Raw genomic sequence first — 144,179 nt, 5'->3', positions numbered from 1 at the left:
ACTGCTCTCCAAAGCCTTTATCAGAGCTCCCATACTAGGCTGAACATTCAGTTCATGAAATGACCAAGTAATCCCTTCTGGCTTGATAGAAATGGACCATCCAGGAAGTGGATTTTCTTACAAATACTGTACCTATGACTTGTGTGGCTGTGTCAGTAACATGAGACCAGCATGGATCTGAGACTAGTACTGAGCTGTGTGATACCTCATAAACACAGAGGAAATATTTAGCATATTAAGAGACATGGAAGACATAAACATGGTTCATACCAAACTTTTTGACATGGACACTCTATTTCCCAAAACCATAAAAAATGTATTAGGTGGAATTAATAGCAGATTAGATACTGTAGAAGAAAAAATTAGTTACTCGAAGGCATAGTAATAGAAGCTAGTCAAAATAAAGCACAAATAAGTGACTGAAAAAAGTGAACAATGCTAAGAGAGTTTTGGGACAACATAAAACACCCTAACATACATGTAACTGAAGGTCTGAAAGACAAGGTGGGGAAGCAGAGATGAGCACTGGAATAAATACATAATGGATGAATTTTCTCCAAATTTGTTGAGAACTCCAAACTCACAAATCCAAGAAGCTCAGCAAACCTCAAGCACACACTCACAAATGTAGAAAACCACATCATAAGCAAGCTGCTTTAAATCAGTGAGAGGCAGAAGATTTTAAAAGTATCCAGATTACAGGACTGTATACAGAGAAGTAAAGATAAACAGGGTAGCTAACTTCTTCTTACATAAAAACAGAAACCTGAAACCAGTATATTATATAAAACGTAGAGTAAAACCATAAAAACTTTAGGGGAAAACATAGGAAATATTTGTGACCTTGGGTTGGGCAAATATCTATTTGGGATTATATGAAGAGACTGGATAATTAAAGAAAAGCTGATCAACTTGAATTCATCAACATTAAAAACGTTTTCTTTGTTCAAAAAAGATGGATAATTAAGTGAAAAGACAAGCAAGCTGCAGCCTGAGAGTAAACATCTGCAAAGCACACACTTGGTAAAGAACTTGTTTCCAGAATTTATCTCACAACTCAGAAAGAAGATAAACCACCACCTAGTAAAGTGGAGAAGATATGTCAACACATGCTCCACCCAAGAAGATATAAAGATGGTAAATAAGCACAGGGGAAGATGCTCAAAATCCATGCTAATTGGGGAAATGAAAATTAAAAGCACCAGGAGCTCCCATGACATGCCTGTTAGAAGGCACAAAGTTAAAAGGAGTGACAATACCACATGCTGACAAGGAGGAAGGACAGCTGACATCCACACACGTTGCTGGTGGCAATGCAATGAAACTGTTTGGCAGTTTCTTATAAAGTTAAAATATATAATATATACCATATGTATGGGCTTCCTAGGGCTGCCAGAACAAAGTACCACAAAGCATCACACACAGGCTGGCTTAAACAACGTGCATTTATCATCCCACAGTTCTAGGACAGAGAGCTGAGATCAAGGTGTCGACAGCATTGATTCCTTCAAAGAGCTGTGAAGAAGGATCTGCCTAGGCCCTTTTCTATTTTCTGGTGATTCATTGGGTCTTTGTCATTCCTTGGCTTCAAGACGCACCTTCCCAATCTCTGCTTTTATCTTCACGTGGTGTTTGTCTGTCTCTATGTCCAAATACCTTATTTTTATAATGACAACGGTCATACCGGGTTAGGGCTCGCCCTATTTATCTCATTTTAACTTGATTACTTGACAAAACCCTATTTCCAAATAAAGTCACATTGGCAGGTACTGAGGGTGAGGACTTGAACATCTTCAGGTGTCACGATTTAACCCATCCTGCCATAGGACCAAGCAATTTCACACCCAGGTGTTTTTCCTCAAGGGGTTTTATGAAGTTTATATGATATTAAAATCTCAAGGGATCCAATTGCTATTTGTAGAATTTTTACTATACCAAGCCCTGCCCTTCAACTTGTACATGCAAGTTGGATGGAAATAAAAAATTGCTTTATTCTGGCCTTCAACACATTTATTCAAAATACACTACATTATTTGCATTGTGTATGATCCTGCTCATGAGAAGTTTCCAGTCTAGAGGCAGATATGAAATGTGGTTCTCAAAATTCACAATGCCAAACAGTATTTCCTTGTGTAATAAAAGTTGCAGATAAAGTTTCTAGTATATTCAGAAGAGCTGTAAACCGTTTTTACTTGAGGAGGATTAGGGATGGCATTATGAAAAATGTGGCATTTCAGCCCAACTTAAAAATTCTGAACAAAGTAGTGAGAGGGAAAGGGAATTCAGACAGAGAGAACAGGAAAAGTGAAGTGAAGGAGATGGGAATGTAAACAAATATACGCAATCAACAGTCAACCACGGACAGGCTGAAGCAAGCTGGGAGAGCACGCTGCAGAGAGGGACGAAGCAAGCTTGAAAGGGCCAGGGTGCCAGCCTGTGTTCTGGGAACAACAGGGACAAAGGGAGACAGATTAAGTGGGAAAGTGACAGAATTAGTGCCACTGCAGCAAGATGAATCCTGCACTAGGTGCAGAGTGAATAGTTACTTGGGAGTCTGAGGCAGGAGAATCGCTTGAACCCAGGAGGCGGAAGTTGCAGTGAGCCGAGATCGCACCATTGCACTCCAGCCTGAGCAACAAGAGCGAAACTCTGTCTCAAAAATAAATAAATAAATAAATAAATAGAAAGGGGAGAGTCACACAAGCAGCCTCTCAGTGGGCTACTGAGTAAGCAGAGATCCCTGGCTAGACAGGGGCTCAGTCCATCCATTTGGTAAGTTTTCCTGTTCATACAGCTAGCCTGCCGGAAGGCAATTTTCTTTTTTTTCTTTTCATTTGTGTGTGTGTGTGTGTGTGTGTGTTATACTTTAAGTACTAGGGTACATGTGCACAACGTGCAGGTTTGTTACATATGTATACGTGTGCCATGTTGGTGTGCTGCACCCATTAACTCGTCATTTACATTAGGTATATCTCCTAATGCTATCCCTTCCCCCTGCCCCCACCCCATGATAGGCCCCGGTGTGTGATGTTCCCCACCCTGCATCCAAGTGTTCTCATTGTTCAATTCCCACCTTTTGAGTGAGAACATGTGGTGTTTGCTTTTCTGTCCTTGCAATAGTTTGCTCAGAATGATAGTTTCCAGCTTCATCCATGTCCCTACATATGAACTCATTGTTTTTTATCACTGCATATACTCCATGGTGTATATGTGCCACGTTTTCTTAATCCATTCTATCATTGATGGACATTTGGGTTGGTTCCAAGTCTTTGCTATTGTGAATAGTGCCACAATAAACATACGTGTGCATGTGTCTTTATAGTAGCATGATTTATAATCCTCTGGGTATACACCCAGTAATGGGATTGCTTGGAGAAATGGTATTTCTAGTTCTAGATCCTTGAGGAATCGCCATACTTCTTCAAGAATGGTTGAACTAGCTTACACTCCCACCAACAGTGTAAAAGTGTTCCTGTTTCTCCACATCCTCTCCAGCACCTGTTGTTTCCTGACTTTTTAATAATTGCCATTCTCACTGGTGTGAGATGGTATCTCATTGTGGTTTTCATTTGCACTTCTCTGATGGTCAGTGATGATGAGCAGTTTTTCATGTGCCTGTTGACTGCATAAATGTCTTCTTTTGAGAAGTGTCTGTTCATATCCTTTACCCACTTTTTGATGGGGTTGTTTGAGTTTTTCTTGTAAACTTGTTTGAGTTCTTTGTAGGTTCTGGATATTAGCCCTTTGTGAGATGGGTAGATTGCAAAAATTTTCTCCCATTCTGTAGGTTGCCTGTTCACTCTGATGGTAGTTTCTTTTGCTGTGCAGAAGCTCTTTAGTTTAACTAGATCCCATTGGTCTATTTTGGCCTTTGTTGCCATTGCTTTTGGTGTCTTAGTCATGAAGTCCTTGCCCATGACTATGTCCCGAATGGTACTGCCTAGGTTTTCTTCTAGGGTTTTTATGGTTTTAGGTCTAACATTTAAGTCTCTAATCCATCTTGAATTAATTTTTGTATAAGGTGTAAGGAAGGGATCCAGTTTCAACTTTCCACATATGGCTAGCCAGTTTTCCCAGCACCATTTATTACATAGGGAATCCTTTCCCCATTTCTTGTTTTTGTCAGGTTTGTTTAAGATCAGATAGTTGTAGATGTGTGGTATAATTCTGAGGGCTCTGTTCTGTTTCATTGGTCCATATCTCTGTACCATGCTGTTTGGTTACTGTAGCCTTATAGTACAGTTTGAAGTCAGGTAGCGTAATACCTCCAGCTTTGTTCTTTTTGCTTAGGATTGTCTTGACAATGCAGGATCTTTTTTGGTAACATATGAACTTTAGAGTAGTTTTCTCCAATTCTGTGAAGAAAGTCATTGGTAATTTGATGGGGATGACATTGAATCTAAATTACCTTGGGCAGTATGGCCATTTTCACAATATTAATTCTTCCTATCCATGAACATGGAATGTTCTTCCATTTGTTTGTGTCTTCTTTTATTTCGTTGAGCAGTGGTTTGTAGTTCTCCTTGAAGAGGTCCTTCACATCCCTTGTAAGTTGGATTCCTAGGTATTTTATTCTCTTTGAAGCAATTGTGAATGGGAGTTCACTCATGATTTGGCTCTCTGTTTGTCTGTTATTGGTGTATAGGAATGCTTGTGATTTTTGCACATTGATTTTGCATCCTGAGACTTTGCTGAAGTTGCTTATCAGCTTAAGGAGATTTTGGGCTGAGACGATGGGGTTTTCTATATATACAATCATGTCATCTGCAAACAGGGACAATTTGACTTCCTTTTTTCCTAATTGAATACCCTTTATTTATTTCTCCTGCCTGATTGTCCTGGTCAGAACTTCCACTACTATGTTGAGTAGGAGTGGTGAGAGAGGGCACCCCTGTCTTGTGCCAGTTTTCAAAGGGAATGCTTCCAGTTTTTGCCCATTCAGTATATTGGCTGAGGGTTTGTCATAAATAGCTCTTATTATTTTGAGATATGTTCCATCAATACCTAGTTTATTGAGAGTTTTTAGCATGAAGGACTGTTGAATTTTGTCAAAGGCCTTTTCCGCACCTATTGAGATAATCGTGTGGTTTTTGTCTTTGGTTCTGTTTATGTGATGCATTACGTTTATTGATTTGCATGTGTTGAACCAGCCTTGCATCCCAGAGATGAAGCCAACTTGATCGTGGTGGATAAGCTTTTTGATGTGCTCCTGGATTCGGTTTGCGAGTATTTTATTGAGGATTTTTGCGTCTATGTTCATCAGGGATATTGGTCTAAAATTCTCTTCTTTTGTTGTGTCTCTGCCAGGCTTTGGTATTAGGGTGATGCTGGCCTCATAAAATGAGTTAGGCAGGATTCCCTCTTTTTCTATTGATTGGAATAGTTTCAGAAGGAATGGTACCAGCTCCTCTTTGTACCTCTGGTAGAATTTCGGTGTGAATCCATCTGGTTCTGTACTTTTTTTGGTTGGTAGGCTATTAATTATTGCCTCAATTTCAGAGCCTGTTATTGGTCTGCTCAGGGATTCAACTTTTTCCTGGTTTAGTCTTGGGAGGGTGTATGTGTCCAGGAATATATCCATTTCTTCTAGATGTTCTAGTTTATTTGCGTAGAGGTGTTTATAGTATTCTTTCATGGTAGTTTGTATTTCTGTGGGATGGATGGTGGTATCCTTTTTATCATTTTTTATTGCGTCTATTTGATTCCTTCTTTTCTTCTTTGTTAGTCTTACTAGCGGTCTATGTATTTTGTTGATCTTTTCAAAAAACCAGTTCTTGGATTCATTGATTTTTTTGAAGGGTTTTTTGTGTCTCTATCTTCTTCAGTTCTGCTCTGGCCTTAATTATTCCTTGCCTTCTGCTGACTTTTAAATGTGTTTGCTCTTGCTTCTCTAGGTCTTTTAATTGTGATGTTAGGGTGTCGATTTTAGATGTTTCCTGGTTTCTCTTGTGGGCATTTAGTGCTATAAATTTCCCTCTACAGGATGCTTTAAATATGTCCCATAGATTCTGGTATGTTGTGTCATTGTTCTCACTGGTTTCAAAGAACATCTTTATTTCTACCTTCATTTTGTTATTTACCCAGTAGTCATTCAGGAGCAGGTTGTTCAGTTTCCATGTAGTTGTGTGGTTTTCAGTGAGTTTCTTAATCCTGAGTTCTAATTTGATTGCACTGTGGTCTGAGAGACAGTTTGTTGTGATTTCTGTTCTTTTACATTTGCTGAGGAGTGCTTTACTTCCAACTATGTGGTCAATTTTGGAATAAGTGTGATGTGGTGCTGAGAAGAATGTATATTCTGTTGATTTGGGGTGGAGAGTTCTGTAGAAGTCTATTAGGTCCACTTGGTGCAGAGTTGAGTCGAAGTCCTGGATATCCTTGTTAACTTTCTGTCTCGTTGATCTGTCTAATGTTGATAGTGGGGTGTTAAAGTCTCCCATTAGTATTGTGTAGGAGTCTAAGTCTCTTTGTAGATCCCTAAGGACTTGCTTTATGAATCTGGATGCTCCTGTATTGGGTGCATATATATTTAGGATAGTTAGCTCTTCTTGTTGAATTGATCCCTTTACCATTATGTAATGGCCCAGAAGGTAATTTTCAATGAACACCAGTGCATTAGAGGACATGATGGAATAATGGGAGACCTTGGTGATCCTTCTGGTGAAGCTAAAAGAGCAGGTGCTTACCTGATGGTGCAGTTCATTCCACTTCTATGATGAAAAAAGCTCTTGATGACACAGTGCTGCTGAAATAATATGAACTTGGAATTTTTTTTTTTTTTTTTTTGCAGAATTAATGGGGTAATTTTCTTCAGAATCAGATCTCTAAATCATCAGTGTTAAAGATAATTCCAGTAACACAATTTTTAACATCTTAACACGGGTGTATGTGTCTTGTGGAGGCATCTAGGGATATAGTTCAAAATTGTGCAGATTTGCACATGTCCCCCATGGCATGCTCTTTCAACATCAATATCCAGAGAAACTCCCTGGGATAAAAATCTGAACATGGCTCAACTTTATTGTAAAATCATAAAATTGGTTATCCAGGGCAACAAAGGCAAAGAAATTCTAATCCTTTCCCTCTCTGCCTGTCCTTGGATGCCATCAGAAAGGTGGACATTGGCACCCTCCTCTTCCTGAACATATCAGAGGATTCATCCCTCACCCTAAACATCTTGTCACCCAATCCATGGAAGTCACCAGTGCAGCTATCCTGCTGCATCAGCAGAACCCGGTCCCTGAGGACAAACTGGATGACTGCTGAGATGGGACCAGACCTTGGGGAAAGGTCTTCAGGTTTCCCCAGATGGCTCAGAGACTGTGGGTGTACTCAGCCAGACTTTGCACATACGTAACTCTGCAGGAAAGTGGAGGCTCCCACAGGAAGGTGACGCTGGATGCCAATCTGTCACTAGAGCACAACAGAATGAGTTTAAGAACAATTGAGTTGAACACACACGTACCATCTCCACAAGTTCCCCAGAGGGCATTTGAAGCAGGAAGCAAGATGTTTATTGCTATGTAAAGCTCTGGGTTTCCTGGATAAGAAGTCTGTTCCTGCGTTTCTTTATTTATGTCTGTACTTCATATATATCCATAGAGAAGAGGAAAATATTTTAGGCAAGAGTATTGCTGAGCTGCAGGTTTGTATTTGAAAAGAAAACGTGTGGCAGTTATTTATTTGGGTGATGTAAGGGCCAAAGGAGTGTGTGGCTCATTGCAAAACTGAGCTGCAAGTTGAGGCCACTATATAATTTTCCAAGATCCCACAAGAAATCATTGGTGAATTCGAAATGAGAGTTCTTATTTCTTGACTCCTCGTTCCCTGTATGTATCACAACAAGTCACCACAAAATTTGGTGGCCTAAAACAACAGCAACCATGTATGTTTTGTTGTTGTTTTCGTTGGTGCTTTGAGACGGAGTCTCGCCCTGTCGCCCAGGCAGGATCTTGGCTCACTGCAAGCTCCGCCTCCCGGGTTCACGCCATTCTCCTGCCTCAGCCTCCTGAGTAGCTGGGACTACAGACGCCTGCCACCACGCCAGGCTAATTTTTTATATTTTTTAGTAGATACAGGCCATGTATGTTTTTATGAACTAGAGGTTGGGCTGGCCTTGACAGCTCATGCCTGTTTCTTGCTGGGTCAGCTGTGTTGGCTCTGGGCCTGGGGATCTACCTCCAAGATGCTCCCAAGATGCTCACCCATGAAGCCAGCCACTGCTGGGAGCTCAGCTGGGGCTTTCATGGCTGACCTCATTGCTTCTTTACATGGGTCTCTCTTCCGCCTTGCTGACAGCATGGCAGCTGTGTTTTCAGACAGGAAGCGGAAGCTGGTTCCCCAAACTGGCAAGTGTCACTTCTGCCATATTCTACTGGCTTAGAAATCACAATGCCTGCCAAGATTCAAGAGGACACACAGACTTCCAGAACCTGAGGGAAGACAGTCATCTGGTTTGTGTCTATCGTGGTTGGCCATCCCCTCAGGACGTTTCCCAAATGCTACATGGTGTCTTCATTTCACACCATGACTTTTATCACATTTTTATGTTTCTCCTGCATAAATATCTCTAAGTTGTATTCAACCATTGCTTTTTAGAGTTAAACTAAAAGGTTTTGTAGCTGTTTACTTATAAGTAACAATACTGAAGTCTAATAGAGTGAAATGATGTCCAAAGTCAAAGAGTGAGGTAGTAATGAAAGCATCTAGAATCCAGACTTTCTGACGTCTTGTTCAGTCCTCTGTTCATAACAGGGAACTGATCACACTGAGCTGGGCCTTTTACTACATGAGTGGTTAGGGTCAATATTGTAGTATGAGGCAGTCATAGAAACATGTATTTCATCTGTAGCATAAAATGCTTAAGAAGTTGTACTCCATAATTTTAAAAATTTGTAACACTTTTGAAAAACAATATCCATTGAAGAAAGAGAATGAACAAAGTAATCTCAGACACTATGTTAGAATATTCTTAGTAGAATTTTAAAAATAGGAAAAATAAAAACTTCTCTTCTAGATGAAGCTTCATAAGATCCACCACCTCACAAATACCTCTATGATGTCTTTGGTAATTTTAAAATTATATCTCACATCATCAAAATAAATATTACTACAATTGATTTTCACAAAATGGCATTGGACAATAAAAAATATGCATGATGATGATGATGATAATAGCTTTTATTTGCTATCAGACTCACAAATTTGAATGAGTTAACACATTTACTTCTCAAAGTAACCTTGTGAAGTGGGCTTCGGAGGCTGAGTTTCACTGTCTTGTCCAAGGTCTGTAAATTACAGAACTGGAATTCTGTTCATTCTGTCAAATATTTACTACAAGTTCCTACTCCTACAGGCCTCTGCTCCATGCTCTGGGTACAGCATGGGCCAGCATGTGCTGGCTGTCTGAACTCACATTGCTCAGGGCCTTGTGGGCTTTGAGGTTGATTTTCCCTGAATTTCTTTTGGCTTATGCCATGATAGTTAACTTCGTGGGTCAACTTGACTGGGCCACTGGGTGCCCAGAAATCTGATTAAACCTAATCCTGGATATATCCATAAGGGTGTTTTCAGATGAGATGAGCATTTGGTTAAGTGCACCTAAGAAAGCAGATTGTCCGCCCCAATGCGAGCAAGCCTCATCCAAGGCTTCAGCAGGATAAATGGCTGAGCAAGAGAAATCTTGCTCTCCCTGCATTGTTGCCTTAGAGAGAGAATATCAGGCTTCTTCTGCCTCTGGACTCGAACTCAGGCTGGAACATACACCATTGGCTCTTCTGAGTCTGGGTTCCTCAGCCTCCGTAGTTGCATGTGTCAATTCCTTATAAAATTTCTCTTTTCTCCCCTCCTCTCTCTCTCTCTCTCTCACACCCACACTCTCTCTCTTTCACACACACACACACACTCTCTCTCTCTTTCACACACACACCCTATTAATTCTGTTTCTCTGAATAACTCTTACACATACACCAAACTTTTTGTCATCTATATAGGGCATCACAAATTAAAATGCATTGAGGGGCAAGTGACATGTACATGTGTGAGGCAGCCAAGTGTTGTGAGGGAGAGTGGTCCATTTGTGAAGTGGGAACACATCTCCACTCGAAGACTCCACATCATTGTTGTTGCTCTGAATGCAGCATGGTCCTAATGACACAGGACTGTGAGCCCTGTTTCCTGACTTACAACAACACTGGGATGCTCTGTCTGGGCCTTGTGCTGTGTTTAGACTTGGTCTTGGTGTGTTCCTTGCAGCATGTGTCAGTTCACATAGAAATGCACAATCTGGGCGGGGGGGCCCTAACATTTTACTGCCCACTCGTGCTCTTGACCACTTCGCTAAACATGATGAGATCTGTTTTCATTTTGAAAAATGCTTATCAGAATCTAGTTGAAAGAAGAAAGCGCTACTTGCTTTCTCTCTGTGTCTTTACATCAGTAACAGACGAGCTCCATCCTGAAGTATTTGCAGCTGATGGCAGGAAATCTTTATATCTGGCTTTGGACCATGCAGTGAGCTGCTGTATTTCTCAGTGTGTGAGAAACACGCACACACACACACACACATAATTTATATGTATAATGTATATTTAAAGGTATTTTTTGATCATTGTTATTTATTAAATTTAACATTTTCATAATCTTTTTATGTCCAAATATAAAACATCCTAACACATCTTTTTAAATCTAATTGATATCAGGAGCTGTAGCTTTGTGTTAGGCCCTAAGGTATAAATAAAGTTTATTTTACTTTTCCCTTCCAATTTGCCATTGTTACTGTAGCTTAGAGAGAACAGCAACACTGTTTTCTCTTAGGAAATCAAGATACTATAAAGGTTTTTTTTTTTTCCCAGAAAGAAATACAAACTTGCTAAGTTTTAATACATAATTTTGACAATATAGTAAAAAATAAATTATATTTTTTTCTACTAAAAACATATTTAGAAGCAAAGTGGAATTTTGTTTTGTTTTAACTGTAAAACAATGCACAAAGAAACAGCAACGCACATCTTAAGATAAAATGAAGATGTGGATTATGCTGTTTAAATGATGGTACATAGAGTGGGTCCCAGGGCTTACTGGACCCTTTTAGAAGGAACAACCTTCGTCTCCATCAGCGTTTACAGATGACCTGTTACGTGCTGGCCACGGTGGTAAAGTGGGAGGATGTCATGGTAAGAAGTGCACAGTCTTGCTCCCTGTGAAACACGTTTGGAGGAAGAAACTCACATATGTGTGAAACTACTTCCCCTCTGGCTTTGTCGAATGTCCTTTCTGGGTGAAGCAGTCTTCTCCAGAGAAACAGAGTGCATGGCCTCTGCCTTCACAATTAACCTCCAGAATGTCCAAAGCATGAATCCAAGCAAGAAGCGAAGAAAAACAAAGAAAAACAAAGAAAAACAATGACAAAACACTTACCCAATATCTACTACTGTTTCCAAGAACGATTCACACATATTTACTTATGTAATCTTCACAGAGCCCAATGAGTTAGGTACCATATTGTTCCACCATACGGATGGGGAAACTGAGGCGTAGAGGGGACTTCAGTAACTTGCTTTAATTTGCACAGGTAGGGAGCACAGCCAGCATCTAACCCCGGAGAGCCTCTCCACACAGCCCCTGAGCTTGACCTTGACCTTGATCGCTGTGCAATTCTTGAGACTCTGTTTCCTGTGGTTTTGCAGAAGTTGTGAAAATGGTTCTGCCAGTGTCTCTCCTCCTCAGTTGTGTTCTCTTCTGCTCCTACTTTACTTCCATGTTCATTCCTCTCCCCCAACTCTTCTTAACCCATCTGTCACTCAGCCTCCTTAGATCACTGTGCATGCTACCTTCTCCCATCTGCTAACCTGGAATCTTTCTCTTTTTGGTAAACAAGTTTCAGATGATAAAATAAGCTTAGACCATACAATCTATGGGTCCTAGTCCTGCAGTGGGAAGAAGCCTAAAGGAAATTAGACTTATTGAGCTACTTCAAATACAGCAGTGAATGTTTTCACCATTCATTGCTCTCACGCTCAACAGAAGGGGAGTGAGGAGACGTAACTCACCAGGGATGTGCTTGGGCCCATGGTTTTCAAATCTGTATTCAGGACAGAATGCTATTTGGCTTGGGTTTCATGACAACTCTATGGTGAATTAGAAATGCTTGATGTCATTTTGTTGTTGTAGTAGGATTTAATTATGAATAATCCTTTTTAAAAACGTCTTTGATTTATGGGGCAATGTCATACTGAACGAAGTGAAGAAAACTGCAAAGCAAAACAGTCACCTGTAATACCACCAGAATAACAAAGCTATTCTCATTTTCTCTATTCCTAGTTTGGATTTTTAATTTCTTGAAATAGAACCCCCAATAATACTCTCTTACTAGAGCGATATCAAGGTGAGAGCACAAACAGTTCTCCCACATGAATATGACTTCTGGGGACTGCCAAGCCTTCTATGGTCTGTCATCTGCTAAGATTTCAGGCACCATCTCTTTTTATTTATTATTTTTATTTTATGTTGTGGGGTACAGGCACAGGGTGTGCATATTTGTTACATAAGTAAACTTGTGCCTTGGTGGTTTGCTGCACAGATCAACTGAGCCCCTAGGTATTAAGGCCAGCATGCACTAGCTATTTTTCCTGATGCTCTCCCTCCCCCAAACCCCCTTCTCACCACCGACAGGTGCCAGGGTGTGTTGTTCCCATTCCTGTGTCTATGTGTTCACGTTGTTTAGCTCTCACTTATAAGTGAGAACAAGCAGTGTTCAGTTTTCTATTCCTTTGTTAGTTTGCTGAGGATGATGGCTTCTAGCTCCATCCAGGTCCCTGCAAAGGATATGACCTTGTTCCTTTTTATGGCTGCATAGTATTCCATGGTGTATATATACCACATTTTCTTATCCAGTCTATCAATAATGGTCAATCACCATCTCTTACCTCTACCCCATACACTGTCTTAGCTGCATCTATATTGAACTCCATACAGTTACTGGCAGGTGACATCTTTTTTCCCTCACATCTACCTGCCTTTGATTAAGCTGTTTTTCTTTTAATACATCCTTTCCTGTTTGTTGTCTACTTACCTTTCCATGTTTAGCTGACGCATCACCTCTGAGACAAGCTTTCCCTAAGTTAGTTACCAAAGTTTTCTCTTCCATTTTTTCATCTGCAAAGTTAGAATGATAATAGTATCATGACACTAAGGTATTGTTAGAATTAAATAAATTAAATGAGACAACACAGGGTAAGCACTTCAGTGCCTGGCATATGGCACCTAATACATGTTGGCTGCTTTATTAATAATTGTGTAAGAAATGGGAGTCTTTATTACAATTTTTATGAAAGTCATTTGAACTCAGTAATACCACTATTCAAAAGCAAAATCATGATTAATATCTGAATGTCATGGTACACAGTTAACAATTTGATCACTTGGTAATCTATTGCATTATTTTCTGTAGACTATTGTAAATGTCATGTTTCCAAAAGAAGAGGGAATTGGGACAAATGTCATTTCAAAATCTTCCCCCTATTTGCTATTTTATAATTTCCATGAAACCATTTACACATATTTTCTTTATGGGCAGTTGAGGCAAATCACTACTTCACATCTGGAATTTTAGAGTAAGAAACAACTCTAGCTTCCAGTGGTCTCACCTGAAGGGAGAGAAAAGTTAACTGAGCCGCCCAGTGACGCACCATGGGAATCAGAGGCAGTACTTTCTGCTCTGGCTGCCCTTACCACCATGGTGTTCGCAGCTTCCTCTGTGCATGCAAGCTCATGGAATCTCTCCTGTTCCCCTAGTCTATGAGTTCTGGTAGTCTTTTAGACTTTTTTTTTTTCTTTTGGCCACAGAGTCTCGCTCTGTCATCCAGGCTTGAGTGCAGTGACGCCATATGCGCTCACTGCAAATGCCGCCTCCCACGTTTAAGCGATTCCCTGCCTCAGCCTCCTGAGTAGCTGGGATTACAGGCACCCGCCACCATGCCCAGCTAATTTTGTATTTTTAGTAGAGATGGAGTTTTGCCGTGTTGGCTAGGCTGGTCTCGAACTCCTGATGTCAGGTGATCCACCCACCTTGGCCTGCCACAGTGCTGGGATTATAGGCGTGAGCCACAGTGCCTGGCCAGTCTTTTAGATTCTAAAGAGTGAAAGCTGCATGCATCAGGTTGCTATCCCAGCTGTGCTGTTGTTTTCATATTTGGCACCATAGTGAGCTCTGCTTTACGGCTGCCAGTACGCGCCTCTGATTGTACCATTGTTTATGTTTGCTGTGGGTGCTTTGTTTACGTGTTAAGGCCCACGGTACTTTAGGCTTGCCATATGATATTCTTCTAGCATCTTAGGCATGTAAAAATGCTGTTCTCATTAGTGGGGTTTCGAAAACAATCTTAGAACACTTTAAAATAAAACCTATTCTTGACGAACTTTAAGTAAGAATAAAGCATCTATGTTACGGTAAATTTCGTAATGTGATTCTTTAGGTTAAATATACTGTCCATGCACTATTTAGTTTTAGGATGAACATAGCATTTAACTTTGATTAAATGTGAAGTAGATGAGAATTTAAACCAGTGGAACTCAATTATTGGACTGATTAAGCAAGAAATATATATTATCTATTTTAATCTGCTTAATTACTGAAACGAGTTTTTCTTTTAAAATTACTCCATTAGTCCAAAGAACAAAATCAATGCATATTCAATTAATATTAATTATACAACAAACGCAAAGTCGAGTCAGGTTTAGCACAGTCCAATACTGTGATTTTCTTATTGGTAAATTGAAAATTCATTTACTAAAAGCAAAAAGAGTGCTTTTGACTACATTTAAAATCAGCATGAATGCTAAAATTTAAATGTCAAACCAATCTCAAATCTGTAGGGGTTTAAGTGGGGACAGGGCCAAGGTGGGGAGGAAGAATGTGATTCTATTTCTTCTGCTTCTAAAGCAAAAGCTTAAAAGGACCTGTACAATGGAACTGTTAGGTTTCTGGACAACAGATTACTTTACCAAAATAGTATTTTAGTGGTTGAAGAGTGACAAATCAGAAGATGCTGAATGCATTTTCTTTAAGCTATACACAAGTTTACAAATGAAGGAACAACGGCGTGAGAAGATGGGTCTGTGTTTCTACTACAAAATTAATTATTTTGGGGCCACTGCCCAAGACAAGTCACTTTGTCCACCTGATGGAAAGAAAACCATGCACAGCTAATTCGTTTTGCCAACCAAACTCTACTGGTCATTAAGGAATGAACAGGAGGGAAAAAGAGAGAGTCCCAGAGGGTGGCTCCCATGAAGGTTAACCTGAACGCTCCAGTTAGGTCTGGGCTGTGCCCACAGGTTGTATCAGACAGTGCACATTCGGTTTTATAGTAACACTTCATGTTTGAGCAACATTTCCCATTTTACAAAACTTTTTATTTACTTTCTTTTTTACTTCCACAACCACTTTATTGGGCCTATCTATATTTAGCTATAGATTATTAACTATTTATTAGGTTATGCAATTAACATGTAGTTGTTAAATAAGTTAAATGAACATTTTATGCATATATGAGTAATTTTTATTATTTTCCATCTGTAAATCAGTAAAAAGGCTCCAAGAGGCAGAATCATGATGTCAAATAGTGTATGAATGGCAGAGCTGGAATTTAAGCCCATGTTTTCTAAGTCTAGGGCTCTTTCCTTGAAACCCAAACTGCTGTTGAAGTCACAGAGCTGCTGACTGACCAAAATGGGAAAGGTGTGATAACCCCTAGATTACCTTAAGGAACCTGGACCATTTAAACTCTTTTGCCTGTATGGGTTAAGTTAATGTCAAACTAACCACAGATCTGCTTCTCTCTACCCTGTTAAGCTAGAGTCTAAATCAATGAGCACATCATTCAGATGCCCCATGCATTCATTCACTCATTTATTCATTTATTCAGCAAGAGAGTACCCATGATCTCTGTGGCTCCACAGTGCTCCCTGGGAATAGAACAGTGCAAATGTTAGTATGAGTCTGGAGGGAAAGGGACTAGCAGTGGTTTAGGAATTAGATGCCAATGTAGAAAATGCTAGAAGGAGGGTCAGGGAGCTGTGGGTGCTCCGAGGAGAGGCACGGAACAAAACCTGGAGGAGTCAGAGAAATCCTGGGTGACATTTCTAAGTGTAGTCCTCATGGGTAAGCAAGAATTAGCAAGGCAAAGGTGAAGCATAAATGTTTGGAGAGAGAAAAACAACGTTGCTGGCAGAATGACTGGTACATGCGAAGGACCAGTTGCCTCATCCAGTCTGAGTTTTCAACGCTCCTATGAGGATGCTTCCTGACAAAGAAAGCCTCATCCTCAGCAGCCATCCCTGCTTTATCTGTGTGGATGGCGAGGCTCAGGGAAGCAAAGTAGTTATTCCCTTCTGGAAAACAGCAATCACGCTTAACGCTTAGTGCTAGCCTCTCTATGCATTTCCTTTTTCTTTTCACAATACTTTGCTACAATGAACCGTGGTTTATATCAGAATTTCCCAAACCACAGTTTGTCTTCAAATAAGAATAAAATAATAGCTATTGCTATTGCCAATTAGACTAGATCTTAAAATTATGAAATGAGTCAGGATAATTTGTTCAATGAATTCTAACCGTGAAGATTGGCTACACAATCATACCTTTTCAGTGATTTTTGGTTCATGAAGTCCGGAAATGAAACCCAGTTTGTGTGAGCAAGACACAATTCTGCATTTCCAGTCCAGTAATTCTAAACATATACAAATTTCACCATTTCAAATTCATCAGCACTCTCATCTCCAGATGAATGGACAGAGGAAAAAAAGATGGCCAGGACGTGGCTTTTAGGCTGCTTTGGGAACTATGTATTTATGTGTTTGAGGAGGGAGAGGAATTCAGGACTATTTTATTTCCTCTTTATTTCTCTACCTTCACTAGGAGGTGCTTCATGTTCACTAGGAGGTGCTCCAAAGATCCAAATCACTTAATCATGCGTACCTTTCCCTTAAGAGACAACATACGTTCTAATGAGCAAGACTTACAAATAAGTAATTTAGCGAGATAGAGAGTAATGTCATCGTTAATCCTGTGACATGGCATGTTGGTCATCTTTAATGCCTCACTGAATCCTCGCCCCTATAGAATGTTTACTGCTTTGTGAAAACCCTTGTCTTTACATTTTTGTGCCTGCATCCATAAACTGTCATCATTATTCTGCCTCTTTGAGCCGTTCACTAACGCGCAGATGGAGAATGAGAAGCATCACACGTATTGGTATACTGATATTGGGCACTTTTGTGCCTGCTCCATGTGCATGCACTCTGCCTGGCACACTGATGCACACACCTGGTCTCACTTTCTGCCTTCATGATTTTCTAGATTTAGGACAGATATTATTTATTTTTGCTGCCCCACCCACATTCATTCAAACTTCTTTTACTAAAACAATACTGTGACGCCTGTAATCTCAGCACTTTGGGAGGCTGAAGTGGGCAGATCACGAGGTCAAGAGATTGAGATCATCTTGGCTAACATGGTGAAACCCTGTCTCTACTAAAAATACAAAAATTATCTGGGTGTGGTGGCATGCACCTGTAGTCCCAGCTACTTGGGAGGCTGAGGCGGGAGAATCACTTGAACCTGGGGGGTGGAGGGTGCAGTGAGCCGAGATCATGTCACTGCACTCCAGCCTGGTGACAGAGCTAGACTCTGTCTCAAGAAAAAATCAAAAAACAAAAACAAACAAACAAACAAAATACTGTGATTGATTGATTGATTTTTGTGTGGGAGTAGGGGTGGAAAGAATTCACTTTTTCAAGGCTCTTCACCCATGAGGTTTGGATGGAAGTGACTTCACCTCCAGCCGCTGTGGTGGACTCTAATTGACCCAATTAGAATAATGCATTCCCCTTAATTGGCTCAGAGCCAGCAAGATATGAAAAGGCTATTGTTAGGTCTTGGTGAAACATTGCAGGTGTAATTGCTGCTGTGCTTGTAGCTGGAAGAAGTGTCATGTTGGAACTGATGCTGCCATCTTGCTGCAACACATGATTCGAGGATGAAGCCTACCCGACACTTAGAGAACAGACCCAAGAAAGAGAGTGAGAAAAGCAGAGTCCAGTAAAATCAACTGAGTTTTTGAACCCAATCCTACTCCTGGTATTAGTTTTCCTATTTCAGAAATATTTCCTTATTCACTAAACCAATTCGGGTTGTGTTTTTGGCCATTTTCCATTGCAAAGACATTAACTGTTACACTTTGCCAACCCTGCCAGGCAGAATGGATTCCTCCCCTCTCTGCATTCTCAAATGCTTTGTTTATAGCACTATTAGATCACTTATCAAATGGTTTATAGTTGGTTATATGAGTTTGTAAGCCTCTGGAGAGTACTAACCATGGCTAATTCCTCTTTACATCTCCCCAGCTTCAAGCACAGTGCCTGGCACATGGTAAGGGCTCAGTGAGGGTTTGTTCAATTAACTAACAACTTTACTGCTCTTCCTCTGTTAGCTTCAAATTGGTTTCCCTCTCTGAGTTTATAAGCTTCAACTCCCACAGAATGAGAACAGCACGTATCTGTGCAATGTTTTAATGATTAAAATAATTAAAAGGCAATAGGGCTACATTATCTTGACAACTTCCTCAAAGGTGAACCAAGTTGAACGCTGTTAACTAATTATCATCACAGACAAACCGAATGTGGGAAATTGTCAATTGTTTGCCGAGAAATGTCACCATTGTTTTCAAAGCATATTTTTTCCAGGCTGACATTCTTTCAATCTTTCTTCAGGCACTGGAGACCTTTGAAAAATGAAGTATGAGTATTTTATTGATAAAAAATAACCTTTAAGGGATTTTGGAAAAGAAAAAAAAAAGTGATCCCCGAAAGTGCCTTCCAGAGCCTTGTAAAATGCTATCAGCTGAATTATTACGAGATTTCTACTTCGTTTCAGAAAACTCACCCCTGCCAGGATTGAAAAATACCAGCCAATTAGCCATCCCAACAGCATGAGTGCTTTCATTTGCCTTCAAATGTTTGCTGAATCCCTCGCTTGCACCCATACTAAGCAAGAAGCTCTCCCATGGATCCCATGTGAATGTCATCAATAGACCAAATTCACTGCATTTGTACTCTTGTTGCTTGGCAAACCTATCCATATTGAGTTCACCATTACTGCCCATATAGTTTTGTTATATCACAATTTTCACAATAATCCCTTTTCTACCTTAAAGGGAAGGAAAGGCCATGTTAGATCAGTAGCCTTCATCGATCATTTCTTGCCTTGAACAGAGCTCCTGGTAAGCCGATACATGCCGCTTCTGGCTTTCCCTAACCTATGGGCACATCTGTCATTCCTTGGCTTTACTAGTGCTCTCCACCACTACGTGACAACGCTCTTGAATCTCACTTTGAAAGCATCATGCCAGGAAAAGGGACACAGCACAACTTTGATGGCAGGACAATAGATTAGTTTTTACTCTGGGCTCTGTGATTTGTGAAAAAATCATTTCTTGGCCAGGCACAGTAGCTCATGACTATAATCCCAACACTTTGGGAGGCCAAGACAGGAGGATATCTTGAGGCCAGGAGTTTGAGACCAGCCTGGGCAACAAAGTAAGACCTTGTCTTTACAAAGAAAAATTTTAAAACTATATTGGTCTAGTGGTGGCATGCACCTGTGGCCCCCACTACTTGGGAGGCTGAGGCAGGAGGAATGCTTGAGACTAGGAAGTTGAGGCTGCATGAGCTGTTTGTGCCCCTGCACTCAGCCTAGGTAAGACAGTGAGTGCCTGTGTAGGAAAAGAAAATGAAAAATCATTTATATTCACTTAGCCTCACAGCTTGTACAAGAAAAGAAAGTGGTATAGACAGTCCACAAAAATCACAATATTGTTCATATATTCTGATTCTGTGTTGCTTTTTCTTTATGAGGGTGGCATGCTAGTTCACATCCATGAGATGCGGTGACCCTCACCTGGAGAACACCCTCCAAATTTTCTGTTTTTATTTGGTAATAGATTTTTTTTTTCTGAATTACTTTGCTCAGTGGATAACTGGGGAGCACAGGCTCTTCTAGGGGTCTCTTTCTGGATGTGAAAAGCAAGAGATGCAATCACACACAAGAAGAAACAGTGCACTCATTACCCCTAAGTCACACGCACCCAAAAATACAAGCATTAGAATAACCTCTTGGAATATTCATGAATTTTGAAACGTGTTACGGTATCAGGGGTTCTTCTCCCTATTTTCTGATACTTTAACTCACACTTTCTGAACTGTAGAATTTCTAGTGACTTGTGAAATCTCCACTCAAACTGGTCCTACCTGCTGGAGGAAGCCTTCACTGATACCCTTAGCCCTGACCTGTGTCTGTAGGCACATGTCAGTAACCGCACGCCATGCTGGCTTCATGGTTCTTTGGATGCCAGTCTTCTACACTTTGTATGCCTTGAAGGTAAAGAGTGTGTCCTATTCCTCTTGTATTCCCAAGGCCCAGTCTAATGGGCAACGAATTACGGAAATCTTAGCCAATGTTTGAAAAGTAAGTTTAGGGAAAATTTATGAGCAAAATACTTAAATAATAATGAGACACTTTTACAATGCACGAGGATTCACAGAAATGTGTATGGTAAATAGGAAATGAGTTGACCAGACATGGGAGGCTGTAGAGAGAAAATGCAATGTCTTCATTAGCAAAGAATAGTTTGGATAAAAATAAAATGTGGTAACATGCTCTCTGTGGTTTAGAACTATGGTCAGTCCAATGTGGCTAAGGAATGTTAGAAAGTCAGGTTGAGAGGAAATGATAAAAGGCTTTGAAGGCCAGGCTAAGACTTCATAGATCTCTTCTGCATACCAAGCTAAGATTTTGATGAACAGAATCTGTGGGCAATTCTGTGTTGCATATATGTTATAAAGATAGACACCATCCCCCTAAGCCTCAGGTCCCTTACATATAAAGTCAGAAAGTTAGATCCCTGGCAATCTCTAAGGTTTCTTGATGACCTTCAATCTATGATTTAGGGCAGAGCTGGTTCACCTCATGCAGACATCACTTTGGAAAAGATTATCCTCATTATGCTGCCTCATCTGAGCCCGAGATAATAAATAACTGCAATTATCAATTAGGCTTACCTGTTTCTGCTTCCTTTGTCAACAATCTTGAAGAAAATCCTTTAAGATTGTGACTTTATAAACACATAAGATAATTAATTTGAGAACAGTCAAACACATTTTCACTTAAGAAGCCTTCTCACAAGGAAGGGCAGAACTGAGTGAGAAACGAGGACCCACAGCCAGAACTGAGTGGACCTCAGGGAGAAGAGGGTGGAGGGGATGTTGACAAGGATGCCCAAGGGGAAGCCAGACTCTAGAGGAACCATTCAGGTGCCAGCGGGCCCGAGCAGGGAAGACCTGGGAGGCGAAAATCCACAGGGGCTGGGAAGGGAAGTTCCAAAGTGCCCCAAAAGGACCCAAGGGAACTGGCATGGCTGCCTTGTGGCTCATGGGTTTGTATTCTTAATCACTTTCCATTTTTCCTCTATGTCCCACCTTTAAGTTTAAGGAAAACTTGAAGGTTTCTCCCAAGTTACATATAACAGTTTGGAGACAAACCGACTCAGTAGAAGTTCAGACTGGCTGATAGCAAGCCCCTTTGTGGAATAATTCCAAGAAATGCATTAACTATCATATATTACGAGATATTTGCAGAGTTCTGTGGCAAAATAAAAATGCCGTATGACTCTGTGAATGTAAAAGTGTGTTGCCTGCTGTAATTCAGACACAAAGAGAAGTTTATATGTGGTGAGTTCCTCTGACTGGTTCTTCTCTCACAAGACAGCTCACAGATTCAGCCTTTCATTCACATGTGTGAGATAAAATGCTACCCAAAGGGATAAGTTCAGGTTTTTGAGCTTAGGGCATTTTCAGGAAAAATTAGGATAATGAAACACACACATACCTATACAGAAGCAACTTCATAGGCGTGCAACTGTGCAGCTCCACACAGCCTCACACGATCCCACACAGCCCCACACAGCCCCACACAACCCCACACAGCCCCACACAACCCACACAGCCCCACACAGCCCCACACAGCCCCACACAGCCCCACACAACCCATACAGCCCCACACAGCCCCACACAACCCACACAGCCCCACACAGCCCCACACAGCCTCACACGATCCCACACAGCCCCACACAGCCCCACACAACCCCACACAGCCCCACACAGCCCCACACAGCCCCACACAGCCCCACACAGCCACATGCTCAGGAGAGGGTTTAAGGCACTATTGTCTCCATCCTGAAATTCTTAGTAATTTTTGAACAAAAGGCCTGATACTTTTATTTTACATGAGTTCCCACAAAGTATGTGGTTGGCCTTATGTGCATATATGGATAGATAACAAATAGATGATAGAGATAGATAAACAGATAAATACATATGATAGTGATGACTATGATGATAGATCAAGATTTGAATAAAGAATGGGGATGAGAAAGAAACTTTCTATCATATGTTAAGTGGTGACATCACTATTTTTCTTCAAATCACTCGTCTTTTGCCTAATTCATATTTTATCTGGTGACAAAATTCAATTAGATTATTAATCGAGAATCTAACTTCTCTGAAAAACCACTCTTTATGTGTTGCACTGAGATCAGTAACATACTTCACGAAACGGAGTTAATAATGTTATTTACGTGGGTACTTCAATACAGAGTAGAAAGCCACTTTTTCCAGGAAAGGTAGTGTATTTGTCAATAATCTTCTTTTCACTTTCTTTATCTTACTTAATGCCCAAGAATCAGCTAATCTCAGTGAAAAAAAAAAATACACCTCATGTGCCGCCACCTCAAACATCACCTAGAGTCAAATTGTTTCAAAACATGTGTTCCACTGGCTTCCAGCCCAAGTCACAATGACTGCGCTTCGTGCTGCTGTAACTGCAAACAGTTCGATCTGAAGGCTTCCATCGCAGGAGAACTGGATGTGCAACTAGATGACACTATAGATAAGTGGATTAATCCAGAAACTTCTAATGCTCTCTAATTCCATCCAATGGGGAAAGATGGTCAGAGTGACAAGATGAGTCTATTCTTAAAAAAAAAAAAAGTTAGCAATCTTTTAACACAGTGTTAATCTGCTTTGTATTGCCACTTTGATGATTACATAGTAGTCGTTTTCTGTATTTCCATCTTTTAAAAACATTATTATTACTATTTTATTTTTATAGCGATAGGGTCTTGCTATGTTGTTCTGGCTGGTCTCAAACTCCTAGGCTCAAGTGACCCTCCCATCTCAACCTCCCAAGTAGCTGATATTACAGGCTTGAGCCACTCTACCTGGGTCTTTTTTACCTCTTTAAGGTACATTTGAGCTTACTTTAAAATTATGTTTTCTTTCTAAATTAGAAAAATCACAGATACTCAAACTATTAAAACTAGAAGAACTATTTGGAATTATTCAGCTCATTGTTTTATAATTTTAAAGTATTTTGATATGGTCTTAATATATTTTTCCATACCTTGATTCCCTATATACAATATAATGATTTCTTTTTTTTTTAAATCAGTCCTTTTTTTATGTTAAAGAAATTCACTCTTATCATAAGCAATCGTGTCCATTAAATCCTGGATTTAATAAGCTAGTTTTAAACTTTCAAAACACATACACCAACACACAATGTTTTCCCTTAAATTTGTCTATGACCACCTGAAAATAGTTTATGTATCTCTCTAATAAACATACTATAATTTGAGGCGTGGAAATGCAATCTAAACTTTTTGTGGTACAGACTAGCCAATTAAGGCTTAGTGAGCATATTAAAGAAAAAAAATATATCCCATGGCCCAGTGGAAAATCTTAGGCCTAAAAAAATTTTAATTATAGTCCTTACCCTGCCATTTCCTACCTCTACCTCTTTGGTTAAGTTACTTAAAAATCTGTGAGCCTCAGTTTTCTTATATATAGGAATAACATTAAAGCAACAACCTAGCCCATACAATACTCCTGAGGACTAAATAAACCCAAGAAGAAGGAGTTGTAATGGGTTTGTGATGGTGACAGATGACATAGATCATTGTAAAGACTGTGGATTTTATTCTGAGTGAGATAGAAAGTCATCCCTTAAAGTCACAAGGGCATTTATTGACAAAAGACAAACAAAACCAAATTTCCCTAATTCTCAGTTGAATGACCTGGGTGCAAAATGCAGTCAGTTAGTTAGATGTTAAATAAACTAGTATTACTTTTCTGTCTTCAATGAACTAAGTTTTTATGAGACTTTAGCCAATAATGTTCACAGAGCACAGATAACTCTCTTTCCTAATGAAAATACATAGTGTATTATTGCATGAGGATCACTGGTTCCCTAATTTTTTTTCTGACATGGTTGCTTCATTGCAATTTATCTCTGCAGCAAAAGGTAGAATGATTGGTTCCTTTCTGATTTTTCCTTTCAATCTAACATATGGTTCTGTTTAAATGTGTCCATGTTTGCAACTTACAGTTGACGTTTTTGGCACTCAGAATAGTATCTTGCAATTATACTTAGTTTAGAAAGAAGGGTTTGCTTTAACAGCAGAATGCATGAAATAAAAAAGTTCAAGTCAAATTTATTGGCTGCTGAGAGCCCTCCAGAATGTAGACGTCTGGTCTGGGGGAACTCAATGGATTTCTGTTCTTGGTACATGCACCCACTTATGTGTTCATGTCCCACCCCCCATCCTCACAGCCATTACATGAAAGCATCTGAGTGTTGTACAAGGTTAAAGCTTTTTGTGTTAATCTATCCCATATGGAGTAGGTATTAAACAGACAGCAAATTCAGTCAAAGCCTGGGGCAAGCATGTATTTGTAACTGGGGACACTGTCAAGGGACTTTTGTAGCAAAGAATACCGGGGGGCGGGGGGAGCGGAACAGAGAAAAGAGCATATGGAAAGTAGAAAAGTACCTCCCAGGCTAGACTCAGCCTGCAAATAATTGTATTTGTGAAAACTCGAAACTTCTTACTATGGTCATAGTTGACATTTGCAAACACTTGAGGAAGGGGTGCTCCTCCTGCATCGCCATGCCCATAAGACACAGAGTTACCCCATTTCTGAGCCTAACTGCAGAAATTAAACCCAGAAATAAAAGTGATTCAGCACAACTCACCAGCGTCCCAGCACCAGATCCTGGACACATGGAAATTAGTAAAACAAAGGAGCTCTGCAAAAGTAATGGAAATGCACATGTCAAGCTCTTGGCCATTTAAGCGAAAAGATTTTACGTTTTAACTATTGAATTTTGAGCAAATGAGAGAATGACTGAGAATCCTTGGTGGTTAGAATATCTATACCAAAATCGACATGTGACCAGGCCAGTTCATGACGTGTACCAGACAACGGAGATCTGGAATAGACTCAGGACAACAAAATTGTGAGAAGCCAACTAGAGGAGACGCTGGCTCCGCTGACCCTGGTTCAAGGGCAGGTTGATCCCCCAGGAGGGAGGAACTGGAAGTCAATACCAAAACACAAGGTAGACTTGTTTCTTTCTATATCTTTTTACAAAATGTTTGCTTATTTATCAGATTTAAAATGTTCTAAAACGTGGATGCAGTTCTTCTGGGTGTTTTTATCCTCTGCTTGTCTGTACCAGTTTCTTAAGGGACTCTTCTGGGTGATGTAATCCTATCATCTATTAATGTAGATCTCTTGCACAGAATAAGCCCAAGCAAAGCCTGGAAAACCATTTATCAAGTGAAATGCATGGCCAGGGAGGTTTGAGAAGAGGGACAGTTTGGGGTTAGATGATACCTAAATTCTCTTTCAGTTCTGAGTCCATTATTCTATGAGAGGTCTCTGAGCTCAAAAAACCTCTCAAACATCAGTGACCTGGCTGGACCTCTACACCTGCTACCCAGGTGACCTAGTAGGAGACCACCTTCTGAGTCAGCCAGATCAGCCTTCTTCTTGTTGATAAACACTGAGCAGCCACTATATGCCAGGCACTGAAGATACAAAAGTGAGCAAAACCAGCAGAACCTTTGTGTTCTCATGGAGTTTCCATTGTAGAGGGGGATGCAGACATTGTTCAGTAATCACTGTAAGAGTGTGTATTAAAAGTGATATAAGGCCGGGAGTGATGGCTCACGCCTGTAATCCCAGCACTTTGGGAGGTCGAGGTGGGCAGATCATGAGGTCAGGAGATCGAGACCATCCTGGCCAACATGGTGAAACCCCATCTCTACTAAAAATATAAAAATTAGCCAGGTGTGGTGGTGCATGCCTGTAATCCCAGTTACTCAGGAGGCTGAAGCAGGAGAATCGCTTGAACCAGGGAGTCAGAGGCTGCAGTAAGCTGAGATTGTGCCACTACACTCCAGCCTGGTGACAGAGTGAGACTCCATCTCAAACAAAACAAAACAAAACAAAACAAACTGATATTAAAGATCCTAATGAATGCTATGTGTCATATCATAAAGAAACTTGGCCTAGACTAGGCAATCAGGGAATGATGTCTAGGGGAAGTGATATTTGAGCAAAAATCTGAGGAACACGAGTTAACTAAAGGAAGGAGGAACACGAGTTTCTGGAGAGATGAAACAAACATATGCAGGGGAAGAATGTGACATCATAAAACCTAAAGGAAGGCCAGTAGGATAGAGGAGAAATCTTGATGGGCAGAGGCAAGGAAGAGTCTAAGATGCAATGTGGGAGCCAGGCTGGTCAGCTTAGGGACTCAGGCCAGGGAAGAGATTCTGCCCCTGAATCTAAGTGATAATGAAGAGGCTCTGTAGGTTTTAAGTTGAAGGTTAACTTAGATTTGAATTTGAAAAGACCAATTTGGCATTCACTTTCCTAGATGCAACCCAACAGTTTTTGAATCAACTTTTAACTTACACTCCTTAGATAGGCAATTTTCAAACAATCTTTAAGGCTTGGTGCTTATTTTGCATATAAATGGCTGGGCTAATTTGCACTGCTTATAGCTTAGACCCAAAGGATGCTGACCAACTACTGTTTTCTGGCCTTTCTGTGCACATGAGCCTCTTTCATTTCCTTGAAGAGTTGAGTTCATTGGGAAAAAGCCAGAAGCATTGGCAACAGTCAAGGATGGTGTTTGGAGCAGGAGTTTAATTAACTAATAGGAAGATTGACAACAGATGTTGAGAACCTGCAACAGGGGGAAGGACTTCAGATAAGGTACCAGAAATTCCACTTTCACCCTTGATAGAGCACTTAGCCACTTTGGGCTTCCATTTCCTTGTTTATAAAATAGGATTCTTTCATTCATGCATTTGTTTTTTCTTGTTTTTAAATAATGCCCATTTGCCAAATCTTGTGCTAAGCTCTGGAGATATACAAAATAAATAAAGTGTGGGGCCAGCTTTAAGTCACACACTGTCACTGGGGAAGAGAAGATCCCATCTTTAGTGACTACTTACTGCATTCTGACAGTGTTTGGTACTTTCATATACGTTCCATTCTCTAACTCTTACAACAACCAGAGGAGATCATCAGCTTCTTAGCTGCACTCTTAGAAATGGGAAAACTAAGACTTAGAGAGAGGAAGTACCTAACCTAAGCTCAGGCAGATGGTAAATGGCAGAGCCAGCTTTCACACTCAAGGCTGTTTGATTCCAAAGCCCATGTTCTTTTCACTATAACACACTGTAAGCAAGTCATTACAGAACCAAGTGATAAGTGTTTTAGAGGAGGTATGTACAAAGAATTATGGGAGCAGAGTGGGGAGAGACTAATAATAGCTTCCCTGATGTTTCATAGGGCCGTCTGGAGGATCACATGCACTAATGGACTTGAAAGTGCTTTGTAAACTAAAAAGTGCTATATAAATATAAGGGATTATTGTAACCCACATATCCGGATCTGCTATGTGAGGGTGCTGAGTAACTCTCAGTGTGAGAAATACATGCCTGGACTATGGCTATTTAATTCCTTCATTTCCAGGACTTTCTTGGCATTCACTAAACCACAGGGGTGGGTCTGGCAGCCAGCAATCTCACACATTCTAAATGGAAGCCGATGCCTGTCAGCTGCGTGGGGACATTCCTGGGTGCTGAGCGCTCAAATGGCACTTCAGGTTTTTATCTCTGAGCTGAAAGGGAAAGGATTGATTTAGCCTAGAGAGCTCCCGAGCAACTCTCCTCCCTCTCCTGCTGCCCAGCATCCAGCAGCCCCTAGGAGGGCCCTCCCGATGCCTCAACTCCCACTGAGATCCCAGAGATTTCCTGCTGGAACTGCCCACAGAGATAAGCTCCAGCAGGGACCAGGCTGAGTCACGGTCTCCACCTTGCGGTGGGGCCCTGGGGAGAGGGATGGCTTGGAGACAGGGCCTGTGTATCATTACAGGGATTTTCCGGGCTACCCAGGGTGGGGACAGGATGGATTGTCAGCAGTTGTGCTCAGTAGCCAGAGAGTGACATTGGGCTGTGTGACCCATCTTGGAGTCCACTAGGAGAAATGTGTGACCAGGCTAAGAACAAAGATCTTCCCACCGGCCAGTACTGTGATTAGCATGGGCATTGCCTATGTGCATATCTATCTACTCACATGGACCAGCATCCTTATTTTTTCTATGTAGGAAGGCCTATCATCTTATTGTAGACTTAATTTTAAGGCCTCAGTAACTTACTAGGGCTCATGAAAACAGCTCAGACTGCTGCCCCTGCTGGTCTGTCTCCTAAACATACAGGTTTGTATCACTAAGACTGGCAGCCCAAGGGGCAGGCCTGGCTCATGCAAGCTTTTCCCTCTCCAATGCCTCACTCCTCCAAGGCAAGTCACAGTAGGACAAGTACTGGGGCAGACTTGAGGACTGGGAGAGAGGCCGACTCACCTCCTTGCTGTCTGTCCTCCTTCTCCTGTTCGGCCACACCCCGGTCTCATATGCGTGGAGTTGTCACCAGGCTCCCTTGCCCCACAAGTGTATTGACACAATCCTGCCTGTTCTTTACAGTGCACAGAACAAGGATTAGCACCCTCGCCTCAAGGGGTCCCTCTGCTGGTGGAAATGACCCAGAACTAGAAGGCATCACAAACCCAAGGAGAACCCTACCTTTTGGAGGAGTCACGGCTGCAATGAAGAGTTTGACAGTCCCACAAATATTAACCACGTCCCCACAGAAAGGAATCAGCCAAATCCGAGAAGCGGAAAGGCAGGAGAGATGAGAGCCAGGAGACACTCATTCGTCACATTTCAAGAAAAGAGATAGCTTTCAGAAGAAGAGGTAGGCAGTTCAGATAACATTAAATGGGATGAGGCTCCACCGAAGTTAAACCACTGATGAGTTTTACAAGAATGATATCCAGAACCTGGTGAAGGTTTCAGCAAACTGAAGTGGGAAGGAAGCAGGTGTAGATTGCTTTCCCTAGAACTTTGGAGGTGATAAGAATAAAAGAATAAAATCAGAGAGATCAGCGGTTCTTGGCCTTTTATTCATTTATTTTTAATAGGGAATCTTCTCATCATATTTATCGATTGGCAGGTGGTGTAAAGAAAGAGATTTAAGGCATGTCAGAGACAGCATGTCTGGTTGGACTAGCGCAGTCTCAATTCAGTCCTAATGGCCCCCTATGCCCTTCCATCATAGCTTCCGTTTCCTCTGGTTTGGATGAATTATTACATGCTTAGAAGGTTAGAAAAGTAAGAGAGATTGGATTCAGGACCTCGATGGAGGGGTGAGCCTTCGTCTGGTGGAAAGATTCTGTTTCCTCTGGAGAGGTAAACAAGGAGAAAAATACCGGTGAAGACATATAAATATTTTGAAATGGATGGGAGGGAAAGGAGGCCATTGATAGAGAATCATCAACTCATCATGCTGAGATGATCTTTAGAGAGTGAGGTGAGAGGGCAGGTCATTTTGCAGACTGAAAGACGGCAAGCAGGTGTGGGATAGATGAGATGAAATACGCATGTTAGTTAGCCCTCAGTTTCTTTACCTGTAAGGTACCTACATTAGCTGATATGGTTTGGCTCTGTGTCCCTACCCAAATCTCATCTTGAATTGTAATCCCCATGTGTCAAGGGAGGGATCTGACTGGTGGTGATTGGATTATGGGGGCAGTTTCCTCCATGCTGTTCTTGTGATAGTGAGTAAGTCTCATGAGACCTGATGGTTTTAAAAATAGCAGTATTTCCTGTGTTCACACTTCACTTCTCTCACTGGCTGCCATGTAGGACATGCCTGCTTCTCCTTCTGACATGATTATAAACTTCCTGAGGCCTCCCCAGCCATGTGGAACTATGAGTCAATTAAACCTCTTTTCTTTATAAATTACCCAGTCTTGGGTAATGTCTTTATAGCAGTGTGAGAATGAACTAATACATTAGCCAAACTATTTATATTGCACAGCTTACCTATGCATTCTACACTGGGTTCTTATATCCAATCCTAGAACGAACTGGTGTTTGGAATTGCAAAGAGCCCTGTTTGGTAGGAATGTGCAGAGTCTGGTTGCCATCCCTGCATGTTATTGTCCCTTGCCATAAGCTGCCCTTTACAAAGATAGCTGCCTCCTGCCATCAATAGGGCACGTGTGCTGACCACAATTTCCAGAATTTCTCACTACTTTTGTGTCATAGCTTCCTTGAGACATGTAGCATGAGTTCAAGGCAGCTGGCTAGAAGCCACCCTAATGGCCTTCCTAGTTTAGTGTCACAGATTCTCATAGGATAGGGCCAGGCAAAGGGAGACGTGTTCTCACAGCAGGTTTCCAGAAGGGAAGCAGACATCAAGATAGATAATTCCCTAGGAGGATGGTTATCTAGGATCCAGGACTGATTCTTGTAAGAACACTGAGCTTATGTAGTTTTAAAGCCCTAATCTCACACTCTTTTCATCAGTTCTGAGGCAGTCTTGAAAACAAGCAATCTTGAAACCTGAATCATTTCAGCATGGTGAGAAAGTACAGTAGCCATGAAAAATAGCCACCCAACAACCAGCGAAGATGGGGATAGAATGAATCTGAAGCTTCTCAAACCCCATCTCCAAAGAACTGTAAAAATTTGGCCTATTTGACAGCAACCTAAAGAGCCCCACTCCCAAGGCTTGTCTTTATTTGACCTAACTCAGACCTCACATTTTGCAAACAGCTTTAGCTCCAGGGCATTTGTTGAAAACAATCAGTAGCAATTGTTCACTGGCTGAGGCAATAGACTTGAGGTTAGTAAGACAGTGATCAAAAAACTAAAAAGGAAAAATGAGGAACGCATAGGGCATAGGCAAGACTTCTATATTCATGGCAATCTTGAAGGCTACCACACTAGCTGGACTGTGCACATGCCCAGAAAAGATCCAAGAACACCTGGATCTCATACCTCAAACTGACTGTGTCAGCAGGAAGTGAAGGCTAAGGCAGGGCTTTAAAGTATCTGCTGGGGCATTGAAAGCATACCTCAATATACATAGAGCCTTTTCACAAAAGCTGGGAGATGTGTTGGTTCAAGGCCTTTAAAGACATCTCTGTTAATTGAGAATTGACAGAATTAGTTTAAAACATTTACTAATTAAATAGCCACAATATCAACAAAAGGCAACAATAACCATTTAGGACTGTATTTATAGTTTTCAATGAAAATTGTGAAACATGCAAAAAAACCATACACAAAAAAGTATGGTACATAAATAAAGGAAAAACAGTTAATGAAAATTTTCTTCAAGGAAGTCTAGATGTTGGAATTAACAGACAAAAGTTTTAAATTAGCCATCATAAAAATGTTCCAGAAGCTAAAGGAAACTGTATCTAAAGAATTAAAAGAAAGTTAAAAAAAGGATGATGTCTCCTCAAATAAAGAATATCAATAAAGATATAGAAATCATAACAGAGAACCAAATAGAAAATATGGAAAGGAAATGAAATAACTAAAAAGAAAATTACTAGAGGGGCTGAATGGCACTTTGGAAGTGGTAGAAAAATAGAATCATCAAAGATGTGTGAGTCAAGATTTTGTAATATGAGACCCAGAAAGAGAAAGGAAAAAAAATAATTAAAAAAACTGACGTTCAGAGCTGTGAGATACAATCACATCAAAATATATATGATGAAAGTACCAGAAAAAGAGAAGTTCAGAAATAATATTCAAAGATATAATGGCTGAATTTTTTTTTAAAATTTCATGACAAACAGCAAACTATACATCTGAGAGGCACAACAAACTCAAAGTAGAGTAAAGTCGAAGAAGCTATTAGGCACATTGCATCAAACTATCCAGCCAAAGACAAAGAGACAATCTTATAAACAGCAAGAGAGGCGTGACTCATTGTGTACAAGAGATCCTCAATAAGACTAACAGATGACTTCTCATCAGAAACCACGGAGCCCAGCAGGCAGTAAGGTGGAATTTCTACGGCAATAATAATGCAAAGAAGTGGGGGGAAATGGAGCTATATTGAAGCAATGATTTTGTGAACCACTGAGTTGTTTCCATTAATATGAACTAGACGATTTTAACTCAAAATGTTAATTATAATCTCCAGGACAATTACTGGGAAAACACACACACACACACACACACACACACACACACACACAAATATAGTAAATGAAATGAAAAGGAAATTAAATGGTATGCTAGAGAATATCTTTTAAACAAAAAAGACGTCAGTAATGGAGGAATGCAGAAGCAAATAACAAAGGGGCAGACATACATCTTACCTTATCAGTAATTACATTAAATGTAAAATTACTAAACCTGACAATCAAAAGGCAGCAACTGATGGAATGGGTAAAAAAGGAAATCACCTGCCTTTAGTGTATCTACAAAAGATGCATTTACACTCAAATATACAAATAGTATCTTTGAATAGTTAGAAAGTAAATGGATGGAAAAAGTTATCTCATTCAAATAATAACCAAAGGGAATCTAGAGAGCCTACATTAATATTAGACAATATTACTCTAAGCAAAAGTTTTTGGTGGAGACAAAGAACATTTTATAATGATAAGAGGTTTAATTCATCAGAATAACATTGCAAGTGTAAACATATGTGTCTAACATGTGAACCCCAAAGTGCATGAAGCAAAACTGACTAAACTGAAGGAAGAAAGGGAAACATCAACAATAATAGTTAGAAACTTCAATACCCCATTTTCAATAATAAATAAGTAAAACTAAGCAGGAGCTCAACAAGGAAGTAGAAGACTCTCAAACAACACTGCACACTAGACCTAACAGATACCTACCGAGCATTCCACAAAGCACAACAGAATATAATCTTCTCAAATGCACATGGAACATTTTCCAGAACAGATCTCAGGCCCCAAAACAAGGCGCCATACATTTAAAATAACTGAAATTGTGCTAAGTACATTTCCTGACCACAATGGAATGAAAGTTAAAAAAAATTTAAAAACAGAATAATTCTATTAACTTTTTTTTTAAAGTTACTATCTTTTTTTCTTCTTTGTCTTCTTGTTCACTTAGCTCACTAAATGGCTCAATCTAGGGAAGTTCTAGCTTCCATTACCTTATCATTTCTGAATGTTGATGTATTGTCTCAATCTTGGTCACCAAGGCTAAAAATGAACTGTCCTTTTCAAAGCAGAGTTTCCATAGTCTACATAAGGGGAGTGGATATTAGCAAGTCCTTTGGGCCTTCTATTAACATGAAGTGTCCAGGATAGGCAGATCTCTAGAGACAGAAAGAATTTTAACGGTTGCAACAATTTGTAGGGAGGGAAAAACTGCCAATGAGTTTCATTGTGGGACATTGATACTATTCTGGAATTAGCATCACTCAATTTTGTGAATGTACCAAAAACTATTGAACTGTACATTTTAAAGGGAAGTAATTTTTATGATATTTGTATTCTATCCTCTATAAATATTATGAAAAATAAAAAAGATTGGAGAAACTATAAATATTCCTTGAGCTAAACCTGAAGGTCAAAAGTACATGATTGTTGTAAGGACAAGGTGGTACACCTGAATGTGAAATTCCTTCCTAAGCTGATCAGCCAGCAATCATTGATATTATCCCCAAGCCTCCAACCACAAAATCAAGCCAGTGAAATTTTACATTGTGCACTTAGTCTTCAGAAGTAATTCTTTAACTTCCTTTGCATTTTAGTCATGGCCCTGATGGATGCACTAGTTAATTTTCTCTCACCTGAGTCGCACCAACCATGTTCCAGATATTTTGGTGGGGGAGCTCTTAGGAAGCATTTGACAGCCTGAAAAAGAGAACTGTTTCTATTTTAATCTTTTTTTCTTCTTTGTCTTCTTTTTCACTTAGCTGACTAAATGGCTCAGTCTAGGGAAGTTCTAGCTTCCATTATCTTATCATTTCTGAATGTTGATGTATTGTCTCAATCTTGGTCACCAAGGCTAAAAATGAACTGTCCTTTTCAGAGCTGAGCTTCCATAGTCTACATAAGGGGAGTGGATATTAGCAAGTCCTTTGGACCGTCAGAGTTCTCTGGCACCGAGCCAAGATGTTTGCGGCACTCATTTTCCTGAGCCCTGAGGCCTGGGTGAGACACATCCCATCCTGGTTAATTTCAGAGAGGAAGCCATTACTGAGTGGTTCTAGGCTTAGTGTTCATTTTAAAACTTTTAATTTTTATATCGTTTGTTACATAATTGGGCTCTACTGTGTGCTATCAGCATATTGTATTAATAAATTTCACATATAGCTTTAATTTCTGATTTTTAGGTTTCAGTTATTCTTTTTTGTAACTCCTCTAGAGAAACACATGTCTTTGTAAATTTTTGGTCCTGTTTAATTGTGAAAACTTTCCTCTTGGCTGTTTTGTTACTAACAGATAATCATAGTCCCGGCTTTTTTTTTTTTTTTTTTTTTTCTGCAGATGAAAGTGGAGCAAGTTTGTGTGCTGCTGTATAACAGCCCTGGATTTGGGGTAGAAACTGCACAGACCTGGACTAAAATCCAGATTCTGCCAAATTCTGTGTAACTTCAGAAAATTCCTGAAAATCTTAGCATCAATTTGTTGTTATTGTTGTTGTTTGTAAAATGAGTGTAAGAATATTTGCCCCACAGGAGTATTGAGAAAATTTGATTTTCTTCCTCTTTATTGTACATATTCAGGATATTTTTTCCCCATAAAATAAGAGATAAGATGTCGGTATTCCAGTCTTAATAGATAACTATTCTAGGTGGCATTCCTTTTCCTAGCGCACGCCTGGTCATGAAATGGTGACCAAATCTCCACTACCTTAACCATAGCTCCACTCAGCTCCCTGCCAGGAGCCTGACTGAGACTACCTTGCTGGCACACGATTTCATTCAATAAGTCTTTATTGAGCACTTACTGGTTACTCTACTTGTCAGGCAAAGACAAATAACACAGGATTTCTGCTGCAGGCAAGTCATCAAACAACATTACTTTGGAGGGAAAAAGGTATAATTGCTGCACAACATTTAAGCATGTGATGTTTTTATCCCCCCAACTCATTCTATTTAGCTATGTATTATGTATTTTAAATCAGAATGAGAGCCATAAAACCTGGAGTGAGTTATAGTCACTGTTGGGTTTGTGCCCCTCCCAGGGTTGTTTCATAATTAATGCTTCTAGGAGGACCCTTATTTGCTCTTGGCCACCATCTTTTTCTTTAACATCAGCATCTTCAATCCTGCCATGGTATTTAAATAAAAAGTATAAATATAGTTTTAATATCATTCTCCTTGAAAGACCTTTTTTCTTTTTTCTTTTTCTTTTTTCTGTGATTCCATGTATCTGTCAACCAAGAAAAGGCAAAAGATCAGATACCAAAGCAGTAAGACAAGGCGTTTATTGGACATTTAGGAATTGCCATTTGGGAGACACAGATTTGACTATTTAATAGAAGCCAAATGATATTCCAAAGAGAAGGAGAAAGTGGGGATTTTAAAAATGATGCTGAGGGTGCTTACACAAGCTGTATTGATATATAATAACTACCCTGGTGGAGGTGGTTGGTTTAGTACAGGAGTCCGTAGTTCATTGGTTGTTGCCGTTCAGGAGTCGCAGCTCTGGTAAAAATCAGATGTTTTCCAGGATGCTGTGGTCCTGACACTCTGGTCCGGTTCAAAGTTTCAAGGCAAATTCCCATTTTTGTGATTTTGGTTGTTGTTTTTGCAAGGTTGCTGGTCGTGCAGGTAGTCCTTCTTAGCACGGCTTACCAATGCCTTTTCGCATGCTACGTCTCACATATCCACCATCTTGACGGCTTCTCAGCGCCTTTTCCAATGCCACGTCTCACATATCCACTAGCTTTTCTTTGGTAACTTTCTTTGGGTTAGATCACTGGGTCTTCTCTCCCCAGCCTGCCCCCAACCAGAGCTGTTGTACTCGCTTCCCATCTATGCATTTTAATTCCCACCTATTACATGAGAATGGCCTCTTTAGTCTTTTTCCTCAGCCTTCTTTCTTTTTATCTAATTCTACTGGTGACTGGATAAATATTTTCAACTCCTGAAACTAAACATGATTTTGCTGATTTGTTTTTAGAGCTTTTGTGATAAGAGTTAGAAAAATGGAGAGCGACCACAGAAGAACCTTGGGTTACAGACAAAGAAGGTCCATGGAACGGGGTGCTGGGGAGGTTTTTGCCATTAAAAGCAATGGCAAAAATTACAATTACTTTTGCAGTAACATAATCATAACATGGGTTGTGCTACCATTGTTCAGGAATATGACATCTTGAGAGTGAACTCTATGGGTCCAGAAAATCAAAATGGCAATAAGCATTGCAATCTCCTGCACACAGTTGTTACGATGACCTCCATATGTTAGTAAAGGCTGGCTCAAAAACAAATACAAAACTGGGAAAAAATTCTATTGTCAATCAACGTGTGTTTCAGCAAAACTGCAATGAAAGAGTTTCAATTTTTCAGAGGACTCCTACGTAGTAGAATACACACCAGCACCTGAATGTCTTTATTCTCCACCAGTGAGTTTGTTGAGATAAGTTATCTGAACAGAATATGAAAGGTTTCTCTAGAAAGAAGCTGCCTGAATGTCATTGTATTGGCAGTGACCACAAACTGCCTAATTTTAAAAGTGGAACATGCGTATCATAGCTCATGTCCACAAAAGCGCTGGCCATGAGCTGTGTTAAGAAAATCACTCAGAGATCTTTCATTTGTACTTTTGCAAGGGCTATAGGGTTGTAGACCAAAGGTTATTTTCATGTCTGTCTTCATCATTATTATTATAAGAAATTAATATCATCCACCTTATCTAGGAATGCTTCAAAGGTCTTGACCTGACCCAAACCGTGAACCCAAAACTGAACTGAACCACATTAATTTTCAAAACCATCAGCTGAAACTGAAACCACATAGTAATTATAGCTGAAATGTATACTGAAACAACGTCTTCTGAAAACCTGACTTGGCTTGATATATTTCGAAAGGTAATTAAGGTATGTAAAAATGTCTCTGACCGACCGGTCATCGGAGCTTTATTTGTAATATGAGTCAAAGCACATGCAGTGTGACCAAAATAATTAAAGAAGAGAAAAACCACCCTAGACCTTAAAATGATGGTGCTATCAATTTTCAGACTGTGTTGCTGGCGGGGAGAAGGGAGGCCTAGGTGATCTGCATTTGATCTTCAGGGTGAGGAAGGGGTGCATCCAAGAGCCAGGCCTTTGCGGGGTCAGTCTGAGGGACAGGGAGAGCTGAAGGGAGCAAAACTGAGCAGGCACCTGGGCTGGGGAAGGAGAAAACTATGACCATAGTGAGGAAGGTCTCCTGGGGCGCTCAGCAAACAGATTTAAACATTTTCTAAAACTGATGAAAATAGCTATGCCAGATTCTAAGTGATCTCTTGTGCTGACTAGAAAAAATTCAAAATTGAGCTAAAAACTTTATTGGAATCACTCCCCTTTGGAACACTGCTTTTAGTTTAGAGTTTAAACGGGTCCACTGCTCAGGTTAGAGGTCTGGGAAGGAAAAAAGGCTGCCTCTTGTTTCTTTTACCCATATCCAGGGGCCCCCCACACTCCACCTTCAGCATCTGTGTGTCCGTCTGTTCTGCTCAGTGGACTGGGGGCGTTTGAGCACTGTGGCCATGCAATTTAAGTCTCTCTAGGCCTGACACAGAATAAACACTTGCAGGTGAGCATACCTAATTTGGAAATTCAAAATCAGAAGTGTTCCAATATCTAAAACTTCTTGACCACTAATGTGACACGCTGCAAGTCGAAAATTCTACACATCAGGGCTTAACGCCAACTTTGTTTCATGCACACAATTATTTAAAATCTTGCATAAAATTACCTCCAGGCTGAGGATATAAGGTGCATATGAAACATAAATAAATTTTATGTGAACTTGGGTCCGATCCTCAAGGTATCTTGTTACATATATGCAAATATTCAAAAATCCAAAAAATGCCAAAACACTTCTGGTCCCAAGCATTTTGGATAAAGGATACCCAATTTTTAATAGTTATTAAATGACTATGTGAATGCATATATAAATGAAATCTTGTGAATTTTCCGAAAGGGAGAGTTATGTAGGCTTGGCGGGAGTCTTTTTTATCCCATCGTGAGAGCTGGACCCAGAGGGACTGTCATCTAACCCTGCTTTAGTGATGATGGGTGCGGTGGGGGAAGGAGCCCATGGCTGTGGGCACGCGTGGGCCACTGTCTCACTTGTAAGATAAATGATAGATGTTACCAGGGAGGCTCAGGGCCGAAAGTTAACACACACACAACCACTATCCCACATAGTCTCCACCCAGTGGTGACAAGGATGGGATGAGAATCAATACAACACTTTTGTTTTTGTTTTTAGTACAGATTTTTAAATCCTAGAATAAAAGGCTAGAAATAAAAACAGAAAGAAATCACAGTACAAGGCAAAATAACCAACCAACCAAACATCTTAAATCTGAGCTGGAACAAGGGTGGGTTGCAGCCAATCAGTCTGGAGGTGTGTTCCTGGTGCCCACGGCACCTCACTCCGCCAAAGAGCTTGACACACACAGCAGCTCGAGAGGGGCATATACTCTGCTGTTCTGCAGAGGAGCAGCTGAGCCTTCCACAGAGGTGGAATCCACAGTCTTCACTTCACACGAAGAACCTCTGAGCCTAGGAAAGATTTCAAATAACCTCTTTAAAGTTATAAAGAAACAATATAATTTTGACAGCTATTGTCTAAAACTGCAAAAGATGGTAATAATTTTCCAACATGTGGTATTATACATACAGACCCATAACCCACCAGGTTATTTTGATATTAGTTTGTGCAGTTAAAAAAGAATGAAACGATTTGGATAATTGAAATTTGCAAGGACCATGGTAGATTAGTAAAAATGAATAACAATAGATTGCTTCAATTTCTTTTCATTTCTAATTCATAGCAGGAAATGAGAAAGCACATTAGGTCAATGGTTATGAACTAATTAAGAGGCAAACTAAAAGCAATTCCATTTAGAAATAGGTTGTGCAAAGAATATGGAATACCCAAGGTATCTGCAAATTTACAGGCTTATAGCACTGGGTCTAAGCCAGATAACCCGGGCTTCTGTCTTAGTTCTTGTACTTATTAGCTGTGTGACATTGAGCAATTTACTTAAACTCCTTGACGCTTGGTTTGCTCATCTATGGCATATATATATTGTAATAAATACCTTACAGGTTCTTGTTAAAACGTTACTGAGTAGCTTGTCAGAATGTCTTGTGCAGTACTGATCAGATGGTCTGTGTTTAGTATTTTTTATCTGCATCTGACTTCAGATTAGAGAAGCCAGAAAGAAAAACATCTCACCCGACAAAGAAAATTAAAATCAGCTGGTTGGGAGCTCACCCCCACATGCTAGGAATTCCTTGCTTTGCCACATTAATTTCTTCATTAAAAATTCATGGGCATTGTTCACCTCTTCTGAATCCGCCTTGGAACCGTTGAGGAAAAGCACGTCCTGTGTCCCTCAGAAGGCTGCCCTGAGCCTGGATGTTGGTGGTGGCAATGGACACGCAGGCGATGACTGGATGAAAGATGAGGGTGTCTGGGTATGAGCAGGTCACTTCCAGGGCAGCGCTCAGTTTTCTGAGCCAGGACGCCAGTGCCAAGAGGGCTGTTGTTCACTGCCCAGCACCCAACTCTGCATTTTTCCCTCCCCTCATCTTCCAAAGGGAACACTGTGGCTTGCTTCTATTTTAGTAGAGGGTGCATTTTGCCCCAGGGAGCCCCCATTTCTGAGAGCACGGGAAGTGGGATACTGGGGACTTTTCCTGCAGTGTACTCGAATGGTCATTAGGAAGGATGAGAGTCCCGTCTAGCACTAGAAATAGCTGCCACTCACAAAAACACCATATGGGCTTACCCTGTCTTCACAAGCAGAGCCTCACTGATGAATAAACCATTTATGTCTGCAAAAGGTAAAGTCAGCAGACTGAAATAATTTCCCCCACCTTTTTTTTTTTTTTTTTTTTTTAAATTTTCCTTACGTCTAGGGTAGTGATTCGCCTAAGAACTGATGTGGGAGAAGGAAACCATGTGGAGAGCCCCTGAGTGGTGACTCTGCAACATGCTTTTGTGTTTCCATTGCCTAACTAAATATCTGTGCTAATTTGTATTATATAATCTTTTACATTTATGAGGGCTGGGGCTGTTTCATTTAAGTTAGAGTATTAATTTTCTTTCTTGAAAAGATTGCTAAGTGAACTGAAACAGCATTTGCAAGAAGAAAGGACAGTTATTTTCCGTTTTTTCAGGGATGAGACAAATTCAGTTCAGGAAAATAAGTATGAGGCAGAGAACTTCCTGTGTGCCCAAAGCATCTATTATATGTGAGACGTTGGTCCAGTTGCATTGCACAAGATTTCTTATTTAATAGTATACTTTTAACAGCTCTGTGTGGTATGTCTTAGTCTGTTTGGACTGCTATAACAGAAACACCACTGACTACATGACTTACAAATCAAAAATTTGTTTCTCACAGTTCTGGAGGCTGGGAAGTCCAAGGTCAAAGCACCAGCAGATGTGGTGTCTAGTGAGGGCCTGCTCCCCCTTGATGAAAACTTCTTACTGCATCTTCACCCAGGGAAAAGGGGAAACAAGCTCTCTTGGGCCTCTTTTATAAGGGAAGCTTATAAAATTGAGGTTTACCTCTGATTATCTAGGGGATTTCTCTACAAGTAGGAGCCTAGAAAGTAGAACTTTCCTTCTCATTCAGCCTTCTGGAATTTCTCCTGTTAATCTTCCAAAAAACTACCACATGAAATCAATCACCAGCATAGTTGCAGAAATACTCGAATGAAGAAGAAACCAGGAAACAATAAAACTATAAGCAGCGGCACTACCTAGACCCTGTAGTTATTGCTGGTGGAATGTGACATGGTGCAGCCACCCTGGAAGAGTCTGGTAGTCCCTCAATAAGGTAAACATTGAACAGGGCCCAGCAATTCCACCTCTAGTTATGTAGGCAGAAGAATTGAAAACAGGTATTCAAACAATTATACGTACAAGAATGGTCATGGTAGTTCCATTCATAATAGCCAAAAGGAGGAAACAACCTAAATGTCCACCCATGTATGTATGGACAAACAAAATGTAGCAAGCCCATAAAGTGACATGTTATTCATCCATAAAAGGAAGTGAGGTACTGACACAAGCTACAATGTGGATGAATATTATGCCAAGAAATAGGAGCAGACACAGAAGGCCGTATCTCATCTGATTTCACTTACAGTTGACCCTTGAACAATACAGGTTTGAACTGTGTGACTCCAATTATGTGTGCATTTTCTTGTCTCTGCCATCCCTGAGACAGTAAAACTCACTGCTTCTCCTCCTCCTCTTCCTCAGCCTACTCAATCTGAAGACACCAAGAATGAAGGCCTTTATGATGATCCAGTTTTACTTAATGAAGAGTAAATATATTTTCTCTTCTTTGTGATTTTCTGAATAACATTTTTCTTTTCTCTAGTTTATTTTATTGTAAGAATACCATAGGTAATATATATATAATATACAGAATATGTGTTAATTGACTTTGTTATCAGTAAGGCTTCTGGTCAAAATAGGCTACTAGGAATTAAGTTTTTTTGGGGAGTCAAAAGTTATATGCAGATTTCCGGCTGTAAAAAGTTTTAGGGAGTTGGCACCCCTAACCCCTACATTGTTAGAGGGTCAATTATAAATGAAGTATCCAGACAAATTCAAAGAGAAAGAAAAAAGATTATTGGTTACCAGGGACAACTGGGGAGGGTGACTGCTTTACAGATATAAGAATTTTTTTTGAAGGTGATGGAAATGTTTTGGGGCTCAGTAGTGCTGATGGCTGCCTACACACTATTCTGAATGGATTGAATGCCACTGAATTGTACCCTATTGAAATGATACATTTTATATTTTGTGCATTTTGTCATAATAGTAAAACTCATTGTAAGGGCTTTCCATATTTGAATCTGGCTTTATTTTGTTAGTCAACAAACTAACCGTATTGATGTTAAATAAAGCTAACAAATTAACTTTCTTTATTCTGATTCTTCCATTCCAGTGCTGCCCTCCACGGTCTGACCAAACTGAAATGCTCACACTTCAAAGAATAGGCATGCTACTTCTTATCTTCATTTCTGCCCTCCTCTGCCTGGCTAATACTCATTGGCACATGCATTCATATTTCAAGACAAGACTCATATCACCAACTCATGAAATCGTTTTTAAACTACTCAATACAGACTTTGTGCACCCACCACAGCTGGGCAACTTTTAATCCAATCCATGATATTGTTTAGGTACTATGGCTGCATAACAAACCACCCCATAACTTGATGGCTTAAACCAACAATATTTCTTTTATTCACAAATCTGTAGTTGGGGCAGGGCTTGATGAGGATAGCTCCTTTCTGTTCCATTTAGCCCTAGGCAGGGCAACTTGAAGGCTGGACTTCTGAGAAAGCTCATCCTCTCACATGTCTGGTGGCTCATGGAGTCATTGGCTATGGCCTCAGCTTGGACTGTCAGCTGGGATGCCTACACATGGCCTAGCCACGTGGCCTGAACTTTCTTACAGTATCCTGGCTGAATTTCATGGTGAGTCCCAAAATAGAGAAAGCCAAGCAGAGCCATACTAACTTTTACGTCTAAACTCAGGAGTCACGTGGCTCCACTTCTGCCACATCCTATTAGAAGTGAGTCATTCAAGTCAATTTAAGATGAGGTGATATAGACCCCACTTTTTGTGGGAGGAGTGTCAGAGAACTGATGGGCATGCGTTAAAATCACTGCAAATACTGCCTGATCTCAGACAGGTGGACCCACCCTAGACTTTCGTGGTCCTCACTTTTACTAGAATGTTCTTCCTTATTTCTCGCCAAATGTCTGTCTTCATTCCTAGACAGCTGCATGAGACTGTATCAACTTTGCTCAATATCATATCAGTAGGTAACACTGTGCCTAAACGTTTATTGCATAAATAAATATTTTCTTGCCCACAATTGTTTACTAGATTTTCTTTGCCTATGGTTGCCTGAAGACAGGAATTGTGTCCTATAAAGCTCTATGTCCCTAGCACAGGCATGGTGATGTCCAGCACAAAGCAGGAGCAACAGATATTTGCGAAATAAATTAATAAATGCATAGATGGATGGCTGGATTTGTTAGCTGCGAATATATGTATCTTTGTGTGTGTAGGTGAAAGACTTTTTATCAGATAACCCCAGTAAGGACAGAAATTTAATTTTCTTACCTCTCTACATTCAGGGTTAGGAAAACATTTAAAATGGAATAAGTAGTCAGTATGTTCATTCAATTTACTAATTAAATGAATAAATAAATGAATTTGTAGTTTTCTTTTTCCTACGAAATAAATTGAGACATATTAGTTGTCAAATGACTGCAGTTTATGTTATATTTAATGAATTCTATTGTAATTTGATATTTTTTTCAATGACCACTTTGTCTAGTATTAATTCTGACCTAGTAATCGTACTAACATAGTGATTCTCTAGTGGCATTGATTTTGCCACCCGAGAGATGCTGAGCAACGGCTGGGGAGGTTTCTGTTTGGCTCAACTAGGAGGATGTTACTGGCATCTAGTGGGTAGACACCAGGGATGCTGCTAAAATCCTACAATGCACAGGTCAGTTCCCCTACAAAGAAGAATGACCTACTCACAAATTTCAATCTGCGCAAAGGTTTAGAAACATTGGATTAAAATTCAGGGAAACAAAGATGACTAAGACACTGCTTTTGTCACTAAGAGACTATTACAAGAGAAATAGAAAGGTAAATAAATGATTATAACAGGGTGACTTAAATGTAATAATCTAAATGTGTAGAACAAATAGAGATGGAATAGGGTGGGAGTCATGAACTGACCTAGACATCATGTAAAAAGTTCTATAGACAGGGGAGCAGCTTGTGCAAAATCATATAAAAAACATAGACTGAAATATATACATTTAATAATGCCAAGAACTAGCAGGAACTGATTAGAAGGAAATGGAGATCCCCTTTACCAGGGAATGAACACCTAAGATGGACATTAAGGCATCTTTTGATATCTATAAAGGATATTCAGCAGCGCAGTCATCTTATTCAAAATTTCAATGTAAATTTTTGATTTAATGAATGACAGATAGATTCATGGAGAAAAGGAGGCTTTACTTTATTTTAATATTAAAATAGAAAACCTCTAAGACCAGCTGTGGATCCTGACTTTTCTTGGGAGGTGAAGACCCTTCTGTCATCTACATGTTCTCTTCCCCTCATCAATTGGTTGCCTCTCAGCTCTAAATCCACCCTTCTCACCCTGCTGTGAAATCTTGCAGCTGGGCCCTGTAAACATTTCCTCTCTGTCAGCTGGTAGAATGTTAGGCTTTCTCAGTAGGAATCAGTGGTGTGGTCCTGAAAGGGGCTGATGGAAGAGAGACATTTTCCTTCTAAGTTTCCGTCCTCAGTTATTGTTGTTGCTACTATTATTACTATTTAGTGTGAGGTATATGTAATGTATATATCAATACATGTTTTGAAGACTCATACTTTAAAATTTCTTAGAGTGTCCACACACCAATAAAAAGTTTGGGCCAGGCAGTATGGCTCACACCTGTAATCCTAGCACTTTGGGAGGTCAGAGTGGGAGAATCTCTCGAGCCCTGGAGTTTGAGACCAGCCTGGGTAATATAAGAAGATCTTTTCTCTACAAAAGAAAAATTTAAAAGTGAGCCAGCTATGATGGTGTCTGTAATCCCAGCTACTTGGGAGGTTGAGGTGGGAAGATTGTTTGAGCTGGGAAGTTGAGGCTGCAGTGGGCCATGATTGTATCACTGCACTCCAGCTCAGCTAACAGAGTGAGACCCTGTCTCAAAAAAAAAAAAAAAAAAAAAGCTGGAGCTGAGAGACTGAAGACAAAAAGACCAATTTCTCTTGCCCTCCTATAAAGTCTCTTTTCAGTTTCTACTTTCTGTTTGCCTTCCCCCTTTATTATTTTACTTTATTTTATTTTTAGTTCCATAGGTTTTTGGGAAACAGGTAGTATTTGGTTACATGAGTAAGTTCTTCAGTGGTGATTTGTGAGACTTTGGTGCACCCATCACCCGAGCAGTATACACTTGAATCTCCCTTTAGCTTGGGTAATTCACGTGATGAATTACTTTGAGTTAGACTCCCTGGTTCCTGGATTTAACACTAACCACATCCATAGCTTTGGGCAAAGTATATAAATTTTATGCATTGGAATCACCTTGTTTTATAATTGAGAGTATTTTAAATTGTTAATAAAAGAGAGTACAGTTTACACAGTGCCCTGAAACATGTAGATAATATAGAAAAAATGCTTTAGAGGGTACTCTGGCATACAATATGTGTTCAATAAATGTTTTTTACCCTAAGCCAAAAATCTGTCTTCTAACACAGAGATGTGGCCTTATCTTTGAAAGCATTGGCAGGACTCTGACATGAAGACTATGAATCCTACATATATATAACAAGTACTGCATCTCCAGTACTGGCAAGCTAGTAAGTTAGTAAGATAGTTGTGGTAGAATTAGGACCATTGAATAGAGTATTAACAGTTAACATTTATTGTGCAAAATCATGGATGAAGCAATGTTCCAGCTGGTTTTGCATACATTAACTCATTTAATTCTTAACAGCAACTGCATCAGCTCATGTAACAGTAAATGTTCTCCCGTCTTGTAATCGGGGATACTGAGGTGTCCACTGTTTAGACAATTTGTCCGGGTCACAGAGCTAAGAAGGGGCAGTGAGGATTAGAAGCCTGTGAGTCTTCAGTGATTCTAATGGCTGTATTACACTTCCTCTAAAAACCACAGGTATATGTGTTGTGGCTTAAAAAAACGTATTAGAATGGTGATGCTGGGAAGAACTTTGGCAATCAACCAAACTAACTGCTTGAAACCCAGGGAGATACTGACGTCCAGGCACCAAGTAACTTGCACACATCTTTAAAGTTAATTTAGTGTTACTTCTGGAACTGGAACCCAGGTCTCCAGGTCTCCTTAGTCTCAGTTCTATGCTCTTATGTGTCTCTTGCATTCTTCCAACAACATAATTAATATTCCAATGTGCATTATTAATTTCCTGCATGGTTACTTTTTTTTTGTACCCATGTCTCCTCAGTCAACTATATCCTTTCCCTATGGAGTCTTAAAGTCATATAAATTAAATGAGAACAATGTGTTATACAGGAATAAGGGAACAGTTGCTGGATTTTTTTTTTAAAATAAAATGACTTCAATCGGTAGGTATTTATGGAAAAACACTAGAATCTTTATAAATATCTTTATGCTTAAATATATTTTAATTGGCTGCACTAATAAAAGAGAAGGACTTCAACAGAAGTCTTGGGATTAATAATTACTTTGCTAAAAATGATGAATTCTTGGCTGGTATGTTTGCAGGGATCGGGCTGTGAGTCCCTGAATGGCTGGAACCCTGGCAGAGAGGAGCCCGGAGTGTCGAAAGAGGGGCATCACAGAACAGATGCATCCTACAGAGACTGGAGGACTCCGAGCTTGGGGAAGAGACAGTTAAAGCTTCCCCGTGAGAGCGAGTTATATCATGCAGCGCCAGTGCCAGGTCAGCAGTCTGGCTGGAGCTGGACCGGCTGGTGGCGCCAGGCAGTGCCAAGCACCCCTGGCAGCCCTGCAGAGGGTTCTCAAATCCAGATTTCATTCTGCAGTCCCGGCAGTGCTTTGACGACTGCCTCACTAAAGGAAGCTAAAAGCTGTGCCGATGCCTCCCAGACGAGCCTCGTTGGAAGCACAGAACCTTCACGACTCGGAGCCGCTGACACGGTGACAAAGGGAGCCCTGCTCAGGTGAGACGAGGCTCGGGGGTTCGGATGCTGGTCGTCTGGTGCAGGTCTCTGCCGTGTGCATGAGAACAAGTCCGGCTGCCAGGCTGGACACTGCTATCAGACAGATTGATTTGCTGAGAGTCTTTCGGCATTTCCCTAATTCCTTTTTGAAAAGCAAGAGCTAGGCTGATCATGCACCTGGGTCTTAAAGCCCCCTCTAAAATCGGGGAGATGGCTTTAGAGAGGATCCAGCTCAGGAGAAATCTAGCTCTGACTCTCGGATGTGTCCGCAACTGCCCTGAGTCTGCTCGGCAGGTCCCCAGAGGTGATTCCTCTCCGTAGTCTGTGAACTCATCACGGAATGCTGGCAGTGGACTATTCCAGGGGGTCTGGAGTGCTGAGTTCAAGTTCAGAACCTGTCCTAGCAGCACCAGGAAGCCCTGTGGTGTTGGGCAAATCACATAACCTCTTGGTGTTTCTGTTCTCCATTGAAAAAGATGGTTATGAATTTGCCATGACAGGTTGAAGCTCTTTAGGGGTAAAATTGTGCCCTATTTACCTTCGTTTGCTGAGTCCTTGGCACAAGGCCCGGTGTTTGACACACCTAAAAACTACCCACGGACTCGGTGCTTTGAGACAGAAAAGGTGACGATAAGATGCAGATGTAAACTTGGAAAGGCCGTGGGATCTAGGTTACAGTCTCAGTGAAGTCAGCTACCCATTCAGAGCCCTGTAAAATGAATACAGCCAGGTTTTGTGTTGTGTGGTGACTCAGTGCAGATGTGAGTCAATCTTAGGCTCACGGCGGGCACTTCAGCAGGTGCCAGCCCTGGTGGCCTTAGCTTTGTGGATGTCAGACCCCAGCGACAGGTCTAAGGGTTGGAGAGGAGACCGGGAGCGATCTCAGGCTCTGGGATGAGGGCGTATTTGGAACAGTATGGCTGAAGCCCTGTCATGATGACCAAATGGCTCTGATGACTCTGAGCCATTCCCCAGTTGGAGTCAACCTCCAGGATGACTGATCCACTGGGCAGGTTCTGGTGTTAAGAGACAACACGGTGCTCGCAGTCAGGCAGATGTTCTTGTTTCAATACCAAACAGTTACATCCAGAAGACAAATAGGACCGTGTTAGCTTCCTGATTAAATCTCCCTTGCCTCCCTCACTTCCTTGGGGGCCCTGTCGAGCTTCCTCCTTTGCCTGACTGCATTGATATTGGAGTACGTGATCTCCACTCTCTTGCTGCTATATTCCCTTCTGGCCTTATTTTGTGAGATGCCCTGCTTCATTGCTTCCGTGACAACTATTGCTTGTATTTTCCTGCTTGCTTCCCAATATTTCTCATCTTCATGCCTCTGCTTAAGCTAGGCACCCCCTCCAGTGACCTGAATGACTTGTATTCATTGTTTAAGGCTACGCTGAGCTCCTGCTTCCTTCAAAACAGCTCCCTAGGCTCTTTTAGGTGTTTCTCTCTTGTCCTAAAAACACCCAGCGTTGTATCTATCACGTAAGATTGTACTGCCGTTATCTACACCCTGCCCCACTCACCTGTGCTCCTTGAAGGCAGGGACTGTGGTTTCACATCCTGATATATTCAGAGTCTAGTGCAGTGCCTGGCTCACAGGAGGGAGAACTTTGTCCAACTGTGGGGAGGAAGAAAGAATATCCAATTCCTGGGAAGATAACAGGGGGCTTCCAAGAGTTTCATGGTCCTTAAGAAGATTGTGGCTCTAGATGACAACAACAACCAGGAAACCGAAGCAGAAGCCCAGAGCCCAGACACCAGCGTTGGGGATCTCAGGGAGGCTGCAGCTCAAGGGATGGGGGACACGGGTGCTCTGGGCTCACTGCAGGGAGAGAGATGCCCACAGGTGAAGGCGCCCGGCTCCTGCAAGGCACCAGCCTTGGTGTGAGCTATGCTGGATGGGGTGGAGGCTGAACCCTGGTCTCACAATGGAAGTGAGATTGAATGGTGGGGTAGACAGTGAGGTCAAGCACTCAGTGAGGATCAGTTGCATTGTTGGGTTATTTATTCCAGCACTGATTTGCTCCCAGATGACGGTATGTTGTTTTAGGACTTGGATAATTTACACAAAGAGGTTTTTAAGGCGCTGACTTTGTCCCAGAATGGAAGCCTGAGGCCCTCTGGTGTAGGCAGTGAGGAGATCTTCCTGGTGGAGCCTGGGTGCATGCAGGCCGTGTTTCTAATTAGCCATGCGGCAGGACAAGGAGGACCACAGCCTCCATGGTTCTTCCTGTTGGACGTGACCATCCTTTGAGCAGAGATTGCTACAAAGGCAAAGCTGGAACAGCATGGATGCCTAACTGTGCCCATGAGCAGAGTCTTTGGGTTGTGTCCGACACATCTCACACTAGTTTAGGCAAGAGAGGAAATGTATCGGGTCAGGTGACCAGAAAGATCAAACACAACTTTGACCCAGCTGGACCCATGGGCTGAATAAAGTCAACAAATATAAGTATTGTTTTTTGTTCATATTTTCTCTACTCCTCAAGTTTGCTTTTTTTTCTGAGTCCTCTTTCATACAAGCAAACACTCTCCATGGACTGTCAGAGAGAACTCTGACAGTTCTCATTAGTAACTCCAGTGATAAAAGAGGACCCCTTTCCCTAGAGTTCACGCTAAATCCTCGGGTCCTTTGTTTGGCCTTGTTTGGCTCCCAGACACATCCCAAATACAGCCCTGGGGTCCGGGGATGCAGTGTTCTGAGAGGCCCAGCCTGGGTCAGTCCCTTCCCTGGCCCTGCCCCATCCCCATATGAGAAGTGCATGCAGTAAAGCTACAATCCAAACTAGCAGGGCAACAGGGGAACTTATACATTATCTGGTTGACTTCCTCATTTTAGGTTTATTAATTTGGGAAAGGAGCAGTGCTGTGAACATTTTATATACTTACTGGTTACAATTTAGAGAATTAAAAGAAGGGAAAATAAATAAAAACCACGCATAATTCTCTAACATTTAAATGTACTTCTGATCATTTGATTTTTCCCAAATACTTTTAAAGTTATCTACATCATTTGAAATATATTAATATTTTGGAGCTCTGAATTTACTTTAACCATTTTTCCTTGTCATTCATTTTTTAAAATTATTTAATGACCTTCCTTAGCATGAATGTACACATTTATCAAAATTCATTCAGTCATTCCCCTAGTATCAATACCTTCTTTTTAGGGCTGAAGAAATTGAGGTCTAGAGAAGGTAATTGATCTTCCAAGATTGGCGGCAGAGCTAAGACAATCTTGTTTATACCTTATTTAGCAAAGTTAAATTACCTACCTAAGGTCTTTCTCTATATATATATAGATAGATATCTGGAAAGACATGAAAAAGTGATTACATTTTTTTTTTTCCTTTTGGTGGCTTTAAGAATGACAGATAGGCCAGGCATGATGGTTCATGCCTGTAATCTCAGCACTTTGGGAGGCCAAGGATGGCAGATCATCTGTGGTCAGGAGTTCAAGATCAGCCTGGCCAACATGGTGAAACCCCATCTCTACTAAAAATACAAAAATTAGCCGAGCGTGATGGCAGGCACCTGTAATCCCAGCTACTTGGGAGGCTGAGGCAGAGAATCACTTGAACCTGGGAGGCAGAGGTTGCGGTGAGCCGAGATTGCGCCATTGCACCCTAGCCTGGGTGACAAGAGCAAGACTCCATCTCAAAACAATAAATAAATAAGAATCGTCAGATAAAAAAGAGAGACATATTTGAGCTAAGTAAAATGCTCCTCCCAAAATGAGGCCATCTGAAGCCCTGACGAGAAGTTATCCTCAGAGGAGAGGCCAGTGGAGCAGGTAGAAGCTGGGTTAGTTACCGCAGGGTGGGGGGAGGGCATCAGCAGTGAGCTTTCCTACATTTGCAAAGATGGAGAATATACTGACAATGCATGCTCTTCATGAAGGGCCACATGTAGGTGCTGCCTCTGCCTGTACATTTTCATCCATTTCACAGATATTGTTTGCTCCCCTACTCTGGGCCAGGCACCATTCTAGGCACTGAGGATAAGCAGAGAGAAAATAGGAGCTGTGCTCCCAGGGAGCACAGCTAGGCATGAAAGGTGGCCCCCGAAAATTAGACAAAGAAATAAATGAAAATGAAGAAGACAAGATGCAGATGGGTGTTAACTCAAATGGTGAGCAATGATGAGGACTGGAGAGTGCTGGATTGGGACTAAATTATCAAAGTGGCTACTTAGGAAGTGAGGATTTGGTTGAATTGTGAAGGAGAATACGGGCCGGAAGAGAGAGCGTCTCAAGCCAAGGTGAGCTGGTGCAAAGGTCCTGGGGTAGGCGGTGCAGGGCTTGTTTGAGGAACAGAAGGAAGGCCAGCCTGTGTGGCCCATGGCTGAGGCTAAGAGGAAGGTGTGGAGCCAGTCTAGGCTGAGGTCAGGGAGAGGCAGGGCCAGGCAAGGGCTTTGTATTTCTTTCAAAGTGTTCTGGGAAGCTCTGGGGAGTTTTGCGGCTGGATGGTGCCGTGCTCTCATTTCTATGTGGGAAGATCGCACTGGCTTCTCTGAAAGCTCAGATTTTATGGAGCCAGGAATGGCAGCAGTGAGACTGGTGAGGAGGTTATTGTGAAGGTTCAGGCAGAACACCCTGGTGCCTCGTACTGGCTTGGAAAAATCAGCTGGGAGGGGCTGCGTGGAGATCAGGCCACAGGTCACAGCAGAATTGAATGGCGCTGGTGACGGGATGGTGAGTGGTGGCCTGTTTAGGGAAAAGGGAAAATTAAAGAGAAGCCTTACCATTTTTAAAACACGTGAGAATTTAACACCCAATCTGTTTTTCCTTCATTTTCTACTTTGTTCAGGAGAAAAAGTAGACAAGAGGGAGAAATTGAAATTCAAATAACCCAACACTCAGGCAGATTGCCCGGCAGCATGCGTACCTCTCACCAGCACAGTGAGGGAGGGGCCCGCGTCACTCCACAGATGAGGCAGAGTCCCGCAGCTCCTAACGGGTGGAACTAGGATTGGAAACCACTCCTCCTGGCTCATCTTTTCCTGCTAAGAGTGCTGCACCAGCTCTGGAGGAAGCCTCAGGAGCGGTTACACGGGTCTCAGCTGCCTGTGTATTTGAGTGGCCATGGAGGATGGAATTTATGCGCTGGCATAATCAGAGCCACTGCCCCTCATCCGCAAAGGAGACACACCATCCTGTAATTGCAGAGCTCCCGTGCCTCGCTTTCCAATTGGTCATAAGCTGGAGGCTGGTGCTCTCTCTCCTCACACTTCAGACCCAAGTTCCCCAACTCCTCTCACTGCCCCCAGCCACCCCTTTAATGACCCATAAAAAAGCAGCTACATGCACCAGGCTCTGAGGGGCTCCAGCGAGGGGAGGAGGTGACTCTTCTGAAGAAGGGCTGCACCCGAGTTACTGAGTAAGCGAAAAGGCACCTTTCTCCAGGCCTAGAGCAAAACACAATCAGCTTTCGCAGGAGTGGTTTCCCGGCCATGAGCTTGGGGGACAGGGCTGGCTGCAAGGGGGGCTGCCAAGGGCCCAGGTTCTGAGCTGGAAACAAGAGCACTCTGATGGACTCGGAAATACGGCGCTGAGGTGGGTGGGCTTCGGTCAGAACCACCGCCCCCACGTTCCTGCCCCAGGCTTCTCTCTCAGGCTTTCCTTCCAGGCCCTGCCATTCTGCATTCCTTAGGAAGGGGCTGTAGTTCCACTTTAGGCTGCCAGAAGCCTCCTCTTCCCCTCTTCCCCGAGCTTTACAGCGTTCATTATTTACCTTCCATTTTGCACAGTTACATCGCTGGAGTTTGAGAACACTTCCTATGTGTAGAGCAAGCATTCGCACATGCCACAACATACAGTGAGCTGTTTTGTGCCATGTGTTGTGCTCCTGTATGCAAATTAAAGATGAGGTTAACGTTCTCTGTTGCTGGCTTTTCCCGGTGTGTGGGTATCCATTATAGACTTCAATTCTTTGTAAATATTTCAAAGGAAGAAATTCAGAGAGATGATGTGAAGGTTGTGAAATTCCCCATCATAAAATCAGAAGCTGATTAAAGCTGGAACATGCAAAGCCAATATTGATTTCAGCAGCAAAACCAAAATCAGGACAAGCAGACACAATATTTTCATAATTAAAAAAGAAGATGATCTCATGTGAAGAGATGTTATCACCGTAACATGTGATATGATGTAACTTGAGGATGCTTTTGGATACACTGCAATAATTCAGCTAACGCTACCATAAAAATGAAAGAAATTTTTCCACATCTGTATTATTAGCAAATGAATTAGGCAATTAATAATTTGTTTGCTCTAAAATGTCATTTTCATAAACACAATGTAAGCATTGTATTTTTATGATGATATCTTTCATTTTAAAGTTATTTTTAATTAGTGTTTATTGTATGTTAATGCGCTCTCTTTCTGTTCCTTTTTTATTGTCAGAAGTCCATACCAGGTAGAGATAATTTTTGCTGGCCACTATAATATACAACCTTGTTAGAATATATTGGCCCATGATAACAAATTGTGCATTTATCATAGTATGTGTTTTACCAAAAAAAACCTCCTTTAATGTAACCCTATTACAGAAAAAAAAAATCAGTGTTTATTATTTTGGTCCGTTTTTATTTTTGTTTTTTAAAAAGTGCTTTCACAAATACAGAATAATTAATCTACACATGCTCTAAAATAAGGACTCTAGTAAAGATAGCTGCAGAAACATAGATCGAAAAATCACTTATGTTGCCTGAGGGAGATGGTTAGGAAACAGTACTGAGATAAGATATAATTTAAAATGGGTTTTGAAGAATGCATAGGAGTTTGTCAAGCTGTAAAGGAAGAGAAGGACATCTCATAGTGTACAGCCTAGACAAGCAAAAATCTAGATAGAGAAGTACATAGTATATAGTGTCAGAACAGTAGGAGCCAGAAATAAAAAATACGAAATCTGTGTAGTGCAACAAAAGCTATAACCCCAGAAGAAAGGCTGCATGTTAAGGAGGCCAGGAGAGGTGGCTTGCTCATGCCTGTAATGTAATCCTAGCACTTTGGGAGGCCAAGGCAGGAGGATCACGTGAGGTCAGGAGTTCGAGACCAGCCTGACCAACATGGTGAAACCCTGTCTCTGCTAAAAATACAAAAATTAGCCAGGCATGGCAGCAGGCACCTGTAATCTCAGCTACTCGGGAGTCTGAGGCAGGAGAATCGCTTGAACCCAGGAAGCAGAGGATGCAGTGAATCGAGATTGCGCCATTGCACTCCAGCCTGGGTGACAGAGTGTGACTGAGTCTCAAAATAAATAAATAAACAAATACAAAAGGAGACAGTGAAATTGAGCTAGGCCATGAGAATGGGATTTGAGCCCCCCAGCTTTCTCCGTTCTATTCTCACCTCTGTCTTCTCCAAAGCAGCCCAGCTTTGGTGCTCCATGTTGGTGGCTGCAGGAGGCTTCAGATCTAATTTAACTGGTCTTTTCAGGGCCACCTATCAGCTTGCACCTCCTCCAGGAAACCGTCCTGGCTCTCCAGCTCCCGTAGGCATGTTCTTCTCTAACATCTTGCAGTCCCTTCTCGTGAATATTTAGAATCAGTGGCTCCTGTCCTTCTTCTTCCCATTTTCTACTTCTCAGGTCTCTCACTTGGCCTGAAGCGCCTTCCAGACCCAAGAACTTCCCACTTCCTCCACGTCTGGCTCACAAATTGAATAGAGATGCTTGTGGGGTACACACAGCCGACTGCTAAGCAGCAGGGGTAAACCCCCAGGGCTGAGCAGGCCCAATCTTAGTACACTTGGAACCAGACACTACTGCCAGGAGGATTGTGCTGACCCATTGTCCTGCTACTGAAGCGTTTGGTCCATGAACCAGCAGCATCAGCGTGCCCTGCAGGCTTGTTGGAAACGCAGATTCTCAGGCGCCACCTCCAGACCCCTGTGACTTGTATGCACCAGGAAGTCAGAGAAGCTCTGGTGTTGCCCCCACACGCTACTCTCCTGGGTTAAGCAGAGCCAGGTCTAGGTAAAGAGAGGAACTTCCAGCAGGGCCTGGCTACTTTCCTGGCAGGGAGCCTGGCGCAGCAATGGCAGTGGCACTTAATCCTGCCTGCACACAGGCATCGTCCAGTGTGAACTGATGCCGGGCCCTCTTCTCAAAGATCTGATTAAATTGGTCTGGGATGTGCCCGGGAATGGGTCCTGTTTTGTTCCCAGATTATCCTAATCTGTGCCCAGAGTGGACCCAGTGGTCATCATAGGATAGAACATTCTCCTCCCCAAGAGAACAAGGGATGAGGAGGCCAAGCTGTCCCATTGGCATGGCCCTCAGCTGCCAGGGCCAGGTTTCTTTAATCAGCCTGGCACAGGGTAGCTGGGCACTGAACATGCAGACTTGGCATGAACCCAGGCCAGAGAGCAGCTTCCAGGGAGAGCCAATGTTATAACTATATCAGTGGAGAGGCTCTGTCCAAGAAAAGCCCTCTGGGATGGCAGAAATGATTCCTTCATTCACTGGTAGAGAAACTGGGCTCCAGCCCTGGCACTGACGGGAAGTCACTCCTAAGGGGCCCTCCAGCAGCCCAGCTTTGAAGCTCCCGGTTGGTGGCTGCAGGCTTCAGGGTGCAGCAAAATTCTATCTTTGCTGCTAAGATAGAATCAGAGTCCTCCGCATGGCATATGAAGCCCCATGGCCTGGTCCTCACTTGCCTTTCAAGCCTCATTTTTGCCATTCCCTGCCTCAAAATTCACATTGTAATAAGGAGCTGCATACAGTTCTGCACACACATGACAGCTGTCTCCTCTGACTGTTTTTGGATGCCTGTCTCCTTCCTCAGGGGCTCGTCCACATTCGTGCTCCTCACATGTGAAGCATCATCACTTTTCCTACGATGACTTCTTGGTCCTGGCCCAGTCTGGGCTCAGCATTCTTCTCTGTGATAGGCGGTTCCCACCCGCCACAGACAAGGCTGTCAAAAGCCTCCCTAAGTCATCTATTGCCACCTCCATCCTCCACAGAGCCTGTGTCCCATGTCCATCTTCAGAATCACAGTAAACTGAGCAGTGTCTAAAATCTGGCATTGCATAGTGAAGGTGTCTAACATTTGGGCAAGAAAACGTGAACTGCCCTGGGAAACCCACACAGGACTTTTCCTGACATTCAGCTGGACCTGCCCAACTGAAGCCTTTCTCTGGGTTCCTGCCCCAACACGAAAAGCTCCAATGGCATGGGAAAGCAAACCCTAGAGCCAGGGTCAGCCAACTGCAGCCCCCAGGCAGAGGCCCAACACTGCCTATATTGTAGCTAAAGCTTCGTTGGAGCACACCCACACCCACCTGTGGCCCTTGGCAGGGGAAGTTTGCCAACCCCTGCTCTAGAGAACCCTGAAACTGACCCTTGGCACCTGGGGTACTGCTTCTTGTCCTAAGCCTAGTCTTATTTTCTTATTGCATGTGAACATAGATAACAAATTATGTCTAATAAGATTGAGTTTTAGGGTTCCTGAAAAGGTGTAGAACTTGGGGTCAGATGCCCTGGTTTTAACTTCCGGTTCTGTAGTCCACAAGGTCTAGGGTCTTGAGAAAGTAAGAAAATGCCTCCAGTTCTTGGTCTCCTTATCTGTCCAGGGATCAATCTCCACCCTCCAAATGGATCTAAGGTCTTGGTGAGTAAGGGAAAGCCTTTCATGCCATTGAAAATGCTGCCCAATGACCCTCCAGAGGAGCGGGTGTCTTGCAAATCCATCTTGTTAGGAGGGGTCTGTTTGTGAGTGACACTAGATCTCTGTCCAAATTTGCCTTAAACTGCAGCCAACTACTTCTGGTGCCAAATTCTACCCTGTCTCCTTCTTACTTTTTTGCTTTTGCTTCTAGTCTCTTCTACCAGGAATGACCCTAACCTCCCATCTCTCCTTCAGACCAGACCTGGATGATGCTGAGCAGGAGCACCTGCCTCAGGCACCTTTTATCTCAGTCCAGTCTCATCCCACCCTTTTCTGACCATCCCACACCAGGGGCACACACACCCACCTCTCCATCCAGGGTACTGGCCAAGCTGAGCCTTTCCTGGTGATACCTCGTTCTCCCCAGCAGTGAGCACAGAGGCTCAGCACGTGTTTGCTGAATGGACTTCACCCATTCCCTATTTTCTTTCTCTCTCTCTCTCCTTCTCCATTTCCCACTTGTTACCGGTAGCTGACAATTACACAACAGCAGAAAGAGGTGAAGCAGGCAGCGTGGGACCAGAGAATAGACAGGAAGAAATGTGCTAGCTCAGTGTTGCACCCATAAGCTCAGATTTTGAATAAAACGTTATCTATCTAATAGGACTTATCATCTGTAGGATTAGCTGGAAGGTAGTAGAGAGAGAGAGTTTGTCATTTGTGGATTGTGAGCACAGAAGTGTGTGTGCTTCCTTATTTGTAAAGTGGTAGCCACTATAGCCCGATTCATTTTGTACTCACATTTTGTCCCTGGATGGCAAGGTAGGATTGATTAGAAATAATGGCTGGGAGCAAGCAGGGAAGAGAGGGCTAACACAGGCTCAGCTTGCAAATCTGAGTCTGGCTCACTGTTGAGATGATGCGGGGTGCAGGCACAGTGACCACAGAGCCTGTACCTCTATATCCTGGTCCAGGGCTGCAAGAAACTGAATCTTGGCTTCCATGCCATGCCAGGTCTCACACAGTTTTCATGGTTTTATTGACAAAAGTGATTCAATGACTAAAATTAAACAGAGTCAGGCATTTGAGACCATCAGGAAGCAATGAATCAATGTGGGAATGCGAGTTGCCCAGAAGGCTGAGCATTCATCTTTTAGGCTTCTTAACTTTTTCATACTTAGGTCATTTTGTACACAGATCCTTTAAATTTATTACATAATTTTCTTTCTCCTTAAGAAGAGCAAACAATGCATATTGTGACGTAGCGCGGTGATACTTCCGGAATTCCACAATGAAGTTTCTCTGCTCTTTCAAATAGCCCCAGGTTACCATATCTTTAGCATTTCTATGTTCGTTTTGGTAGTTTTCAATGTTTTATCTTTTTTATTTCTCTGTCAGTTGTCATCTCTTACTTCTTCTGCTCTTGGTGCATTTCCCTATAATAGCAGTGCTTCTCAGGGAATATTTTTTTCTAATCTAGAGAGAACTAGAAATATGAATGAGGAAGCTGGTTAAATATACATATGTAAATTAAGAGCAACCTGAATTTGAGTGAAGATTTGGAGAGTTCTAAAGAAAGTCAAGGGCCGGGCGCAGTGGCTCAAGCCTGTAATCCCAGCACTTTGGGAGGCCGAGACGGGCGGATCACGAGGTCAGGAGATCGAGACCATCCTGGCTAACCCGGTGAAACTCCGTCTCTACTAAAAATACAAAAAACTAGCCGGGCGAGGTGGCGGGTGCCTGTAGTCCCAGCTACTCGGGAGGCTGAGGCAGGAGAATGGCGTGAACCCGGGAGGCGGAGCTTGCAGTGAGCTGAGATCCGGCCACTGCACTCCAGCCTGGGTGACAGAGCGAGACTCCGTCTCAAAAAAAAAAAAAAAAAAAAAGAAAGTCAAGGACATGGCATTTATAACAAGGATTTTGTAGATTTCACTTCAACTGATACAGAGGTTTTATGCATGGATGTTCTTATTTGTATCTTGTTGTTTAGTTTCTTGTTTTGTAGCTTTTGTCCATTTTACTAATTAATGAGATTGCTAAAAGGCTAGGTTAGGACTATTTGAAGTATTTTGACTGCAACATGAATATTTCACTTTATATAATGATATAAAATGTTCAGGTTCAATTAAGTTGTTCAAGTGCCTGATTAAGTGGCTAACAGGTATGAAACTCCTATAAGTCTAAGACATGATTCTATTCTCTGAAGGTGACTCAGGAAGGGTAAGGGAGTTCGTATCCCACATGCTAGACAAGAGCTTGAGTGCCATGACTTATGGACGCTCTAAGCTTTCTTGGAGAAATGTTCTGGATAGTTGAACAAGCTCGCCAAGAAAAGACAACTTTCTCTTTTTCTCTTTTCATTAAAAAGATGACTGCAGGCCTTCGCCATCTCAATTTTGGTTACTCACCTATTCATAATATGTTTTAAATATAAAATGTGCGTGCTTTTGACCATTATTGCAAACAGGGTGTCATGAGCAACATCTTCTGCTCCCTATGGCTGGTGCCTTTGTGTGTGTGTGTGTGTGTGTGTGTTTGTGTGTGTGTGTGTACATAAAATTTGTCGAAAAGGTGCTTTGATGGCCTTGGGTCACAGGTTAGTATTTGCCAGATGAATGACAGTGACACCCTCAGTTTGTGAATTCCATGCCTGTATATATTTGTATAATGAACTAAGTGAGGGCTCCTCTCACCCCAGATCTGAGCAAAGAAAAATGGTCCTAGGAAACTCAGCCCCTTTGACACAGACGTGGCAAACCCAAGGAGTCACACAGGCCAGGCAGCTGACACAAGGAGTGGAGTAGCAGGCGCAGTGCAGCAGGGAGACGCGCCCCGTCTGAGTTGGATGGCTTATCATTGCCAGGGGACACACACAGGCCTGGGGATGCCACATAGTCTAGAGTCCCACAGGAAGCTAGAGATCTCAGACAAGGAATCTCTCGACTTTTAAAACCCTGTGCAGAGCAAAGAACTATGTCTGTGGAAGGAACGTGGCTTGAAGGCTACAAGTTTGTGACTTCTGCCTGGTATCATTAACAGAGGACAGATGTCCTCCACCGGGAGGTCCAGTCACCAATTCAGACATAGAACTATTTTTTGAGTTTGGCTTAGTGATGATTGTGTTTGTGTATATATATATAAAATCAATGTGAAGGTCAGCCTCTTTGGAAGGTATGCTGTTCCTGTTTTCCTCAGGCCTCACTGCTCTCTGTTATCCGACACTAGGCCCAATTCACACATTTATATTTTCTACCTGTTCTCTCTAAGCATTTGCATTTTTAACTGTGTATACAAAAAGCACTTTAATCTTTTCTCTGTTCACAGTTCTGGTTTCCAATCTAGTCAGGGAGCTAAAACAGCGGAACTGTTGACTAAGCAGAGCCCCAAGTGCTGTGAATAAAGTCCTATGGCCCGGCAGTGAGGGAGGGGCCAGCGTTTGCCCTCAGCTTTGATTGGGGTGTGGTGTGGCTTCTTTCTTCTTGAACTGTAGAGTCCTGGTCTGTAACATGCAGAGTTAATTGCGACATTAGAAACAACACACACAAAGCATAGATTACAGCGCCCGACACCTCATAGGAACTCAATATGTGGAAACTCATTATTACTGTGGTTGTTATTTTCTGACGATTATTTTTATCAGTGTAACTTATGTCAATGGACAGGAGTGATAACTAAACAGCTTTGGAATCACCCAATGCAGAAATGCTTATATTCATAAACTTCCAGAGTTCCTACGCAGGGTGTTTCTTATCTCCAGATACAATAGACGTGGAATTCTAAAGCCCCAATTAAGTGGAAAAGGTTGCTTGAGAGGTAACAATAGGCCAGAACCAAGCAACAACAAAAAAGCTACTTAGTTTGGCAACCTTTGTTAAGAAGAATCCTTCAAAAAAGCCCCCCTCGGAATCCTATGAATGGGGCCTGAACCAGCCTCCATCCTCTGCCTGTCACACACAGGGTTAATTGAATACTTGGGTTGGGGGTAGGCCCCCTTTTGTGGCAGTCACTGGCCACAAAACAAAAACCAATTGCTAGGTTCAGAAGGGGCTTTCCAGCTTACACTCTGTGCTAAAATAAGCTCTCCAATTCTTCTTCCTGCTTGGCCAGGAGGAGGTGAGGAGAAAATTAAATCTTTCAAATACACAGAGTTTGCTGGAAAAGGTGAAAGTTTCATTGCAAATTCCTGATGGAATGCGGACTCTGGGTGGGAGCTTTGCTCCCTTTGTCTTCTGTGCCTTGGGTGCATTGCTGGCTCCTGCAGCAGCGCGGGCGGGGGATGGGAATCTGTCCAACTGAAACCCCAGCCCCCCACCTCCCTGTCCCTTAGTCCCCCAGTCTCCCCACCCACCCTTGTCCTCACCCCAAAATATTAGTCTGCACACAGTAATGAAACCTTGGGGACCTGGAGATTTTGGATTCCAGGGGAGGAATGCAGCACCGAACACTGGGCCCTGAGTCTGCACCCTTGCGTTGGGAGATTTCTTTAGTCATACATGGCTTCCCAGGTAAACACCCTGAACACAGTTCCAGGCGGGAATTGAATGAACACCTTACCCTTGCTTGTCATGAACTAGTTTGTTTAATTAGACGAGCATAAAATTATAACACTGAAAAATGTAAAACTGTAGCTAAAAATGGAGAGTTCACCTAGCTTTCGCAAGCCCTTCACAGAATATCTTTCCTAAATAGGATGTTTTCTTGGCCACTAAACATGTTTACTTTCTACAATAAACAAACGGGCACAGTGAAAGATAAGGGGTCTTGTGATCTAATAACTGTGCTGCAAGGATGTTATGTGTTCTTAGCCAAATTGTTTAATTTCTTTAGGCCTCAACTTCCTTCCTGTAAAATGTGTATGCCTATCTGAGGATTTAATCTGGGGATGAAATCTGAATTTTTTCTGGTTTAATTTTTCTAGATACTCAGGCCAAAATTCAGATTAAATTTAATTGCTCTAATTAATGTATTTGATTATTTATTCAACAAAATAATGGTAATAGGCACTTTGTGAACACGTAGGTACGCAAAGCACTGCTCTAATTCACCTGCATGTGGCATTGTTTTAATTCTCAGAGTGGTTTTGTACTTGGGCACTTTTATTATTCTCAATAGACAGACAGTGACACACTGGGCAAGTGAGGTTAAGCAGTAGGCCCAAGACCACAGAGGTAGCAAGAGACGGAGCTCAGATTCAAAGTGAGTTCTGCTGACTCCCAAGCTTATGCATTGAGCAAGACCCTATCTGTCCTCAGTCTGAGCACGATACTTCATCTAGAGGAAATGTTCGTATGCTCACTCCGTTTTCATGTCCTTTACTCATTTCTCCTGGCTCAGTGTTTGGTTGGAGATCTACCTGGGAACGTTATAACCTCACGGAGGTTCGGGATGGATAGTCGGTGAACAAACAGGTATTTTATTTCCAAAGTAATCCTGCCCAGTTGCTGTCCACCTGAGAAAGAAGGGAGGGCCAACATGTCACGAAAATGTCTCAGACACGCACCCAGGATGGTCCCACAAGCTGTTCTCGGGAGAAGTCCCTTGTGTCCTGGTCTTTGAAGTGGTAGAATGGCGTCTTTCGGTATTTTCTGTAGGTGGATGTGTGCACCCAGGCCTGAAATCTCCATGCTGTGGAGTTCCAGTCACCAAGGAACAACAAGTTTAGTTCTAGTCCCAAGGTCACAGAGGAGTGAGAATGGTAGGTCAGCCTTTTCTAACCACCATCCAGACGCCTGGGTCTCCATCTTTCTTCCCAACATGGTGAGTGTTACCTTCAGGTGTGGACCAGCAAGAGGCAGGAGACCTAGGTTCCCATCCTGGTCTAGCTATTTCCCAGGGACATGACCCCGGTACCTATCCTCCTCCTGTGCCTGTCTCTCTGAGTGTGAGGTGGGAAGACAGAGAGGCAGGTAAACAGTGAGGGAGAATTCCTGGTATGACGTCGGACATTGGCGATTTAGGAGATGTGGAGAGACTAGAGTTTTCTTTTCCTTCCTGCTCAAGGCACATTCTGAAGAGACTTCCACAGCAGGCATGATGGGAGCCATTTAGAAAGAGAGATGGGTTACTGGGGTCAAGGGGAGGTTCGGATACCAGGTTCTTGGTGGGATTCTGGGCTGTGATCACCGGTAGTATTAATAATGGTGGCAGTGGTTATAGTAATAATAGCAGTAATACTTATTATAATTCCTGGATGTCCTTTGCTTTACAAGGAGTTTCTAATTCTCACAAATCTTGTAAGGTAGGTAATTTATTTTTCCTAGTCACAGATGAGGGACCTGGCACCTGGGGAAGTAACTTAGGCAAGATTCAGAGCCACAAAGGGGAGCTGCTTGTTTTAGCCTAGACCCTGATGTAAGCCCAGTTTTGCCCTCGGGGGGTAGAGAGCTCTCTTCCAGCAAAGCCCAAGCCTCCCTTAGCCCTGGGACCTGGTGCTGAGCCCCAGCCAGTAGACAGAGACGCTCTGGTAAATCGCCCCATTTCTTCCATCTCCCAGGGCAGATTGGGGCAAGTGCTGTTGTTTTGCTTTTGTCTCTCTATTTCTATCTTCATTCTTCTCTCCACTCATCTTCCCTCAGACATAGTAGAGAAAGTAGTAGAAATATATTGTATGCTACTTGATCTTAACTGAAAGGTTTTCTACAGTCCTACTGTAACGTTTGTGTGTAGAGAGGGAGGGAGGGGAAGAGGGTGCATTCTGAATTGCGGCCCTTGCAATCTGCTCCTGTTTTCTCCGTGTTCACCAACTGGAGGCAATCCTATTGTATGAACAACTCAGTTTCTCTCTCACTCTTCTGCATTGTGCACTGCCGTCAGAGAGATCTTTTTCTAAACATTCATGTGGATTACATAAATGTCGAATTGTCAGTATTAACTGCCCATGACCTACCTGTAGGGCAAGATCAAAGATGCTTAGGATGTCATGAGCAGCCCTCCACATTTGCTCCTCACCTGCCTGTCTAGCCCGTGTTCTCTGCCTTCCTGCTCTCCCCACACCACCCCACATGTCAACGTGACCTCACCTCTGTAGTGTCAATCTCACAGATACCATTTGCATATCCGTAGTGGACACTTAAGGTGACTCAAGGTATATCTGCTGAATCAATGCATAAAGTAACGGTAGCCAAACTGCACAACCCACAGTCCCACAACAGCAGCCTCTCAGCGGCCCCACCTGCAGTGCTTCCTTCACCCATCCCTATAGTACGCTTCAGCCCAGAGGACTCCCAGTTGTCCTTCAAGGTGCAACTTAAAGTTTTCTCTTCTTCTCTGAAGTTTTTTCTGTGTTATCTTCCCCCAAAGAGGGTTAGCAATTTACTCTCCTTGGGGCTCATTTTCTCAGAAGCAGAAGTAGTGGGAAGAAAGTCAACCAGGTGCCTTCTTGGGGACTCCTGTGAATTCTAGTGAGTCTCTCGTGTTGTTCTCTAGGATCCTCTAGAAGAAATACTCTGATTCCTCATTTTGTGGGCTATGCAAAGTCTTGTCCTAGAGGTTGTAGGACCATGGCATTGACCAAGGCACGGACCCTCCTTTCAGGTGTTTATCAGCAAGGGGGTATAATAGACATGTGCCATTGACGAAAACAGCCATTTGAAAAGTACTTTTGGAATTTAGAGAAAGGTACCCCTTCTTGTGCAGGCAAATCAGGGAAGATGCTAAGAAGGAACAGCATTTAGTCCTGACCTAAAGAATGAATATGTTTTAATAGACAGTTTATGGGGCAACTTGGGTGATGGGGAAGTCATCTGGAGCTAGAGAAGCCAGGTAAGGGAGATGGAGTTTGATCATAGTTGACAGTTGAGCAGGGAATGAAAAGAGGGAAATTTTATGTCAGGTAAATAAATACCCTTTGGAATCCATGTCTTTCAAATAGCCTAAGATCTTAAGAAATGACTGAGTATTGAACAGACCTTAATGATTTAAAAATGCTCAACACACACACACATGTTAAACAGGAGTAAGATCCACCTAGATGCACATGAACATTAATCATTCCAAATATTTTGACTTGGCATTATGCTGATAATCTGTAATGAAGACAGTAGCCAATAGTTAAACAAAAGAGATACAAAATGGGAAATTAAAGGCCAAAGCAGACACAGGGCACTGACTGAGTCGATCAGTTGAGTTCACGTGGACATTATTTAACAACTATTCAGAATGCTTTCATTATTCACATTATTGTACATAGACTCTAACACAGAGTGGTGTACATATAGACTGGATCACCACCGTCTGTGAGAGGCACTGAGTGTGTGGCACAGAACAAAAAAGCTGTGGACTCTGCTCAGGAAATCTGAAAACTCGTTATGCATTTGCTGTGCATGTGTGCCCCTGTATGGGTCTGGCCTGGATTCCTCTAGAAGAACTATTGGCAGCCCCCTGCATAGACTCTCTGCAGGGTGAGCATGGGCAGTCATCACAGAGTCTCACCTGTGTCCTGGGGGCTACCACCAAACATGGGGGCAGAGGCCCGGGTGGATCAGAGCTTTGGAAAGGTCCTGGTCATCCCCAGACTCAGGTTTTCCAATTCAAGAAAACTTAGCTCAGAAGGTCGTGGTGAAATTTCACAAGACAGTACCTATAATGTCCAAGACGGGGCTGTGTGGGGCGGTACCCAGCAGGCTCTCCCTGAGTATCAGTCTCCTTTCTCCTTCTCTCTCCCCAGCTGATGGAGTAGAGATTTAGTAATGCTTTTTCATAGCAGTGAGGTCCAGTAACAATTCCAGATCCAATTTTTCTCCTGGTTTGGGAACTTGGCAATCATGGTGTAGTGGGTGCTGATGACTTTACCCTTGAAAGGATCCAGTTCTTCTTAAGAGCCCCCCTGTTGCTAAGCCACATGTACAATCCCAGGGTGTGAACACACCCCCATTCCATAGACAGCCATTGTCTCATTTTGTCTGCCAGGGTCAGGATTGCCAAGAGATTTCCCTGGTACAGCCTATGGGAGCCCAGACCACTCTGATTACCATGCTATTGTTTCTTTATTTTGCAAGAAAATCCTGCTTTCCAGGGGTGCAACTGAGAAGAAGGAATGGGCAGTGAGGGGCTGGTTAGATAATCCTAGCTGAAGAGCTGTACCCGGCTCAGGCTAGCTGGTATGTGTCATTTCAGACACACAGGGAGAGGAGCCACGTAAATCTGTGGGAGTCCTTTGGGGGAGTTGTACATACAGGAGGCCCTGGGTTCCAGCTTAAAGGGCAGAGTTTGCACAGCCAGCAATTTTTCAGCCACAGTCAGTAGAACCACCAGCAAGTCTTTAGAAAACGGCGGGGAAGGCAAAACTACCTTTCTCCAGTGGGTGTGTAAGGAGACTCTACTCACGCCTCAGGCATGAATTCCAGAGAGCAGCCTGAGCCCAGCCTGATCACATCCTCCACAGGCTTCTCGGCTACCTGGTTCTAGGCTGATGTTCTAATACTGGTAATTTCATGCCATGATTGTTCTTTCACTGGACCCTCACTGGACCCCTTCTCCATTGAGCAATGAGACCCTGTAGGGAGGGACTGTGATTTATTCATCTTTTTGCCCTGCCTAAGACCACAGAATCCAGGGAGACTTCCTGACGAAGAAGCATACCCGTGTAGCAATTCCCCTCATTCACTCTACCACATCAGATACAAGGGGACCTTTTCTCACCAGATCCCTATGATTAAAACAACCACATCAAAAGCCCTGTGATATTGAACACTTATTCTTTAGTTGAAGTTAGCTTGAGACCCCATGCCTTTGCTCTGCCAGAACTTGCAGTTTCTTGCTAGTGTCTGGTTTTCCCTGCACACCCAGCACTCCCCTGCCACAGGATCTTTGCACTTGCTATTTCCTCCACAAGAAATGCTATTCCCATAGCTCCCTGCATTGTCCCTCTCCCACATCCTCTAGGATTCTGTTCAATGTCACTGTATCGTAAGTCCTCCTGACCACCTTGTTGAAAATTGTAACTCCTGTGTTCCTCCATACATACTCTATCCCACTTCCCTTTTAATTTGTATTCATAGCCCTTATTATTATCTAACTTGCAGTATGCTTGGCTCTTTATTTGTTTATAGTCTGTTTTCTGCTTTTAGACTGTAAGCTGCCTGAGCACAGGTATGCGTGTCTGTTTCATGCACTGCACAACCTCCAGTGCCTAGAACAATATGTAACACACCAGAAGCAGAAAGTAGATACCTGTTGAATGAATAAGTGAGTAAACCATGGATTGAAAGCTCAACTAGGGAGTTTATCTGTTGGTCATTGCCAACAGGTGATGTGTCTGTGATCATGGGGCTCTTAGCAGGTGAGACAGCTCCCACATCTCACTTGGATACAGCCCCAGGGACTGGGATAAACTGGCTTCTTGGAGATTGGCTCTCTTGCTGCAGGACTGGATTGGGAATTGAGAGGAAGTCTCAACATAGAAACAAAGGGTGGTGCTTTGGGTCCTGTTGGGGAGCGTATGATGCCAGGAGGAGGGTGTAGGTTTAAGGTCTGAGGGATATGGCCTCTGTTCCCTTCTTTCACATCTGGATATGTTTCATCTGGCCAGTCTTAACTTTTTGAAGTTTTGAATTTTCCGTCTAAATAATTAAAGTCACCAAATCCTAGTTTGCTGGGTTTCTGTAGCTACTCAATAAATGGTTGTGGAATGGCTTGTAAGAGATTAAAAATATTTGTACACCTGCTGGCACATAGTAGGCACATCAAAATGGCAGGTGCTATGATATGAATGGGGGCAATGTTCTTACCTCTGATAGCTACAATCTCAAGAAGTGCCCGGGGTGACCACCAATGGGGGAAGGAAGGCAGCGTTCAGTGTTCACTGGAAGGAAGGCAGTGTTCAATGAACAATCCAGTTCCACTATTTACAAGCCGTGTGCTACCCTTTTCATGATCTGAACCCTGAGTCTCACCAGGAAGAAGGAGACAATGATAATAACCTTAGTTAGGAGGTGTTTTGATGATCAAATGGAAACCCAGGCACAACATGTCTGCAGTAAACATTACATCTTCCTTTCTTATCTTCCCACTCATCTCAGTGCCTCCAACATTTCTACCCATGTTTTCTTATTATTTAGATTTTCAAAAAAATTTTGTGTGTGTGTGTGTCTTTGAATCAATTACTATTGCAGGGTACTAGGCCTTAAGAAGACAGTGAACACCAGTATTTAAAGATTTAGAAGGGCAAAGTAAGACATTTATTCAAATGATTACCAGATCAGACACCTCTTCTCAGTACTAGATGGCTATGATAAATACCGTGGGGTCTAGGGAGAGGATAACCAGTTCTTCCTATGTAGAAAAAAGGAAGCTTAAAAGGAAATGAGCTCATGAGGCGCAGAAATACATGGAGAAATTCTAAATGCAAATTACTAAGTGAAAGAAGCCAACCTAAAAGGCTACAGTATGATTCCAACTATGTGACATTCTGGAAAAGGCAAAGCTATGGAGACAGTTAAAAGATTAGTGGTTGCCAGGAGCTGGGGAGAGGAAAGTATAAATAGGTGGAACACAGAAGGTTTTTAGGGCAGGGAAACTACTCTGTATAATCTGTAATGGTGGATACATGTCATACATTTGTCCAGGCTCATAATACTGTAAAACACAAACAGTAAACCCTCATATAAAATGTGGGCTTTAATTAATGATAACATGTCAGTATTGGTTCATCAAGTGTAACAAATAAAACAAGCTAAAGTAATATGTGAATAGGGGAAACAGTGTTGGTGGGAGAAAGAGAGCAACATTGAATTCTGTACTGTCTAATCTGTTATTTTACTGATGTATAATAATTATACATATTTATAGAGCACATGTGATATTTTGTTATATGCATATCATGTATGATGATCAAATCGCCGTGCTTAGAGTGTCACCTCTAATACTTATTTCTTTGTGTGGAAAACATTTAAATCTAATCTCCTAGCTATTCTAAGATCTACAGTAAATTATTGTGAACTATAGTCACCATTCTTTGCTGAAAAACCTAGAACTTATTCCTTCTGCGTAACTGTATGTTTGTATCCATTGACCTACATCTCTTCATTTCCTCTCTGTGGTATCGTTCTGCCCTTTACCTCTATGAGATCAAGTTTTTTGGCTTCTACATATAAATAAAAACACGTGGCATTTGTCTTTCTGTGCCTGGCTTATTCCACTTAAAATAATGATCTCTAGTTCATCCACGTTGTTGCGAATGACAGGAGTTCATTCTTCTGTATGGCTGAATAGAATTCCATTGTGTATATATACACCACATTTTCTTTATCCATTCATCCACTGATGGACACTTAGAATGATTGCATATCTTGACTTTTGTGAATAGTGCTGAAATAAACATGGGGTGTAGTATTCCTTGGATACTTACTTTCTTTTCTTTGGATTAATACTCAGTGGTGGGATTGCTGAATCATATGATATCTCTTAGTTTTTGTTTAGAATCTCCCCTACTATTTTTTTAATAGCTGTACTAATTTACATTCATATCACTCATTTATAAGAGTTTCCTTTTCTCCATACCTTTGCCAGTATTTATTATATTTTGTCTTTTTTATAATAACCATTCTATATGGATTGAATTTGCTTGTGGGTTTGATTTGCATTTTCCTGATGATTAGTGATGTTGAACATTTAAAAATAATATCTATTGGCCATTTGTTTGTCTTCTTTTGAGTAATGTCCACACAGATCCTTTGCCCATTTTGAATGGGATTACTTGTTTTTGATGTGAGTTGTTTGAGTTCCTTGTACATTTTGGATATCGGTCCCTTGTCAGGTGAATAGTCTGCGAATATTTTCTCCCATTCTACAGGTAGTCTCTTCACTCTGTTGATTGTTTCCTTTACTGTGCAGAAGCTTTTTACTTTAATATATTCAGTATATTTCCATTTGCCTATTTTCTTTGTTTTTATTGTTTGTGCTTTTGAAGTCATAGGCATGAAATATTTGCCTCTGCCAATGTACCAAAGCATTTTTACTACGTTTCTTCTAGTAGCTTGATAGTTTCAGGCTTTAAGCCTAAGATATTTTTTATTCATTTTAAATTTATTTTAATGTATGGTGAAATATAAGGATCTAACTTCATAATTCTGCATATGTGTATTCAGTTTTCCCAGCAACATTTATTGAAGAGAGTGTCCTTTCCCTAATGTGTATTATTGGTGCCTTTGTTAAAAATCAATTGGCTGTAAATGCATGGATTTATTTCTGTGTACTGTATTCTGTTCCATTGGTGTATGTGTCTGTTTTTATACCAACACCATGCTGTTTTTATTATTATAGCTTTGTAGTACATTTTAAAGTCTGATAGTGTGATGCCTCGAGCTTTGTGATTTTTGCTCAGGATCACTTTGGCTACTTGGATTCTTTCCATATGAAGTTTAGGATTGTTATATATTTTTCCATTTTGTGATGCATGTCTTTGGTACTTTGATAGGGATTGCATTTAAATCTGTAGATTGCTTTAAGTGGCATGATCATTTCAAAAATGATAATTCTTCTGATCCATGAGCATATGATGTCTTGCTATCTGTTTATATCTTCTTCATTTTTTTCATCATTGTTTTGTAGTGTTTGAAGTAGAAATATTTCACATTTTAAATTAAATTTGTTCCTAAGTATTTTATTAATTAAATTTTTTGTAGCTCTTGTAAATAGAATTGTTTTATTGGTTTCCTTTTTAGCTAGTTTATTATTTGTGTATAGAAACACTACTGAACTTTTTATGTTGATTTTGTGGTAACTTTACTGAAGTTGGGGTTTATTAGTTCTAAGAGTTTTTGATAAAGTCTTTCAGATATTCTGTTATAATACACACACACACACACACGTATTTGTATAGCTTTGAGGGTACAAGTGGTTTTTGACTACATGGGTGAATTGTATAGTGGTGAAGTCTGAAATTTTACATCACCCAAGTAGTGTACATTATACTCAATATGTAGTAGTTTTATTACTCAAACACCTTGCACACTTCTCCTTCTGAGTCTCCAAAGTTCATTATATCACTCTGTATGCCTTTGCATACCTATAGCTTAGTTCCAAATTATAAATGAGAACATATAATGAGAACATATAGTATTTTGTTTTCCATTCCTGAATTATTTTACTTAGAATTATGGTCTTCAGCTTCATTCAAGTTGCTGCAAAAGACATTATTTCATTTTTTTTATAGCTGTGTAGTATTCCATGGTGTATATATACCATAGTCTCTGTATCCATTTATTGCTTGATGGACACTTAGACTGGTTCCAGTCTTTGCAATTGTGATGTAATAAATACACATGCGCAGGTGTCTTTTTGATGTAATTACCTCTTTTCCTTCAGGTAGATATCCAGTAGTGGAATTACTGAATCAGATAGTAGATCTACTTTTAATTATTTGAAAAAATACTGTTTTTCACAGACATTGTACTAATTTACATTCCGACCAGTAGTATATAGAATTATTCTCTTTTCATTACAAGCACACCAAGATCTTTTTTTTTTTTTTCACTTTTTAATAATGGTCATTTCAGCTGGGGCAAGATGGTGTTTTATTGTGTTTTTAATTTGCATTTCCTTATGCTTGCTGATGTTGAGCATTTTTAATATTTTTTGGCCATTTGCATATCCCCTTTTGAGAAATGTCTGTTCATGTCACTTTCTCACTTTTTGATGGGAATATTTGCTTTATTCTTGCTGATTTGTTTGAGTTCCTTGTAGATTTTGGTTATTACTTTTTCGTTGGATGCATACTTTGTAAATATTTTCACCCTTTCTGTGGATTGCCTTTTTACTATAATGATTATTTATTTTGCTGTGCATGAGGTTTTTAGTTAAATTTGGTTCCATTTATTTATTTTGTTTGTGTTGCACTTGCTTTTAGGGTCTTAGTCATACATTTTTTATTTAGGACAATATCCAGAAGAGTTTATTCTAGATTTTCTTCTAGAATTTCTATGGTTTCAGGTCTTAGATTTAAGTGTTTGATCCATCTTGAGTTGGTCTTTGTGTATAGTGAGAGATAGGAAGCTGGTTTCATTTTCCATGTGGTTATATAGTTGTCTCAGCACCATTTACTGAATAGGGTGTCCTTTCTCCAATTTATATTTTTGTATGCCTTATTGAAGATAAGTTGGTTCTACATATCTGGCTTTATTTCTGAGTTCTCTAATCTGTTCCAGTGGCCTATGTATCCACTTTTATACCAGTACCATGCTGCTTTCATTACTATAGTCTAGTAGTATAATTTGAAGTCAGATAATGTGACACCTCTGGATTTGTTCTTTTTGCTGAGGCTATTCAGGCTCTTTTTTTGGTTCCATATGAATTTAGAATTTTTTTTCTAATTCTGTTAAAAATGATGTTGGTATTTTGATAAAAATTGCACTCTCAATCAAAAATTTGACTTTGTCTTGTGAATCCCAGGCAGAGGCCAGATCTTACGTGCAAATTCCAGACGAGATCAACCTGGCGTTTTATCCCTGGGTTGAATCTGTAGATTACTCTGGACAGTATGTGTATTCTCACATTGCTATGAAGAAATACCCCAGATGGGGTAATTTATAAAGGAAAGAGTTTTAACTGACTCACAGTTACGCATGGCTGGAGAAGCCTCAGGGAACGTGCAATCAGGTCCTCACATTTCAAAACACCATCATGCCTTTCCAACCGTCCCCCTAAGTCTTAGCTCATTCCAGCATTAACCCAAAAGTCCAAGTCCAAAGTCTCATCTGAGACAAGGCAAGTCCCTTTTGTTTATGAACCTGTAAAACTGAAAGCTAGTTAGTTACTTCCTAGATACACTGGGAGTATGGGCATTGGGTAAATATAACTGTTCCAAATCAAAGAAAATGGCCAAAACAAAGGGGTTACTGGCCCCATGCAAGTCCAACATCCAGTAGGGGAGTCATTAAACCTTAAAGCTCCAAAATGATCTCCTTTGACTCTATGTGTCACATCCAGGTCACATTACTGCAAGAGGTGGGATCCCACAGCCTTGGGCAGCTCCACCCCTGTGGCTTTACAGGGTACAGCCCCACTCCCAGCTGCTTTCACAGACTGGCATTGAGTGTCTGTGGCTTTTCTAAGTGCACAATGCAAACTGTCAGTGGTTCTACCATTCTGGGGTGTGGAGGATGGTGGCTGACTTTTCACAGCTCCACTAGACAGTGCCCCAGTGAAGACTCGGTATGGGGTCTCTGACCCCACATTTCCCTTCTGTGCTGTCCAAGCAGAGATTCTCCATGAGGGCTCCAACCCCTGCAGCAAACTTCTGCCTGGACATCCAGGCATTTCCATACCTCCTTTGAAATCTAGGCAGAGGTTCCCAACCTCAATTCTTGACTTCTGTGCACTGACAGGCTCAACATCACATGTAAACTGCCGAAGGTTGGAGCTTGCACCCTCTGAAGCAACAGCCTGATTTGTACATTGGCCCCTTTTAGCCATGACTGGGATGCCAGGCGCCATGTTCTGAGGATACTCCAAGCAGGGGGGCCCTGGGCACAGTCCATGAAACCATTTTTCCTTCCTAGGACTCTGGGCATATAATGGGAGGGGCTGCTCTGAAGGTCTCTGACATGTCCTGGAGACATTTTCCCCATTGTCTTGGCATCGCTTTTGAAAGTTTCTGCAGCCAGCTTCAATTTCCCCCCAGAAATTTATTTTTTATTGCATTGTCAGGCTGAAAAATTTCCAAACTTCTTTGCTGTACTTCCTCTTGCATGCTTTGCCACTGAGAAATTTCTTCAGCCAGATACCCTAAATTATTTCTCTCAAGTTCAAACATATCTCTAGGACAGGGGCAAAATACCACCAGTATCTTTGCTCAAGCATGGCAGGAGTGACTTTTACTTCAGTTTCCAACAAGTTCCTCATTTCCATCTGAGACTACCTCAGTTAGGACTTCATTGTCCGTATCACTATCAGCATTTTGGTCAAAGCTATTCAACAAGTCTCTAGGAAGTTTCAACCTTTCCCACATCTTCCTATCTCCTGCTAAGCCCTCTGAATTGTTCCAACATTTGATCATTACCCAGTTGCAAAGTCACTTCCACATTCTCAGGTATCTTATAGGAATGCCTCACTCCTGGTACCAATTTACTGTATTAGTCTGTTCTCACACTGGTATGAAGAAATACCCGAGACTGGGTAATTCATAAAGGAAAAATGCTTAATTGACTGACAGTTCCTTGTGACTGGAGAGGCCTCAGAAAACTTACAATCATGGCACAAACAAAGGAGAAACAGGCACCTTCTTCACAAGGTGATAGGAGTGAGAGTGAGTACAAGCAGGGAAAATGCCAGACGCTCATAAAACCATCAGACCTCATGAGACTCACTCCCTCTCACCAGAACAGCATGGGGATACCACCCCCATGGTCCTACCCTCGACACATGGGGGTTATGAGGATAACAATTAAAGATGAGATTTTTTGTGAGTGCCCAGCCAAACCATATCAGTATGGCCATTCCCATGATACTGATTCCTTTAATCCATGAGCATTTCCGTTTGTTTTTGCCATCCATTATTTCTTTTAGTAGTGTTTATAGTTCTTCTTGTAGAAATCTTTCACCTCCTTGGTTAAGTATATTCCTAGGTATTTTATGTTATTTTTTGCAGCTATTATAAAAATAATTGAGTTTTTTACTTGATTCTCAGCTTGTTTGCTGTTGATGTATAGCAGTGCTATTGATTTTGGAACCTGTGAATTTATTGAATTTATTTATGAAATCTAGGAGTCTTTTATGAGAGTTTTCAGAGTTTTCTAGATATACAGTCATATCTTTTGCAAACAGTGATTGTTTGATTTTCTCTTTTCTAATTTGGATGCCCTTTATTTCTTTCTCTTGCTTGATTGGTTTGTGTAAGACTTCCAGTACTATGTTAAATAGAAGAGGTGAAAGTGGGCATTCTAGTTTTGTTCTAATTCTTAGGGGGAATGCTTTCACCTTTTCTCTAGTCAGTATGATGTTGGCTGTGGGTTTGTCATATATGGCTGTTATTGTTTTGCCATATGTTCCTTCTCTGCCTGCCTACAGTGTTAAGAGTTTTTATCATAATGAGTTTTAGTGAATGCTTTTTCTGTGTCTATTGAGCTGATCATATGTGTTTTTTGGTTTTTAATTCTGTTTTTGTGATGAATTACATTTACTGATTTGCATATGGTAAACCATCCTTGCATCCCTGGAGTTAAACTCACTTGATCATAGTGTAATATATTTTGTGTTCTGTTTGTTGAAGATTTTTGCATCTATGTTCATCAAGGATGTTGGCCTGTAGTTTTTATTTTGTTATTTCCTTTCCTGTTTTTGGTAGTAGGGTGATACTGGCTTCACAGAATGAGTTAGAATGGGTTCCCTCTTTCTCAGTCTTTTGGAATAGTTTCAGTAGGATTGGTACCAATTCTTATTTGAATGTCTGGTAGAATTTGGCTGGAATTCATCTGGCCCTAGTCTTTATTGCTGGCATTTTTTATTACTAATTTAACCTCACTGCTTGTTACTGGCTGTTCAGGATTTTTGCTTCTTCCTGATTCAAGCTAGGAGGGTTGTGTCTTTCCAAGAATGTATCTATTTTCCTTTAACTTTCTAGTTTATGGGCATAGAGGTCCCTATAGTAGTCTCAGATAATCTTTTGTATTCCTGTGGAATCAATTGTAATGTCTTCATTTTCATTTCTAATTGAACTTACTGGAATCTTCCCTCATCTTTTCATGGTTAATCTAGCTAGTGGTGCATTGATTGGTTTATCATTTCAAAAAACCAACTTTTTGTGCTGCTTTATATTTTTTTGTTTCAACTTTATTTAGTTCTTCTCTGACTTTGTTATTTATTTTCTTCTGCTAGCTTTGGGTTTTGTTTGTTCATGTTTCTCTAGTTCCTTGAGGTGTGACATTAGGTTGCCAATTTCTGATTTTTCAGATTTTCTGATGTAGGTACTTAGCACTATTAACTTTCCTCTTAGCACTGCTTTTGCTATATACCAAAGAGACTGATAACTTATGACACTATTGTCAATCATTTTGAAGAAGTTTTAAATTTTCATCTTGATTTCATTGTTAGCCCAAAAATCACTCAGGAGCAGATTGTTTAATTTCCATGAATTTGTATAGTTTTAGAAGTTCCTTCTGGAGTTGATTTCTGTCTTTATTCCACTGTGCACTAAGAAGATACTTGACATAATTTTGATATTTAAAAATGTATTAAGACTTCTGTGTCTTATTATATGGTCTATCTTGGAGAATGTTCCATGTGCTCATGAGAACAATATATATTCTGCAATTCTAGGGTATAATATCTGTAAATATCTATTAGGTCCTTTTGGTCTACATTGCAGTTTAAGTCCACTGTTTCTCTTTTTTTACTTTCTGCCTTGATAATCTATCTGGTGTTATTAGTGAAGTGTTGAAGTTCCCCACAATTATTGTGTTGCTGTTTTTCTCTTTTCTTAGGTATAATAGAAATTGTTGTATAGATTTGGAAGCTTCAGAGTTAGGTGCGTATGTATTTATGATTGTAATATCTTCTTATTCTATTAAGCCTTTATTATTATACAATGACCTTCTTTGTCTTTTGTATTAGTTTGTTCTCACATTGTTATAAAGAACTACCTGAAACTGAGTAATTTGTGAAGAAAAGGTGTTTAATTAACTCACAGCTCCACAGACTGTATAGAAAGCATAGCTGGGGAGACCTTAGAAAACTTACAATCACGGTGGAAGGCAAAGAGGAAGCAGGCATAGCTTCACACAGTGGAATGGGAGAGAGAGTGTGAACAGAGAAGTGCTACACTTTTAAACAGCCAGATGTCATGAGAATTCACTTACTATCGTGAGAACACCAACGCGGAAGTTCGCCCCCATGATTCAGTCACCTCCAACCAGGTCCCTCCTCCAACACTGAGGATTTCAGTTAGACAGGAGATTTGTGTGGTGATGCAGAGCCAAACCATATCATCTTTTCATTTTGCTATTGTTGCTTTAAAGGCTGTTTCATCTGACATGAGGATAGCTACTTCTACATGCTTTTGCTTCCCATTTGGGTCGAAATTTTTTTTTAATCATCCCTTTACCTTAATTCTATAAGAATCCTTACATGTTAGATGAGTTTCATAAGGACAGCAGATACTTGGTTTGTAATTTTTTATCCATTCTGCAAATCTGTGTCTTTTAAGTGAAGTCGATTATTTATATTCAGCAATAATACTGAGATGAGAGATACTGTTCCAGTTATTATGTTGACTGTTACCCAGATACTTTGTTTTTGTCATTGTCATACTGATCCTGTGAGGATTATACTTTCAAGTATTCTATTTTGGTGCATATTGAACTTTTGTTTCAATATTTAGAACTCATTTTAGCACTTATTTTAGGGCTGGTTTGGAAGTAATGAATTCTTCTCAGCATTTTCTTATTTAAAAAAAGACTTGATTTCTCCTTTGTTTATGTAACTTAGTTTTGCTGTATACAAAATTATTGACAGACAATTATTCTGTATAAAGTGGATAAAGCTAGGACCCAATCCCTTCTGGGTTTGTAAGGTTTCTGCTAATAAGTCTGTTGTTAGTCTGATAGGTTTTCCTTTATATGCTGCTAGTCTGATAGGTTTTTCTTTACAGAACAGCTGATGTTTACTGCTCTTAAAATTCTTTCCTTTATGTTGACTTTAGCTAGCCTAATGATTCTTTGCCTTGATGATGTTATTTTTGCAATGAATCTTCCAGGAATTATTTCAGCTCCTTGTATTTGGATATCTACATCTCTAGCAAAGCCAGGGAAGTTTTCCTCAATTATCCCTCAAATATGTTTTCCAAACTTTTTGCTTTCTCTTCTCCTCCAGGAGCACTAATGATGCTTAGGTTTGGCTCTTTTACATAATCTTGTATTTCTTAGAGCCATTGTTCAATTTTTTTAATTTTTTTTCGTCGTTATTTTTATTTGATTGGGCTAATTTGAAAGCCTTGACTTTGAGCTCTGAAATTATCTCTTCTACTTGGTCTAGTTTATTGTTTAAACTTTCTATTGCATTTTGTAATTCCCTAAATGTGTCTTTCATTTCCTGGAGATCTGATTGTTTTTTCTTCAACATATATATCGCTTTAGAAAATATTTAATTCATTGGTTTTTGAAACTGGTTTTTGAAACTTTTATGTTTGTGCGTTTTTTAATCTTTCTCTTGTATCTCCTTGAGTAGCTTAATAATTAACCTTTTGAATTCTTTATCTGGCATTTCATCTTGGTTTGGATCAACTGCTGGAGAGCTGGTGTGATGTTTTGGAGGTATTATAGTACCTTGCTTTGTCATATTGCCAAAACTATTTTTCTGATTCCTTCTCATTTGGGTAAACTATTCTTCTAATTATTTTAAAATTAATTTTTATTCAACAGTGGTTTTTTAATTTCTTTTTTTTCCTTTAGAGTGTGACTTTAATGTTTTTAGTTTATTATAGCCTAATTTGGCTCTTGGTGCTTCCAGTGGTAAAGTTTCTGTTTGACTTTCTTGGTTATAAAGAGTCTTTGTATGATGGCTTTCTCAGATGCTGGTTATGGTAACAGTGTGCTCAGTGTGTGAGCAGGTTCATCGTCTCCTGCAGGGTTTGAATGACAGAGGTCTCTTGAAGCTTATCTTTTCCCCAGTGGTGTACACTTTTTATTTATTTATTTTTTCCCTAGTATTTTATTTACCAGGATGAACAGTTCAGGCTTCAGATCAGTAGTGTAGTTGTCCATAAGTAAACACCAGCTGTTTCTAAAACAGGTGGGTAAATGCAATACTCAGGGATGGGCAGAGGTCCCAGCCCTGACAGAGGCAGCTGGGGGAGCTCTCAGTGAAATACACTAAGGTATTTTCAGGGGAATGAGAGGGAGCTACCTCAGCTCCTCTGCCAGGCCAGCAGGAAAGCAGTCCACCTCCCAGTCACACTCCTAAACTAGTGTTCCAGCAATTCAGATCAGACAGCCATCTCCTTTCATCTGAAGGAGTGTTGATTTTTAATGTAGAAAAGGATGGTGACTCTACCCCTTGTGCAAGCCTGAACCTGGAGAACACTTTTCCTGTGGAGATGCAGTCACCCTGAAGTGTTCCAGAAAGGCTGACTACAGGTACACCCAAACTGAGCTCTCATGGGAGAAGCCCCAGCTGTGATTGCACTGGTGGATGAGGGGGAGAAGAAGTCCCCTTCTCCAGTATCCTTCATGAGCACCAGTGCTGCCTGACTGGTAGAATAGAACTTCAGACTTTCCCTTCTGAGCCCAGCATGACCACTTTGGCTTTGCTATAAGAAACTTCCACAAATGGAAAGTTCTAGGATTCAAGCCCTGCCATCTGAACTTTTTTGTCCCACAGGGTTCTCCCTTGATTTGGTGCACTCCACTTTCCCACAGGAGGAGGATTCCCTGAGGGCCAGGCTACTGTGAATCCTGCTGCTTCTCTGGGTCTATCCCCCCAGTGGGTTTGCAGCACTCCAGGTTCACGCTGGGGAATGTCTGCCAAGGATCCAGTGATATGACCTGTCCTCAAATCTCCTGGCAGAGGGTGCAAGCCCCAGCCCTGGCAGGGGTGGCAGGGGAGTTACATAAACTCTGTGAGATTCCTTAGTTTAAATAGTCTTAGTGTGTTGGCTCTCTCAAATGCAGGTTGTAGTAGTAATGAACTGGTGACATGGACAGACTCAGTACCTCTTGGTTAGCCAGAGTGGTTCAGGCAATGGTGATAGCTGAGGATACACACAAGATTTTTTCTTCCTGGATGCTGCATCATTTTGCCTGTAGATGCTATAATGGACTGTGTCAGTTGGCCTCCAGCCAGGTGGCACTTACAAAAGAGCATCAGCTGGAGTGATAGTAGTGGTATTTGTGCTTGCCTTATGTTACCCAGGGGAGGTACTCTGATGTCTCAGGCAACGACTGGGGCCATAGAGCTCCCCAAAGTTTCTGTCCTTCGTGTTACACTACCAGTGTGAATGGAAAAGTAAAACCAGATGGGGAGTGGGTCAGGTACATCTGTATTCTGGTTCTCCGCATGAAGGTGCAAGCAGTGTCCCCAGTGGGAATCAGAGGGCAATTTCCTGGACACTAGGGTAATGCTCCAGGTGGGAGAGCAGTTGTCTCTGCTGTACAGAAGGGTCTGCACAGGAAGTGGGGAGAAGTAGGTGGCAGTAAGCCCTACCCAGCTTCCATGCACCTAGCAAACAGGTCTTACATTCATGGTATTCCCCTAGCAACAGCTAGCTAGACTCTAGGCAGTCTATGCCCAGAACTCAAAACTGCCCCAGTCCATAAGCCTTCCCTGCCAGGACAGAAACTGTGACTTTCAGACCATGCCTCTCCTGATCTGCTTTCAAAGCTGGGGCGACCAGCTCCTGTATTTGTGGCTGCAGCACACTTCCCATTCATCCCTTGTTTCTGGCAAAGCGGGTTCTTCCCCACTTTGTATCATATAAGGAATCTCAGTTGGGAGTTTCTCTCAATCTCACAGAAGGACAATTTGACTTCCTCTTTTCCAATTTGGATGTCTTTTATTTCTTTCTCTTACCTGATTGCTTTGCTTAGGACTCCCGTTACTGTGTTAAATAGGAGTGGTGAGAGTAGACATCTTTGTCTTGCTCCAGTTCTTAGTGGAAAGACTCAACTTTTCTTTATTCAGTATAATGTTAGCTGTGGTTTTGTCATATATGACCTTTATTATGTTATGTTCTTTTTATGACTAATTTGTTGAGAGTTTTTAATCATGAGAGATGTTGAATTCTATCAAAGGCTTTTGTTGCATCTATTAAGATAATTATATGGGTTTTTTAAATCCTTCATTCTGTTGATGTGATGTATCACATGTATTGATTGATATGTGTTGACCAGCTTTGTATTCCTGGCATAAGCCCTAATCATCATGGTATATTTTCTTTTTGTTGTGTTGTTGGATTTATTTTGCTAGTATTTTGTTGTATCTGTATTCAAGGATATTGGCTTATAGCTTTCTTTTTTGGTTATTCCCTTGTCTGGTTTTCATATTACAGTAATACTGGCCTCATGGAATGATTTATGAAGAATTCCTTCATTTTTATTTTTTTTTTAAATAGTCTGAGAAGAACGGGTTTTAGTTCTTCTTTATAAGTTTTGTAGAATTTGGCAGAAGATCCATGTGGTCCTGTGCTTTTCTTTGTTGGTGGATTGCCAGTTGATATGGTTTGGCTCTGTGTCACCATCCAAATCTCATTTGTAGCTCCCCTAATTCCCAAGTGTTGTGGGAGGTACCCAGTAGGAGATAATTGAATCATGGAGACGGGTCTTTCCCATGCTGTTCTCATGATAGTGAATAAGTCTCATGAGATCTGATGGTTTTATAAGGTGGAGTTTCCCCGCACAAGCTCTCTCTTTGCCTGCTGCCATCCACATAAGATCTGACTTGCTCCTCCTTCTGCCATGATTTTGTGGCTTCCCCAGCCATGTGGAACTGTGAGTTCTCCATTAAACCTCTTTCCTTTGTAAATTGCCCATTCTTGGGCATGTCTTTATCAGCACTGTGAAAAGAGACCAATACACTGATTCAATCTTGTTACTCAGTATTAGACTGTTCAGGTTTTCTATTTCTTTTTGGTACAATTTTGGAAGGTTGTATGTATGAATTTATCCATTTCCCCTAAGTTTTCCAAATTTTTAGCATACAGTTGTTCATAATAGTTTCTAATGATTCTTTGTGTTTCTGTGGAATCAGTGTAAATGTGTCTTTTTTTTTGTTTCTGATTTTACTTATTTGACTTTCTTTATTCCTTGGTTCAGCTAGATTGCAGTTTCTGGTTTTATTTGTCTTTAAGAAAACCAACTTTTCATTTTATTGATTATTTGCTTTTGTTTTCTTTTTTAGTCTGTATTCATTTAGTTATTCTCTGATTTTTATCATTTCTTTTCCTTTACTAATCTTGGGTTTGATTTGTTCACGCTGTTTAAGTCCGTTGAGGTGAGTGGTAAGGTTATTTGTAATGAAATCTTTCCACCTTTTTGATGTAGGCATTTATTGCTATAAATTTGCCTTTTAGCACTACTCTTTTTAATATCCCATAAATTTTGGTAAATCTTGTTTCAATTTTTGTTTCTAGAAATTTTTTGATTGTTTTCTTAAATTTTCTATTGAGTCATTGGTCACTCAAGAGCATCTTGTTTAATTTCTACATGATTGTTCAGTTTCCCAAGATCCTCATGTTATTGATTTCTAGTTTTATTCCACTGTGGTCTGAGAATACACTATTTTTTTTTTTTTTTTTTTTTTTGAGACAGAGTCTCATTCTGTCACCCAGGTTAGAGTACAGTGTTGATTTCAGCTCACTGCAACCTCTGCCTTCCCAGGTTTAAGCAATTCTCCAGCATCAGTCCCCCAAGTAGCCAGGACTGCAGGCATGTGCCACCATGCCCAGCTAATTTTTGTATTTCCATAGAGATTTTACCATGTTGCCCAGGCTGGTCTCAAACTCCTGAACTCAAAGTCATCTGCCCATCCAGGTCTTCTAAAATGCTGGGATTATGGGTGTGAAGCACTGTGCACAGCCCTGAGAAGATACTTGATATTACTTTGATTTCTAAAAATTTGTTGAAACTTTTTGGTTTACCTACTAGATGGTCTATCCTGTAGAATTTTTCATGTGCTAATGAGAATAGTATATATTTTGCAGTTGTTAAAGTGTTCTACAAATGTCTGTTAGGTTTATTTTGTCTCTAGTGCAAATTAAATCTGATATTTCTTTGCTGATTTTCTGTCTAAATAATCAGTCCACTGCTGGAAATGGGTATTAAAGTCCCTATCTACTATTGTTTTAAGGTCTCTCTCTCTGTTTTTAGCTGTATTATATTAATATGTGCTTTATATGTCTGGGTGCTCCAGTGTTGGGCACATATACATTTATAATTGCTATATCTTCTTGCCAAATTGATCAGTTTATCATTATATCATGACCTACTTTGTCTGTTTTTATGTTTTTTGATTAAAGGCTATTTTGTCTGAAATAACTATTGTTTCTTCTGTACACTTTTGGTTTGTGTTTGTGTAGAATATTTTTTTTCCATCCCCTCATCTTCAGTCTATGTACATCTCTACAGATGAAGTTGGGTTTATTGTAGGCAGCATATAACATGGTCTTTTTTTATATCATGCCATCCAGAAACTCTGTATTTTTTTAACTTCGGAATTTAAATTGCTTGCATTCAATATTGTTATTGGTTGGTAATGTCTTGTTTCTGTTATTTTGTTAAGTTTTTCCAATTGTTTTCCATTCCCTTTCTTCTTTCCTCCATTTCTATTGTTTACCTTTATAATTTAGTATTCTTTTGTAGTGACAATGATTGTCTTTTTATTTCTTTCTTATTTGTGTGTCTGCTCTACCAGTGAATTCATATTTTTGTGTGTTTTCATGATGACAGATGTATTAGTCTGTTATGACTCTGCTGATAAAGAAATAGCTGAAACTGGGTAAATTATAAAGATAATAAAGAAAAAGAGGTTTAGTGGACTCACAGTTCCACATGACTGGGGAGGCCTCACAATCATGGTGGAAGGTGAAAGGCACATCTTACATGGCAGCAGGCAAGAAAAAATGAGTCAAGTGAAAGGGGAAACCCATAATAAAATTATCAGATCTTGTGAGACGTATTCACTACCATGAGAACAGTATGGGGGAAACCACACCCACGATTCAATTATCTCCCACCAGCTTCCTCCCACAACATGTGGGAATTATGGGAGCTGCAATTCTATATGAGACATGGGTGTGGACACAGCCAAACCACCATATCATTCCTCTCTTGGCCTCACCCAAATCTCTTGTCCTCGCATTTCAAAACCAATCATGCCTTTCCAAAATTCTTCCAGAATCTTAACTCATTTCAGCATTAACTCAAAAGTCCACAGTCCAAAGTCTCATCTGAGAGAAAGCAAGTCCCTTCTGCTTATGAGCTTGTAAAATCAAAAGTAAGTTAGTTACTTCCTAGATACAATGGAAGTACATGAATTGGATAAATACTCCCATTCTAATTGGGAGAAACTGGCCAAAACGAAGGAGCTTAAGGCCCCACCCAAGTCCAAAATCCAGCAGGAAAGTTAAATCTAAAAGCTCCAAAATTATCTCCTTTGACTCCGTATTTCACATCCAGGTCACGCTGATGTAAGAGGTGGGTTTCAATGGTCTTGGGCAGCTCTGCCCCTGTGGCTTTGCAGGGTATAGCCTCCCACCTGGTGGTTTTCACAGGCTGGTATTGAGTGTCTGTGACTTTTCCAGGTGCATGGTGCAAACTGTCAGTGGATTTACCATTCTGGGGTCTGGGAGACATTGGCTCTCTTCTCACAGCTCCACTAGGTGGTGTTTCAGTAGGGACTCTCTCTGAGAGCTCCAACCCCACATTTCTCTTCTGCACTGCCCTAGCAGAGGTTCTCCATGAGGGCCCCACCGCTGCAGCAAAGTTCTTCCTGGGCATTCAGGTGTTTCCTGAAATCTTGGTGGAGGTTCTCAAACCTCAGCTCTTGACTTCTGTGCAATCACAGGCTCAACACCATGTGGAATCTGCGAGGGCTTGGGGCTTGAACCCTCTGAAGCCACAGCCTGACCTGTATCTCAGCCCCTTTTAGCCATGGCTGGAGCAGCTGGGACACAGAGCATCAAGTCCCTAGACTGTACAGAGCATGGGGCCCCTTGGCCTGGATGGGAGGGACTGCCACAGATGTCTCTGACATACCCTGGAGACATTTTGCCCATTGTATTGGTGACTAACATTTGGCTCCTTGTTACTATGCAAATTTCTGTAGCAGGCTGGAATTTCTCCCTAGAAAATGGGTTTTTCTTTTCCCTTGCATCATCAGGCTGTAAGTTTTCCAAACTATGCTCTGCTGTTTTTAAAACTGAGTCCTTTTAACAGCACCCAAGTCACCTCTTGAATGCTTTGCTGCTTAGAAATTTCTTCTGTCAGATACCCTAAATCATCTCCCTCAAGTTCAAAGTTCCAAAGGTCTCTAGGGCAGAGGCAAAATGCAACCAGTTTCTTTGCTAAAACATAACAAGAGTCACCTTTACTCCAGTTCCCAACAAGTTCCTCATCTCCATGTGAGACCACTTCCGCCTGGATTTCATTGTCCCATATCACTATCAGCATTTTGGTCAAAGCCATTCAACAAGTCTCTAGGAAGTTCCAAACTTTCCCACATATCCCTGTCTTCTTCTGAACCCTCCTAATTGTACCAACCTCTGACTATTACATAGTTCCAAAGTCTTTTCCACATTTTTGAGTATCTTTACAGCAGTGCCCCACTCCCAGTACCAATTTACTGTATTAGTCTGTTCTCACACTGTTGATAAAGATGTACCCAAAACTGGGTAATTAATAAAGAAAAAGAAGTTTAGTGGGCTCACAGTTCTACATGGCTGGGGAGTCCTCACAATCCTGGCAGAAGGCAAAATGTATGTATTACATGGCAGCAGGCAAGAGAGAATGAGAACCAAGTGAAAGGAGAGATCCCTTATAAAATCATCAGATCTGGTGAGACTACCACAAGAGCAGTATGGGAGAAACCGCCCCCATGATTCAGTTAATCTCCCACCGGGTCCCTCCCACAACATGTGGGAATTATGGGAGCTATAATTCAAGATGGGATGGGGCCGTTGGGAGGAGGTACAGCCAAACCATATCAGCAGATTTTGTGTTTTTGCTTCCAGATGTAGGACTCCCCTAAGCATCCTTTCTTGCAGGGTTGGTCTAGTGGGAATGAGTTATCTTTTTTTTTTTGCTTGTTTAGGAACAACTTTATTTCCCTTTCACTTTTAAAGTATAACTTGGTTTTTTTTTTCTTAAGTTCTCTATGTCTTTACCCATTTCTTATTCTGGAACACCCAAAATTTAAGTATTTGGCCACTTTGTGGTATCCCACACGCCTTGCATGCTCTTTTTATTCTTTTTTATTTTTATTTTTTTGTCTGACTATTTCAAGAGACCTGTCTTCAAGTTCAAAAATTTCTTCTGCTTGATGCAGTGTATTGTGCTTGATGCTCTTGACTGTATTTTTAAAATTTTCATTTATTGTATTCTTCAGTTCCAGGATTTTTTTGTGTGTGTTTTTAAATGATTTCTATCTCTGCTGAACTTTTCATCCAAGTTATAATTTTCTTTCCAATTTATTTGTAGTGTTTACCCATGTTCTCTTTATTGTACTAATTTTTGATATCATTATTTTGGTATTTTTAGGCATTTCATAGATTTCATTTTCTTTGAGATCTGTTACTGGAGAATTACTGTGTTTCTTTGGAGGTGTCATGTTTTCTTGCTTTTTATTTTTTGTGTCTTTGTGTTGATATCTGCACATCTGGTGTACCAGTCATTTTGTCCAATGTTATGGATTGGATGAAAATCTTTCATAAGGACATTTTTTTTACAAAGATATATCTACAGTGTGCACTGGGCAGGGTCCTTTCACTTGTACTCTGGGTGGGTGTAGAAGTGTGGTCTCTGCATGATTTCTTTAACTGTAATCAACATCAGTGGTGTCTGTGAATTCCTCAGTGGCTTAGGTGGCAGTTGTCATTGGGGGCTGTGGCAAGACTTTCCTGGGGACAAGGGCTCCAGGAGGGCTGGTCCTTGGGCACCAGTGATGTCATTGGTGGGTTGGGGGTGCCAGACCTTGGACTCCTGGGTGGTGTGCATGGCATTGGTAGTGGCAGTGGTGGTGGTGAGCCAACCCATGGCTCCTATGTGGCTTGCAGAGATGCCTGTGGTGGATGGTTTGTGACTGGGCTGGTATCCAAGTCAGCTAAAGGTACATTCAGGTATGTGACCACCCTGCCACTGGAGGATACTGTGTTGCTGTCAGTGGCAGTGGTCCCTGGCAGTCAACTCTCAAACTCTGGGGAGTACACACTTCCTTTGTCCCTAAGGCAGCCTCCTGCAGTGTTGCACCACCCATTTTCCAGAGAGTAGGACACTGTGCTGTTGCTCCAGCTGCGCCATTGTGTCCAGCCAGCATTGCAATGCTGCAGCCCTCTGGGTGGATGTAGGGGAATGTCAGTGGGGCTTAAGGTATGTGGAGAGGCAGGTACTGTTTGTCCTCAGGGTGGGATGTAGTCTGGTGTGGACTGGGCTCTCAGAATGGCATCATGTTGCAGTTACTTGGGTCTTGGGGGAGTTTGGCACCCAATGCAAACTCTCTCCCTGAGACAATGCCATCATATAGACTGCAAGCAGCTTTCTATACTAGTCTAAGGGCCCACGAGGGCCAAGGGGCTCACCTATGGCTAGGGTTGCAAGAGTCCTTAGTGGGAACGTGAACCAGTAGGCATCTCTCGCTTACCACTTTTCCACAATGGGGGATCCTTCTCTATATTTTTGAAATATAAAACTGTTCTAAAAAGTAAAATCATTTTTTTTAAAAAAAAAGAAAGGTCATGGACACAAGTTTATCAGAGTCAGGTCTTTAATCTGGTAAGACTTAAATAGGTGGAGCTCAGAGACAGAATCCCCACCCCACAATCTCTGGGACTGGCAGCATTGGAGCTTGGAATATACAGAGCTGTGACTTACCTTCTGGGAGATCCCAGGGGATCTTGGTCTCATGACTGTTTACTTTCTTTTGGATAGGGAAGATGCCATGGGCTTAGACCATTCTTTCATGAAACAAGATAAATGGGAAGCTCAAACATCAATTTAGTATGCCTTAGGGAAGAGAGAAAAGGTTTTCAGATAGAACTTGCTTAAAGCCTGGGCTTGCTGCCTATTAGCTGTTTGTCTTTGAGCACATCACATAGTATCTCTGGATGTATTTCATAGCTTATATTTTACCAGAATTTATTGGTAAAATGAAAATAATTATATTAATATCTACACATCAGAGGGAGTTGTGAATATTCAATTACATAACTTAGGGAAATGCCCAGAATAGTGTTGACACATAGTCAACTACTAACATTTTCTTTTTCTTCTTTTCTTCCCTTTTGATAAACAGGAGAAAGAGTAAATGAGAAGAAGTAGCACTTTTTCAGGTGTCAGGCTGGAGGAAGCCACTTGAAGATGAGTCTACGTCTGCCTTAGGATTGCCTGGCGGCCTGCGCCATTCCGTGTTATGTCTACTTATTTGCTCCCTGTATTCAATTATTATTTTTTTTACTTAATTCTCTCATACTGACCCTGAGAGTGACCATATTTTTAACCAATTTGGTCTTCAGCCTCAAAACTTAGCTCTTTCCTTTTGGGGTCCCTGAATCCTACCATGTGTCATGGTGGCTGTGAAGATGTTTGCCAAGCCTGCTGAGAAGGCTCATCTGTGGCATCTGAGAGCACAGACTTCAACTCTGGACCCCTGTAAACTGCCTTTGGAATTATGGACACCCAGCACTGTTTTGAAATATCAGTGGACATCCAGTTTTTAAAAGCCCTCAGAGCTTTGGGAGGCACCCCTTTATCTCTCTGGCATGTCAGAGAACCGATTCAACCCTTCTCATCTCCTCTTCCTTCCCTCTCTTGGGCAATCAGGATGCAGCAGCAACTCACTGTGCATGTTTTTACAGCTCTTCTCCAGTAATGCTGCCATTTCCACTGCAGACCACAGGATAAAAAGGACCACTTCACAGTGGCCCAGGATACCCTTTTAAGTAGGAGGTAACTATTCAGTTTCTTAGTGGCCCATACATAAACTTGATTATGTTCTTCATTGCTCCAAGATACTATTTGTTTGTTTGTTTATTCCAGAGGGAGAAGAAAGTACTGCTTTGATCTAAAATTAAGCAAACGTTCTTCAATAAACCCCCTGTGGGACTTGACCCCTAATGGTAACCAGCAGTGGCTTTGTCATGGCCCTGCCCACTGGGGGCAGGCATGTGCCAGGGCCAGGGTAGGCTGCCAGCTGGTGAGCACAAATAGGTGGCTGGTAGAGCTCACGCAGTGGGAAGGGCAGATGGCTCCATTATGATTTCTTAGCAAGCCACTTCCCTGGGAGGGGCTTTCCCTTCAGTGGAGTCTGTGCCCCCAGCCTCAGCTGTCTTGGAGCAGATGTGTATACTTAGAGATGGGGACCTTTTCACTGTAAATACTGCTCACATGTTCCTAGGCTGACTTTACTATGTGCAGAGCCTCTTCTCAAATATCCAAATCCCCTCTGTTGGGTACTACAGAACAGATGTTACCCTGCCTCCTATTACATTAATTTACGAACTTTACATATGCTGAGTTACGGACCCTAAGCTGTTGCATGTGCTTGACTGTTACGTTCCAAAAAGTATGTTTTTATGGTCTTGTGGAAACTGTGCTGTTCTGCTTTTGCAGACTGTGAGATTCTGATTTTTTGTGTTTTTTCTCATCAGCAATTATCCTTGTCCTGGAACATCAGAGCTTGAAGAAGGAATTCTAGCAGCCCACCTCTCTCCTTCCTAATCCTGATGACTAGAGGCTTAGAGAGAGGCAGTGATTTCTCTGAGTTTACCAGATTCAGTGACAAACTTAAAGCCCAAACCCCTTCTGATTTCTAGTCAATCCGGCAGCCTTCATTTACCCAAAGTTCACTTTTGATAGTATAACTTTTATACACTGTGACACGACGTATTTTAAAAAACAGTTTAGAAATGTTTAATCTTTCTTTGAAATACTTTTTAAGGTCAGGCACCATGGGTCATGCCTATAATCTCAACACTTTGAGGGCCAAAGTGGTAGGATCATTTGGGCCAAGATTTCAATATCAGATTGGGCAACATAATGAGACTCCATCTCTAAAAACTTAAAAAAATAGCCAGGTGTGGTGGCACATGCCTGTAGTCCCAGCTACTTGGGAGGCTGAAGTGGGAGGATCTATTGAGCCTAGGAGGTGGAGTTTAAGTAAGCCATGATTGCACCACTGCACTCCAGCCTGAATGACAGAGCTGTCAAAAAAAAAAAAAATTAGTTTTATAGTGCAGTTTTAGGTTCAGAGCAAAACTGAGTGGAAGGTACAGGGATTTTCCATATTCTTCCTGCCCCTCCAACAAATATGCCCTGTCTCCCTCATTATCAACATATCTTCCCAGAGTGGTACACATTTTATAATTGATGATCCTACACTGACACGCCATCATCACAATGAGTTCATAGTTGACACGAGGGTTCGCTCTGGGTGTTGTGCATTCCAGGCATTTGGACAAATGTGTAATGACATGAATCCACCATTTGAGTATTATACAGATGAGTTTCACTGCCCTGAAGTCCTCTCTGCTCCACTGATGCTTATTCCTTGATCCCCCTGCTCCCTCAGCCCCTGACAACCACCGATCTTTTTATTGTCTCCATAGTGTGGTATTATTTAATGTGTTTTGAAGTTGCACTGTTGCCCCAAGACATCATATGAGTAGAGGGTTAACCACCTCAGCCAAGAGTAATTTGGTCTGGGGAGGTCTCCACCGTCAGGACGAAGGCATTTCAGAACCATCCTAACAATAGTGTTCCCATAAGTAACCAGACACTGTTTGTATCCATGGCAACATGGCTCCACGAGCACTGCTTCTGTGGAGCAGCTGCCCTTCCTGGGCACTGTCAAGAGTTGTTCTTCTTTGACATCCACTCCCTTCTTGCCCTGGCACACACCCCAGCCCAGGCACCAGGCATCCAGGGCCTTCTATGACTTTCCAGATGCACTCCTTCACAGCTGGAATGTGGTTGGCTTGTGGACTTGTGTTCCCAGCATAGTGAACAGTGGGCACTAGAAGCCAGTAGTCACTCAACTGATGATTCTTCAGTGAAATAATTGATGTCACATTTAGGTCTGTTTTTCTTGTATGTTACACCTTCTGTTCTTCAACAGAGCCCCCACAATATCCCAGAACTTTGAGGTCTTATCTGGGGGTTTCCCAGATGTTGGAGTACCCAGGTATCACCTGCTGAGCCAGTTTCCCTGGCCTCACCTGCAGAGGATTGGCATCAGTAAATCTGGGACAGGTCCAGTACTTTGCATGTGAGCACAGACCCAGGTGTTTCTGAACCTGGTGGTCCAGGGAATGCTGCAGGAAGGAGCCAATAGGACTGCATGCCTTAGGGGCAGTGGGTCTCATCCATCTCTATCTATGGCAGTGACTACAAGCCATGCCCAGGCCACATGGACACATGCCTTTAGAATTGTTTTGTGGGATGGATGAGTTACAGAACTGGAGCCCTAAGACTTGAGTTCTAATTTCAGCTCTGCCAGTTGCTGGCTGATTGAAACTGAACAAGCCACCTGCCTTCCCTGAGACTGTCTCTTCTCCTGTGAAATTAGGACATTAGAATGCATGAAGATCTCTTTATGTCCTTAATAACCTGTAAGTTTAAGAATCTAGGAAAGCTCCATGCTGGTGGCTGCAGTTATATCCCCATATCCTCAATTCATCAAGAAAGAGTCACAAATGGCAGCAGGGTTGTGTCAACTGCTCTCCTTAGCAGCTATCGTAAGTGAATTGCCTTTGTCATCTTCCCCAGCCACCACCACACTCCCACATGGCCACCATCACCTGAACCATCTGACAGTGGGGGTTCCCTCCTAAACTGAGATGCAGAGCCCCACCGCAGGCCTTTCTTGCTGGCTGCTCTCCACTCCCACCCAAAGGCTCAGTTTTGCTGGGCTGCACACCTCCGAGAACTCAGTTCTTGGTGTTTTATGTTGTTTCATACCCACTAGTGTTATAGAAACTGCTGCAGACCAGGGACCAAAAGTCCACAGGTTCTACTTCTAGCAGTGACACTAGTGAGACGAATGACTGCTGGCAAGTTACTTTATCTATCTGTCCCCACCTTCCATGTACAAAATTGGGTCTCTATGCACATTTGTGGTTCTAAATCCTGGAGTCCAAATCAGAATTCTTTGTGCAAAATATACATAGCTAGGTCCTAACCTTGGAGATCCTGACTCAGTCCAGGGAAAGATGCAGATCTTGGGGAGGAAGCAGCTCTCCAGAGGAGTCTCGCCTTCAGCGAGTGCCAAGAAGTTCACAATGTCCCTCGGTTCACAATGTTACCCTAACTAATCCATACTCTGATGTCACCTGCTAGCAACTTACCCTGTGGCATCAAACCAGTACCCCGTTTGCAGCTAGTACAAACACTTCTTTACATTTAAGTTTTGTTTACGAGATTTAGCCTATAATAATAGAGGCTGCCAGATGGGTTTCAAATGTGTATGTTCCATTGCTAATAGGAAAAACTGCATCTATTATAAAAATTCTCTCTAGGAGCTTAACACAGAGGCAGGCCTTGTATTGCAAGCATTTGAAATCCCATAACCGTATTCTGAACTGTGTTTTAAATCACCTGAGAACATTTCTTGAACGCTAGTCTTTGCTTAGAGTGACGAACCTATTAAGTGGTTCCGTGAGTTAAGTTTGCATCTAAGCAATGCCTGAATCGCAGGAGGAAGCCAGGAGTTGTGTCTGGTTTTCTGGCCATACAAATGGCATGTGGAAAAGTCATTGTGTATTATTAATATCCTTTGATGTATATTATTATGACTTTCTCACAATACTAATGTTATTGGTTTTTATTAATGTTATTTTTATAACAATGCTAATATTATGAGCTAAAAGTTTCGGAGCGTCTGCTGGGTGCTAAAAATTCTTATAAATGCTCAACATGCATTAGCTCCTAACAACACTTTGAAGTGATTCTTATTGTCCTCACTTGACATATACAGGAAATAAAAACCTGACCATTAGACCGAGCATGGTGGATCATGCCTGTAATCCCAGCACTTTAGGAGGCTGAGGCGGGCGGATCACCTGAGGTCAGGAGTTTGAGACCAGCCTGGCCACCATGGTGAGACCCTGTCTCTACTAAAAACACAAAAAAAGTAGTCGGGCACGGTGGTGAACACCTGTAATCTCAGCTACCCGAGAGGCTGATGCAGGAAAATTGCTTGAACCCGGGAGGCAGAGGTTGCAGTGAGCCAAGATCGTGCCATTGCACTCCAGCCTGGGCAACAAGAGCAAAACTCTTTCAAACAAACACGCAAACAAACAAACAGAAAACTAAGCATGTGAGGAGTTTGGCCTGGGTGGTGGAGCTTGTGAGCTATGAGCTGGAATCTGAGTGAAGGCTGGGCTGGTGGAAGGAGTTCACTCAAGCTCCCAAGGTATTCTGTCCTCCAGGACTCTGAACCACCTGGGAGGAGAAGCAATTGTGGCAGGCCTAACACCTCTTCTTTCCCAAACCCCAGGAGCAGGTTCTGTGTGTTACAACCATTGAGGTCACATTCTTGAAGTGCATTTTGGGGAAGTCATTATTTTGGCTGCAGCAGGGACTAATGTATCAGTCTATTAGAATTCAGAAAAAGGTAAGCAAACAAAAAAGGTGTTGGAATTATTCTCTTCTAGCATTTTGAAATGTACAATTGGTTAATGTTAACTATAGCCACCATGATGTACTGAAGACCAGGCAGGTCTTATTCTTTTTATCTAACTGTACATTTGTACCCATTAACCTAATGCTCATAGCATCAAGAAAAGATCAATATTTAAGGTGACAAATATCCCAATTACCCTGATTTGATTATGTGAATGTGTTGGATTATCATATCTACTCCTAAAATATGCACATCTAATTGTATCAATGAAAATAAAGACAAAAATTAAAGCTTTTACAGTAGAAAAAGACTTTTGACAGACTTGCTTGGAATGAATTACTGCTTTTGGTAACATAGTTTTAGAAGAGAGATTCACATTTAATGTTACTTTGTGCTAAGCACTGTAATTCATGCCTGGGTGCTCACAGCGCTCCTCTGGGACCAGGCATCACCATCTCCTCTGCAAAAGGAAGGTCAGCCTGTCGTCAAGGCCACAGGATAAATGGCTTGGCTGATTTAGGAAACCCAATTGGTCTTATTACAAAACATGCGCATCTGCCCTTCACCAGGTGATTTTTCCGTAGGGTTATCTTCAAAAGTCCGACAAAGCTCTGTTTCGCCATGTCAGGCAGTCTGTGACCAGGATCACCAGGTATGTGACATCAGGAAGAAGGGGCTGTGTGGCCACGCTCCATCTCTGGTCCTGTAGGCTTCTGCCTTCAGCTTTCTGAAGGGAGCTGAACTAGAGATTGGGCCCAGCTTGGCAGCGCAGTTTCAGGAGAGCCAGGATACAAACCATTCCAGTCTCTATTCCCACAAAGGAGAAGCTAAACCATTTTTTATTTGCCCATTCTAAGTGCCAAGTAATGTGCAACTGCTTCACATAAACCTTCCAGCCTTCCAGCTGACTCTGCTTTCAGGAGATATCCTTATGTCCCTTTTGCATGGCTTAGGAGACTGAAGCATGTAAGAATTGAATGAGGGGTCAAGGGTCACACAACATGTGAGCACGAAACTGGGACTCTCCTGGGGTATCAGACCCCAAAACCAGTGGTCTTCGCTTGATCTTAGCCAACGTCCAAGAAGCAATAAGGTCAGTGCTCTTGACACGTGATTGTGCCTTTTACTTTGGGAGGGACTGTGGGTCCACTCTGCTTTTAACAGTAGGAAATTAAATATTTACATTTGGTTCGAGTTTGGCCCCATGACTGTCCAGCTTATTTCCTGTCAAAGGCCCAGATTCCTTGTTTTAAAGTCGAGGGTGAATTTGTGTAATGAGGAGGGATTGGGCAAGTGTAGAACACACTCTTTCACCTGCAGATTCACACTCCAAACACAAAGAAATACTGGATCATGTATGGCATATTTTAAAAGATGCCATAGGCATAATTAAAAAGCACAACAAAATTATATTTTCTCACGTCAGAGGGCAGAATCTTATGAGTTGTTGAGATGAAAACTGTATCTTAGGGGCTGAGAGCCTAACATCTGCCTGGGGGTATTTGTGGCCCTTGCAGCTGTTGTGTGCTGTGAACATTAGAACTGAGTAGCTTTATAAAGCCAGGAACAAGGGTAGAGTTCCTGTGTCTCTGAATAGAAACTAGCAATGCTTAGCCTTCTGTACCAAGGAATGCATCACAAAAGCTAATGCTGGGACTGGGCCTGGGGTGGGACAGGAGTCACACAGAGGAGTCAGGACCCCAAATGTGGCTGGTGTGAGGGGCCTCAATTCACACTGTCTTTGCCGTTTGGAAAAAGGTGCGCAGGAATTTAAGGTAAAAGCTGATCTGGAACAGATTACAATCCAGAGGCCTCAAGCCCATCACAAAAATCATTGCCCCAGTGAAGATGCCTGCAGAGCTCAAGGGATTTCTGAGACTCCATGGGAGAATGATTCCTAAGGAAGGTGCCCCCCCAGCACCTATGGAGACTCATCACCATGAGGGCAAACAGGCTCTGTAAAAGGAGAATTCACCTCTAAGGAGCTGCAGACAATAGAGGGATTAAAATGGGCCTTTGATCATTCAAAAAGCATTTTAAAGGAAAAAATAAAGTAACATAATCCAAATTCCAACCGGAGACTTGAAAAAGAAGGTAATAACAAAATGGAAAATAAAATCACTGAAATAAAGCAAGTGAGTTGGACTAGAATGTCTCCTGGCCATTAGCTCTGTCCCTGGCTGCAAGGTTCGTGGGGACTGTGCCTCCCTTGACCTTGAATCTCAACACCCTAGCACAGTGCCTGGTTCTGGGAAGGTTCACAGTACACATGTACCTCCCAAATGGATGGATTGCCAACCTAAGTGTTTGTAGGAAAGTGTTATTTTCAGGCACTTCAGGCGTGTCAGATCTTTTCTGTTCTAGCCAGGCATTGTGGACATCACCTCAGTGTGTGAGGGAACGAGCTGCATTGGTGGAGACGAAACCAGCAGGAGCACAATAGCGACCCATTTCTCTTGTCTTACGCACTGCAGTGGAAATAGCCCAGTGTGCATGGTGGATTTTATAATGGTGTCATAGAAATATAGGGGGTTTCCTCTATGAGCTTGCTGGCTTACATGAGCTCTTTCTCTGCAGCATTTCTCTAGCATCTCCTGTCACATCATTTATTGTGTTCACTAGTCCTGTGCTAACGAGGATCTTTGAAAAATGACTGGTATGGTAATGATCTACGGAACTTACTGTAGATAGCAATTAAATATGGTTAACGGCGGGTTACACTGACACATTAAAAGGCCTACAGGCTGCGATTTATGAAGACAGCTCTGCTGCCTCCTTTGTATGTGATGCATTTCTCTGGTTTCTGCTTAGGCTGTCTGGTCTCAGAAGGGAGTGATTTCCAGGTCTTCCCCACCATCACTCCAGTTGCCAGGCCACCCAAAATCACATTAGCAGGCTTTATTGTCCCTACTGCACCTCCTAATGCCCTCAGGGTGCTTGAGGTAGCTTTTTTCCTCTATGAGCTTGCTGGCTTACAAGGTAAGGCCTAGGTCAACATTTTGTTGTGCAGAAAAGGCATGTGCTATCAGAGGAGAAAATTTAGATACAATATTGAGATGATTCTTATAAGTGATGCACGATAATTTGACGACAAGAATTGAGATTATATGCTGAGATCTTACTGTCTTAAACTTTGTTGATTTCTGAAAATAATAGAAATGCAATCCTAGCTAAAGGAAGAGAAGTAGCCTAGCTCACCAGTGGCCAGGAAACTCTGTAAATAAGTATTGCTTTTACGCAGCAATCTCACCTAATATAAGACTCCAGATGGAAGATAGCTCCTAAGAAGTCAAAACACAAACCAAGATCATGTAAATTACTCTCATGTGAAAAATAGGCAAGAGATAACCAACCCAGTCCCAACTGTCTCACAGCCACACGGGCACCCTGTACTCATGGCTGCCACATTCTTCAACATTTGCACTTTTGTTAACAGAGTTAAAGTAGAGCCAAGATAGGCTCTTTTACCAAGAGCATATTGACTAACTACAGATGCAATGCTAATAACAACATGTGTAAAACAAGATCTTAAGATACTGTTATGTTTTTCTCCCTCTTTTGTGGCCAAGAGTGTGTGCTCTCTTGCCTTTGTAGATTGATCACGTTTTTGGGTGATAGGACCAAAAGCAAAAGTGTCTAGGGCACTAGGAGACAAGGCAAGCCATTATCTGTGAAAGCCTGGGTTTTCTGCGAGGAAGCATGCTGGACACTGTCAGTAGAGGGAGAAGTCATGGTGTGAAGTTTTCCATGATGAGAGATAAGGACAGCTAGGTCATGGGGATGCAGAGGATGTTCTTGTTGTTGATGGTGTTGTGGTTGTTGTACCCCAAGTCCCTGGGACAAGACGGCCCCATGTACACAGAGGTCGTGAAAAATGTGAGGACCCTGGACACTGAGTGTCACAGCTTTGGGGACAGTGATGATGGTGATGATGCGTCCCTGTGTCCCAACTCAGCTCAGTCTGCTTATCTAAAAGGGACAGAGAGTACCTCTGTGGGCACAGTTGGAGCTGAAGAGCAGAGAACTTTTCTTTGGTATTTGGACTCTACAGAAACTTTGGGAATTGTGTTAAAGTCCAGGAGGAATGGCTGAAAACATGAGTGAGATAAATGTGCAGCTAGGAGGTTGCAGATAAGTTAGGATCTGATTTTATTCAATTGGGAGGAACCATGGCCAAGCATAATTCTTCTGGTGGATTCTGAAGTTATTTTCAATTTGCCCATAAGATGAATTTTCCTGAAGAAGGAAGGATGTGGAAGCTGATGCTGAGGCCTCATTTCCACATGTGCATTTCTAAGAAACTACAGCTTTCATCCAAAGTGGAGATGAATGGCACTGGGGTCCATGTTGCCAGAATGCCTGGAGACAAGGAATGAGGACTTGTCACCCAAGGCATGGGATTCATAGTGGGCACAGGAGTGGAAGCCATAGACTTTGTGGAAATAACTAATTCACCCAAATCCAAGGCGTTTTCAACTGAGAGGCCTGGGCTGAGGATAGAGATTTGAGCCTTAACTGAGACATCCTACTGGGAAGTTGCATCAATGGTCAGTATCTAAGGCCACAGAAAGTGTCACATGACAGTGCTTCACAGGGCCCCACATTTAGGACGTTTGTGTACTCAAAGAGAATCTTTGATGACCATGACTCAGAGAAACTTTTAATAATTTAAAACAGGTTTTGGATCATGTTGATGATGACAGATGGTGCAAGCCACCTACTAAACCCCTCTGGGAGGGGTGGTATTTCTGCCTTGTTCTGAGGGCAGAAACGTGACATGGATGTGGAGGCTCTGGGCAGGGAGATGTGAAGCTGGAGGCACGGCTTCGTCTCCCTAGAATGGGTGTGGCCAGGGCAAAGCTGGGACATCCTCAACCCAAAGTTTTGCACAACTGGATTTGAACTCCTTGTCAATATTCCTAACCAGTGGTGACATGGAAGGGAGAGGAGGAGGAAAAAAGGATGGCTCTTCATCAAGAGCAAAAGCAAGAAGTTCAGATAGGAGATTTCACTTGGCTTTTCCAGTCTTGGGTGGGGACCCATGGTGGTAGTGAAGAGCTCTGGAATCTTCCAGAGAAACGAGCATGGGTGCCCTTTAACAGGTTCCAGATAGCCAGTTACTGCAGAACAATGTCCTGTTACCAGAAGCTTATTGCAGACCTTGTAACCTGAATCATTGCATTGGCCCAGGGCACACCCAGGAGGGTGGTTTGGGAAGAAGATTCCAGGCTGAGATAAATACCGACATCTGATAGGAAAGCACTTCAGAGACAAGCTCCGAGAGCTTTGGAAAGTGGAACATTCACCCTCTTCCCACAATTTATAAAGGGACTGGCAGTGGTTGTTTTGGGGAGGATAGTAATGGGGAAAGAGAATTGGGTATGTTATGGCACACAGAACCAAAAATGAAGATTCCTAAGTAGTAATCTAATAGCTAGGGAATTGTTGGGCAATTTCAAGAAACTCAAAAAGTGTTACAGAGAGGAGCCCCTTGGAGTCTGTAGGAGACCTGGTTTGTCCATCTGGCCCCAAGGCCCAGAAGTAGTTGACAAAGAGACCCAAGTTGTCCCCTGGATGCCAAACTTGGGGAGAGAATGGTCCTGGGTGGCAGCCCCTCCCCATCCAGCCTCAGTCAAGTCTGCCTGCAGATACCTATGGAGTTGCAGTATAGCCATTTTATTAATGGTTTTCTGCTTTGGCTGGATTTCAGACATAAAGAAGAGAAGAAGGAAAGGTCTGGGTGACCTGCCCCTTCCGATAACTCTAAAGTTGCACACATCTCCTCTGCTCATATTTGATGGGCTGGGACTTAGTCACTAAGCCACACCCATTGCAAAGGTGCTGGAAAGCGTTGCATTCTCTGATGACCACTTGCCCAGCCAAATATTGGCGTCATCTATTCCTACATAATAAGACATAAGTAAAGTGCAGTCACTGAGAATCGCTAGCAGTTTATAACACAGGTATCTTGACAGCCCAGAAGAGACACTGCGTTGAGTTAAAATAAAAACTGGAGTAAATACAATGAGAAGATAGAAAGCCTGCTAATAACACTGGGGTACTTGAGCGGAACTTTAAACAGTGTCTTTGCTAATGTTTATGGTAACTGTTCAGATAGTCTGTTTCTTTAAGCTAATTGTTTTCTGATTGTAGAAGCAATAATAACTCATTGTATCTTGCTTGAGAAAAAATTAAAAAGTATGAAAAATCAAATATAATTATCACACTACCAAGAGGTATTACTGCTTCCGTGTTGATATGTGTTCGTCTTGTATTTTCTACAGATGCACACCCACACAGACACGTTCATGTTTATATTATAATTTGAATGCATGTATTTATATCTTATAACTGGATTTCTTTCACTGAAATAATTTGATCAGGTATCTTTTCTCTTGGATGTGTCCTAAGAGTTCTTTCTTTCTCTGATAGAGCCAGATCAAGGAAAGAGACAGGAAAGTGGATGATTGTACCTGCCTTCCCTAAGTGCACTCGGGAAGAGAAGGATCATCTCAAAAAGGGTTAAGGAATGAGAGCATGGAAATCACTTACACACGCGGTGGTGGCTTGGACTTTGCCAGTGAGCCCTGCCTGCCCGCTCGGCTTCTATTCACTCAGGCCCAGCTTGAGCTTCTCCTCCAAGTGCTGGTAGCAGTCATTTATGAGGGAGGAAAGGAGGAGAATAAACACGCTTCTCAGCTCCCAGGCACTCTGTGTGTGTAGACAGAGGCGCGGGTGGATGGGAAACCTCAGCACACCCGTGATCCTCACCAAGGCTGGAGACCTGCAGTGCACACTCCAGGCCGGTGGAAATGGCTCCACCTGGGTCCCTCTAGTGCTCCTCAGCTGCCGCATTAGGGCACCTCGCCCGAGTCCACGTATGGGATGTGCCTGTCTGTGGCCCACCTAAGGTGTGCGGTCCTCCTGGAGTGCCGGGCACAGCCTCCTTGCGTGGGCTTCAGCGGGAATTGAAAATTGCATTTCTCAGGGTCAGCTTTTCCTTGCCCCATAGGCTAGCTTTAGTAACTACCAACGTGTGTGCACGTGTGTGGGTGTGTCTGTGTGCGCACACGTGTGTGTTAGTGAGTGGGAGAAAGGAAGGGGAGGGGAGATCCAGCTATGTAAGCACGTTATTTATTCCCAAGCCTGTTCTAGTTAGGGAAATATTCCCTAGGATCTCAGTATGAATTAACATTCTTTAAACACACACACACACACACCACACACACACACACACCCATGCGCGCGCCTGGTGCTCTCCTTCTCCTCCTCCTGACATGATGGACAGGAGGTGCAGCCCAGGGCCCTGCTGTGCCCACGAATCTCTCTGGGGCTCTTCTTTCCCTGGGTCTTCCAGGAAGGTCTGAAAGAGCCCGGACCCTGCTCCCCATTTCTTCCCAGCTCAACCTCCACCTCCCCCGACTTCAGGCGCTGAAGGAGGCAGGTTTCTTCTTTGTTAAGGATCCAGCGGGCAGGCACGGAGGGTGCTGGACGGGCTGAAGGGGGTGGAGGGAGAAGCCACCCTGCCACACGGGCTCCTGTCCGTCCCTGCAAGAGCCCCCCACCCTGCACCAGCTGCCGGCAGCATCCTGTGATCCCTGTGTCAGATTTGTCATGAGGGCTATATATTTGGAGAGAGAGAGGAAAAGGCAGCAAGCCCAGGAAGGAATCAACCCCACACGGATAGTGGCTGCATCTTAAATATTTCCAGATAGCACATAGCCCATTAAAAGCCCACATTGCAATGCCTTGGAGGGGGGCTGCCTTTCCCTGCCATACCCCAGGACCGTCGGTAAAGCACAGGCTTTGTCATCGTCTGCGTTTTCGCCTCGGCGCTGTCCTGTCTCAGCAGCTCCTGACTCAGCTGAAGGGGGATGGTGAATAACGCATCCCCTAGGGAGACGCGCTGGGGCTGCGGGGCACAGCCGAGCGAGCAGAGGGAGCCCCTCGGGCTTTCTCCGTGTCTGCCTCCATCTTACCGTATCCAGAGACCACACTAAAATGGTGGCTGACGTGGAGACAGGGGAAGCTCCTTTCTAGTCACGGCCACAAGGCAGGAGGCTGAGGTGCTGTCTAGGTAAGAAGCAAATCTTAACCTTGGGTCTCCTTTCTGCACATGTAACCCTGTATGGTGATCTCTCTAACGTTCAGGGAGCTAAGCCACAAGGCTTTCATTTTTTCCATTCATTTTATTTATTTATTTTGTGATTTTATTTTACCTGCACAGCTTCACCCCTAAAAGGTCTCAGGAAATAACCCTTTCTGTCTGCTTTTCTTTCTTTTTATAAAAGAATCGCATTGCCTTTGCCTCGTAGGCTCAATTGGATCTCCAAGTGGCGGTACCGTTCTCTCCACTTCAAAAATACACAGAAACATGTGGAAATGTTCTGTCACACAGATTGAAAAGCATGTGCACCAAATTTTCACAGACCTGATTCGAATGTAGATAAAAGTGCAAAATCCAGAGGGGGGAACACGCTATGGAAATCCTGCCTTCTATACTATAATTTAATCATCGTGTGCCACAGAATGTCTTTGCATAAATTACAACCACAATGATAGCATCACTTTCACAAAAGGTGGCCTCTAATCGATCTGACTCTCCAAGAGATGGCTGGGTTTTTCAAAGCAGAGAAATGATGCCCTGCAGTCTTAAAGAGCTGTTGATTGCACCTGGGGCTCCCGTGGCTGGCGCCCATCGAGCAGCCCATCCTAGCTGTTCCCTTGTTCAGCTGATTTTCTTTTTTATCTTGACATTTGCTAACCGCTTTTTTTTTTTTTTTTTTCCGGGAAGAGAGGATTATTGGCAACTGGCACCACCCCCACGTCTGGAGGAGGGACGTTTCTAGGATGACCCCCAGAGTGGAGAAATAGCCGAGGTAACCTTTTTGCTATAAATTTCTTCCCCTGCCTCCGTCTTCTGTTCCTTTCCTTTCCCCCATCCCTTGAACAAACATGATTTTTAAATTCCCCTCATTTTTAGTGCTTTGGAGTCTTCTCAGATCTGGAGGAGAACAGTTCCTGAGCTGCGCTGAGCAGTTCCGGAGCCCTGGCTGCCTTTCCCCGGGCCCAAGCCCCCAAGAAGAGAGTCCTTTTCAGGACCATGGGAGCATGTTTTAAAAGGCTTTCTATTGAAGCAAGGCCGTCAGCCAGCCGTGCGTGTCCGCATTGTGGTGGTCCCAGAGCCTTATGGACAATCCCTTTGAAAGAATAGGGTTGGGAAGATTCTCAGGACAGAAGCGGCTAATTTCCATCCTTGGAGCTTTATCTCACAAAGGATATTTGATAGAAAGAAAAAATGGAGTCTGTGGAAGCTTTGCTCCTATTTCCAAATGGGTTGACTCTGGATGGAAAGGCATATTTTCACATTTTTCCCAATAGAGGAAAGCTTTTAGTGCCAAAATCCTCAAAGGAGAATGAACATCACACATCACACATCACACATGTATGTGTAAGGGTAGAATAATATGGTAAAAAATCCAGTGAGTACAAGCACACAACAGACATTCAGTACAGGTTAAACGAATAAGTAAGAAAAATTCAAAGTTGTTATTGCTGTTTATGAGACTGGTGATTATTAACAGATGCAAATGTATACTCCCTTTTGTAATCACAACAATGTAAAAGTCTTATCTGTAATCATTACCATGGGGACACTTAAATATTTAGTCCTGGGGACAAAATGGTTTGTAGGCAGGACGTCCTGTGTGTTTATGTGCACATATAAAATGCAGCCCTGGCCCCAGGACTGCAAGGCCTCTGACGGTATCATTTACATTCAGGGGTGGTCCTGATCAACATGGCCCCATAGAATAATAGAGGGAATTTCAGAGAGTACAGTGTTAGATAATAAACGCTTTCCACAGACTCTGTTTATATGTGGAAATTTGAAGTGCTGAGTGAAAAAGAATAGTGAAAATAAAGACAGGAAGTATACACAAAACAAACAATTTTTCCTCTCTGCAAATCAGATTATTCCCTTGCGCACCCTGCAACCCCCATCTATGATGTCAAACTCAATGGACGGTTGAACTAACAGCTTGGGAGTCGCCAGGGTGAGAGTGTGTGTGTCCATGCCGTGCACCTTGAATTAGGCTGGCCACCACGGCTGTGTACAGCTACCCCAGGAAGAGCCCCTCCCCTCCTCGTCGTTTCAGTGGAAAACGTGCTGATTGAGACCCGGCTACAGGAATCACATTTGGGCAGAGTGAATGGTTTACCCTTTTCATGAGGGGTCTTGACTCAAGAACACTTGCCAATTCTGCTTGTCCATGTCCCATTCTTTACAGTTTTTCCTGTCACTCCTTAGATTGAGAAAGAAAAATCCATAGGAATGATTCGGAGGGATTTCTCTTTTGTTCGTAAATAAACCCTAACCCTGGATGAGCTCGTTCACACTAGGGAAGTTACTACCACTGGCTTTGAAGCCAGGCAGATCTGGGTGTTCCTTCCCATTTCTTTATTTGCTTTGTGGGTGATCTTTTCCCAGCTTTTCTGCTATTTCATCCTTGTTAGTGAGGGCTTCTTTAGCTGCAGAACAGGGGCGATAATGCCTACCTTGCTGGGTTGTAGTAGAGAATGCTGTTTATGCAGGAAAATAAAAAAAACACATAGCACACAATAGGAGCTTAATACGTAAGAATTATACACAGTCTTTTGTGTATATATCAATGTATTTCATGTGCTTAATATTTATTTAAAGCAAGTACATTCTTTTGAATTAAGCATAAAAAGGTCATAAAATGCCAGATATGTGCTTATTTGAAGTGTTTACGAAGCTTTGCAATTGATTTAAAATAAGGAGATGATATAACAGGGTCTTAGCTGTGCCACTAATTAGTTACACAATCTTAGATTATGTCACTTCCCTGGGTCTCAGTTGTAAACAGTTGCTTCATAAATAATTTTTGTTTTACTGTCATAAATAATCCAAAATTAGGCAGTGAAATACGGAAGCTCCATCGGTAGGGGCTTCTGCGATGTTCAGGTCCTGGAGGGAAGTGTGAGCTGGCACCTCCACTCCCTCCCTACCAGCGCCCTCCAGAAACACTGCTCACGGGATGCAGCGGCGCTTCTCCTATTTCTATTTCACGTGGTCTAGAGGCCAGCCAGGCAGGAGTCATCCTGTTCTTGGATGCAATGTGGCCCAGACCCAGGCTCCAGCAGCAGGTCTGACTGCAGCACTTTCTCCCTCGGGGTGGCTCCCAGTCCCTTGGATTCCCAGTCAGGACTGCGGAGGGCCCAGTCTTCCTCACCACCAGGCCCCTCTCCTGGAAACTGTGAAAACCTTCCTCCATTTCAGGCACTGGGAATCAGCATTATTTGGCGTCTGCCTGGATGTGTCACAGATTTATCCTGCAGTCTCTTCTCTCCTGACCTCAAATGTTCCTGTCCCTACAACCAGACAGCAGGCCCCAGGGCCTCCAGGGCTCCTTCCAGTGCCTCCTTGTCATCTTTTGAATCAGAGCTCAGGAGGCCACCCGCACAGGCAGGCTGGAGAGGAATGGCAAGAAGTTCACCGTCGGACAGTAGTGAGCAGAGCGACAGAGGCCCCCAGAGACTTCGCACAGCAGAAGAGGCCAACTCCCACATTTGCAGGGGATGTGAAAGAGCAATACTGTGAGGAACAAAAGGAAGCCTCGTCTCTGGAAGCCGGGAGGAAAAACAGTCGGTGTAGACAGCAGCGGCAGGGACCAGAGCTGACCAGAAGGCCGGGTCCCAGCAACAATTACAGACAGGCAGCAGCTGAGGCCCCTTCCCTGAGAGCCATTTCAATTGCACAGTGGCCACAGAAGGCTGCATTGGCCCGGCAGCCAGCTCTGCGAGCCATTTGTCCACAAGGAAAATAATAGCCCCGGCCTCATTGCTTTGGGCTGCAGGGAGGACAATGACCCACCATGAAAAGAGTTAAAAAGATTCTGGGGAAGGGGAAAGGCAGGCCCACACGGTGGCAATTCAAGATCTTTTGGATGCCGTGAGCGTGTTCTTTAATTAAGCCCCTCTTCTTCAGCTCATCCTGCAGAAACGCACCTGCTTCCCATCTGCCATCCAAAACGGCGAGCACAAGAATGACTTCACACTGTCACTTTCAGAGTTCCGCTGTGGCCCACAGTGATTTTTCAAGAAAGGCAGCCACAGACTCACTTGCTCTTTCTCTTTCTCCCTTGCTCTGAAAGATTCTATAAAAATCGCATTAAAAAGTGTGTGAGCCGAGCAATTTCATTTACCAAAGGAAGAAGGTCATACATAGCATTCATTCTAAGAATATCAGGCACACGGCCAGCCCTGGACACAAGGCATGAAGACCAGAGGCCCCTTTATTGACCTAATCTCTATTTTCTCACCCAAACTGCATCTGTGCCTGAAAGCTGGAACACACAATATTTCCCTCTACCAAAATAATTTTATTTTCTGCAGCAGCATGTAACAAACCATTAAGGGTGGTGACATGGGCTTCTGTCATTTTCCGAACAACCCAGTTCTGTTTGGTGTTACTGCAGTGGTTGTTATTTTAGGTGGTTCTGTGCTTATTCCATTCTGCCCGTTGGTCCCATTTGCATGGGCCTGCAGCAGGCATGAGCCCGTGCCCTGTCTTCTACCACCCTGGAAATCATGTTATGCCAGTACTGTGTTGGGGCCTTGCTTGAGGTCCTGTCCCCTGCCCTCTTCACCGATGCTGCTGTGCCTTCGTGGAGAGGACTGAATGGGCTGTTTCCGTCTCCCACCCGGGTCTGCTGTCTCCAAAACTAAAGGAGGCTACAGTGAAACCAGCCTGGCCCAGGTTCCTCTGGTGCCTGTTGTGGCTCAAACTATCCAAACTATAGTGGCTGATTCCCAGCGACCCATCCCTTTGTACCCTTGTGCCCCGTTGAAGAAGTGGCCTATGTTATGAATAGGGAAGCTAAGGTCGTTAACAATATGTGCAGACGTACAAAGCTACTTCTCTTGAAAAATGACTCCATGCCCTGAGATGCTCTAAATGGAACAAACAGTGTGAAGTGGTTCTCCCCCTCCAAGAAACTGCCCCCCGAGGTATTCCCCCATCAGACACCTGCTCCTCCAAGCCTGGTCTTCTCTCTGCATCCACTTCCCTATGCCTCCCCCACCCACCATGCTTGCCTCCTTGTCACACACATGATCTCTGGTCCTGCCTTGCACTTGGTGCTGGGGGCTGTGATTCCCTCTGCCTCTGTCTCCTGACATCATCCCTGACATCATCTTTCACCGTGCACTGGTCTCGCTTCCTCAGGAGCTCTGTGGATGGCCTTGTTCTCTGATTATTTGATTATTCCATTATCAACCCAAAGCTCACTGGGTCTATAGGGCTGAAAGGTCATTTTTATTATATCATTTTAATTATTCAGATGAAAGATTCCCAGGCACAGATTTATCACCACTGCCTAAAGAAAAGCAGAGACACACGTAATTCCACACTTTGAAAATCTATTCTTAAAAGCCAAAATATGATTCAGTTGAAGGTATTCATTAAAACAAGATGTTCATTGAAAAAGCCTGATGATTTTTAGCATTTCAAATAAATTGTGTACAGTTATGGTCATTTGTTAACTATTTTGGAGACTGCGAGCTGATCATTATCTCTCTTTTTCAGATAACAAAATGTATCTACCCTCTCCAAGAGTGTAAACTAACCTGGTGGCTGGAAAAAACAAACAAACAAACAAACAAAGATCTGTGAAGAAAGATCTGACTTTTCAACTGGCGCATACCGTTCCTTGAAACAGAGGTGATTAAACAGGTAGAGACGAAACCATCAAACATCCAGGCAGGGCCTGTTTATCTCTGGGCAGATATCTGTTCAATTCCATGATAAAACAAGGTTTGAAATCAGGGATTCAATTTCACAAACTAAACAAACGTGTGTACACACACGTGCACACTGTGCATCTCCCAGTGCACACACGCACAACCCATTTCGCAGGGTCCCAGCAGAATTGTCTCTGTAGGAAAAGCGCTCAGTCTTGCTGATTTGTAGCCCTTTCTCTGGTTTGCATCAGGTTGGGCCTCATAACACAGGACTGGCCTAGGCATTAGGTCAGAGCTGGAATATGCCAAGCTCTTCCCCATCCCTTCTCCATTCCCAGGGCTGAGTAGTGGTTAGAAGGGTGAGCACAACACACCCAGACACTTATCCCCTCTATGTCTTCTGCCTTTCCTCTTTCCTCTGTGGGCATTTCTTCTTAGAGTAGCTTTCTGATCATGCTCGCTGGTAGTCCGCTTCTTAAGACTGGCCATGTTTCACAATTCCTCCAATTGCCTTACTTCCCCTAAGGCTCTCCCTTTTCCCGGATATCTCATTGACACCTGTATTAGAGTTTTCCAGAGAACCAGGACCAATAGCATATATAGAAATAGACAGAAAGAGATTTATGATGAGGGATTGGCTAAAATAATGGTGGGCACAGAGAAGTCCCACAATCTGCCACCTGAGAGCTAGGGGCCCAGCAAAGCTGCTGGTGTTGTTCCAGTCCAAGCCCAGAGGCCTGAGAACCAGGACCACTGATGTGCAAGGACAGATGAAGACGGGTGTCTCAGGTCGAGCAGAAAGGAAATTCACCCATCCTCTGCCTTTTTGTTCTATTCAAGCCCTTAACAGATTGCCTGGTGTCCGCCCACATTGGTGAGGGTGATCTTCTTTGCTCAGCGTACTGAATCAAATGCCAGACTCTTCCAGAAGGACCTTCACAGGTATGCTCAGTAGGCAAGTTTTACCAGGTATCTAAGCCCAGTCACAACAACTGAACCATCGCAACACCTAAGACTTGAATTTCCAATTTTCTACTGGTGTTTGTAAAACATTGATAGGCAGCTCATCCCTCTCTGTTGAATCCTGGACAGTTTCAAAGCCTGCTGGTCAGCTCTGTCCCATTCTGCAGGCACCACAACCTCCAAACATCCAAATAAAGTAAGTGGCCTGGCTTACTCTACTTCTAACCTGTCCTTCACAACCTGCTTCTTCTCCAAATTACCTGTGGGTAATCTATGGCATTCTCATAATTAGCCCAAACTAGCAATCCAGTCCCTACACACACACACACAAACACACACACAACACACAAACACACACACACAAACACAGACCCTAAATTCTCTTAATTTGTTTACTGAATCTGAATCTGCTTCTTCTGCTGCTGAAACATTTCTGGAATCCCCCTTTCCTCTCATGCGCTGCCACTGCACAAGTTTAGGTACTCTTAAATTCTTGTCAATGTGATTTCTAATGCACCTAATGGGTTTCTTATATCCAGGTCCCCCCTTACTCTTCAGTCTATCTTCCACTCTACTCCTAGACTTGTTTTTCATATATAAAGCTCTTATTTTCCAGCACATATAGAATAGGCTTCTCAGCATAGTACTCGAGGCTTTGCAAATGTACTGTCAACCTGTGCAGACGCTTAGTGAACCTGTGGGGGTTGCACCTGTGCAGACTCTTAGTCGCTACTCCCCTGTCTTCAACACTCATGGCCCATCCCGAAGAGGCTGCCTTCAGGCCTTTTCAACTCTGCACATGTCCCTCCACTAGGAATGCCTTTCCTCTCCCAGGCTTGGCAAAGTGCGTTTTCAAGGCCTCTTGTAGTGCTGTGCGCTGTATGCTGTAGGTGATATGCCTCATGCTCTAGGCAGTTTGGTCTTGTGAGTGCAAATAAGGGGCTTATCACAAGTCCTCTCACTTGCCTTGAACTTGGAATGTCTGACCTTTTCTCATGTGTAGCTTAGTGCAGGCTCAGGGTAGAATGAGGCGGGTGGGCAGTGCTGAACATGGAGATGGTTCTGGGGAGTCTCTGTGTGACTAATATCGCAAGGCCTGGGCTAAAACCTCCTGCGGCCTCTCTTTCCCCTGGCTGGTCTGAGCTAGGGGAACGGCATGCTTGCCGTCATCACTACCACGCTGTGCTCCCACTTGCTACAAGGACACAATCAGCATCATTGCTCCATTCTCCTCAAAGCACGTTCCATTCATTTTCGTATTCAAGGCAGTGGTTTTTCTCCCCATTCCACAAGTGAGGAGATGAAGATTCAGACAGAGCAAGTAATTTTTCATAGTAGCGATTCACCCTGTGATTCTCCGGACTACAGTCATCTTGTGGATACCCTGCCTCCCTCCTCTGGTCTCTCTCTTTCCTCCGTCCTCTTTCCTCAGACATGTGTCACCTCTGTCTCATTCTCTGGTCACTTACCCCCACCATCCTTTCTTGGCTCACATCTGAAGTACTCCAGACTACCAGATTAGGTAAAAATTCAAAGACATGAGAAAATGGCAAGCATGGAAACAAAATCTTGGCAGAGATGAATCAAAAAGAAGCCTCCTCCCCCCATGAATTCCTTGGTGCCCCATCAACCTCCATCCATCGATAGACCAGCCTCACTCTGACCTCCCGTGTCGTCCACATACTATGGCTCTTATATTTGTTTTCTGCATCTTGAACAAAATAATGCGTTGTAGTCATAGTTGATATTCTCCAGGGGATATGACCACCCTCACACAAAATCTCTAGTAAAAAGAGCTGATTTAAGTCACACATATAAAAGCAGCATGATAGCATGCAACGTTTATCAAACCTTAGTGGGAAAGGATTGCCTGGAAAGCTTTTTGGAAAGTGATTCCATTCTCATCTCTAGTGATGGTGCCTGACGAGGTCTGGGCAGGATTCCTGGAGTGCCAGGGGATTCCTGAAGGACGTCAACAGAAATCTCACTGGCGAAAGAAGAACTGACTTTGAATTTAGGCAGACCTCGGTTCAGACCTTACCTTTGCCATATGCAAACATTAGAATGTTGAAAGAATTGCTCATTTTTATTTGACTTTTCATTTGATTTTGAAAATAAAAACTTCCCTTTTCATTTTGTTTTGACTTTCAGTTTTTTTCCCTTACAAAGCAAATCAAAGTGAAACCTACCTCAAGGCAACATGCCAGAATCAAATGAAATCAATTAGATTAATCCATTAAATCATGTAATAAAATAACCATCCTATGTTGGTTTTCGTATAAATGGAAAGTTGCTTTTTCCATGTCAGAGTGAATGTTTTATAAAAGTATAATTACACATAAAGGAAAATATTATAATCCATTGAGAAAGTGGTTGTTTTATTTAGTTTGAGAATTACATGCTATTAATGTGTTTGTATCACTAGAAATTTTGCAGAGATCCCTACAGAAAATAATTATAACAATTTCCTTTTATTTCAACTTCGACAGTGTGGTAGCAGGTATCCTGAAGGTGCTGCCTCTGACACCTCCTGGAAATTCTGTGTGCACGACTACAAGCATTATTTGAATGCTTGGCTGAGTTCAGGAGAGGGACTCTGCAGCAGCCAGAGTGAAGAACAAAGTGTTGAGAGATACTGGGAGGACACAGGAATGCAGAGGACAGGGATGCTTTTCTAATTTGTGCATCAGGGGATTGGGGGGACTCACCACAGGAGACAGAAGTTGGGTCCTTGAATCCTTGGGTCAGAAAGCAAAACTTACTCGTATCTTCTGCTCCACCCAACTAAGCCTGGCCCTGGCTGGTCACACCCTCACTGAAAAGTATGCAAGAAAAAAATCTACTTGCTAGCTCAGGGGGCTGGAATGAATTTCAGGCTGTGTCTACGTGGATGTCAGTGAGGTTTGAGTAAAATACAGGCTGCGGGAACTTCCCTGAATGTTTGTAACCATGGACCTAACTCATAAAGGATCAGAGTTGGAACTGAGATTGTCAAGGCTGTGAACCCCAGTGCACCTGGTGGAAATACACGCAAACCACTCCTGAAAAATGAACTCTCCAGCATCCCCACGCCCCAAATTCATGTGGAGCAATATGCTTAAAATGCTTAAAGACATTTCAAAAAGGAAATATAGTTATCAGAAAAGACAGAGGATGCTTCAAAAATACAAGATAGATTTTAGAAAAAAATAAATGGAACATGTTAAAAATGTGATCATTGAAACTGGGATAATTCAAATGAGGAACAGCACATATGATGCCCATGAAAAAAAGAATTAATGGGTAGTAGAATAGATTAGAATCATTTATCCCACATCGAACAAAAAGAGATACAGAGATTTTATCTCTGTTTACCTGTTAGAAACCTCATAGGTTACCTGTTAGAAACCTACCTCTAATTAGAGGACCAAAGAAAGAAAACAGACAAAAGTGGAAGAGAGGCAATATTCATAGAAATAATGAATATTTTTCCCACAACTTATGAAAGAATGGAGTCTGGAGAATCAGGAATTTCAGTAAGTCCTAAGAAAAATAAGTCCTATTGAGTACATACCTAAACTCATTGCAGTGAAACTGCATGCTACCCAATACAAGACATGATTAAACACACACACAGACACGCGCGCGCTGAGAAGAAACAGACTCCCAATAAAGAAAAACAAATTAGTCTGATAGTAGACCTCTCAACAGTTATCAGGGAGGCTGGGGTTTACCTTGACTGCCTAAATTAAAGTCCATTCCCAAGGACATCTCAAATGGCCAAGTAACCAGTCCCTGCTTGTTTACAGAGTGCGAAAGTTGTTTAGATTTGCAATGAACCACCTCTCTACCTCCACCTCCCTGAGCTCTGAGGCAAATGGATTTCCCTATTATAAACTAGGAATGAGTGTCTGAAAGAAGCCTTTTCTGATTCCCTGCAAAAGTTCATTCATCAGGAGGAAGGGGAGTCATCCCAGCCTGCACCACCTGTGGAACGCAGCAACCTCACTGTGGGAGACACCAGTAGGTAAGAATTTGCTCATGGAGCCATATGATTAAAGACAATATTGAACCTGACCCCTTGGCTGCCTGTCTCTTTCCCCTTCCTACAGGAGAAGTGGAGGCATCTTTTAAGGACAAAGATGACAGTCTTTGTGCCTGGCTGAGTCGTTGCCTAGAGACATACAGAATAATAGAAGATACTTAGACGGATAGTAAATTGATATGTTCTTATTTGCCCCTGAAATTATGTTCCTTTCTAGCCTGTTCCTCCCAAGAATGAGCCGCAGAGGGTGTTGCCCGCAGCAGGAGGGAGCCGATTCTCATCTGAGAACAAAGTGACTTGATGAATTCTACATTTTAAAGGTGGATTTTCTTGATCTCCTTTGTCAGACTTATTTTTGCAAGTCAAACTCTGTAAAGAGAGAAGAGATTTAAAAATTTTAAATCACCCCTTCGGAATGCCAAGGCTTTGGCCATATCAATTATATTTATTTATTTATTTATTTATTTATTTATTTATTTGAAATGAAGTTTCGCTTTTGTTGCCCAGGCTGGAGTGCAACGGTGCAATCTTGGCTCACCGCAACCTCCGCCGCCTGGGTTCAAGAGATTCTCCTGCCTCAGCCTCCCATTTCTGGGATTAAAGCATGAGCCACCATGCCTGGCTAATTTTGTATTTTTGGTAGAGACTAGGTTTCTCCATGTTGGTGAGGCTGATCTTGAACTCTCGATCTCAGGTGATCTGCCCGCCTCGGCCTCCCAAAATGCTGGGATTACAGGCATGAGCCACAGCGCCCGGCTGGGCCATACAAATTTATTTGTCATCATCGTGTTAGTGTTTTCCACAGCGAGTCTCCTGAGAGTAGAGAGAGGGAGAGTGAGAGAGAGATTGAGGCTGAGGTCTGTTAGGGCCTTGTACTTGTCCTGGCAAAGTGGAGACCCCGGAAGAGAAGGAGAGGAGGTATAAGGTGCTGGGTGTGGAGAGTGGAGAAATGTTCGGTGGGCTGGTGTCACATAGCTTTTTCCGTAGCTACTTTATTGTATCATTGCTTTAACATCGCTTTCTCAGAACTGCTCTGATCATCTGACTCTCAATATCCATAGGCCTTATTGGATTAGGCTTTCTTTGCATTGATGCTTATGTCATACGCCTATTTGCTGACAGGGTTATTGTCAGCTCTCTCACTGGAACGTCTTCTCTATTCTCTCGCCAGAGCCTGGACGCAGCTGACCTTAATGTTTATTCAATCAATGCTGGGAAGGAAACTAACATTCAAAGGTGCTTTGCTCTGCTTGCCTCCAGGACTGGGGCAGGAGAATGCCTTGTAGAGTGTGCTTTGTGCTATTATGGTCAAACTGGCATAGTCAGCCAAAAGAGAGGCGCCCACATAGATCCCCCAGAAGAAGTCACTGATGTGGAGGTGGCAAAGTGTAAGAAAGACAGAACCAATCTGGGTCAACTGGGTTAGACAGAGATCAGCTCTGCACTCCTAAGGCCATGGGAACCTGTTCCTGAATCTGTGGAGCGTCGATTTTCTGTTCTACTCTGAGTCCTACCATAAGTAGAAGCATCATTATGTGGAAAGGAATTCCCAGCAGTTCCTAAACATCCTTCGCCTCCTTTAACAAATAAAGACATATGCATCTTGCATTAATACTGTGGAATAAATAATGAATTATAAATGGAATAGAAATTATAATACAGTGATGTGATATCTGCACAGATTTTTATGGTCCCTGGAGTCAGTCCCTTTAGAGATGTACATTATTTTCTCTATTTAAAGATATTCACAACTCTTTGTTAATCCAGCTCACCATACTCATCTAGGGACACTGGGAGGGAAAATGTATTTGGAATTCTATGGGCTCCATTCTTCCATTGCTTTTCAATTACAGACACCATTCGCCTTGTGTGTTTTATCTCTTGGAGCGTTCTCCCATGTGCTGCTGGAAGATAACACTCTTTTCAGGTCTATGAAGTTGCTGGGTTTTACTACGTGTCTCCTAACACCCATAGGTGTATGCAATCTCACTGTAACAGAATGTTGTCATGTCTTGTTGACTAATTAAGCACCCTCGTTCCAAAGCTCAGCAGCTGAAAGTTCAAGTGTTAAACGGTGGGATAGTGAATCCAGGAGGCAGTGAACGAGGAGGCGACTCCGGCCCTGGCTGGGATTTTACTTCTTGCTCTTCTGTTGTATTATTTTGTCTCTGTTTTGCCACATGCTGCCTGGTTGAAGATGCCAGGAGGCTCGACACAGAGCCAAATATATTGTCCAAACGTGAGATTAAAAATTAGATCATATGTGATAAAAGACAGCAATTTATTTCAGCGTGGTGTTACATCAGGAAAGTATGAAAAAATATAATCAATTTATTTGCTTACTCACACAACCAATACTGAGTGTCTGCTATGTGCTAGACACAGGAAAAAAATACCAGGTCTAAAATGATCCATAAGGCAAGATTCTTGCTCTTGAAACACACAATCCACTGGGAGAGAAAGACAAGTAGTAGAAGATTATAGGACAGCATCATGAGAATTGGGAGAAGGACTTGTTGAATTCAGGGAAGGTGGCATTTGAGCAGTGTAAGGACCTGCTGGATGAACAGTGGGAATTGAAGTAGGAGGAAAACAGAATTTAGAAGATCGTGAAGGACTTCCCATTCTGCAGCAAAAACTTGGGCTTTTACTCAAGGACTTGAGGAGCTGTTGAAGATTTCAACTGAGAAGCTTCGAGAGGAACCTTGAGACTGAGCTAGTGCCCCTCAATGGCTGTGTGAAAGGATGGACTCAATGGGAGGAAAGAATCAAACAAGCTGAGAGGACTCTAAAGAAAAAGAAAAGAGGCACTGAAAGACTGGGCTAAACAGTGATGATAGGCTCTCAAGTTATGGAAGAAGCATGTAAATGGGGCTGAGCAGGTCGCTGGAGTAAGGAGAGTTGGAGTCTGCTTTGGCTACCTTGCATGGAAATGATGCTGGTTGTTAAACCAAGGAATACAGGAAAAAAGACACTGTTTAGAGATGACATCATGATTTCAGTGTGAGTCAATTTCAGTTTGAGGCACCAATGAGACACTCAGGAGGAGTGGGCTAGTTAACCACCCACCAGTGCCCGGAGCTCAAGAGGAATGTCAGGGCTGGGATGAAGGTAAGTCAGAAACATTCCACAGCAGTTAAAAACCAAGTCTACATGCAGTGGGAATAACAGTAGCAAGATGTAACTATATAATACTGGTCAATAATAAAATTTAAAGCAAATAAGAAGAAATCTAGGAAGGTAGACTTGGAGCAAGCATGTAGAGAGATATGAGTGATCCAGAAACAAGTCATGGCCCGAAAGTTAACATGGGGAGAGGGTGGATATGTGATTTTCAGATACCATAGAAAGTGTCTGTCCTACTAGCATACAGTCCTATCCACTGGTTACTAGGTGAGGCAATAGATGTGTTAATTAGCTGGGTTTGGGGGATATTTCAAAATGTATACATAGATCAAAACAACACATTGTATATGTTAAATAAAATTTCAATTTCTCAGTGATACACCAATAAAGCTAAAAACAAACAAAAAAAGGTGGGGGGGAGGGCGCAGGTGCAGTGGCGCAGTCCTATAATCCCAGCAATTTTGGAGGCCAAAGTGAGCAGATCTCTTGAGTCCAGGAGTTTGAGACCAGTCTGGGCAACATGGTAAAACCCCTTTTCTACGAAAAATGCAAAAACATTAAACGTGGTGGCATATGCCTGTAGTCCCAGCTACTCTGGAGGCTAAGATGGAAGGATTACCTGGGCCCAGGAGGTCGAGACTTCAGTGAGTCATGATCACACCACTGCACTCTAGCCTGGGTGACAGAGTGAGACCTTGTCTTAAAAAAAAAGAAAGAAAGAAAAAGAAAAAGAATGATGAGGAATTGTCAGTGAATGTATAGGGGAGAAAATGAAACAGAAAAGACTATTTCTAAGTTTTTCTGCCTGCTTGTCTTGGAGAAAGAGGGATTCTTTGATAGAAATAAGACTTGAAGAAGTAGTGCTTCTCAGCATATAAAAATGCCTTTTTAAAAAATGGTGGTTCCAATTTCCCAAAGAAGAAGTAGCTTTAGAGTGTACCAGAAGACTACTATAAACATTTCACCTAATATGTCTCTTTAAATTTTGTGTATTCACTTAGCAATGAACTTTGCACGCCTTCATGTTAGTCCCTCAGTGAATACGCACTCACTTTCACACCACTATGCCACCAGTGCAATTACCATTCCAGTGCAAACCCAACTGTGGTGGTCCTACCTCACCTGTCAGGAGCAATTTAATAACAGAGAACAGCACTGAGGTCTCATATTACTAATATTTCATTACATTTACAAAAGAGACAAGAGTGCATTCATTAGTATACTATGAAATATTACCATAAATAAGTAAAATTAAATTATACTTGTCAAAATAAATGAACACTGCACATACCATGATTCAGTGTCCCTAATTCTTTTAATTATGTTTTTTTCTTACTTGCTAATTTGTGAAATTTGCTAACTCACAATGGGCTCCCTTGTCATTAGTGAGAATGAGTCTGGTTCTGCTGGAATACAAAGGGCTTTGCACACCCTACGTAGCATGGCTCCTGGCATTTAGTACCTGGAGCACCATGTTGACTAATTGATTGGTGCTTTTTCTCGCATCAAGCTTGTTGCAAGCTACATATTAATTATCACCTTTTGAAATTGGTAATTAGGAGATGAACGTTATCCAGGCAAATAGAAGTATACTATTTTGCTCTAAAATAGGAAATTCCAGTGCAGAGTTATAATGGCTAAAATGTTGCTGTATTTTTAGTGTTGTGCCTTGATGTTTAATGTTGTGTGTTTTCTATGAACGCAAAGAACAGATAATTGTGGTAATTTCAAATTTGTTCCTCTGCTGAGTCTACATTAGTGATCCATCACCTAGAAAAATACAGAAGTCATTTTGGCCTATGTGAAGCATGGTAAATCTTTAAATCCAGGCAATATTTATTGGGTACCTGCTTTTTGTATGTATGCATTCTCTAGCAATTGTATATAAATTATCTGATTAATCCTCAAAATATTTCAGTGAGTTAGGCAGTTTGACTTTCCTCTTATGAATAAGGAGTCTCAAAGGAGTTAAATAGACTTCCCAAGTTCATGCACCTGGTGAATGACAGATGGGAACATGCATGTTTCCATTACGTGTTTTACCTCCTCATGGCTTGATATCAGCTTATGTCAAACTGCCTGTAGATTGTATATTATTATTAAGAAATATATGGATTTGGATGATAAAGAAATAGGATACGTGAAGAGAAAGACTGGGGAGGGGTGTAGGGGAATCATTATCAGCAGGCATTAGGGAAAGGCTTACATAGCTGTCTCATTTTTAATTTTCATTCTTTTTTTTTGTTGGAAAAAGAACGATGGTTAAGAAAATTGAAAAAAGTAAAATGACAAAAGAAATACGTGTCAGCGTTGCCTTTGGGTATTTTACTTTTCACATTTTTCTCCAAGCACCAAAGATACTAAAATTCTTCTGTAAGGCCTTTGACAGGGCTCTGATCAGATAGAATTTCACACCCTTCCCAGAACGTTTCCTGACGCTCTGGAGCATTCTGTGAAAGAGGGTGCAAAGGATCCTGCCTGACTTCCTCCAAGAGTAGGTCACGCAGGTTTCCTCCTGCTTCCTCTCTGACATCTTGGTCCGTTGGGGTTGCTATAATAAATTATCCTAACTTGGTGGCTTAGAAACAGCCAACGTTTATTCTTCACAGTCTGGAAGCTAGAAGTCTGAGACCAGGAGCCAGCATTCACAGTCTGGAAGCTAGAAGTCTGAGACCAGGAGCCAGCATAGTTGGGTTCTGATGAGAGCTCTCTTCCTGACTTGCAGTTGGCCGCCTTCTGGCTGTGTTTCCACATGGTAGGGAGAGAGCTACAGAGGTAACGAGCTCTGTTGTGACTCTTCTAAGGCCACTAATCCTTTCCATGAGGGCTGTATCCTCATAACCTCATCTCATCCTAATTAGCTCTCAATGGCCCCACCTAATACCATAACATTGGTGGGGTAGGGTTTCAATGTATGAATTTGGAAGGATACCAGCATTCAAACCATAACGTCTCCCTTGGGCTATGCACAAAGGGAGCCCGGAAGTCTCACATAATGAGCTTTCATTCTGCTGCTGCTGGATGGGGGGCGCCACACAGAGGTGGAGAAGTTGAGGAGCCCAGGGTGTTCCTGGTAGTAACACCAGTTCTGTGAGTCTGCAAGCCTTAAAACCACTGCAGTGCCCAGCCTGGAGCCAGCTCCGCTTCCTCCAGCAGAAGCAGAGAAGTGGTGTCATCACGTAGACCCTCCCCAGTGGCAGATTTTTGAGAAAAATAAATAAATGTTGATTTTGCTTTAAGCCACTACATTTTAAGTGGTTTGTCACATAGTCATAGTAACTAGAACACACTCTTGTGATATTTTTGCATCAGAGATCATAATTTAATGCATATATTGCCTAAAAGAAAGACCGTTCCTGATAATTTCTATGGCGTTGTTACAATAATGTTCATAGAACAAGAAAAAAAATTATGCTGAAACCGCTTACTTTTAAACTTCTAATACAATCGTGAACAGAATTTGTTTAGCAGAGATTTTACTGTGGCCAGTACAATAGGATATGTTTTGCTGAGATGATCTTTAATTCACTCAAGGAAAAATTCTAGGAGTTAGGCCTGTTGATAACCTTCCGTTTAACCAATTATATATATTTTTATATAATACCTAATACTTCCCAGTACTCAGAAATGGAATTTATTTCTTTTGTCAATTAGTGATCATCGTACCAGGTAACGTTATCTTCCAAAAAGATACTAGGTTGATGTTTTTTCAAAGCACTTATATATCTGATGATAATGTAAAACAATTTGACTAACTATAATTCTTAGACCTCAAATTTCCTACTCCAAAATTCTAGAACTGTGCGGGATAAGCTTTTTAGCAGTTAATGTTGAGGCAAAGTATAAGTCTAGTATTGTTTGCCTTTGTAGTGATCATCTCGCAACTCACACAAACTAAAAAATACATATAAGATTTTTCTTTTATTAAAACACCAACAGAGTCAGTTTGAGTATGGATCTGGTAAGCATTTTGGAGTCTCTTCTTTACATACGCAAGTCTTTATAAACCCTTTCTCTTCATGTATCCTATTTCTTTATCATCCAAGTGATGCTCAGTGTCACTAATTGCTAGCACAGTCCCCACTCAGCACCTCTGTGCCCGTTTTTCTGTACCTAGGATCATTTCCCCTTTCATTTACCTTCCTGTGGCTCATTCTCCTTCTCAACATTCAGGGCTCTACTATCCCACACAGGTTGACCCTGATCGTGTGATCTAAAGGGAGTTTCCAGAGTCTCCCTGAACACTTTACCTTGTTTTATTTACTTTAAAGCATTTATCACTATCTGACAATATTCTGTTTCTTCACTTGTTTGCTTGTTTATGATGTTTCTTCTCCTATTAGAACTAAAACCACATGACAGCAGGATACTTCTGTGTTACTCATTAAGTTCTTCCCTACAGCCTAACACTGTGCCTGGAAGATAGCAACTGCCTCATGTACGTTTGTCAAATGGATGAATGAGTGGAGAAATGAATGGATGGATAGTTGATATCTTGCACAGAAATGCCAAACAGTTTTTGATTGAGATTTTTGATCCCTGCCGGCGGTCATCAATCCCTGTCCTCTTGTCTTCTTTAGTTCTCGGTTCTTTTTTCCCATATTCCAGATCACATGGGCTTGATCCACAGTGACTCAGCTCTCAGCCATAGCAATTGTGCTATGCTCAGCCGTTAAGTGTGTTTTAAATCTCCTACTATATTTTTTTTTAAGTTTTTCTGCCATCCTTTGTACCCCTTCTTAAAAATTTATCCAGGATGTAGTATGAAATCTCCAGTACCTCTCGGCACACACAGATGTGTCTTTTTCTGTTTATTGTTTCCCTCTGAGAGTTGTAGTATTCAGTTGGTTACATCAGGAGAAGTACTTGGCTGGGACCATTAAAAAAAGTGTCACAAAGCAGCACCAAGGAGAAAACGACACTGTTTTCTGAATGTTCGTGCTTGGAATTTCTCTACTACAGGGAAAATGAGATGGGGGAGGGCCATTCTTATCTATTTTCAGACAGACATCACACAAATGCATAAAAAATGTAATCCTTTTAGTTCCACTGGCCTTGTAGTTGTTGTAAATGCATCTTAAATTCCTAAATGATTTTTAAATTACATTATGTCTTTCAGCGGTGTAGGCTTTGATTTCTGAGGTTGTTCGCCAGATACAGGGTTTAACAAACACTCATGTTCTTTTGTCTTTATATATTTATTTTAAAATTATATATATATGTGCGTATATATATGTGTGTATATGTGTGTGTGTATGTGTGTGTGTAAGAATCTGACGAGTGTAAGAAAAATATCAAAGAGAAGAATTTGTCTCATTCTGTCTTCAAATAGGTAATACTTCACAAATTGAGGTATGCTCATGGAGAGTAGCAGGTAATGCTTTTGAAGCAGAAAGATTTGTCCCTGAGTTCCAACAATTGTCTTAGCAGACAGAGTTTCAAGGTCATCAAATCTGTATCCATTGGTGGGAAGAAGATGTCAATCACATTGCATTTGAATGAGAACCTATCATTTTTCAATACAGATAAACTGCAGGCTACACTCTCTCTGTCTGGCTTTTAAATGTATGCCTGGAAACTAGGCTTAACGTTTTGCCAAAAAGTGGGTATTTGCTCTTGACCTTAGAGTAAAGGCTCTCACTTCAACAAGACTTTTAGCTACTCTCCAGAAAAGCCAAGCCTCATACTGATGAGAAGAAGAGAAGGAATAGAAATGGGAAGGAGATCTTTAAGATACTTTCCTGCAAGAGGAAGAAAATAACAATTCTTAAGTGCCGATACAGGTCAGGCACTATACTGAACACTTTGGATGTGGTATCTCTTTACATTTATTTGAATAATAATCAGCATATAGAAATTAAACATAGATTCTGCACCATTTCTTTCAGTGCTTTTGGATGGTTTTTTGTTTGTAATGCCTCGAAACTTACTTAATCTCTCATTAAGTTGCTGAGGTATGCCTTTTAAAATGATATTTGCATAGGCCATGAACCAGAATGAATAAAAGGAAAATCCCAAGATCTAGAACATTGTTTTAGAATTGATGCCTACCCAACATTGTGTCCTGAGTTTACTTAGCATATAGAAAGGAGTTCCATACACAATGAACGTTTGAGGATTGAATTTTGGTTGAATTAACTGTGATGAGTAAACAAAAAATGCCAGAAGCTCAGTGCCTCCTCCACCCCCACTGCCCCTGATGCAGTCCAGAGGCAAAGTTCTATGTTAATCCACTTATATCATTTTTACGTATTTATACACATAGTACGTAGCATATCTAAGCTCATGCCTGTCTTAGGAATTGGAATTTTAGCAGGTAGAGAGATTGTCACCTTAACTCTGAGGTGTTCAATCTTTTGGCTTCCCTGGGCCATATCAGAAGATGAAAAATTGTCTTGGGCCACACATAAAATACACTAACACTAATGACAGCCGATGAGCTTAAAAAAAAAACTGCCAAAAATATCGTAATGTTTTAAGAAAGTTTACAGATTTGTGCCGGGCTGCATTCAAAGCCATCCTGGGTCGCATGTGGTCTGCAGGCCCCAGGTTGGACAAGCTGGCCTTAAATGAAGTTTACGAATATTTACAATTATGTTTAGTGCTACAAATTAGAAGTATATGCTAATATGTAATTGATATGGTTTGGCTGTGTTCCCACCTACATCTCACGTTGAATTGTAATAATCCTCACAAGTCAAGGGCAGGCCAGGTGGAGATAATTGAATCATGGAGGCAGTTTCCCCCATACTGCTACCGTGTTCATGAATACGTCTCATGAGACCTGATGGTTTTATAAATGGGAGTTTCCCTTCACAAACTCTCTAGCCTGCCACCATGTAAGACAGGACTTTGCTCCTTATTCATCTTCAGCCATGATTGTGAGGCCTCCTCAGCCATGTGAAACTATGAGTCAATTAAACCTCTTTCCTTTATAAATTACCCAGTCTTGGATATGTCTTTATTAGCAGCATGAGAATGGACTACAATAATGCTACAGGAAGATATAATCCAGTCTGAATGATACAAATATCTGTGTCTGATACCTGAATACCTGAACTGTACTTGGTCACGAATTTGCCACCTGCCTCTTAGGTACTCCTGGAGTGGGCAGGGATACCTGCACACTAGCATTGGCTGATGATGGCTTGTTTCCCCCTTGAAGAAAAGGCCATTCTGATAAAATGGCTTCTTCAACAAGCCAATAATCCCTGAAGTCTAGCTTCTTTCTATGACTTTTTGGAAAAAGATACATGAGACTCTTGGAACATAAGCAGAAACTTACAAAATTCAATGTTGACTCAATGTGGTGTATTTTTCTCACACTCTAAAGAGTAATGAGGATGACAAGATGATGAATTCCACATAATGAGGAGAATGTAGGTGCAAAAGTGAGATACTTGTAAGTAGCTAAATTTTATGTTTCTCTATAACTAATGTGTTCCTGTGTGTTTTCATATTGGCCTGTGTGTGACTTAGGGCCAGAGGCATTGGCCTGACTATTGGAAAGCTTGAGCTGTTTATTCTGGTTCTGTTACTTTATGTGTGAACACAGCAAACTTTATAAGAATATTTTCCCAGATACACTTTTCTTTCATTTATCCACTCAGCAAGCTGTTTGGAGCTAATCACTGTGGAGGACAAGATATGTTAATTTTATCATTAATGGTCATAAAATATAGATTTAAAATTGTATTGATTAAAAATAAGTATGTGATGAGAATCTTCTAAAGCGGGTCAAATTCAAAGACTTGGTCCCTAAGGGAGATTAACGTAAGCCAACCCTTCTGGTGGTAAATTCTCAGTGCCAAGAAAGAAGTCTGTAGAAACAAACATACTGGGGCACAGCCAGGGTGTGGTCAGTTCCACCTATAGGGCTCAGGAAAACATTCATTAAAAAGATATCATTGAGACAATTTCTAAATAGCAGTCAACGTTTTCAAGGCAAATAAGGGCCAGGAAGCACACACTAAAAGTCTGAGAAACCATACAGCTTGGTTCATTCTGGGATTATAAGCATTTTGGAATGGCTAGAAGAAAAGGGAGCAAAGGCCGGGCGCGGTGGCTCAAGCCTGTAATCCCAGCACTTTGGGAGGCCGAGACGGCGGATCACAAGGTCAGGAGATTGAGACCATCCTGGCTAACACAGTGAAACCCCGTCTCTACTAAAACATACAAAACATTAGCCGGGCGTGGTGGTGGGCGCCTGTAGTCCCAGCTACTCGGGAGGCTGAGGCAGGAGAATGGCATAAACCCGCGAGGCGGAGCTTGCAGTGAGCTGAGATCCGGCCACTGCACTCCAGCCTGGGCGACAGAGCAAGACTCCGTCTCAAAAAAAAAAAAAAAAAAAAGAAAAGGGAGCAAAAATATTTTAAACGTGAGATGATTATAAACTACATCTATTAAGCAGTTGTGTTTTAAGTTACACTCTTTAATAGTAAAATTACAAACTCACTCACTTCGCCAATCAAACCTAGAGAGACACTGTAGCTATTTGATTTTATAATGATGGGAGCAATGCACATGGTTACATAAAGAGCTCAGGGTTACAGAGCTAGGAAGTGTAGACACGCATGTTCATCTCAGACAACTTGTGTTCTTAACCGTTACATACTCCAGAGAGAAAAGAGATCCCAGCGGTCTCGTATACAGGCTAAGGATTTTGGACTTTTCTGTATACTTTAGCAAGCTCTCAACATCCATTAGCAACTGCATTTGGAAGGGCAAATAAGAGAATGTGGAAGGTTGACTTCAGAGAGAACAAGAGATAACTTCACTGGTCAAGGCAAGAAAGGGTGACATTCTCCAAAAGGTAGGAGTAGTAAGAGTGGAGATGGGTCAGATAACAGGGCTGTTAGCATGACAGATTTTATGAGTTTCGGAAACTGATTAAATGCAGCAGAGGAAGGAGAGGTTGGGGAGAAACCTAGGATGATTACAGAATAGATGAATATAAATGTCTTCAAGTCAAGATTTTATAAACCAGTTGGTAAAACTAGGATTCAAAATTGTCATTAATACTTCTTGCTGGCTGTGTCTACATTCATGCTATAAAATCCACAGTCTCTTCCATCCCACTGGAAGCCCTATGGCACATTTGAAGCAATCCCCTTGGTTTCCATGGAGCATCTGCCATTCCCCTCTGGTTCCAGTTGGCTGATTATATAAATGTCTCCCTTGCCATCTATATTAGTTTGCTCGAGATGCTGTAACAAAAAACCACAAACGGGTGGCTGAAGCAACAGAAACTTATTTTCTCAGAACTGTGGAGGTTAGAAGCTTGATATCAAGGTGTTGGCAGGATTAATTCCTGCTGGGGGCTCTAAGGAAGAATCTGTTCCAGGACCCTCTCAGCTTCTGGTGATTTGCTGGCCATCTTTGGTGGTCCTTGGCTTGTAGATCTACGCCTATGCGTCTGTCTCCAAATGTTCCCCTTTTATAAGGATTAGACCACGGACACACCTTACCCAAGCATGACCTCATCTTAACTGACTACATCTGCAATAACCCTCGTTTCAAATCATGTCACAAATAAGGTATGGGATTTAAGACGTCAACATATGAATTTGTAGGGAACACAATTTAGTGCATAACACCATCTAATGCCAAAAGCACCATGTATGCTCACAATAAAGGAGAAGGCACTCCCCTCAACGGCCTATGCGTGAATTATCACCACTGCTGATGTCCACCCCACTCATGCCGAAACTGCCATACCCAGTGTTTTCTGCAGGAGAACATTTCCTGTACATCAAACCACAGGCACAATGTCATTCAGATCTCAAGGATTCAACCTCTCCAGGAGATCAAGCAGGACCCATGGGGTCTGGACCAGAGAGCAACTAAGAAGACGACCCTTGTTTGCTTCTATGATTCTTATCCTCGCTTTACATGGAGAGAGTAGGCAGGGGAGAAAAAGGCATATATGGCTTTGGGGCCATCTGGGTGCCCTGGAGAATATGATTCAATTCCCTCTTTTCCTCTTCCAATGGTCTAATATATTGTGTAGCAACACCACATAAAGGTGCAGAAGGAGGAGGCCAAATGTAAGTGTGGGTATTTGGAAGGAATCCTTGGTGATTCTGAAATAACTTCTGTTGAGGACCACTCTTTCTCACAATCATTCCTTTGATCCATTCCATTCAGTTCTGTTCTAACCTTGGCTCATGGTCCTTGCTGTGGTCTCAGTGTTTGTGTCCCTCCCCGATTCATCTTGAAACTTAATACCCAATGTGGTGCTATTAGAAGTGGAGATTTTAGAAGGTGATTAGGTCATTGGGGCTCCATCATCATAAATGAAACTAGTGTCCTTACAGTCAAGGCCTACAAAAGCCCTTTTGCTTTTTCTCCGTGTGAGGACACAGAAGGCACCATCTATGAGGAACAGGCCCTCACCAGACACTGGATCTGCCAGCACCTTGATCTTGGACTTTCTGGCCTCCAGAATTGTGAGCAACAAACTTCAGTTTTTAATAAATTGCCCAGTTTTTTTTTTCCCTAGGCTTTTATTTTAAGTTCAGGAATACATGTGCAGAACGTGCAGGTTTGTTACATAGGTAAACGTGTGCCATGGTGGTTTGCTGCACAGATTAGATCATTCCATAACCCAGGTATTAAGCCCAGCATCCCTTAACTATTCTTTCCAATGCTGTCCTCCTTCCCACTCCCGCACCCTCTGAGAGGGCCCAACGTGTGTTGTTTCCCCCAGTGTGTCCACGCGTTCTCATCATTCAGCTCCCACTTAGAAGTGAGAACACATAATGTTGTTATTTTGTTATAGCAGCCCAAATGGCTTGAAACATATGTATAGGTTCAACCTTTTTTTTTTCCTCAGGAAGTTTTCTTTCAGAGTCTTCTCTACACAGAGATGCACCATTTTCCAGACATAGACAGACATACCTACATTTAATCGTAAGGTTTCTTCCATCTTTTGTGGTTAAGTTTCTCCTTTATTCCATAAATATTTTCTGAGCAAGTTGCTTCATCCTGTAGTTTTGAAAATATCCTCATTGTGACCTTCACCCTGGCGAAGCCACTTGCTCAGAAAATAGTCCAATATCAATATGGATTATTTACCTATGGACTAATCAAATAATCCAACAGCAATGTGGACTATTTACCTATTAGAATATGAACTCTCCACATTCCGTAGTTAATTATGTCCTATGGTGGCTGGTTTGTTCATAATCCTTATGAAATATGTTTGCCAAAGAAAGGAATAGATGTAAATTGCACATCTCCGTATCTCCACTTTTCCATATCCACATGCCCATATCTCCACTACAGTCATAGCTCCACTTTGCAGCATACGGAGCCTCAGAAAAACTAAATAGCTCCCCCAAGGCACCAAGCTAGGAAATTTATATTCTTTTTCTAAACCACTCCTGATTCAGAAATTGCTGCTTCTTATGTCATGTCACCATACAAGGTCACAATGAGGATATTTTCAAAACTACAGGCTTTTTGTTGTCTCTCGAAGAATTGCAAAGCCTGTTAAGTTTCATAAAAGCTGATTCAAGTGAGAAGGTGATAACATCAAATAATGAGTCACATTCATATTTCAAGCAAAAGCATCAAACAATTTTGTAACTCCACTTAAAGCATTTATTGTCTGATATCTTAGAACCAATTCCAAGGGGAGCGATGGATTTGGGTCTGGATGCCGTAGAATGTGGTCAGTATTGAAGTTATTCTGTGGAGGATAACTAGGATATTGAGTGTAACAGTAGTGAGTTCTTTGATGGTGGATTTAGTCAAGGCTAAGCTAGGTGATGTTATGGCCCAATGGCCAGGCAGATAGTGCCTAACTCATTATGGATATTCAATATTTGTTGAATAAATAAATGAATGAATGAAGCATCATGTGGGGCATTGAAATTCATTGGCTTTAAACTGCCTCTTCACCCTGAGAGACTAAGTCTATGATTCTCTTGTTCTATATCTAGCCCTATATAAAAGCAGTATTATTCTGTCTAAAATGTGCGTGTTATGTGAAATCCTTCATTGCTAGCTATGCCATAGACCCACATTCTGACATTCTGAAAGAGGAAATTCTCTCTGAATGTTCAATGCTGATATGTATTGGCTGGCTGGCATCACTCACGCCATCTGTCACAGTGGCATTATGCCTAATTGCAAGGTGGCCTGACAGTTTTAAGGGACTCTGCATGCCAATCACATTTGAGTTTAGCTCGCTAACCTGCAGGACCCAGAGCATAACAATCTGAAAAAAGTTTCCCTGCTGGGAAAATGCAACTTCCAGGGAAAAGATCATGCCTCATTAAAAATAGCCATATTTTTGACAGTGGTAGGTATCCTTCATATAGCCTCTACTGAGTTTACCTTTCTCTAAATGACCACTGCTATGGGGATCTCATGCCAAAGAGAAAAAAACAATGGACAAAGGCCACGTCTTGTCCAGCCAGAACCACTGACGCTTTACAAATACTCAAAATGTCTTAAACTCTCCTGCTTGGAAACCAATGTACCAAGCTGCCTGAATTTTACAGCATTGTCTTCCTATAATAAGCAAACATCTGTTACTCTAAAATTCAGTTTATCTTTTGGAAAAGATGCAGTAGGAGACTTGATATGAGTGAATTTGCTTACCTTCTGGAATTGTCATGGAAAAGACCCAACATAAGCATTAAAATATGTAGATTGCAAAACAGGAAATTAAACTGCTTTCCTAACTTTGAAAATCTGAAAGAGTATGTTTAGGTTTAGAGCTGCTGGTTACAGATGAGAAAGTAGGCTCAGAGATGTTGAAAAATGATTCAAGATCAAATAGATGGATGGCTGAAGCAGAGCTAAGATTAAAACCTAGGGGTCTTACCTCCTAGAACATAATTCTTCTAATACAGAGTTGTAATGAAGGTGATTTTTTTTTTTTTAGTAAAAAGGTAATTATTGCCTGTAAAGAAGTATAGATTCACCAAAGCATGATTTTTTTCCCCTTTTACTTTTCTGTTACTTCAATGGCCAGTTGTTTTGCATAATAAATCCAATTGGCCATGCACACAAATGTATTTCATTAGTCAAATGACTGTGTAAAATATTTTGAAGATTTGGTATTCTTCATTTTATAACCAAAGCCTTTGAAAAAACTAATAAGATGACTGCATCTTTTATTTTTATTAAGGAATCATTATTTTGAGCCAAGCTGTCATCATATTTCCTGTGGACAGATGCTTTTGTGTTCCTGTAGATTCCATAATATAGTGCTGAATACATAGCAGGAACTCAATATTCTGGACTGAATATAGATCCGTGAAATACAGAAGAGTAGGGAGGATAGAAATGGAAGGCAAAGAGAAGGAACGGTGTCAATAGACGTAGATATGGATGATGTCTCTTTTTTAAATAAAGCCCAATTCCAGAGGGCAATATTCCTCACATACTATTTATATTACAGCACTCTCTACTTAAATATATTTGCGTGCCTTCATGGCTATCTGTAACTGGCACACTGCATGAGCTGAACTTGACAGGCAAATTAAGAAAGTTTATTTTTCTCTCATCGCCATCTTCAAACCCAATTCATTGTTTTTTATTTCTTTCTGATATCCCTGAATGGGTAGTTTTCACAGCTTTTTGATCATGTTCAGGCATTAAAATGAACTCATTTTCAGTTATTTTCAGTTACTAAAAATTCCAGGCTAGTATAAATCAATACTTTTGTCTCACATATTTGTTTGAAATGCTCCACAATCGCACAGTTGATGTCTGACTCAGTTTCTGCAGCCTTCAGAGGAAAGCAGGGGTAACATGCTCTTAGGGTTCATATTACATTACGTCTTCTGGGTATTACCTATAATTCCTCTAAAGGGGTGCTGCAAGGGCAATGTCCTATGTGATTAGTGACCTCTGTGCAGGTTCCAAAACGCTGGCTGGCTCACCTCGGAGCACTTGTTGTGGGTTTATTTCAGGTATAACTGGCCCTCTGTCTTCTTCCTCTCCTCCTGTCATTGAATAATGCATTTGTTCCTGGTATGGGTGATCCACCATCTTTGGTTCAGCTGGGTTCCTGGGAGTCTCCCCTTGCCAACAAGAACTACCAGGTATTCTCACTGTTCTAAAATCTGGCAATGTAGGCACCTCCCAGTGGAAATACAGACATCTTTGAAGGGAAATGCATATGTTCCCAGTGAAATACAGCCACCCAACAACAATGCAAACACATCTCTATAACCATGCGGGCACCCACGCCCCTACCCCAAGTGAAATCCAGGAACCTCCCGAGAGCTCTTCATGCTCCACCTCAGAAGAAAGCAGGTGTCTGCATGAGTTGGCTCCCGAATGTGCTGGCAGCTTATTTCCATGCTGGAGTGGGGGAATGAATTAGCTTCCAGTTTCTTTTCTCAATAGACACCCGCCCTTTCCCTGTGGCACTGAGACCATCTCCACCACTTGTACTAATGTAGTGTTCATTCCTAGGCACTCCACACCCTGCCTTCTCCTATTTCTAGCTTTGATCAATTTCTACTCTCCTCTTTTTTAAAGTTCAAAGACTGGTGATAGATTAAGGATCTTAGAATTAGCTTTGATGACTTCTTAGCAATTGCTACAGAGAATGAGTCTAGCTATCCTTTAAAAAAACTGAGATAATTGTCACCTGGGTATTTGGTTTCATGACCATCCGTAAAAGCTCTAAAGGTTGGCACAATTATTGGATAATCAGTTACACTTATTTATATCAAAACTTGGTCTGAAAAGATTCTGAAATGGTTCCTTAGAAAGAAAATGTACAACGACTAGTGCATTATATGCAGTTAGATAGTTTTGTTAGTAATTCATTTGTTCCACATGCTTAGTATTTCTCTTTAAAAAAAATAATTTAAGTTCTAGGGTACGTGTGCACAACGTGCAGGTTTGTTACATAGGTATACATGTGCCATGTTGGTTTGCTGCACCCATTAACTCGTCGTTTACATTAGGTATCTCTCCTAATGCTATCCCTCCCCCACCTCCCACCCCAGGGTGTGATGTTCCCCACCCTGTGTCCAAGTGTTCTCATTGTTCAATTCCCACCTATGAGTGAGAACCACATGCTTAGTATTCTGTGTTACCAAACGATTCAAGGTACCATTAGTTATAAAAGTCTTTTCCACTAGACAAAGAACGTGCAATAATAAATTTGTAAAATGTTTATTTGATAAAATGCAGCACTGTCTTATTAAAGTTCCTGGGAAAGCAGTGTGTCAGTGTCTCCATGAATAACAGAGGCCAGTGGTGCTGCAGAAAATGGAAAGCAGTCAATGCAAACTGAAGGCCTTGCAGTCCACTTAACTTTCAGCATGGGTAAATAGCCGTATCATCTAGAGAGCTTTACTTCTCTGATTTATAAAAGAATGAAGATTAAGTGCATCGCAAAGAGTTGTTGTAGGGTTCTTACAATGTATCACGAGTAAAATCTTCTGACTGGCACAGAGCAAAAAAAAATTTAACCTATAAAAGCATCACATGTTATTTATTAAAATCGGATTCTTATGTAAGTAAACACACATTTCAAAAACTGTGTATCTTTTATATTCAACTTATACAACCAGGGTGAATTTCATCTCCCCATATTATATAGATGAGGAAAGTTAACCCAACTATGCTTTTGCCAAATAGGTAAGAAGATTTCTTTGAAGACAAGTCATAGGCCCACAGTTTTTATCTTATATCATGACTGGTGAATAAAACTACTTTGCAAAGCCAAAAGGTTCTGTGATTGCTGTCCGGGTCAATTATAATCATTTGGCCAGTGCCTCTGCTTCTTGCAGGGAGGCCATGTCAATAAGCCAAGCCCTCCAAGGCTTCATGTGGCTGCAATTAAGGCTCACCCCACCCCTTGGGTTTTCAGAAGCTAGGCATATTGTGGAGAATAGAGCGAGAAAACAGGGAAAGAAATTACCAGCATTCCAGGAAATACTCCTGCTGTGCTGCAGCCTTCTTCACTTTGGTGATGACTTTTATTATGTTCTATTGATTTTCATGTTATTTCCCATTTTTGAGCAGAATAGCTTGAAGCAATAGCAGCAATAAAGCAATGTTTCTGTCAGTCATCTTGGTCTTTCTCACCCACACACATGTTATCTCTAGCACATACACATAAACACACATAATTCTTCTAAGAGTTGCATTTCCAAATATAGAAAATAAGACTAAGATTTCTAGAACAATCACAGGAGCATGCCTAGAAGGCTTCAACATTTAGCACGATGCCTAGAGTACACGTGAAAAGGAATGCTGAGTGCATTGACCTGCACGTATCCTGAGAGTGAGGGTGAGTGGCATGGTTCCAACGCCTTTGGTTTTTAGTCTAAAAACACCATTAGAGTCTCACTAAAGTTGCTGCTCCTTGGTAGACTGTGTGGCTGTGCTAAAGAGTGTATGCAGAGCACCACTGAAGAGAAAAACAGGGTGTGATGAGCATAAAACCAGGAGAGCTTTCAGCAAGCAATTTGTGATTGGCAGAAGGATAAGATGCTCGCTCAGACAATCGGCCCCCTATATACACAGCAGGTACAATCTCGGGGACTGTGAATGGGATGGACTATAATTTCCATGAAGAAGGCTGTTTATTACAGCACAGCCAGCTTTAAAAAAGGGAGATTGTCCTGGACAGCACTGACCTAATCAAAAGAGACAAGGTTCATCCTGAATAAAGAGGTCTGAAGCATGCAAGAGCTGTTTCACAAGGAAGATTTTATCCATTGTTAGCACTGAAATGAAGAGGACCAAGTGGCAGGGAATGCGGGTGGCCCTTGGGAACTAAGAGTGGCCTCTGGTTGACAGCAAGGAAAGACACAGTGACAACAGTGCTATTCCTTTCCAAGCAACTGAATTTTGCCAACCTCGAAAACTCACACAGAAGAGGGTCCCAAGTTCCAGAGGAGAGTGCAGCCTGACACCACCTTAAATTTTGCCTTAGGAGACGCTAAGCAGAGAACCCAGCCATATCATGGCTGTACCCTAAGACCCATATCATGGCTGTACTTACAGAATCATAAGCTAATAAAAGGCTGTGTTTTTATAATGCCAATAATTTACATTAACTTATGAATTACATCCCCTAAAATTTATTGTTTTGATGATCAAAATTCAATGTTTTTATTATAGTATTCACAAAGTTGTCCACTATTTAATTTCAAAACATTTTCGTCACCCCCCAGAGAAACCTCAGACTCACAGCAGCTGTTCCCTATCCTCCCTCCACCAAACCCCGGGCAACCTCTAACATACTTTATGTTTTGATTCCATTTATACATTATAAAATATAAATGGAATCAAAACAGAAAATGGAATCATATAGTATGTGACCATTTTGTTTTTGATCCTTTCACTTGGCATAATGTTTTCAAGGTTCATCCATGTTTTAGCATGTACATTATTTCTCCATTCCTTTCCATGGCTAAATAAAAAGTTTTCATTTTATGAATATACTGCATTTCATTTACCTATTCATCAGTTGATTGACATTTGGATTGTTTCTCCTTTTTGGCTATTAGGAATAATGCTGCTATGAATATCTTTGTGTAAGTGTTTGTGTGAACATGTGTTTTCAGTCCTCTTGGAGTTCCACTAGGAGTAGAATACTGAGTAGCATGATAACTCTGTTTAAAATTTTGAGGAACTGATAACATATTTTCCCAAATAACTACCATTCTGCTTTCTTATTAGCAATATTTGAGAGTTCCAACTGCTTCACCTTTGCGCCATAGCTGTTGTCTGTTTTTCTGTGAAAACGTGTATTCAGATCTTTTTCCATTAAAAAATAGATTGTCATTTTATTGTTCAGTTGTAAGAATTTATTTGTATATATGGACATACATACATACACAAATTTTTATATATATATATGTTCTGGATACAATCCCATATCATATGTATAATTTACAAATTATTTTTCTCACATTCTGTGAATTGTTTTTTCACTTTTTGAAGTTGTATTTTGAAGCACAAAACTTTTTCATTTTGATAAAGTCAAATCTATCTATATTTTGCTTAGTCACTTGACCTTTTGCTATTATATTTAAGTGACTATCACCTAAATGAAGATCGCCAAGTTTTACTCTTATGTTTCCTGCTGTGAATTTTACAGTTTTAGTTCTGTAGCTAAGTCTGTGATCAGCTTGGAGTTAATTTTTCTACGTGGTGTGAAATAGACATCCGACTTAATCTACTTGCATGTGTGTATTCAGTTTTCTAGCATCTTTTCCTAACAGGGCTACTTTTTCCCCATTGAGTTTTTCTGATTCCTTGTTAAAAAGGAATTCATTATAAATAGAAGGATTCTCAATTCCATTCTATTGATCTGTTTGTTTATCCTCATATCAGGATCACGTTGCTTAAGCTTTTGGAAATGTGAGCTCTTCCACTTTATCCTCTTAAAGACTGTCTGGTTATACTGGATCTCTTGCATATTCATATGAATTCTAGGATTAATTTGTTAAGTTATATAAAAAGTCAGCTACAATTTATATACAATTTATATAGGGTCTGCATTAAATCTGTAGACAGGCTTATGCCTGTAATCCCAGCACTTTGGGAGGCCGAGGTAGGCGGATCACCTGAGGTCAGGAGTTTGAGACCAGCCTGGCCAACATAGTGAAACACTATCTCTACAAGAAAAATTAGCCTGGTGTGGTGGTGCATGCCTATAGTCCCAGCTACTCAAGAGGCTGAGGCGGGGAAATCACTTGAACCTGGAACCTGGGAGGCAGAGGTTGCAGTGAGCCAAGATAGCGCCACTATACTCCAACCTGGGTGACAGAGCGAGACTCTGATTCAAACTAATAATAATAATAATTAATAAATCTATAGACAGTGTGGGATTTTAACAATGTTGTGTTTTCCAAACAATGAATAAGGGATACTTTTCTATTTGTTTAGGTCTTCTTTAATTCAGGCATTTATTTTGGTAGTCTTCAGTGTATAAAACTTGTACTTTATTTACTAATTTTTATGTTAATAATTTTATTTTTTGATGCTATTGTAAATAAAATAATTTTCCTAACTTCATATTTCAACTGTTGTTAACATATAGAACTATAATTTATTACTGTATTTTTATCATATATGTTGCACCCTTGAATTCACTTATTAGTTATAATTTTTTGGCTTCTTTAGGAATTTTTATATTAAATATTATGCCATCTGCATAAAAGTTTTTTTTGTTCTGTTTTTCTTTTTCAGTATGTATGATTTTATTTCCTTTTCTTGCTAATTGTCCAAACTGGAACCTCCAGTAAAATATTTAATATAAGTGGCGATAGTGGAAATCTTGTCTTGTTTCTAATTTAGGAGAAAATCTGTCAGTCTTTTGCCATAAAGTATGATATTAACTGGGAGTTTTTTAAAAGATATTCTTTATCATGTTGAGAAAGTTTTCTTCAATTCCTTGTGAATGTTTTTCTGGTGAAAATGAGTAATATTGTCACTTTTTGCTGCATCAGTTGAGATTATCATGTGATATTTTTCCTCTATTGATACAGTGCATTACATTGATTAACTTTGGTATGTTGAGCCAATCTTGCATTCCTGTGTTAAATGCCAGTTAGTCATGGTATATAATCCTTTACATATTTTATTAGATTTGGTTCCATGGTATTTCGTTGTAGATTGTTGCATCTCATCTACACTTTTTAGGAATTCGGGCCTGTAGTTTTCTTTCATTGTGATGTCTTTGTCTAATCTTGGTATCAGGGTAATAATACTGGCCTCACAGAATATGAGAAGTGTTTCCTACTTTTCTATTTTTTGAAATAGTTTGTGAAGGGTTGGTGTTAATTCTTCTTTAAATATTTGGTGGAAAATACAAAAATTAGCAGAGCATGGTGGCAGGAGTCGGTAATCCCAGCTACTTAGGAGGCTAATGCAGGAGAATTGTTTTAACCCGGGGGCGAAGGTTGCAGTAAGCCGAGATCATGCCACTGGACTCCAGCCTGGGCAACAGAACAAGACTCTGTCTCAATAAATAAATAAATACATACATACATACATACATACATACATAATACACAATTGGTGGAAAACACTCATAAAGCCAGCCAGTCCTGGTTTCTCTTTGTGGGGAATTTTTTTTTTTTTTTGCTTTGTTTTGTTTTTAATTACAGATTCAATCTCTTTTACAGAACTGCAGGTTTTCTCTCTTTTCTCGATCAGCCTAGTTTGTCAATTGTGTTCATCTTTTCAAAATACCAACTTTTGGTTTTGTTACATTATCTATTGTTTTTCTAATCTTTATTTCACTTCTTTTTCTAGTTTTTTAAGGGGAGTATTTAGATATTTATTAGCATTTTCCTTCACTTTTAACACAAGCATTAACATGTACATTTTTTTTTCTCTTAGTTCTACTATAGCTGTATCCCAGAAGTGCTTTTATGTTGTGTTTCTGTTTTCATTCATCTTAAAGTACATACTGATTTCATTTGTAGTTCTGTCTGAACCATTTTATTTTTATGTCTTCTTTGCTCCACTATCCTGACTTATTTTATGTTAAGTGCGTATTTTCTTGTGTAACACTTTAATTTTCTTGTTTTGTCTCCTATTGTATTTTTGAATTTCTTTCTTTCTTTCTTTCTTTTTTGAAATATCATCTCGCTTTCTTGCCTGGAATGCTGGAATGCTGACTGCAGTCTTGATCTCCTGGGCTCAAGGGATCCTCCCACCTGATCTTCCTGAGCAGTTGGGACTATAGGAAGGCACCTCCACACCCAGCTAATTCAAATACATTTCTTTTGTAGAGATAGTATCTTTCTATGTTGCCCAGGCTGGTCTTGAACTCCAGGCCTCAAGGGATTTTCCTGCCTCAGCCTCCCAAAGTGTTGGGATTACAAGTGTGAGCCATTACTCCTAGTTGTTTTGAATTTTTTTTTTTAGTGATTGTCCTGGGGGTTAAAATTAACATCTTAATTTATAAAATCGACTTTGGATTAATACAAAGTTGATTTCACTTGTACACAGAAACTTTGCTGCTGTGATGCTCCATTCCCACCTCCTCCTCCTCTGCACTGTTATTATCACACAAATTACATGTTTATACATTATAAGCACATCAAACACAGTTTTATAATTACTGGTTTAGGCAGTTTCTTTTCAATCAGATAGAACAGAACTAAGAACAAAACATGTGTTTGTACCTGTTTTATGTCTTTTATGTTTACCTAGAAGTTACCCTTACTGATGCTCCTTCTTTCTTCTCATGGATTCTTCTCTGATTTTCCCACTTCCGATTCCACTTAGAGGCATGTATCCTCTCTACACCTATTCTCCACACAACAGCCAGAGCAATTCTTTAAAAATTCAAACTTACATCATGCCACTCTCTTGAGCAGTGCCCCAGAGCCACTCAGCCTGGCTTCTCTGTGCAATTAGAATGAAATCCAAATACCTGATCCTGGTCTGTAAGATAATTATGGCATCTGGCTTCAAGTTATATTTCCAACTTGACTTTCTGCCATACTCTACACCCAACTACACATCATCTTTATTCTGTCTTTTCAGCATCCAAGCTCAAATCTGTGTTCAGACTGGTGCAATTGCAGTTTCATGGTTTGGAAGGTTCTTCTGCCAGACAATCACGTGATAAGCTCTCTACCTTCGTGCTCTCAGAGGGGCCTTTGTGGAACATCACTTGTGATGGTTAATATTAGATGTCAACTTGATTGGATTGAGGGATGACTAGATGGCTGGTAAAGTATTGTTTCTGGGTGTGTCTGGGAGTGTGCTGCCGGAGGAGGCTGACATCTCAGTCAGTGGACCGGGACAGGAAGACCTACCCTCAGTGTGGGTGGGCACCATCCAATCGACTGCCAGTGCAGCTGGAACAGAGCAGGCAGAAGAAGGGGGATGAGCAGCTTGCTGAGTTTTCTGTTTATCTTTTTCCTTCCCGTGCCAGACTCTTGCTTCTACTCCTCCTGCCCTTGGACATTAGACTCCAGATTCTTTGGCTTTTGAATTCTAGGACTTGCACCAACTGCTTCCCCGGGGCTCTCGGGACTTCAGTGGTAGACTGAAGGATGCGCTGTTGGCTTCCCTGGTTCTGAGGCTTTCGGACTTGGCCTAAACTACTTCCTGCTTTTCTCTTTCCTCGTCTTGCAGAAAGCCTATGGTGGGCTTTGCCTTGTAATCTTCTGAGCCAATTCTTCCTAATAAACTCTCTAATAAACTCTCTTTCATATATATATATTCATATATATATATTCATATATATATATATATGAAATACTAGGGCATATAGGGCATATATATAGTAGTTCTGTCCTTCTGGGGAACCCTAATACATCCCTTAAGACCAGCCTGTCTGCCATCTTTTACTCTTCATTCTTTTACCTTGTTTAATTTTCTTTATTTCTGTCATCAGTATCAGAATTCTCCATAGTCATTTGTCTCTCTTTTAGATGGTAGGTTACACGAAGGCAAGAAGTTTTGTCTGCCTTCTTTGCTGCTGTTTCTCAGTTGCCCAAAATAGTGCATCATTAATAGTGGGTGCTTAATAAGTGCTTGTAGAAAAAATGGTGTTAATATTGAAAGGCAATTGAGATGATAGGAAAAATAAGAACATATTTTCTTCTTGTACCTTGTGCACAGCCTACGTAGCATTTAGATGTTGGATTGCTATTTATTGATTAGCTGGCTTTGTAAGTTTAATTCACAGTATATTAGGAAATATGGAGAGAAAATGTACTATTTTTAAGCTTTATAGGGAGGTAGAAAAAGGAATTAGGAACAGATAGAATTCAGAGCAGTTCTGAAGGAGTCACTGTGTACAGAAACAATAGGAGAATTAGGTGCAGTCAGGACACATGTGTCCTTCTAGCCACCACCACCACTTATTGGAATGTGTACTTGTCACTGGAACTTTCAGTCTTATATTTTATTTTTCAGTCATTTTCCATATCTCACCTTATTTGCTTTCTTGGGAAGGCTGTGGCCTGGTTCAAATAACATAGCCCTAGGGAAGCACCCACATTGTAGCCGAGAAGAGACGCCAAAACTGAAGTCCAGAGATGTGGTACAGAATAGAAGATACAGACTTAAATGAAGCCACAGCCTAGGAGTTGGTAATGAGGCCCGTGCTACCTGGTGCATACTTAATAAACATTTGCTGAGTTAATTAGCAGACTAAGGTCAGGATGCTGAGTGATGGTCCATGATTGAATATGGAGGCCATGGACAGAGTGAAGGGTCTGAGCCCACATCTGTGTGATCTGTCTGCAGGCTGGCTCCTGGAGGGGCCGAGCAACGGAGTTCACACATCCTGAGTGTGTTCATCTTCCCCTCTCTCCTATTTCCTCTGCCATTCTTTCCAGCATAATTGTGAATGCACTGTTAGAATATTTTATTACTGGCTAGTTAACCCATAAGTAAGAGATCTGCTTTCAGTCATCTCTCTCCATTGAGTGCTCATTGCTGTGCTGGTCAACACAAGAAGTCATGTGTCTTAGTGGAAGAGTAGAAGTCTGGGGAAAACTGCTTGGGTTGAGGGGTATCTTCATCCAGGGGCATAATCTTCATCTAATTCAGTCTCTTCGTCGTCAGAAAGCTATGAATAATCATCGTATCCACCTCATACTTTTGTCATGAGGATTACATGATTTGATATATATAAAGTACTTAGAATAGTATCTGGCATACCGTAGGTGCCTGATAAATATTAATTATTTTTAGGATGATGAGGGTGAAATGGACCTTGCTGCTGTCCATGTTACTTCATGTGTGTGCACTCAGGTAGGTGTAGCGCACACACATGAAATAACAGGGGCACTGCTAAATGCTACATCTTGTTTAATCATCTGTAAGTGAAATAGGTGTTCAGAGGAGGGAAGGATGACTCAGAGATGGCACTATCAGAGAAAATTCCCGAAGATGACCAAAGTAGTGGTTCTTAAAAGTCCTTAGAATTTTTTGTTGGTTATGACGGGTGCTTTCTCTTCATTCCTTCCATTGCAGCGAGGCCTGTGGATAAAATACGATGCACACTCTGGTTCAAGACACACTCATGTGGAGGCCAGTGACCACCACCCCTTGGTCCCGAATGGGTTCGGAGTCCCTAACTAGAGGGGGGTGTTACAGTGCCAGCTGTTGGGGAGAGCTCGTGCAAGTAGAGACAGATATCCAAGAAGCAAGGTTCTGCCCTTCTAATGGGAAGACATATGGAATGTCTGTCAAAGGGTCCCTGTGGTTCCAGCAGCTGCCACACATGTGAAGTCTGTGTTTCTCCTTACATCAAACAGGCCCGGGAGGCCACCATCATTGCAAGAGGCTTTTCCTGTTCTCCCCGTGATATGATTTGGATTTGTGTGTCTGCTCCAATCTCGTGTTGAATTTTAATCCCCATTGTTGGAGGAAGGGCCTGGTGGGAGGTGACTGGATCATGGGGGTTGATTTCTCCTTTGCTGTACTTGTGATAGTAAGTGAGTTCTCATAAGACCTGCTTGTTTAAAAATGTGTGGCACCTTCCCTTTCACCCTCTTCCTCCTGCCCTGGCCATGTAAAATGTGGTAGCTTCCCCTTTGCCTTCTGCTAATTGTAAGTTTCCTGAGGCCTCCCCAGAAGCAAAAGCCAGTATAGCCTGCAGAACCGTGAGTCAATTAAACCTCTTTTCTTTATAAATGACCCAGTTTCAGGTATTTCCTTATAGCAGTGTAATAACAGATTGAATACACCCTGCTTTTACTCTTGACACTATAAAGCAGTTTTAGTATAGCCTAAATTATTATTTATAAACATAAGTCAAACAACATGTCTTCTTTGTGCAAAACCCTCCGTATAGTCCCATCACCCTGGAGATGTGTGAGAAACTCCTGTCCCTGGTCTCAGCTACCCTCTGCCCCCATCTATCATTCTTTCCTACTCTGAGTGTGGTTCCTTGGGCACCTTAAGGCGCTTTGCTAGTACTGTTTTCACGTCTCCTCTCACTTAGTTTAGGTTTAAATTCAGATATCATCTTCATGACCATCTTACCTAACATGGCTTTCCTTTTCACTCCATGGCCTCTAACACTAATTCATTGTTCTTCCTGGCACTTATTACTACCAGCCGTTGAGCAAAGGAATCTATTTTGTGTCATGCACTGTAAATCAGAAAATGACCAAAGCAAGTAGCACTCACTTTAAGAGACTTACTTGCCAAAGTTAAGGATGCGTGCCTAGAAGACAAGTCTATGCCTTTCTCCAAAGATGATTTTGAGGGCTTCAATATTTAAAGAGCAAAAGGTGGATATTGGGTAAACACACAATTTTCATGTGAGAAGTGATGGGGAAAATGGTCATTCATGCCTTTGTCTGGCTCAGGGAATCTGAATTTTTATATAAGATAATGTAGACAATAGGGCAGAGGAAGCAATCAGATATGCATTTGTCTCAGGTTAGCAGAAGGATGACTCTGAGTTCTGTCCTATGTCCCTGCACCTGTGAAGATAAGCTATCAATTTACATTGCCTTGGTGAACCTTAGTAGAAATGCTTTAGGGTAAAGATCTTGGGGGCCACCAGGAATTTCCTTGTGGGCAAAATGTTGGGGAGGTGTGTAGCTTTTTATCTTTGTAGCCATGTTATTTTGGAATCAAATGGGAGGCAAGTTTGCCTGACCCAGTTTCCAGCTTGACTTTTCCATTTGGCTTAGTGAGTTTGGGGTCCCGAGATTTATTTTCCTTTCACCGCACCAAAATGAAAAACAAAATGTCTTTCAAGCAAGAAAGAAGAATAATAAGACTTCTCTTTGGACCAGTCATGGATATTAAGTAATTAGTGTTTGTCAAGTGAAGGACATGAAATCAGCACAGAAATGTGGAATCAGAGACTGGCAGCGGGGAGCAGCCAGCAGTGTGAATCTACCACTGACCAGGGCAGGGACTTTCCACAGACAGAGTCACACGCTGATTAAGAGTTTGGCTTCTGGGGACGGGCACGGTGGCTCATGCCTGGAATCCCAGCACTTTGGGAGGCCGAGGCGGGCAGATCATTTGAGGTCAGGAGTTTGAAACCAGCCTGGCCAACATGGTGAAACTCCATCTCTACTAAAAATACAAAAATTAGCCAGACATGGTGGTGGGTGCCTGTAATCCCAGCTACTTGGGAGGCTAAGGCAGGAGAATCATTTGAGCCATGGAAGTGGAGATTGCAGTGAGCAGAGATTTCAGTGAGAGAGGTTGCAGTGAGCAGCCTGGGCGACAGTGAGACTCTGTCTCCAAAAAAAAAAAAAAAAAAAAGAGTTTGGCTTCTGGAAACCAGATGATGAGCATTCTCATTGTGGGGCTGCCTCTTATTAACTATGAACACTGAAAAAGACACCTCACCTCTCTGTGTCTTCATCTGTAAAACAAGAATAATAATATCATCTACTTCATACCATTGCTGAAAAGACTAAAAAATGTTAATGTAAAAAAATACTTAGTATAATGCTTAACACAAAATAACTTTGTAATAAATGTCACTATACTCATTATTTTATTATCCATTTTTATATGAAACAAATCTAAGAAAGTGGCTGTCCCAGACTTTCATAACATAATAACTGAATTGTCAACTGTCTTCTCTCCTTTAGTTTCTAGTCTCACTAAGACAATTTCTGATTTTGCTTCCTGTGTAGCTCAGCCTACAGAAAATAAATTCACATTCACACTGAAATGGACATTCCAGCTCCTGTGGCACAGATTTTCTATGAAAAATGAACACACTTAGATTATGGTTTGGGCATGAAGAATTGAGTCAGCATCATTTTCTCTTCTGAGATAAAACAATTCTAGGCGTGAAGACAAGACTGGATTCCTGAATCAAATTCCCCTGAGAACGATGATTCATTAAGGTAACGGCAATGGATGGGGTTTCTTCTGCTTGGTCAGTGGTGCCACTTCGCATAGCCTCCTGGAACCCATTGATGACTCCCTGGGAGAGTCCCAGGGTAAATGGGAAGGGGTAACATTGCACTTGGTTGCTTGGGATCTGTTAGTGCCAATAAGATCGGATATAGACATCTTTGCTTGCCATTCTTTCTGACAAACCACTGACAGAGGTATTCATCTGACTGATATATACCATATCTGTGTATAATCCTAGTTGTTAAATGGGAACCAGAACCAACTGGGGCATAGGTAGCCTTCTATGGATTAAATTTTTTCCCTTATAAAGATATGTGGATGTCCTAACCACCAATGCCTTAGAATGTGATTGTATTTGAAAATAGGACTGTTGTAAATATAAGTAGTTAAGAGGAGGTCATAACAGAGTAGGATTGACCCTTAATCCAATATGACTAGTATCCTTTTAGGAAGAGGAATCACACAGAGGAGCACGCCATGTATAAACCCAGACCCATAGAGAGAAGACAACCACAGACAATGGAGGCAGAGACTAGAGTGATGCAGCAGTAAACCAGGAACACCAAGTATTGCCACCCAACACTGGAGGGGGAAGATGGAAGAAAGGATTCTCATCTTTAGGTTTCAAAGGAATCATAGCCCTGCTGACACCCTGATATCTGCCCTCCAGAACTACGAGGCAATAAATTTCTGTTGTTTCAATTCACCCAGTTTGTGGTATTTTGTTATGACAGTCCCGGGGAACCAACACACAGCCGTGCCACCCAACAGCAACCATTAGCATCCTTTGGTCCACACTGACCCTACAGTTTCTTAAGGGACTACTCTATGTTAAACATGTGTTTGACATGAGGTTGGAAAAAGGCAATGCTCACCTTAGGCATCAAATACAAACAAGTGAGAATATTTTGTGAGACTCCAGATAATGTCTTCTATGTGAAGATGCCTATTTCTATTATTAGTATATGAGCTCAGATTAGCTAACTGCATTTTCCTGCTGAAAGGAAGACCCAAGGTGTGATTTAATTAGTCAATCTCTTGCAAATTGATGGTTTAGGAGAGAATGGCTGTAGCAAGATATCCTTGCAGCATTTTTATCCCTCACTGATTCTGCTCTGGTAAGCACATGCAATTCCACATCAAGAAAGAGAAGAATATGCTGAGGATGCATCATTTTATAATGCTGGAAAGCAGATTTATAGAGATTCCTGTAGACTCCGAATGCCAGCCCAAATTATAAAAGTGCTAGTCTCCTTCCAAGTTTTTTTTTTTTTTTTTTAATTTTTTTTAGGAAGAACTCAATCCATACAACAATGAGAAATTTATTGTGTAAGTTATCCTAGTGTTAGTAAAATGAGATATGTTGATTATAGTCTGATCAAATACTACATCTGGTAGTAGTAGTAGAACTCTTTATTCAGACATTTCTGCTTGAATGGATCGGTTATTAGCCGGGAAATAAACTGGCTGATCCCATGAAAGTATTTATAGTGAGGGTGGTGCAGTTGTAAAATCAAGGGTGACATAAATTTTGTGCCCGGTAGCTCTTCAAATAGGCATGCATGTTCTATATGGATGGCCGTGCATTTCAATTGCATAAGCAACCCGCTATCACCATCTCTCTTTGTGTATGTACTGTGGCAGCAAGCAAAGCCCAAGGCTATTGGCAGGGCTGATAATTTTTTTTGTTTTTAGCATGATTACCACTGCTTTTGGATTAGGTAAACTGTGAGGAACCAGAAGCAGGGCTTTTCAGCTTGAAAGCTGGTGCATTTGCCAAATGAGTGATTTTGAAAATTGGCCTCCCTTTGCTGAAACATGTTTTTTTACATTCTAAGAAACCTCCGGCATTAAAGATAAATGTTGTGTTCAGGACACAGGAATCAAATTGAACACTATGCATCCGAGCTTTTAAAAAATTTTCTTTTGTGGAATGAAGACTATGGAATGAAGACTGGTCAGATATGGGCTTCATTTATACTCCATCATGCTTTTTGGTGGCTTCATAGGGAGGGCCCTGGGGGACCACATAATCTGGCCATGACCAGAATATTGGAACAGAACTCTGTGAACCCTATTTATGGTAGCACCCCTTAGTCTAAGATAACACAGGGAGCAAGAGGTTGACAGGAAAGCCAGGGGAGCAGGGAAGTCTCCTGAAGATATTAAAGAGAAGTGCTCAGTCTCCTTTCTAAGGTACATGATGGATTCAAGGGAAAATAAAGCCCAAGGGATTGTTGCTTCGAACCCAGTTTCTTGGCAGAAGATATTGCAAACTAAGAGTCAGATTAATATATGGGTTCCAAAATAAATCAACAAATAATTGAATAATCCCTGGAGGTTTAAGTTGGGAGAAACTCCTCCACAGCTTGCTACCGAGGCAGAACCGGTTGA

General features: G+C 41.6%; 1 long non-coding RNA gene and 1 pseudogene across 5 annotated transcripts; both read left to right on the top strand.

Moving 5' to 3' along the window:
* The first annotated feature begins 46,991 nt into the window (after positions 1-46,991).
* LOC126933479 (uncharacterized) lies at positions 46,992-91,697 on the top strand (annotated as a pseudogene). The gene is made up of 2 exons (XR_007718625.1): positions 46,992-47,233; positions 87,776-91,697. The product of XR_007718625.1 is annotated as an uncharacterized LOC126933479 (transcript).
* Positions 91,698-100,968: 9,271 nt separating this feature from the next.
* Positions 100,969-116,259, top strand: LOC126933480 (uncharacterized). 4 transcript variants are annotated; one of them, XR_007718629.1, is made up of 7 exons: positions 100,969-101,177; positions 101,895-101,979; positions 106,710-106,844; positions 107,705-107,806; positions 110,317-111,833; positions 112,069-112,171; positions 113,023-116,259. It is a non-coding gene; the product is annotated as an uncharacterized LOC126933480 (long non-coding RNA). The 4 variants fall into 4 exon arrangements; XR_007718628.1 differs by having other exon boundaries at positions 106,710-106,856; positions 111,708-111,833; XR_007718627.1 differs by having other exon boundaries at positions 106,710-106,856; positions 111,616-111,833.
* Positions 116,260-144,179: the final 27,920 nt, after the last annotated feature.

Source organism: Macaca thibetana, chromosome 13 (genome assembly GCF_024542745.1).
Source record: "Macaca thibetana thibetana isolate TM-01 chromosome 13, ASM2454274v1, whole genome shotgun sequence".
Classification (NCBI taxonomy): Eukaryota; Metazoa; Chordata; class Mammalia; order Primates; family Cercopithecidae; genus Macaca; species Macaca thibetana.
This window is presented reverse-complemented; position numbering and strand designations above follow the sequence as displayed.